The sequence below is a fragment of the Ptychodera flava genome, chromosome 21 (genome assembly GCF_041260155.1).
Source record: "Ptychodera flava strain L36383 chromosome 21, AS_Pfla_20210202, whole genome shotgun sequence".
In the NCBI taxonomy this organism is placed as follows: Eukaryota; Metazoa; Hemichordata; class Enteropneusta; family Ptychoderidae; genus Ptychodera; species Ptychodera flava.
This window is the reverse complement of record NC_091948.1, coordinates 17,025,725-17,141,666: the sequence shown is the minus strand read 5'-3', so window position 1 is coordinate 17,141,666 and position 115,942 is coordinate 17,025,725. Positions and strand designations below refer to the sequence as shown.

The 115,942-nt window shown below is 36.8% G+C and overlaps 2 protein-coding genes across 9 annotated transcripts; one reads left to right on the top strand and one right to left on the bottom strand.

Moving 5' to 3' along the window:
• Positions 1–1,696: 1,696 nt before the first annotated feature.
• On the top strand, positions 1,697–66,167 carry LOC139121579 (uncharacterized). 8 transcript variants are annotated; one of them, XM_070686608.1, is made up of 44 exons: positions 1,882–2,031; positions 2,894–3,035; positions 3,496–3,593; positions 4,171–4,260; positions 4,588–4,706; positions 5,483–5,593; positions 6,106–6,187; positions 6,604–6,671; positions 7,408–7,464; positions 7,753–8,022; positions 8,815–8,934; positions 9,520–9,696; positions 10,109–10,289; positions 11,741–11,904; positions 13,331–13,697; positions 14,401–14,645; positions 15,064–15,179; positions 16,589–16,709; positions 20,469–20,609; positions 21,006–21,071; positions 22,354–22,485; positions 23,618–23,758; positions 24,418–24,492; positions 29,364–29,504; positions 31,589–31,669; positions 31,970–32,110; positions 33,070–33,147; positions 34,013–34,153; positions 34,843–34,920; positions 35,180–35,320; positions 36,430–36,507; positions 36,725–36,865; positions 37,386–37,463; positions 40,823–40,963; positions 42,255–42,467; positions 47,391–47,603; positions 49,922–50,086; positions 51,577–51,789; positions 52,128–52,340; positions 53,573–53,751; positions 62,196–62,299; positions 63,962–64,163; positions 64,709–64,839; positions 65,775–66,167. In XM_070686608.1, exons 1-44 carry the CDS (start codon positions 1,995–1,997, stop codon positions 66,002–66,004), a joined length of 6,222 nt encoding a protein of 2,073 aa, XP_070542709.1. In that variant the 5' UTR covers positions 1,882–1,994; the 3' UTR covers positions 66,005–66,167. The 8 variants fall into 8 exon arrangements, with proteins under 8 accessions (XP_070542710.1, XP_070542709.1, XP_070542706.1 ...); XM_070686605.1 differs by having other exon boundaries at positions 11,660–11,904; positions 34,843–34,908; XM_070686604.1 differs by having other exon boundaries at positions 11,660–11,904; positions 36,430–36,495.
• A 25,186-nt stretch (positions 66,168–91,353) lies between these two features.
• On the bottom strand, positions 91,354–102,618 carry LOC139120987 (uncharacterized). Its single transcript, XM_070685569.1, has 2 exons — positions 102,496–102,618; positions 91,354–92,237 (listed from the first exon to the last, which is right to left on the bottom strand). Exons 1-2 carry the CDS (start codon positions 102,529–102,531, stop codon positions 91,551–91,553), a joined length of 723 nt encoding a protein of 240 aa, XP_070541670.1. The 5' UTR covers positions 102,532–102,618; the 3' UTR covers positions 91,354–91,550.
• Between the last annotated feature and the right edge of the window lie 13,324 nt (positions 102,619–115,942).

The window sequence follows — 115,942 nt, the reverse complement described above, 5'->3', positions numbered from 1 at the left end:
ACTAAGCCAGTAAAAAGTTTTCTTTCAGCAAGAGCTTTTAAATGAACCGCCACATGTGGTATATCAAAAGAGAATTGTAAAAGTTTGAGAGTCTGAATATCTGTCCCCGAGGTGCGTTCTACCTTAAAGTCCAACAGTTCGATGGATAACAATGCATGCGAGTCATCAGCAAGTGCTTGTTATACCTAAATAATTTTTGGCTAAAGTACATATAGTTTAAGTTTCCCCCACCAAACTTCTGTAATTTGCATAACTGTGTAGGTAATTATACAGAAGGAATAATAGCTGTACAGTAAATGACAGGCGGAGAGCTTGTCAGCCCTCTTGGTTTTGTTTGCTGACATGTGCATTCTGTGTTCCACGTCAAACTTGTTAGAAGATCTGAAACTAGGTTTCCCATGATGCCCATGATACTTGATTTGCTGCACAAACACCTGGGGATGTGTCAAGAATGCAAAAAAGTGCTCGCACAAAAATTTTGGAAACTGGCAGTGGTTAACCTGTTGTGATTCTCTTTTGCCATGTGGAGTTTCATCATTTCCTGACAAATGTTTGCCAATAAGAACTGCAACTTGAGTAAAAGATTTTTCACTCTTTTATCCTGTTTATAAGATGATGGATTTTCCCAGAAAAGTGTTCAGAAAGTAGAATCACCCTCTGGGTAGCGTTTTACTGTTGTATATTGTTGTTGCTTTTCCACTCATTGGGTACAGATCTACCCGTGACAAGTCAAACTGCAAATAACAAACTCTTCAATATCTTTGTTTTATTGGAGAATCAAAGTGTACGTTTTTGCCAAATACTTTGGTAAAAAAGTGCATTTTTACAAAGCTTAAAAGTTAAAAGTGCTTGTTGTGCTTGAGTCAAAAAATCTATATTCCTAAAAATTTCTTGATGAAGTCTCACAAACGAGATATTCTTCATATCTATTTTTAAAGATATGCCTGCAAAAACGCATGCCTGTTTTCCTATTTGCTTCTTTGTAAGCGATAAAATGATGCCAGGTACCACAATTTTGCAGCTCTTCAGACCCTCCACAAAAAAATGGAGGGTCTATGGGCTAGTATATATTACTATTTTAGCAAATTATTTTGGGAAGACAAATTTATTCCAACAAATCTGCAGAAAAAAGTTACCGAGGTGCATACCCTTCACTCTTCCTTTATTTTTCAAAAAGATAAATTTATTCCAACAAAGTGGCAAATAAAACAAATCTACCTAACTCAATGTGGCAATACAATGCAACTTCACTCTTAGTTCCTGTTTTTAAAAAGATAAATTTATTTAAACAAATTCGCAATAAAACAGATCTAGATAACTGAATGCGTTAAAATTACAATGCAACTTGTCTGAAAAAACCCAAAAAAATCAGTCATTTAACTACAAAGATCATCATATAAATGCATTCAGGATGCATTCTTCTCCTTCAAGTCTTACAGGCTTGAAAACTTTGTGATAGAATCCTCAGCTTTGTTCATCATCTTATAAGTGAAATATAATGCATTTATCCATTAGGAAAGATAACATTTTAATTGCATAACATAGGATTGAAGGGAAACTTTAATCCCATCAAGAGTAACCGAATTTCGAATATTCCTAACTCTGTGTTTCACAAATGAAGTAATACAGTAAATGGTTACTCTTTCCTCTTCCAACGAGTGCACGAAACAGAGCGCCCTCACAGAGTACCCTCTGTCATTTCCGGTTAGGCTGCTTCTGCATCGCTCTTCTGACGTGTGTGAACCACCCCTGCAGCTTGGTGCATCTGTGCATCCTCATGTTCCTAGAAGACTACTGAACTCGTTGAAAAATTCAAGAAGGAATTGATAATTATAATATGGGATGAAATTTCCAACATTTGCCATACATTGCGTTAAAGGCTTGATTTGTAGCATCCACTCGCTGCTTTACAGAGGCTGCTGACAATAGATCTAATAGCCACAGCGGAAAATTTGAATCTTTGACCTGCGTTTTGTTGACAATAGGTAAATCATATGTTCGTGTCAAGTTTTGTGTTACTTCGAAATCAAGGTAAGTTTCCATAATTTCAACCACATTCCTGATGATGACGAGAACCAATGCAAAATTCGAGTTCAACCTTTGCTTGATGCTTCGTTGTTTCATTTTGAAACGGGTGTCCCCAACTCAATACTGCACTTTACACTCTCCTTTCTGGTGCGGTCGACTTCAGAATTACAGAGGGAATATGCAGGTATACACTTTACTATCGTGGCATGTTTGGTCGAGGGACAGTGATAAAATTCATTAGAATGTCTAGAACCACCGCCAGACACTGGTATTTGCAATATTTCCGTAAATCTAAAGCTAGACATGCTAAAGTTCCCGCCACGGATCCGAATGCATGATGTCATAGATATCTAGAGTAGAGACATTCAGCTCAGACGACGGTTGTCACAATGAATCCCTAAAGTGAAACGTCCTTTGACTGTTACTTTGTGCACAGTGGAGGGACTGTGCTTTGTGGTAGTGGTAGGATGCTAAGTTATTTCAGTTGAGCTTGAAAAAGAGACGCTAACCACGGTCCCTAATTCTGAAGTATAGCCCATCGAAACCTCCAAAAGTTGCATTTCATGTGCTTCTTCCAAGGAAAGTCTGCGATAAAAGTGATTCCCAGGTATGAGGACGCCTAAAGGAACTCGTGCCAAATAAATAGGGAACATACAGACCTATGTAGACTATATCTTTGATCTTGATTCAGGGATTTCACTTCGCGTCCTGGTGACTTGATATTGTGACCACTGATTCATTCTGACATATACATAAATAAATGACAAATGACATTAAGATATAGGCAGCAACAGAAATATTGAGTATGGGACATTTTATTTTCATTCTTGATGAAGGTTTATCTATCTATTTTCCCACCCTGTAGGCTTTTATTATTTGTGTTTAAATTATGAACATCACATCCAACGAACTTCACATGACCTGGATTGCACGATGTCCAGCGTTTCACATCCAGAAAGTTCTATAAACGTCAAAGTTGCCATCCGAGTACGACCATGTATCTCCAGGTAAATGAGATTGACTTTTAACTGTGTTATGTCATGAATGTGCATTATGTGATATACATGTACCTGTACATGTGGGAATTTTCCTATATTAGTTCATTTTGGACTGTATACTTGTCCATCTGCATTCCAGCACGGTCCCCCCTTTGTGGAGGGACCGTGATTCCAGATACAAGAAAGTAAATAATAGACGAATTATATGGGGAAGAAACTGTTATACATCTTGACAGTGTTATAAACTTTAGAGAATAATGAATATGATTTCAAGTTAAAAAAATCAGCAACTCAGATTGTTTTTGAACTTGTTTTACTGTAAACTCAATTACTACCCTGTATTTTTATATCTTTGGTGAATGTTATTTTCTATCGTTATTAATACACATAGGACACTGTTTGTCCGATAAACCAGTATCGACTCCTTTGCACACACATGGATTAATATACACATGTATGTTTAACATAGGGAGGAAGGACAAGACAATTATTGGCAGGTGGATGATGCCAGACGAATCAGTGAAGTTGATTCTATCACAAAAAAAACACAGAAATCATATTATTTTGGTAAGTGGTAACACCAAACAACAATGCTTATTTTATTCTTACTTGGCAAAAAATTGTCTGAGTTGATGACGAATTGGTGATCAGATTATCACGACTGGTGAAATGTCAACTTGACTGTGGATTCTATTGCCTTTCGACTCATTTTTCATTTTTTATCTCATCTGAAATTCAATGACAATCATGACTGTCAGGGGACAGTTTTATTACACTTAATACCTGATACTCGTTCACAATGGAATACAGTGCAGGACACAAATGGTGTGTTTCCAAAACTGCTGCATTAAAATGTTTGCTGAAAATGACATATGTTGCATACAAAAATACAAAGAGACTCTGAGAAAGTTTCTTTACAAGTTACAATATAAACATGTTTTTATTGTGATCCATAAATGGAGAATGAATTACTAATAATAGCATGATAAAATGATAACAGAAGTGATAATGTCTACATTTGCTGTTGTCTCCCATTATTCATTCATATTAGTGTTGAAGAAAGCTTTTGTTTTCATCAGTTTTCATCAGTCTTCTCTGGACTATATATATCTAAGCATGAGATTGTCTTGTTCAATTACAACAGATCGTGTATTTTCCGACAATGAGTCAACATCTGTTGTGTATGACGAAATTGCTCTTCCGATCGTGGATGGTGCCATGGATGGTTACAATGGTGAGTCCCCTGCAGAGTACTTCTGCTTCTGTGAAAATCCAGTTTTGATGTAAAAAGGTGTACAAAGTAACATCCAGCGTCTGTAGATAAGTCCATGATAGTTGTGTTCACATGTGTACTTGCACAGGTGCCTGAAACTAAAGTTACCAAGAACCACAAAATTTCAGCAATATTATGCAGAGACATGTACTGTTCCTTTACTCACAATGTCCGTAGACTTTTAATTTTTGACAAGTATTAGTTACATGCCAGAAGCCTGCCAGTAAAAGTGGGTGTCACACTGTCTTGTGATGTGGGCTTCTTTAGAATACATGCATTTCTTTTCAGGTACTATATTTGCATATGGTCAAACTTCAAGTGGGAAGACCTACACCATGCAGGGATCAGACAGCAATCCAGGCATTATTCTCAGAGCTGTTTCAAGAATCTTTGAAAATATTGAAAAGGTGATGTGACCTGTTGCAGATGAGTATTTCTTTTACATTCAATGACAAGAGATGATTTTTAGCACATTGGTTACATTGATAAATGTGTTGGAACTCTGACCTGAAATATGCTCTGATAAATGAAACCAGACTTCAACATACTGGTATATGTCTGGATAAACTATCATGAAGATACATGCATACAATGTTTGTGTCGGTTTCCATTAGGCAGAAAAGCTGGGATGTGTTCAGGCAGCAACTTGTGCAGTATTTGGAAATATGTAAAAAATGGCATGCAGAATACATACATGTACTATTTTTCTATTCAAGTTGAGCCATCAACTGTATAGGTGGTTAAAGTCTCCTGTCAGTATATTGTATAGACTCTTCTAGTATTCGCTTTATTGTGACTGAAAGCAAGAAGCATAAAAACCAAATGTTGCATGCAGGCATGCATGCAAATAGGGGTACATTGTATTACAAGAAAAGTACCGGTATATCTTCAAATTCAAATTTCAAAGATTTCCTTCATTTCTGCACACTCCAAAGGACTCCTACTCAGCAGCTAGTGAAAAGAAAGTTTATATTTTGAACTCTGGTTTTTTGAGTGCTGGGGGTTCAATGAAATTAAGATTTAAGTTGCATACAAAGTAGTAGTAGCACACTGAAATTGAGACCTTGTTTTGAATTAAATCATGCAGTTTCGGCATTACTACAAGCTGACCACAGAGCAGACATGATGTTAAGAATTACCAGATATACTAAAACATCATTATATTGACTTTTTTAACATCCAGACACCAGGCAGAGAGTTTCTACTCCGGATATCCTATGCTGAATTATACAATGAAGAACTGAGAGATTTGCTTTCTAATGAAAGGAAAACATTGACGATAAGAGAAGATGGGGTCTGTATACTCTTAGAGAAATTTCTTCAGCCAATATTGTCACTCTCAACTGTTGTCATGAAAATTACCATGCATGTGTGTATCAGTTTGTGTAATTTCAGAAAGGAAATACAGAAAACGTAATTGCTCAAGTCTTGTAACCAAACTCATATAAAAAAATACTAACAAATGGATCATGTGTTTGATAAGGTCACATCACATTTTATTGTCCATCATTTATTGCACTTTGTGGTTTTTGTCAGGTGTTACTGGCTGTCTTGTAAGCTTGAAGTTCATTTTACAGTGTTGTAAGGTACATATTTATCTGCATAGAGACAAAATCTTGTTGCAGTATGTATGTCTTTTCTGTGTTCAAAGATACATTTGAAATTCATTGGCAGCTGTGGAAAATGTATCCACCATAATATTAGTTGTCACATAATTTAAAGTGCTTTCATGTAACAACGAGGGTTTGGATGACCAGTAAGTTCATATAACTCATATCATGGTCTTGTTTCTAATTCAATTTTCAGAAGCGAGTATTTGTGCAGAATCTTTCAGAAGAAATGGTTACAACAAATACAGCTGTTATTGACCTCTTAAAGAAAGGAGAAGGTATGTTTTCCAAAAGAATTTACAGTCAAACATTTCTTCAACGTTTGTAGATAGAAAAAAATTCAAATGCTATCGTCAACACCGGTGAGAAAAAAAATTCAAATGCTATCGTCAACACCAGTGCGGCCTCTATGCCAATATGACACACAACACCCAAAACAAATAGCCTGTGACTCTAGCAAATTTTTGGGTTCTCATGTAAAGACATAGGTCTAATACAAAGAAATTTCCATAATTCTCAAATTGATGCAAAGTTTTCCAGAAATACATGTTTGCAAGAGTGCACACTGGTCAATACTTCTGTGCCATATCATCTAGTCTCTTTGCTCTACTCTACTATTGACAGTGATACAAGTATATTTTAATATATTCCATGTATTTCAATCTTTTGAACATTGTTTTTGCATTGTATACAGCCAGAAGACACATCGCTGGAACCAACATGAACGAACACAGCAGCCGTTCACACACAATATTTTGTATTGTAAGTTACAATTTAATTGTAATGTACCTTGTCTGACTCCAGCCTTCTGATTGGCTCTTGCCTAGATTTTAATCTCAATTGGAAAACTAGGGTCCAGAATGCTGAATATGTCATCTGTAGCATCTGTCAACTCTTGCTAATTTTGAAATTAAAGACTTGGCCAAAGTTGACGACACTTACTGTGTATATTGATGAGACAATGTTATTGTAGTATTGAAAAACATTTTAAGTTATCGTGTCAGCTAATGTATTATTAGAGTATTTAATGAGCTCTGACAATTTGGTATATAAAACTTGAAGGACTTGCTACATAAAGTGATGATACAATGATATGACAGTAGTGAAACAAATTTAGCATTTTTCATTTCAACCAATTAATAATTTTTATAGTTAATAATTTTTTTTTAAATTGAAGGTATTCGCAATGAATATTCTTGTGATGTTGGTTATAACAAATTTTAATGAAATAAAAAACTCATTGCAGTAATGTCAGAGAAAAGTGTCAATTTACAGACAACCCTTACATATACTGACATGGGAGCATTTTCAGTACATTTCTGGTTATTATGCTCACAATTCACCTGAATTAAACATTTCCTGATGACACTTTTTATGGAAATTACTTTTCAGAGTAGTGCGGTGTTTTTAGACATCCAAATCAACATGTCAATGATAAGAAGAAGGGTTTTCTCAGATGTATTTTTAATGTTGGTTTGATGTCTTACAATTTTTACAGATCATTGAGAGTAGGGAAATTGAAAACAGTGACCTTGCAGTGAAGGTTGCCCATCTGGTAAGTAATAAACTTCTTGATCTCACAGCAAACACTCAGTGTTCTCCCCAGGATTTTCTGGCAGAGTGACGGCTAAATGAATAAAATTTGAATGTCGAAAAACTCTCAAAAACTTCTCAATGACAGTATATATCTATGCAACAGCTGGGTATAAGGATGTTACAATGAAAAGACTACAAGTCATTACGTTTTGTGGTTGAAAGTCTGCACAAAAACATATCTATACAAGTGTCAGGTTTTAGCCCAAATTTCACTGTTTACACTTTGCTGACATACATACGTTTTCAGAATCTGGTAGACCTTGCTGGATCTGAGAGAGCCAATGAGACTGGAGCAGAAGGTACAAGATTGCAAGAAGCCTGTAAAATAAACCAGTCACTGTTCTGTCTTGGCCAAGTCATCAATAAGCTGAGCTCTCAATCTTCAGCTCATCATATCCCGTACAGAGCCTCCAAGCTGACTAGAATGCTACAGACATCACTCGGTGGAAATGCCAAGACTGCAATTATATGTACTGTAACTCCAGCTGCCATTGGTCAAACTCACAGTACACTGCAGGCAAGTTGTCTCATGGTTTTGTATCACTCTTACTGACACTTTCTATCTGTGCTAATTTCAGAATATTCAAGATCGGATCAATCAAAATCTGGACAAATGCAATGAATGAATGAATGATTTCATAGTCTTTCCAACCATACCGCATTGTTATTATTTTCCAAAAATGTATGGAGTTGTTTTGGTCTTTTTGTGAAAGGAGGCATGATTGGCAGGTCATTAACCAATCATGGGGAATTTAACATTTTCAGTTGACATTCAGAGAAGCAGTTCTGAACAAGGGTGTGTCCCATAAATTACCAAGTTCATATGCCACCATGAGGTCAATTAAGTAATAAACAGCCAGTAGGGCAAACATGTCCCATATGTTGCATTTGAACAAAGATTTGAACATTTGAAGGCATCTGAATACAGATCCTATTTTACAATATAAGTTTTATACCATCCAAATACTGCTTTTTTTTTACAAACCTGATAGATGGGGAAGTGACACGTCTGGCAGGAAAAGGGGTGTTTCTGTTAATTTTGATTATAATGTGCAAGTCATAACTGTATATGAATATATAACAACAAAGATTCCCGTGCAGATCAGAGTAGTTTATCATTTTTTTGTGGGCAATCATTTGGACATCAAAGTCACTGTGCTGTCCTGTTATAGTTTCTGGTAATACCACACAGTGTGAATCACTATTAACAGTGTACCTGATAATACTAATGGTACTTGTCTTGATGACACCAGTGTTTATACTGTAAATATCCACTGATGGAAACTAAAATGTTTTTCTTTGTTTGTAGTTTGCCAGTAGTGCAAAGACCATACAGAACAAACCTGAAATGAATGAAGTCTTGTCAGATGAAGCCATGCTCAGGAAATGCAGGAAAGAGATTCAAGCATTGAAAAACAAGATTTCAAAGGTATGCTTGTTCATCTGTTTCCATAATGGTTACCAGGGGAGTAACTGTCTACATGATAATTGCTTTCATCCTTTGTATTTCTGAATTTACACTTAACAGACAAATCAGCAAAAGGCGAAAAGAAACAAAATCAGTGAATAATGGCAGAGTTCAAATACTTTTCTGAAATTTCCACAACAACTTGAAATATTTTCTTTTGCAAGGAATATCTCATAAAACCATCATTCCCTATCTGTTGACTCATAAAATCATACACTAGTACTGTACGTTAGTAACTTAAATTTCTGGTATAAAGTATCCAATAAAATCCTGATTTTCACAAAACTAAGTCAGTGAAACTTTATTTACTCCATAAACTTCAAAACAAGCCCCTAGAAGTGGTGTGCCAAAAGAATATTGTAAAAGTTTGAAAGTCCGAATATCTGTCCCCTGAGGCACATTCTACCTGAAAAAAATTTCAACTTTAAAAGATGAATGGTGTGCATTGTATTTGTTCACAATTCATGATAAGGAAGGAAATTTTTAAAAAATCGCTTTTAGATTCTCAGTAATGACTTTATTACATGTATTATTTTTTACTTGCAGCTTGAAAGCAATCCATTATCTGGGCATGAAGTTTTGCAAGAACAGCTTGAGAAAGAAAGAACAGAGAAAGAAAAACTGAAGGAATTGTTGCAGGTGGAACAAGAAGACAAAATCAACCAGCTGAAAAAGTTGATTATTGTGTCAAGTGTTACAAAAGTTAATGAACAGAAATCAAAGGTGAGTGACACATTGCCAGTGTTGATAAAGTATGACAATGGCAAGTACAATACTGTAAATAGTTCATCTGTATCGAACATGCGTTGCTGCTTTTTCAGTTGATAATTTCTGATGATGGACATTGTTGCAAGTTGACATGATAAGGGGTGCTGGTGAGATGTCTTTGATTCTTGACAATGCATATCAACATGTCGTAAAGTATTTGAAAGTTGAATGGTTGAAAGTTTGAGCAAAAGTTGCACTCTTTCACTTTTTAGGCTCATACTATCATAAGTATGCAAATCAAGAGATAATAAGTCATAATCAATGGTGAATATGGATGTGCCTTGATCTTACACCATTGATTCAGAAATTGTTGTGGTTTGGATTATTTGTCTGCTTTCAAATGATGAACATTTTTTCTCTTTATTAGTTTAACCGCCGGCAGACTTGGTGCCCAGGTTCCAGAAAACCATTCTTTCCTCCAATAGCTGCACCTAAAAGTATTGCTTTATCATCAGTTATTGAATCGTCAGTGTTGAACGACAGCCTGGATTCAGTGTCAAGTGACGTCAGTACAAATAATACCACTGAGACCATACCTGAGGAAACAGGTGAGGCTGAAATGATAAAAGTCATGGACATGTCAAAATACTATTCATGCAAGTGATCTTTACTAAATAATGGTATTGTCTGCAGTTCTTTTTGAATACAGAATATTATTTTCTGTCTCCTAGATGCTTTTCCATTATCTAATTCATGAAGGGTTTGTAGCTCCAATAATATTAAAGGGACAGTCGGCCATTTTTCATGAATTTGTTTGATGCGAGATACTACTTATATTGTTTGAAATGTTGAAAGATACTGAATGAATGGGTGACCATGCATATATTCGACCCCAGTTTTAGACAAATGAAACCATTGTGAAAGTGAATTAATGGTCATGACCATCATTTTTGTGATGTCTAAAACATTTCAAACAATATAAGTATAGTATCTCGTATCAAACAAAATTCATGAAAAATGGCCGACTTTGTCCCTTTAAACAACGATTAAAAACTTACTTATGTTGTCCTATAAGATGCATGGTGTCTGGATTATGGTACATCTTTCATAGGGACATACAACTTTATTACCACAAAAATGTAAAACCTGTACTGAAGATTGCCCTTTTTTTTGTTCTGTTTATAGAACGATTCACTGTACAAATTGTGTGATAAAAATATAAGTAAAGAGTGTACAGTGTATTGTACACTGTCTCCTTGTTGGCATTGCCATTCAAACCATTCAAAGTTGTGGGCTCCATATCTTTATTATTGCTGCTACAGTGTGCTTTGTTAAAATCATACAAATATCTGAATCATATTTCTCCATGATATTAGCATGCAAGTTTTTTTCTCTTTGATATCACCGTGTTCTGCAGCTTGTTATGTGTGTATGCATGTACATCTCGTGGTATGTGTGTCTTGTGGTACCTTGTCTCCATTTAGTACCGGTATGATGCTGCCTGTCTATTTGCATTAATCTCTGATGTAGTAACAAGCTACCTTGCCTGGGTAATGGTACTACCGTGGTTTTACTCATTGCTTTTATTGTCCCCTTGATAACAATCTCTACCTAGTAGTGTCTCTATCTATAACAACCTAGTCCAAGTAGCGTGTATCCCGTTGTCTCAGATAACACCCTGTACCTTGTAGCATCCCTGTTTACAGCACCCTAGTCCTAGTGGTGCACGTATGTATGTTTTTGCCTTACATATATACCTCCCTCTACCAAGTGGTGTGCCTGTTGATAACACCCAGGTTTAAGTAGTGAATCTTTTCACAGATAACACCCTGTACCCCAAGTAGTGTATCTCTATATAGATAACACCCTGTATTGCAAGTATTGTATCTCCTTGTAGATAACACCCTGTGTCCAGTAGATTTCATTCAGTGTAGCTTAGTGCATCTTTCTGTCCTCTTTCTTTCTGACTGCTGCGTAGATTTCTGTGATGCTTCTAACAACTCAGTGTTTATCAGTGATTGTGAAACTAAGCAAAATTGTTTGGAAATCACGGCAACAGACCATGAAGTGGATTTGATGCCCCCGCCAGCTCCGCTGACATCAGCATTTGCGGCGTCATCATTGAAAAAGCGGCGACGTGGCAATCAAGTACATTTTGCTGAGGTTGGAGTCAAGCTCGTTCAGCCCGAAGTTGAAGATGTTGCTTGTCAAACAGATTTCACAGTATGTTCATTTCTTTGTCAGAGAAATGTTGTTTAGTGAGAAGGGAACAACCATCTGCAATGATGAATTTCAAAGAATCTTAGTATTTCTATCATCCAGGTTTTAAAGTGGCATTGTGTTCATGTCACATTTTTTACACAACTTATTTTGATGCTAACAATCAACGTGTAATTATGGGTAGATTGCATAAAATTGGATGTGACCCTCAAAGTGAGACAATGCAAGACTTTCTCCAATTTATAGCAGATGCACTCTTTGTGTGTTATCATTCTGATTGATGTAACAGATTTGTAAGAGAGGGAAAGTTTGTGACATTAATACTGCTACACCATATGCTCACTATAGGTTTAGGACATGTCCGAAGTTCACCAGCTCAGGACTGCCCTTGAATTAAAATGAGTGCCAGTGACAATTGATCGTTGCAACTTCAAATTCGCAGGGCATCAAAACACAAACTGCCAGCAAGGTTTGCAACAACTTTGTAAGATCTGCGCATAACACAAAATCCAATGTTGACCGTCAGTATTGAAATGACCTGTCAGTATTGAAATTACCTGTTAAAGATACCAATTACAACATTTTTATGTAGCAAATCATATCCATGCAGTCATGATATTCTTCTTGATTGGGACAATGTAGTGAGACCAGGGAATGGTGTTGGAAGAAATTTCAGAGTATGCCTGCAAGTTGTGTCAATATTGCATTGTTTTGCTAATGTTGGTAAATGTATATTGCTGGGGAGCTGTGTTGTTCCAGCTGTGTATAATATGTGACAACTAATGTTTACCAGGTGAAATCACTGGAAAACTAGTAACAGATCTAACGTTGGACTTCAAATGAAACAAGTGGTGTCTGCATTGATTGAATTCCTGAGTGAAAAGCTGTCTTGGCACCCCTAGTTCTTTTTTGAAATTTTGGATTTATATCGGTAAACATGGTAGAATTTTCTCCAGGGTGCTGATACCACATGTATTTGCATTATCATGAATTTTGCCCTATATTAATTAACCCTTCGAGTGCCAAAGTCAATTTATGTCGCCTTTATAAAATATATCCCCGTTTTCTCAGATTTTTGCCAAACTTTTGATGAAAAACTGTAGCCAATGAAATGTGATGTCAGTTTGGTCCAAAGTTACCAAAAAATTACAGAAAAATTCATAAAAATTGGTAAAATGTTGCATTAAAATTTTGGCGGGAAAAATTACAGCATTCAAAGGGTTAATAATTCAATGATAAGGTAATTAGTCTTGTCCTAGACCAGCTATGAATATGCTAGCCTAAGTGGTGCTGATACCACATAGCACTGCTTGCCTGGTCACAGCTAATCCTAGACATGACTGACAAGATTGCAAGGTGATACATGTAATTGTTATGGCTGTAAACACCACTGAATTGACAGTGATTTTGATTTTGAATTCCTTGGTAGCATCTTGAAGAAGCTGAAACTGATCAAACCAGTAACAGCTTTGAGGAAGTGCAAGACGGAGAAGAAGTGAGCGATTTGAAGAAACGGATTGAAAATTTTATGGCAGAAAATCTTGAACTACGGCAGAATTTATGTGAATCAGAAGAGCGAATTGAAGATTTGACTGAACAGATCTCGGAGTTAGAAGCTGGCATAAAACAAGAGAATGGTGGAATAAACGCAGTGAGTGGAGAATTGACAGAGGAAATCTCATCGGCCGAGCAGGAACGCAATGTTTGTGCCTCATGTAAATGCAAAATCATAGACAATGATGTGAATGAAAATGATAACAATGACGGTGAAAACAACCTGAAGAAACAATTAGAAGGTTAGTGCTGGTAGTACACAATTCAGAGACATTTGATAGAGTATTCAGGGCCAGGTCACTACTGGCCAGGCAGAACCACTTTCACTTTCGGCTCACTTTAAGGTTTACAAACCCAAGTTTGCAATGTAAACATTTGCTTTGGAAGCAGACTGGTAGAGAGACCCCTTGCCCCTTGAAGCTCATTTCTTGAAGAAATAGAATATAAAACAAGTGGAAAGCAAGGAAAATCTACACATATTTCCAAAAAGTCCAGATATGTTGTTTAAGTAAGGTCAACGTCAGATACAATGTATATCATGTAAGTTGGGTTTTTGTATACTCATGATGGGGCCTGGAATTTTAATCCTCCTGCAGAATCTCTTAACTCCAGGAGACAGCATGGTATTCCTGGAAAGTTCTGGATCAGTGGACATTGCTTGGAATATTTCCTCTGATTCAGACCTTAAAATTTACGTTTCATTCATAGATACCGTACTCCTGGAAAATATCTTAAACCTCCTGAAGTGTCCTTGAACTTCAGTGATGTTAGATGTTGACAGGTACTGTTCAACATATCCAGTGAGATATACCAGGTATAATCTCCCATGCCCTCCAGAAAGACTGGACTCTGGAATGATATTTGCAATTAATAGAACAATGCATCTTTGAAATGGAATGCATTATCGGTGCTTAATAAAGGCTTTGTCTGACTTTGGTTTGGCAGATTTGCAGAGCCTCCTGGATACGAAGGATTTAGAATTGAATGTGATGAAAGACTTGATCGGCGCTAATGATAAAGAGAAGCTGGAACTACAAGAGAACCATGTTTCAACTGTAGCTGCATTAAATGAAAAAGTGCAGGAGTTAGAAGGAAAACTGTCTGAATCTCGGTCCAATGTTGCTGCCACAGAACATATGCCTATTAGTGATATTTCACAGAATGAAGATTTAAACATTTTGAAACAAAAGGTAATGCAGTTGGTGAAGTTGTTACTTTGGCATTCTATCAAGCTGTAAACCCTGCATAGCATGGAATGTCTTAAAATGGAAAGATCCTCAACGTCTGATGTGATAGCCTGGCTAATGTTTGTCTATCTGTGACACTAATCTTTGCCTGCCTGCTTTATCGTTACTAAATTCAACAGAGTTACGTTCAATTTCACAGCTCCCATGCAGTAACTGTTGGACTCTTCACATCTTGTTAGATACATATATATTCCTTTTGTAAATAAATAATAAGTTTTGCTTATTTGCCAGTTTATCACCTGAAGAGTTCCTGCCAGGCTGTGAAAAAAATGAATTGCAAGAGAACCGTGTATACGTGTCAGCTGTATCAGGAAATTTCCGACAGACAATTAAACGTATGACTTTGTCTTTCCATCTGTAGAATCAGGAACTACAACAGGAACTGGAAGAAACTGTGGATTTGTGTGAAAATCTAGTGATGGACAAGTCTGCCTTGCAAGAGAACCATGATAAATTACAGACAGATTATAAAAAACTGTAAGACATGTTTTCCATGATTCAGTAATAGTTCAGTGAAACCTTTTCTTTTTTGTCTGAATTTACGATCTGCCAACAATCATCGATAGTCTAGGAACTTACCATGACCAAAAATCCCAATAAATTCACCTTAATACTACTGTTTACCTAATTTTTTCCAACCTGACTCCCCAGAAACTGCATTTTTCATTGTGTAACTGCCATGTGAGGTTTGGTAAAGCACGTCACCTCAGCAGTGACCTTCAAACTTTTATCACATAACAAAGGTAGAATGAACAATTGCAGCTGCCAAAGTTCCATGAATATGCTGGAGAGTTAGATATTTCTGACATCATCAGCACTCAGTTTTTTTCTGCCTTGTACCTTTCATTAAAAGGATGATGGTTGATTTCAATCATTTGATTGGTAATGACAGAGCAGTATGCTGATATGTGAATGGCATACCGTGCGGCAGCGGTTACAAGGCCCATGTGGGTTCAGTCTGCCTATGTCATTTGATAAAAGCTCAAGAGGTAACTGCTCACTTCACTGTAGTGACGTGCCGCAACGAACCTCGATAAGCAGTTTATACTGAAGAAAAATGTGATTTCCAGGTTGTTAGGCCAGGAAAAGTTAGGAGAATTTTGTCTGGATTTTTGGTCATGGTGAGTCCCTAATAACCAGGCTGTTGATGAGTATTGGCAAATTGTAAGGATGGCAGAAAAAGTTATTGGCCGCCATCAAAATTCTCTTGTAACCATTCAGCGGTGAAAAGGAAAGGTCACACAACATTGTCAATGATTCAGATCACCCTCTTCATGGTGATATGAATTGGTCGAAAAATCATGTGCATTAGCAGCTTGCACATAGATTTGATTGCTCATCTATGGAATGTTCCATTACTGTGGTGGGGCATAAAAGACTCATTAGAAAACCATCACCACAGCTGTGGACCCACTGTTAGTTCCTGGAGGTCTTTGAAAATGCAATTGAATCCCGGATAGTCCTGCAAAATCAATAACCTACCCAAGATTTTCAAAAGAAAAAAAATGATAGGTCATGCTACGGTAAAAATGATATTATGCAATTTGATGTATGATATGTAATTTGATATCTTGTAATAATGTTAATTGGAAAATGGAATTTTCGACATCGCAAGGTCTTGTAAATTGCCGAAAAAGTCCTTGACATGTCTCAAACTTTAAAGGCCTGTGTTTGCGCCAGATTGTCCGATCAGAAAATTTACCCACTAGATTACAATTTCAATGGAAAACAAAAGGCTATCACACCTCTATAATCTTTTTACAGACTAAAAGAAAGGAAATCCCAGGGATCGCCAAAGGGCCTTTAAGTGACTTTAAGGTTATAGACCCTGTGAAAGTACTCTATCAATAAGAATATTTTTGAACAATGTTCTATATACTCTTCAGGAAGGATCATTGCAATCAGCTGATGGAAGATTTGACCAAATCTGAAGAGGAACAACGAGAACTGAAAGAATTTCACCAAGAAGAGCTGAACATGATAACACTGGAATATGAAGAAACAAAGGTCAGCTTTATCATGCAATTGTCACGTCATCTCTGAACCAGTCAGTTGACTCAGTGTCATCTTTGATTTTTGGTACAGTCAATTTCACTTGACCTACAGTGTAGCTTTTTTAGCTCCGCTGTCAGCGACGTGGAGCTTATCAAATAGGTTGATTTTCCGTCGTCGTCGTCCGTCAACAATTGCCTTCTCCTCTAAAACCGCAAGTCCAATTGCTTTGAAATTTTATATGCAGTTCACTTGGGGTAACCTTACTTAAGTTTGTTCAAATCGTGGTGAAATTTGCATATTTGTATTTTTGGGGCATTTTTTGGTGTTTTTGGTAAAAAAATCTTCTTCTCTGAAACCGCTTGTCCGATTGCTTTGAAATTTGATATGCAGTTTACTTAGGGTGACTTCAGTCAGATTTGTTCAAATCGTGGTGAAATTTGCATATTTGTATGTTTAAGGCAATTTTGTCATTTTTGGTAAAAAAAATCTTTAAAAACTTCTTCTTCAAAACTACCCGTAAGATAGCTTTGATATTTGGTACATATGTCCCTAGGGATGATCTTTTTCAGATTTGTTCAAATTGTGCAGAAATATGCAAATTTGCATTTTTAAGGCAATTTTGGCCATTTTTGGTCAAAAAATGTATTTCTCAAAAAGAACTGGTCTGATAGTTTTGAAATTTGGTATACAGGTTTCTATAGATGAACTAAGTAATATATATTGAATTTCTGATGAAATCTGTAATTTTGTATTTTTGGGGCAATTTTTGCCATTTTTGGTCAAAAAATGTGTATTTCCAAAACTACTCATCTGATAGCTTTGAAATTTGGTATACAGGTTCCTACAGATGAACTTAATTACATTTACTGAAATTATGATGAAATCTGCAATTTTGTATTTTTGGGGCAATTTTTTCCATTTTTAGTCAAAAAATGTGTATTTCCACAACTACTCATCTGATAGCTTTACAATTTGGTATACAGGTTCCTACAGATCACCTTAATGATATTTATTGAAATTATGATGAAATCTGCAATTTTTTAAATTTTGGGGCAATTTTTGCCATTTTTGGTCAAAAAATGTGTTTCTCAAAAAGTACTGGTCTGATAGCTTTGAAATTTGGTATGCAGGTTTCTACAGATGAGCTAAGTAATATGTATTGAATTTCTGATGAAATCTGTAATTTTGTATTTTTGGGGCAATTTTTGCCATTTTTGGTCAAAAAATGTGTATTTCCAAAACTACTCATCTGATAGCTTTGAAATTTGGTATACAGGTTTCTATAGATGAACTGAATGATATTTATTGAAATAATGATGAAATCTGCAATTTTGAATTTTTGGGGCAATTTTTTCCATTTTTGGTCAAAAAATGTGTTTCTCAAAAAGTACTGGTCTAACAGCTTTGAAATTTGGTATACAGGTTTCTATAGATGAACTAAATTTGATCTTTTGAAATTATGATGAAATCTGCAATTTTTATTTTTGGGGCAATGTTGCCATTTTTGGTCAGAAATTTTATTCTCAAAAAACTACTCATAAGATAGCTTTGGTTGACATATTCTTTAGGGATGATCCGATGTGATATATTCAAAGCAGGCTCGAAATTAACGGTGGTTTTGCGTCCAAAGACCACCACTTTTTCATTTTGGACCACCAAATTCAATTTGTAGGTGGTCCAAATGGACCACCACTTACGTCAGAAATTTTTGAAGACGACGTACTCGGCCCGCACTACATTGCCTGAACGTGGTTTAATGCAGGACAAAATAGAACATATGCACCTGCTTGCAAGTGACATTTATCATGATATTGCAACATTTTAGACTTTAGTAGACTGCAGCACTTTATGCAACATTGTATTTCATCATCACAAAACGTCTGGTCAATCAGTTCTGTACAGACAATAGCACTACAGATGCAAAAAATTCGAGAATCGATCGAGTCTACGTTGTTGGTAACACAATACAGTTAATGGTTATTACGTCGCATGTTATTTGGAAAGTGGTTTACGGGACGCGGGTGACCATTGAGACTCTGTCAGGTTGCATTCTTATGAGGTCCCGCTGGACTTTGAACAGTATCTGCTTTTTGTTGGCCCTTTGAAAACACTAATTATGTAGTCAGAAGGTATTTCTTTGAACATGATCTCATTGGGCTGCTCAACGATCATATACGGGACATGCATCACGGCATGGCAAACGTTCAGCTACACCTTGAAGCCCCCCAGGTTGTTGTTTTTTGTTATTAGAGCATGCGCATTAAGCAAACCCCCAAGTTCTACAGAAAAGACTGCCCAGCTCACTTCAAATACTGATTCCTACCGTGCACATTTTGAATACATTTTACGCAAATAAAAAGTCATTGCGTAAAATCGTACGCAAGTTTTGAAATTGTAACGGAAACGCTGCTCAGGCCCATTCATGTTCAGGCAGTGTTCAAATCGGGTTCTGTTACTGGTTGCTATTGGTTTTTATGAGTGGAAGTATTTTGACTCTCTATAGTAGATAATAAAGTTCAGAAAAAATAATATTGTGAATTTCAAGTTCAAAGAGAAAATAGTGGGATTTTTGTCATCATAATTGTTAACAGCCGATACCTGGCGGAATAATTTTGAACATAAGAGTATGTGAACTGACAACTCAAAATCATCTTAAGGTAGCGTGATAGGTTAGTATGAGTATTTTCCTTCAAAACTCCGAAAAACTATCCTTTCCATGCCATTTCTTCCTAAGGACATGGCCTTTGAAGGTGGTCAGTTTTCAGTATAGTATCATCAGATATGCCGAAAAAATTATTCGCTCTTGAAAATTATGCCAACAAAGGAATGCAAACAAACTTCTTGTGTTTTTCCATTTTCTTTTCTGGCCATTTTAGCACGATTCTCTTGGTCTAAATAGTGTAAGGTCGACAAGGGATGACAGGTAGTCTACCAAATTTTCACAGGTGAAAGTCGTACAGATGGTCTCCAAACTGTGTCTCAGATTTTTCCAAACACATTTAAGGATTTTAATTTTCGTAGTTTAAATAAACTAAGTAATGAACAAAACATGATTTAAAACCATGACTGGTGATTGTCAAAAAACCCAAGTCGTCTTCAAAAATTTTAAGACACAGTTATGCTGACAGTATATTAAACTTTTAGATTGCTTTGTTCAAATGACAGTCGGCTATGTGAGGTGATGGTTATAATTTTCATGGTGAAATATCCCAAATTCGGCCTTTTCAGATCAAAAAAACCCCAAAATGTAATGGTACAGCATTAAAATTCATAGAAAGAGCTTCTGGTGATATGCAAGTTTTACGTATATAACATAGTTTGGGCGAGAAGTTGTCGTTTGAATGTATGTCGTCACAAACCTATCACGCCATCTTAAACAATTGTTATATTACGGACCACTACATTTTAATTTGGACCACCAAATATTTGTTAGGTGGTCCACATGGACCACCACATTTAAAATTTAATTTCGAGCCCTGCAAAGTATGATGAAATCTTCAATTGTGTATTTTTGCAGCTATTTTAGCCACTTTTTTCTAGCCACTGCATTGAGCTACGGTATCAAAGATTTCCACCTTCTTCATCAACATGTGTCAAAAATAGTTATTCTCTACCTAACACAGCGGCGTTATATCAGCCTAGGTCGCTTGTTTAGTAATAATTACAGCTTAAAGTTAGAAGATGTTTGCTGAAGCTAAAATTGTTTCACACATGGAGGTGTGGCACCGAACTGAAACCCACTGTAATTGTAGTACTGTGTACGTCTCACAGGGATGTTTGAATGGTGATGTACAGGAAGAGATAGAATCACTGAAGAGCATCTTGGCTGAAACTGAAAGAATACACAAAGAGTCAGTGACTAAGTTACATCAAGTACAACAGGAAAATGAAGAAATTATTGCTGAAAAACAGGTTTGCCTTCATTATTCTTAGCATCGTATTGCGAGTGCTTTATGGATTCAATAGCTTGTTGAGGAGTCAAAAGTCAGATAAATTGCAACAACTTAGCTCAGTTATTGAACCACTCTTTATAAGGGTAGGTTACAGGTGCCATACGTCGCGAGTTTGAATCTGGTCGACAATTACTGAATTCTATTTACCAAATAATTAAAGTTGCATTGAACATACCTTGAATTAATAAAATTTATTGAAAGTGATTTTCAGATGTCAATGTTTGCTTTTACATGTAAATTGTTATAGACTGTCAGTCTATTTGTGAAAATAAACACAGAATTGTATGAAATGTACCGGTATAATGGAACATAATGATTTGAAAATGCCTTTAAAATTTGTTTTGAAAACCACCAGATTAAAGAACACGCACTTACTGAGCTACAGACAGAGCTGGCATACTACAAAAGTTTGAACAAGCAGGTGAGTGTGAGTATTCAGTGTCTTTGCTCAAGGTTCAGAAAGATTAGGTAAATGGTTTGGGAACCTCTTTGCCATTTCTCATGTCTTCTACTGCAGTTGCATTGATATACCATGGGGAACCTCAATAATGACTGAAAACCAAGGTAAACTTTACCCCAGGCTACACCCCTAACAAAAATCCTTTTATTGATACTATATTAAGATTCCAAGACAAGAAATTGACCTTTTTAAGCTAACAATTCTCTAGCGGTTAATAAGCTCAGAACCCCTGTAAATTATATATTTTCGGAAAGCCTAGATATAGAGGAATGTTTTGGTAACAACAGTGTCACCATTGTTTACATAACTATCACGTGACAGGTAATTTGCGTAACCTTTCAAAATTCGGTTTTCCCTATGGTTTGTTTCAATACTTTGAGATACAAGGCTGAAATTTGTGTGAGTGCAAGCTGTCCTAAGAATCTTCCAAAGTGTGCCTCAGATTTTTTTTTAAACCTTCTAAAACAATTTTTATGAAAGAAAAACTTCCAGAGCAGTGAATTTAATCCTAGTTGATTTCTTTAAAATTGTGCTTCAAAAAAACTAAGCAAGATATAAACAATCTGAGACACTCTTTGGAAGAGCGTTGTGACAGCTTGCATTCCAGAAAGTTTGAGTTAGATATTTTGGAGAATTAAGACAAAACATAGGGAAAACCAATTTTTGAAAGGTTATGCAAATTACCTGTCACATGATAGGTTTGTCAACAATGCTCCCTATATCTAAGCTTTCAGAAAATGTATAATTTACGGGGGTTCTGCACTTATTAATCACCAGAGAATTGTTAGATTAAAAAGGTCAATTTCTTGTCTTGGAGCCTTAAATTGTAATGTTCTGGTCATTATGTAAATTTCATCTCCTTAGTATGTCAGGACGGGCACCAGGGTTCAGTTAAGCATTCAATGAATATTTAAGTGAAACTGTGAGCAAACAATATGGTGAAAGACATGCTAATGATTAGATCTTGCTGTTTGTCATGAAGATCAGCGTCTCATTTCAGCATTCATCATATACCTTGAGCCACATACCTATGTAATGCTACATGAAATACCACCTTTACATTTGAGCAATAATTGCCTTATATCACCTCTAGTTATAGTGACCTAGGAGTCTTAGAGTTTATTATACACTTATCTGTCTAAATTCTTAATTACATTACAGAGTTTTTTGACTGCTTTGATCTTAGTTTACATCAAATCTTATCTTTGCATGGTATCATAAAACACTTAACAATTATTTACAGATTCCGGATGAAGAGCTTGCTAGTCTTGACTCACTGAAGAGAAGTTTGGCCGATTCTGAAGTAGTCATATTGGATGCAAATAAAAAACTTCATGAGGTGAAAGCCCAAAATGAATCTCTAAAAGCTGAAATTGTGAGTAGAGTCTTTGATGATTATTCAGTGATTTATCTGTTTTGTTGTTGCTGAGTTGTTCTTCTCTTAACCCTTTCACCACTATGGTATGGCCCAAACCCATGGTTTTCAGTGGTGTGTGTGGACCTGTTCATAGGGGTTTGGGGTGAATAGGTTATGTGAGGGGCTTGTGGATCCTACTGTAACCTGTGTTTTCTCGGAAATACTGGCACTGACCTCAATTACACAACACCACATCAAAGAACCAAGTGCATAAATAACAGTCTTTTTTCAATGGACTGATGACAAATGGAACTGTATGTGTGAGATTTTTCAGTCCTCCGTCAAATGTTCCATTGGTTTTTAATATGAGTTCAGTCGATAACATGACCCGCAAAATAATGACTTCTGTACGATGAGCCTCATACCTGTTGTGTTAAACTGTTGATCAAAGACTAGAGCTCAGAAATTATATTGAGAGATACTAAGGTACGTATGGAAATATACGTACGTGTATTTCCATACGCGTTAGTACACATGTGGGCTTGTTTGTACCGGCATCACGTGATTATTTGGGCGTACTGAGTGTGTAGAAAGCATCGCATCCTTTTTATTCCGGAGTAGAACCATTAGGATGACATCATGCATGTACCCAGAAACTCTAATGCACTTGCATAAACGTTATACTCAGTCAAGTTTTTCATTCAAAACTTGTTATATCTGTGTTTCTGACACAGTGTGCCCACAAAGCCAATATGCAAGGCCGCTAAGCTAACAATGCAAACAAATTGCTTGTGACGCAGGCACAATTTCTGTGTGACATGTAAAGATATACGACTGACAATGAAATTTCCACAATACCTCATATTGCCACAAAGTTTCCAGAAATGTTTGTTAAAGGGCGCAGTGGTCAGAAGTTCTGGATGAACATATTCAAATAAAGTTTGTTGTTTTCATATGAAATGCATTCGCTTTGTCTTTAGATTTCAACAAAAGTGACTACAGTTTTAGAGACACAGAAATGTAGGCTGCCCTCAGGTGTTGAAACTACTTTTGAAAGACTATTCTCTGCTTTTGAGATGTACAGTTATGAAGAATACAAATTTGTATTGTTTGAGATACTGATATCTAACAAGGCAATGTATTTCAACAGGCCAACATGCAGGTTGATAAACTGAAAAAGACTATTGAGTCTTTAACGAAAAGTTTATCAGATGCAGAGTTATTTGCCATGGACACCAGCAAGAAGTTATCACAGAAAATTACAGAAAATGAACGTCTAAAAGCTCAACTTGTAAGTACATACATAGTGCACAGAGGATAAAATATTGTGATGGTATTGTGCGGCTGTTAATGCAGATCCGATAATATGGCCACCATAGATTCATTTGCGAATCATTGTGGAACTCTATCAGACACAGAGTATGGTCTTTTATTATGACTGATGAGAATCAAAGGAAAGTGGTCTGCAAAAACCACCTGTTGAATGAAGGTGTGTGTACTCACCCCTCGTGGGAGGAATTGAAGAGAGGAGCGCCCTCAGGTGGTGGATCTGCCAATCGATGAGCAAAGCTGAAACATGCATAACAAACTGGTGACATAATGATGAGTTTTAGAAAAGGGTGCCACTAGTCATGAAAAGAAACCATATCTTAGCCACTTCTCCTGTGATCTACTACACTGTAGAAAACGTACAAATATTGCTTCTTTCCATCATAAATAGTTTCAAACTCTGTTGCAGAGAAGTCTGCCTTAATATCCCCTTTCTGACAACTTTATCTTTATCATTAACAAGTACTTTTTTTTGCCAGAGTTGACACTCCACCAAAGAGATAGAGTTTGTGTATTTAAATGATGCAAATACATCAATTTTTCATTTCTACTGATTAGAAAGTACACGTATATCATAAGATTTTCATTATTTGTGACTTATTTGTTTCTGTTCCAATATAGGAAAGTTCAGATGTTGTTGAGGACAGCAATCACGTACATGAAGAAATAGAACATTTCAAACAACTGGCTAATGAGGTGAGCACCATGCACAATGTGAAGCTCAGTATTATGGTACTGTTGTAAGCCCCACAAGCGCTATCTTTTTGGCATTTTACATACCCAAACAAGATCATCCAATCTTTGGAGCTATGTTTTGGTTCTGGTTATTAAGCCATATCATCTTTAAAAATATCCCTTTTTCATACATGGTGATGGATATTGTTGATTAAATCAGGCGCTTAGATGAATATTTGCAGCAGCCATATATGAATTGCAACTCAAAAATTATTTGGTTGTAAAATCTAAGTTGTGCATTTGTCGCCAAAGTTTGAAAAAAATGTTCAGTGGTCACATGTCTGTAGGCATTTTTACATACGTGGCAGACCCTATCTTTTGAGGCGAGCGATCGCTCCGCTCGCCTACCGCTCGCGCAATCCAAATTCCGCGAGAGCGATTAGCCGCTCGCGCCACGGCTGGGACCCACGTTTTTGAGACCAAAGGCACACGTTGTATCCAAAATGTAACATACTCTAATCTCCTCCGATCGACGCGCGACGAACAGTGTAGCGAATAAAAATAGGCTTTCAATATTCAGTTCACTTCACTTCAGTATGAATTACGTTCTCGGCAAGCAGATTCTAGCAATGGAATGGATCGATTTAGGTGCAACAATGTGATACAGTATTACAATTTGTACTCATTTAGTGATAGCGTATCGGCGGCGGGCCCAACACTTCAATATAGCACCACAACGGTTCGGAATTTACACGTACACAAATGTACAAAGTACAGCCCTTCATTCTCACATTCTCAAACCAACCCCGTTTTCTTGGCTGCCATATTCTTTCGAAGTGTTCAAACCACAAACGGTTATCCTGCCTTGCAAGATATTATAGGAAAAATATGCGTGACAAACGAGGATCATATTGCTTACGCTATCGAGATCGAACAAGAAGAAAATGTCTACGACACGTCGCAACTCGCGGAAACAAATGCATAATCTCTATTTCAACAGTTTAGCCTGAGCGACTGCTAGGTCTCTTCGTCCTTTGAAAGCTCAAAATAATTAAATTGACACTGAAAAGTTGGACAGATACCCGATACTTCTGAAAAAAAGATCGCGAAACGATCATGAGTTCATTCTACCGTAAAACTTTGAAAGACGTAAATTTTTTGCGACATTTTTGCGTACAGCATAGGAGTTCTGTGTGACTGTCGTAAAATGGTACCTCTTGAAACAATTGGCAGCCCTCGGCCCTCTTCGCCTTCGAGTGTACACACCGCGCATCATGTATCACGACGTGGCTGTTATGATAAATTCGTTTTGTTTTGTGAAATGTAAACTTGTGATCACTTCGATATATCGCGGTAACAATCGGCCAAGTTAACTTTGGTTGAAGACCAACGAGCATTCAGGATGTTTCAGCGGGCCGCAAACGTAAACAAATGAAACATAACTTGACTGTGGACTGCTGGTAGCACGATTCGGTGTAAGATCTAGTTCTGTACGCGTACTCGGCGTAGTTCAATCTATGGAGGTAAAAAAATACCTCCATGTTCAAAACCAAACATGTTTGATGACAGCACTGTTGTCTTGGTAGGTTTTTGTCTTAATGCCAATATATCTAATTTTTTATAACTTCATCTATTTGTCCATGAATACAACAGAGGCCACATTTCTGCATATTTATTGTTCAAAAAATGTTGAAAGTTAGCCAATATGCTATGAACATTTGGATGGGAGAACACTGCTTATCCCGTTCCATCTTATCAAAATACATAACCCATACACAGTACTACAGATTTCCAATAATACATCATGATTTGTACCAACGTGGATTCCCCTGTGAAGTCTACCATGTCTCCCACGTGTAGACAAATTCTTGGACTAGTTGTAAAAATTCTGAGTACTTTTAAAGACATAAAGGAATAAGAAAATTTTGCTTGATTGAGAGAGGAGATAGCATTTTTGTAAATTTTCCACTGATTGTGTCCTCAGCCAAACAGAATAAAGTGATGGAAAGTAGGGAGACTGGTTGCACCTGTTTTATGAAACAAAAGGATATTGATTTTTTTCCAAATAGAAAAGGCGAAAGAAATTTACATGCTAACTTTATGACTCGTTCAGTTGGTCATAACTTGCCTTCCAAAAACTGTGATGTTTGTAGTACCTGCAGAATGTGACTTTTATGGTTATTTAACAGTTTCTTTGAAATTTATACTACAATATTTCAATGTACTTTTAATAAATATAATTAATTATCTTGAGTCTGCATATTATTGCTTTTATGCAGAATTGAAAAAGTTATAAGAAAATTAACGTCATTGGTACAATCAAACGGGATCGTGGGTAATTTATTGTACTGTGCCGTATTTTCTCCCTTCTCTATTATATAACAATAAGAAAGACAGCTAGTGCATATTGTTTTCATAATAAATTTTATTCATGCACTCTCCATACTGTTTTCAGGGGACCTGTTCAGTCACTCTTCTAATTTAAGCAGTGCCATAATCAAATCACAAGAGATGACACAATTTTTTTTTTACTCGCCTGACTATTTTCAGGGGAGCTACTAAGTCACTCGCCTACCACTCGCCTGAATAGCTTCAGGAGAGTGAATTTTAGCTCTCCTGCCATTTTCAAAAAATAAGCCCTGCGTGGCATTTGATTTCAAACTGTCTTATAAAAAAAAATGCAAAAGATGCAGCTAATGTGGCGTTAACAACATTTTGTACATTCAGAATATTCGTCCTAACCTTTGACCTTCCTGTTATTGTTTTCATTCACAGCAGAAACCAGGGTTTTCACCGTGATTTTGATATAATAATAATTTAATAATTTTTATTGTCATATATACGCTATTGCACATACAATGAAATACATTTTGGTTTTCCGACATCAAAAGGACTGACAGTGAGATCAGAAAACAGGGAATAAAAGAACAATACACAAAATAAAACAAACAGAATAAAAGAACATGTTAAAATAACGGCGCCGACTTCAGATGTACAATGTGTAGGAACTATGAGAGACGAGATGTGTGAGCTCTCACAGTACTCGATTTACATTCATTTAACATGCGAACTGCTGTAGGGTAAAAACTGTTTACGGACCGATTAGAACTTGACTTGATGGAACGGTAACATTTGCCAGAATGCATAAGTTGAAACAAATTGTGTGCAGGGTGGTACTGATCATTGACAATGGAGACAGACTTTTTGAGAATACGATGGTTTCAATCGGGTTTGAACTCACAACGTACGGTACCTAATCACCTAGCGGAGAAAGCCACAGACAAAACCGCTCGGCCAAATCCCCTATCTCAAACAGATTGGTTCAATAACTGAGTTAAAGTTGTTACAATTCTGACTGCGCCCTCTCTACTCGCTGTAGAGTTTGTGAAGCATTCAGCTGGCACACACACACACTATCATACATCGCACACAAACTTTATCGAAGCAAAGCAATGAATACATCGCTTAACTGGGCCTTGTAAAGAGTGTCTAACGATGGAAGATTACAACCAATAATTTTGCTAGCGGTACTGACGATCCAGTTGAGTCGTTTCCGGTCATTCATTGTGATATTACCATACCAGACAGTGATTGCAAATGTCAAGACATTCTCAATCACTCCTGGACAGGAGTGATTGGAGGGCGCAGTCAGAATTGTAACAACTTTAGCTCGTTTATTGAACCAATCTGTTTGAGATTGGGATTTGGCCGACCGGTTTTGTCTGTGGCTGATGAAAGATTGAAATGAATTGAAGGTTATAATAACAACTTAGAACTGAATGTCAAGACACTCTCAATCACTCCTGGACAGAACCTAATCAACAAGTTCTGACAAACACGAAAACTCTTCAACCTCCTCAGAAAGAACAAGCGTTGCTGACTTTTCTTGACTATGAAATCAGTATTGGTTTCTCATTTCAAGTCATCAGATAAGTAGACACCAAGAAATTTGAAAAAAAGTTAACTATTTCCACTTCGGTACCATTTATAGCAAGATGCGTAATTTCTTTTGTTTTCTTGACATTCAGTTCTAAGTTGTTATTATAATCTTCAATTCATTTCAATCTTTCATCAACTACTGTGGTTCCATCTGAATCCAACAAGTTTACTTCAAATTTCTCTTTTAATGCATGCATTCTGTTATGACAAGTTCTGAGTTAATTGCTTGACACAATACCATGTGTATTCGGGGTCCACAAAATCAGAGTAAAGCAAGGCCCGAGGTCCTGCAGGTTCGCTCGGTAGCCCTGCATAGAATCCGTACATCACTAGTTGCAATGCTTGTGGTAGTACAGAATTATTGATTGGACAACCAGATAAGAAAACAGTGGCAAAGGAACTGGTTTGAAGCAAAAAAATCATGAAATCATCGATGACACAGCATTGTATGTGCTCTATTGCCACCTTATTTCATTTTCCAAATGGTTCTTTGAGTTCTCTTAATCAGCTCACATAGCACATGTACACATCAACATCAATTTCTATAATGATATGTAGAAATTGTGTTTCTGATGTTAGAGTTGTTGTGTCGTTACTCTTTCCCTGCGTGACCATCATCTGACTACCAAGTGCAATCATTATACAGTTCTCGGTCAATGTTTTCAGGTTCTTCTTGATTTCTGATGCATTTGAACATTTAATTCAACATTTAATCGGGTTTGATGGATATGGATATGTAATAGAGAGAAGAAGTAGTGCTACCAGTACTCCTACAGCTATTACTGTTACCACAACCACCACTACTATTATTATTATTACAATAAATGCAGAGTGTAACTGTAAGCTTGATTTTTATGAACTACTATTCTGATACAAAAGCAATGTGAAGTGAGTTTGCTGATTACTGTTGAAAATGATGTTACTCATACAGCTGTCGATCTTTCCTTTTTCAGGCAACACAAAAACACGAAAATGTATCCACCACAGTAGAATCCCTTGAGCAGAGCCTATCAGATGCCAAAGAAACCATCAGAGAGACAAGAGAAGAATGTCAAAATCTGAAATCTCAAAATGCAGGGTTGCAGACAGAAATAGTGAGTATTGGACATGACTGAGTATTGCAGCAATTTAGTATTAGGAATTTAGTATCGGGCACCACCAGTTCAATATGACTTATCAGATGTGAACAAACTTTTAGACTTACTAGGAGCTATAGATAAGGAACAGACAGTGATATTTTGGGAATGGGCAAACATTTTTCTGTCTTCTGATCAATAGCGTTTATTTTCTATCCAAAAGGTTCCAGATTATCAAGTGAGACATGCTTTGGGTTGTTTTAATTTTTCAGGCAGAATGCCCTTGACAAAGTGTCTTTGATTGTGCTTATGCTTCAGAATCATCAACAGCATTTCATAATCTTGGTGAAAACCCTGGTTTCCCCTGTAAATGAAAACATTTTAAAGGAGGGTGACGTTGAAACTGCACTCACAGGTTGTGTGGGACCCATATGACCATTGTAAGCACTGTATCCAAGGTACTCATATGCGATTAATGAATGCTAAAATAGCTTTGTCATATTGTACATCATAAACTTTAAATGCTACTACTATTTTGACATAATGCTGCACCCAGATATTGTGCTTAAAATTGTAAATAAAGTCACAGAGGTGCAGTTCCGATGACCCCCTCCCTTTAGTATGATCAAGTACGCTCAGCAATCATCTTTCATTGTGACCTACATGGATTTCTATTTTGTGAGCCATTAAATTTGTGAGAGTAAAACCTTGACTAAGAACTGCTTAAGTTTCTGATGATGAGTTTTCAACATATCAGTATCAGTTGTCACCCAAGTTAAGTTGTTTGTGAAACAGCTTTTACATTGATAAAATGTGTGCGCATTGTTTTGCAGTCAATGTTTAAACCCCCACTGGCGTAATTACATGCCTCATACATTGAATGTTGCGCGCTCCATAGCATTCAGTGGTAACTTGTCGATGACGTCGCTGGCCACACACTCATCACTTGACTGAAAGTGAACTGGCAACTTGACAACTTTTGAATGTAAAAGTCTTGAAATTTTATGAATCGCACAGGAAATCCAGCTTTTGGAAAATTTTGCATAAAAAAAATTGATAAATCGCATAACAGTAGTTTAAATATATCAATGAGCCTTTTGATTATGAAAATCGTTCCATTTTTGACGGTTTTTCGTCTAAAATGGAAATAAAGCATTTGATTATGATTTGCCAATAAATCTAAATATTTTGAGTGAAAACTGTGTAAGAAAGGCATGTAATAAAAACATTATAGCCCAAACAAGGGACTATGTACCCTCGGGGCAGGAAACTATTTGCCCTCCTTACATCGGGCAAATGGTCACCTACCCTTGGGCACATAGTCCTATGTTTGGGCTATAATATACAGTATCTTTTATCATTATTTTTATGATTTCACTTTCAAGCTAAAATAAGTTTGTGAGAATGTACTAATTTAGGTGTCTGTATACACTTATTATTAACTTTTCTTGGACTGTATATGCAATTTTGAGCAAGATAAAGATTACGCTGTAAATGTTTGCCCAAACATTAAATCACAGCCCAATGCAGAAAAGCAAAAACCTTGATACTGTGCATATTTGCACTGAAATCTTCACACAAACTGCACAGAGTAGTCCAATGTAATGCATAGGGGTGAATGTTTTCAACTGTGACATTGTATGTTTTGTTTCCTTTGTAATATTACCAATTTTTGAAATTGGCAGGAAATCAAAATTACTGTTAAAATTTGAATTTACTAGTCAAATGTTTCACAAAGGAAAGGTTTCCTAATGCAGTAAAAGCCCATATCCCTTCAGAGGGTAGAATTCAGAGAAAACCAGGAAAGAATAGGAAGATATTTGAGGTCAGCAATAGTTTCTTTTGTTCTAATTAGTTCAACTAGCCTCCAGAGGGCACCCTCTGAATGCTTGAATTCAAGCACTTTCATTCAACAGCTGCAAAAACTACCTTAGGCAGGCTGATTAACTTAGTACTGATCTCTGTATTTTCAAGTCTTTGCAGGACTTTTGTGAAATAACTGATATTGTGAGAAATGTTGTGGCTACACTTATGCCCTTTACTGCTGACAATTCTGATGCAGCAGATGATAATTAACTATCTGACTGTTATTCTTGAATCAGGAAACATTGTCCAGTGCCAAAGTTGAAGAAATAAATCAGCTAGACCAAGAAGTGGAAAATCACAAGCGTCTATACAATGAGGTATATGTGTTGAATATTCTTCAAATCAGACCAATACTAGCCAAATGTAATGAAACCACCGATAGGATGATGTGCAATGTAAATCAATTGTAAAGCTATGAACACTGATTGAGCATACACGAGATGCAATAACTTTTGTTATTTCTTGCATGTGTTAATGTTTTACCTGATATGGTGTTAATTTGAAAATCAAATTATCAAACTTTGTTACCATATCAACATTTTTGAATACACCTTCAAGTCAGTTGTCGTTCAGTAAACTTACGCATGTCTCACCTTTGACCCCATGACCGATACCAGATTTCTGAAAAATACTCAAGTCTTCTGAAGAATTTTGAATCGATCAAACTGGATCTCAGTGGTGCTGAAATGGTTGCCATGGAATCGAACAAGAAAGTTTCACAACTGGAGTCAGAAAATGAAAAATTGAGCGGAGACATTGTAAGTAAAATATAAACAAAAATTTGCCCTTTATGGTAGTACATGCTTCAAAACTAAGAGAAACAAACTTTTTCTGAAACTTTCCTCAAGGAACCATTTTGTCAAGTTTTGGCCAGGGATATGTCTATGGTGAACAAACGCCCTATAGTGCCTTATACTTATAAGCTCAATCCCTCTTACTGTATGAAAATGGTAACCCCCTCCCCCTCCAACCCCGCCCAATTTCCCACATGGTTTAGGCCAGGGATATGGTTATGGTAATGGACGGTGAGTCATAATGCTCAGGGGTTAATATCCCAGTACCATACTGTTGGTGACAATAAATATCCTGGAGATTCCCTGAAGATGATAATATCAATCACCAATTTCTTCACAAATTACATCCACCGCCAAGAACAATAGAATTGTGCATGTGCTAAAAAAGCCATGTGGAATACCCATGCTGCAACATTAACTGTTTCCTTGCACCTCAAACGCAATGCATATTTTTCAACGTGATCATTTCTAGACAGTTTCAAGGGATCCATTTGAAAATTGCCAGCAAATGTCGTGTGCTCGAGTTCCATTGACTTTTAGAAATGTGTCCAAAATGGCCTCCCATTCTTGTGCTACATTCAGCAGAAAAATCGTTGACATTGCAGGAAATTGTCTCTACTTGGACTCCAGTCAAGAGTGAAAGATGCATTATTATAAGGTTATCATGAAATTACTGCAAAGAATGCAATCGGACATCAGCGCTGCCAATTTGTGTTGAACGCTATGCCATGCTAATGTCCTCATGCATCTGTGCGGTATTTTTCAAAACAACCTCACATTATATCTAAAGCGCTATCAAAACCACCCAATATACAGAGAAATAATTTGTAATTAGATGAGTGACAAACTTAATTCACTCGATGCATTTGCTAGTAAATATATGATGCTATTGACTAACTTAAAGTTTGTATTTATACATGAAGTCAAGACTAAAATACCTTGAAGATGAAGCAACAAGACTCGCACAAGAATTGGATATTTACAAAGGACAGTCCAGTAAGGTATGTCGGTCACTGGGGAGAGGCTCAGTTAAAACTTACAAACACAGAAATTCTCTACTTAGCACATATAATTCTGTAGATAACTCAAAAGGATTCATAGTATCATCGTAGTAGGCCTGCTCTGGAAAACAAAAATGCTGCACTTTGACCACAGTATTCTGTAGAAAACGGACACTGAAGAAAACATGCTATTGTGGTACAACCAACACATTTGAATAGACCCATGCCAAGGAATACACATATATCTATATACATTGCTGCATGTGCATGGTTTTGTTTGAACCCTGTTCTATTCGAGTTCCGGGTTTCGCCCATTGTCGTCATGTACATCTACATGTCTGTATCATTGGCGTATTCATTACTATTTGAATGTAAAGTCAATCCAGTGTCTTGTTGTTGCCTAAAAGGCCAAAGACACAGATCATTTAATTTGCATTCAGATCACAATTTGGTTTACTGTGATATGATAGAATGTTTTGGGTAGGTGCTACACAGATCTCTGAATTGCGAGTACAAAGTAAGGATCTCAGTACTTGTAAAACTCAGTAAACCTGTCAGGCATATCACTTCCCCATCTGGTGAGTCAGTATTAAAAAAAATATTGAGCCAAAACATGTACATATTTTTACCTACGGTACTGTGCATGGTATGTGAAGGTATGTTTCCAAATGTTTAAGTCTTTGTTAAAGTGTAATATGTGGGACTCACTTGTTTTAACTAACATTACCTGAAAAGTCCAGATTTTTCATTTCAGAAACAACATTCACACAAGAATGAGTAAAACTAGTGAAAATAGAACTTATCCTTTGATCCATACCATTACTTTTTGTATTCATTCATTCATTATTAATTGTATCCATTGAAGCTTGCTGAAGAAAATGATGAGCTGATAAAAAGAATCCAGTCACTTGAAAATTTACATACAGATGTGAACTTGGTCACCAAGGAGACCGATGTGCAGTTGTCTCAATTGAATTCTGAGAATGAGGATCTTAAACTGAAAATTGTAAGTAATAACCAGTTGCCCTTACAGTTGTATGTGAACTTGAAATCATTGTTCAAGTCAAATAAGTGCATGAAGTCAGTAAGTAATGATAAGTGTCCATTTCACACATTTTGTTGACGGAATTTATTGTGAAGTCCAGACCATTAAAGCAATGTGTGTGACAGAGGCATGTGTGTACAAAAATCTTTGGATGCAAACTAAATGGGTTTCCCAGAGTGCCATCCTCCAGCCCTAATGACTCCCTAGGTTACTAGTAATTAATGCAAAACTCTGTCTGTCTCCACTGGTCTTCACTGTAGTTTGCTTACAGAGAACAAGGTACCACAAACTCTCAAAAATCGAATTTATAAGGGACTTTGATTTTGAGAGAATTTTTCATTGTTATTAAACTTCATTTGTCCCCTAATTTACTTTGAACAGTGGGGCAGTGGTTGTCTTTTACATTCCAATGTATGTTACTCTAAATTTGTGCCACTGTCATACGGTACACTACATTTTGAGGAAAAAGAAGAGTTTTCACCAACTGTCATACCAATTTGACTGATTATAACTAAGGTGTGAAGAGTTTTATATATTTGTTGGCACAAGAGTTCTTTTTTCCTCCAATATCTGATAAAATATTGTTCAATGTTTTGCTTTGGAGTACACAATGTACTTGAATGAGTTGAACTTTGATGTATTTTTCACAGGCCCATCTTGAAGGCAAGGCAGCTGAAGTAAGAAACCTTGAACAAGAGCTAGAATATCAAAGACAGGTATCATCTGAGGTATTTACATCATCTGATATTTATTATGTTTCCTTTCATTATGTCAACAATCAATTATTTGAAGAAATGTTAAAGTGAAATAACAGTTGCTTGTGATTTTTCACAGTCCACAAGATTCATCTTTCAAATGATAAATATAGCATATTAAGTGAAATTTTTTTTCTGGCAAACTATTGGCAATACCGTGGTGTACTCTGCTGTGATTGGTTGTCAAAGACACGTGAATTACTTGAAATGGAACTTTCTGTCCATTTGATAGGCTTCTGTTGAGAGTGAAAAGCTGAACAAGACTGTTGAAATGTTGAAAGAGAAGTTGAAAGATGCTGAAGTTACTGCAAGTGATGCAGAGATGCTCATAACTGATCTGAAGGCACAAAATGAATCTTTGAAGGAGAAAAGTGTGAGTATACCAGTACTGCGAAGATCCTAAACAAAACATACTTTTCTTTGTGGTCCACTTTGTAATTTATGTACATATTAAACATTTCTGTTTATACAAAATATATATTTACTTTTAATTATAATTAAACTGGCGTACTCTAAACATGAACCCCAAAAATAAAAAAAATACACTGATTTCGTATATATATTGCAAATTCACTAGTTAGCACATTTAGAACATTGCAACTGTGATGTGAGGGAGATGTTCATTCTTCAAAGTCATGGTGCTTTGTGCTGTAGTGCATACGCTCCAATGAACTTTCAACAGTTTGTCAGGATGTGAGTTTACCCAGCGTTTACATGAAAGTGATATAGGTCAAGGGTTTGTGAGAGTGACGAACTTTTTTATCTTCTTTATCATGCTAGGAGACCGAGAAACCTTTTATCATAATACATGTGCATCTGTATCCTATGGAGTTGTTATCATAAAGTACATTTTTTGATCAGTGGATGCCAAATCTAATGACAGTGAGGGATACTCCAATAACTTTTGGTGTCATTGGACGCTACTTGACCTTTGACCTATAGCTGTTTCATGTAAACACTGGGTAAACCTGATATGATCAGATGACTTTTTATTACAATATATGTTGTCATGTTAAGCCATACAGAAAGATCACTAAAACAAAAGTGAATTATAAAGAATAATTCTGTTGTACTGCACTTTCAACATGTGAGTTGAATTTCATTTCTGTAAAGCTCAACTGGTGTGCCAGACACATACCTGTGATCATGTGATCAAAAGTATATACAGGGACAGATGGAAACACCATAGTTTCAACTTTTCTTCTGAATTTTAATTTCTAAATACCTTTAATAACGTTATTTACAAAATACTGGGAATTATTTTCTCCATAGTACAGTAGCATTTGATATTAATAGTTCCAGTTTTTATAAATGGCCAATTTAGTTTGGTTGACTGTCAGTAAAGCATTTAGAATTTGTATTTACAGTCAGCCTAGTTCAATTGTCTTCCAATATCTAGTAGCTTGCCAATGTCACACTATCATATTATCCTAGACTAATGCCTTGGATGTTAAAGGATAGGGTTATAATGCTTTTTCACAGGCCCATCTTGAAGGCAAGGCAGCTGAAGTAAGAAACCTTGAACAAGAGCTAGAATATCAAAGACAGGTATCATCTGAGGTATTTACATCATCTGATATTTATTATGTTTCCTTTCATTATGTCAACAATCAATTATTTGAAGAAATGTTAGATTCATCTTTCAAATGATAAATATAGCATATTAAGTGAAATTTTTTTCTGGCAAACTATTGGCAATACCGTGGTGTACTCTGCTGTGATTGGTTGTCAAAGACACGTGAATTACTTGAAATGGAACTTTCTGTCCATTTGATAGGCTTCTGTTGAGAGTGAAAAGCTGAACAAGACTGTTGAAATGTTGAAAGAGAAGTTGAAAGATGCTGAAGTGACTGCCAGTGATGCAGAGATGCTCATAACTGATCTGAAGGCACAAAATGAATCATTGAAGGAGAAAAGTGTGAGTCTACTGTGAAGATCCTAAACAAAACATAGTTTTCTCTTTGGTCCAGTTTGTTATCATTCATGTATTGAATATTTCTGCTGATCCAAAAACGAAATGTTATTGAATTGGTATATTCTAACATGAAGCATGAGAAAGAGCACCTCAAAATGCCACATCAAGTCCCTAAACATGTACACATATTGCGAACTCTCCAGTTCACACTTTTAGAACTGTATAACTTTGACCTTAATAATTTTTTTATTTTTCAAAGGCACAATGCTTTGTGCTGTAGTGCATAGGTTGCAATGAACTTTCAGAAATTTGTTAGGACTTGAGTCTGCGAGGGTAGCGAACAGTTTTTGAACGAATTTTCACCACACCAAGTGCTGAGTCTGGATGCAACCTTTGGTAGGAGGGATGAGGACTCGACCAATATACTAGCACTGACATGCAAGTTTCCATTTCACATTCTCACTGGACAAGGTCACTTGTATCTCCTACTCACCTCATTTATGGTGACCAATTTTTAATGCAGGTGTTTTATGAAAACAAACTCTGTGAAGTGCAGCACCTTGAATGCCAAGTTGAACACTACAAATCATTGTGTATGCAAGTAAGTTATTCATTGTATGCATAGTCTTGATCAAGACAGCCAGCTGGCTGTTTCTATTAGGGCAACATTTTTTTATTTCTGTGTTTCTCATCTCCTGACCGACCGTAAATTTCAGCTCCGACATTAAAATAAAAAAAAGTTTTTTATTTGCGCTGCCTCTGAGGCAATCATCCTAGCAACAGCACCACCATCATCAAATTGTGAGATTGCAGCGACTCAGACTGAAAGGACAGAGAGCACAGAACACTGAACTGAAAGACAGGCAATTGCAGTGACTGACTGGAAAGAACATTAAACTGAAACAAGTACACGTTTTTCTGTACTTAAAAATTGTAGAGACTCCACGGACAGAACATTGAACTCAAACAAATACAGATTTTATTTTTGTTTACTTGTTTTTTTTTAATTTCGACCGCCCGCCCTGCCTGAGTATTCCTCTGGAGATGAGAAACAAAAAAAGTAAAAGGGTCACCCATTTATAATGAATATCTAGGATGTCACATCTGAATTCATCACATAGAGTCCTCAGTAACCCTAAACGAGCCCATCAACGTGATGGCACAGGCTCCCATACAACCTCTGACTTCATTAGACAGTGTTTGATCTAGAGTGCGCCATTGCGCATTTTGCGCAAAAAATCAGCTATGGCGCTATTTTCACAGGCCATTGCGCCATTTCGGGCGCAATATTCAAGACCGGCGCCTGGTAGTTTGTTTCTGCCAGGCCACTATGTTTTACGCCCATGCTCTACGACAACACGAGGATTTACCGTAACGTGGTATATATTCAATCACGACTTTTTGCGACAATGACGTAAGTTGGGATGACGTCTTTGACGGGACGTGTGCAGAAGGCCATGCATAGCTATGCCAGCGGTACGATGCCAGCGGTACGGTGGTTACTATGCCGTGGCTATATCTGTAAAGCTGTCGCCCGACGATGAAGGAGGTACAACGATGGAAGTGTCAGAAAATGACACGCAGACCGATGCTGCCGGTTCGCAACACAACCGCACCCCGCAGGTGAATACAATTTTGGGAATTTTACCCCGGGATTTTACCGTTGACTTCGATATGTAAGGCTACCATATGTAGTACGTTTGCTTTTGCGGTATAACTATTTTAAATGATGGAGTGGCCGGGACTGGTATTCAGTGCATGGTTTCGTGGACGCTAATTTCTGACATTTCTTGGGGTGATCAAAATATCCGAGTGACAGGGAATTGTTATGTTTGTAAACTGGCTGCACGTTTCCGAGGACAAGTCACTTGTTTATTTATTCGTTTGGTAGTGATTCGCATACCACTTACCAGCGTGGTAGCCACGTGGGGTTTCCAGTCGTACAAAAACGGTTTAGATATTTCATATTTCTGTCATCAAACAAATAGAGAAGAGAAGAGTGTTTTTGTCTGAGTTTAATTTTTCTCTAGTATACGTAAATCTAGTATTTTACAGGTTTGATAATTTATTTTTTTCAACTTATTTAAGTGAACCCCCAAATTTTATTTTAGTCCTTTACTCTAAACTTGAATTTTGAAGAAATATAAGATAAAGGACACACTCTCAAATCTAAGTTTATTATTTCTCTGGATACCAAAATCTAGTATTTAACATTTTTAATAGTTTTTTTTTAAATTTATTTACCCCCTCTTTTTAAATTATTTTTCTTTACTATTTACGTGAAATTGATTCAGAAATGGTACATGTTAGGGTGAAATTTTTATTAAAATCAGATTTAGCATTTCAGTGTTTACAGCTCAATAAAAAAATCATATTTTCTTCTCAGGTGAAGTGGCTGTCACAATGGCACTGGCTGTACTATGGACATGATGAATGGTAGCTGATGGTACATGTCTGCAATGAAACATACGCATAATCATCAGTATTGAGTTGAGAAAATGGTCAAAATTTGAAAAAAAAATGAATAAAAGGGTGTTATTAAATGTTGACTCACCTGTACGTCTGTCTTTTTGAAGAGATCCTTCTTGCGGTGAACTGCCAGTCACTGCAGTAACTTCATATTATTTGATTAAAGGGACAGTAGCTGTCACTTTTAATAGGCTGCTTTCAGTGTTTTATTCGGAGTATCAAAATGTTTTTCTTAAAAAATCAAGTTTGTCGACAAAGTCTGTATATCCACTCTATTTCTAGCTGTGGTATTGTTGACAATTGAATCACATTAAATTGTGAACAATAAGGGTTTACTTTACAACTAAAACGTGAATAACTAAACGTAGTTGAAAACTGAATGCTAGTGAAATAACTTCAAGCTCAATAGAAAACTTGGATGACACACAGAAAGAAAAATATCAACAGTTGCAGCTACTGCACCTTTTTGTCAATTCCTTTAGCACAGTGGAATCTGTCTTTGCAAATGTTGCCTGGCAACCCAATCTGTCCATTATAAGCCTTTTAAAAACAATTAATTGCAATTTGAATTTGATTAATAATTCTGGGGGACCACTTTTTATCCGCTGGTTGGGATCAACAAGGGCCCTCTTTAAAAATTGCAAGGGGCCCAGCATGGCCCCCTTTTTTGCCAATGGCCCCCTTTTTTCAAGGAAGTGGGCCCACGATGGCCCCTATTTTTGAAGTCCTAGATCAAACACTGAGTAGACTTCAGTTAATTACTCAAGATTTCATGATGCAACTTATATTTCTTTTAACCTTTCAACCAAGATGATTTTGCCCAAAACCCACTGTCATCAATGGCGATTGTGTTTGTTAGTTGCGTAGCCACCTAACAAAGATAGGTGGCTAGGTGAAATTATTAGGCGTAATGTGTACAGTTTTAAGTGTAGGCTTGAAAAGTCATCAAATGTATTACTTGGTGCGATCTGTTCATCAGATAGAGTGACAGATAGTATATTCTTTAAGCATTGGAGAAAGCAATAGTATCTTCTGTAATTTTTTTCCGGTGTGTATTTTTCTCAAATTGTAAACTTTTGTGTAAAAAGCGTATATCTCAGAGACTGAGTGGATTTTTGAGGTTTTTCCTTTTATATTTCCCTTTTATGGCCATTTCAGTCTTAAATAAAAAAAAAAAAAAAATAATATATATATATAAAAAAAAAAAAAAAAAAAAAAAAAATATATATATATATATATATATATATATATATATATATATATATATATATATATATATATATATATATATATATATGTATATATATATATTTCATTCCCAAGTGGCTTCCCTAAGAATATTGGAACTTAGATACACATACCAATATTGTGCTAGCAATAAACATAGTGTTTCTTTTTCTTTTTCTTGCATGAAAACCTACCCATAGTGGAAAGCAAACAAAGAAATTTATTCAAGGCACATAATCATGTTGTCTTTCTTAATACCAACAGATTTCAACTAGACATGATACTCTATTGGATGAAGTGAAAGAGCTTAAAAAGCGAGTTGATGAGTCGGAAATGATGTGTAAGGAAGAATCAGAAAAAGTTATTGAACTGAAAAGACAGCATGAGGCTCACTCTAATCAACTGGTCAGTATGCATTCTCATTGTTGATGGTTATAGTCTATTTGTAAACAATTATATTTGGTTTAGAGTTTCCGTTCCATTTTTATATATATATATATATATATATATATATTATATATATATATATATTTATATATATATATATATATATATATATATATATATATATATATATATATATATATATATATATATTTATATATACACACACACACACACACACACACACAGAGTAAACCCTTGCTCTAATGACCATGCCTGGTGGTCATTAGGGTGATATATATATATATATATATATATATATATATATATATATATATATATATATATATATATATATATATATATATATATATATATATATATATATATATATATATCCCTCACCCTAATGACCACCAGTAGAGCGACTTATCGGTTATAACGTACATACAATGTGTCACCAGAGAAGGCTAGTCTCGATTCGAATTCCCTCATTGAACAAACACCTCAGTTTAACGATCGTCTTCTCTGTCCCCAAGCATGGTCATTAGAGCAAGGGTTTACTCTGTGTGTGTGTGTGTGTGTGTGTGTGTATATATATATATATATATATATATATATATATATATAATCTCACCCACTATGGAATTTACATGACCTTTATTGCATTGCTAGACACTTGTTGCAAAACTTGAATAGTGAAAGTCTCTGTTTCCTTTAAAACAATTTGTTTCAAGTTATTCTTGCCATTATCTGTCTCGGACAAGCTTCATCCAACTTAGGTCAGAAATCGCCTGCAGGAAATACACAATATGATATATTTGGAGTTTGCATATTAAAGTTGATAATATTTAAAATGTTGCACAGTTAGTGAAAAACCACCTTTCCTGTCCTTTCTGAGGAATTAAAGGGTAGTGATAAGTACCTTTAATTTCACGAAAAACGAAAGGAAGTTCGTTTACATAATTATTTGCATTGTCAGCAAATTAGTTGCTATGTTGTCAGAATTTCATGTGGCAAACACTGACTTGAAGGGGATGGCGTTTTTGTTAAGGTTTGGGAATGTTCAGTTAATGATTTGGAACCCCTGAAATATTACCGCTGTCTTTTAATCTGATTGTATCATTTGATAAACCAAGGGAAACCCCCTGTATCTGGATAAACCTGGTAACATAATACAATCTTTAAAGACACAGGTGTAACAGAGATAACAGTTGTCACTTTCAAACTTGGCACACTTGAGATCTGTCAAATACAGTTGGTCATAAGTTTTGAAGGGCAAGAATTATTACTTCCATTCTGTACATTGTAGGAATCTTATATTGCATCGCTGGAAGGGGACCTGGCCAAGTTGCAAGAGGAAAGCGGTGGACTGCAAATGGAACTGACAAAACAACAAGAAATAAGTGAACACTATGAACTAGAAAGCCAAAGATCGACAGCTGAGATGTCAAAAATGACTGATGAATTGCAAAGTTTTTCTACAAAAAATCAAGAGCTACAAAAAAAATTGTTGGAAATACAGGTGAATTATTAAAACTTTCTTTATTAACCGTTCACTTCAGTGACATGTAAGGCAGAATGCACCTCAGTAACAGATATTCGGGCTCTCAAATTTTTACAATTATTTCTGTTCTACACTCTTTAGGGCTCATTTCAAAGCCTTTTGAGTAAGAGAGATTTTCACAGTGTTAGATTCGGAAAATCGCAAATTTTATCTTTCCCCATAGAGTTAACACAAGGGTGGCTGCCATTTTGAATTTCAAATATCCGTAAATATTAGGTAGTTTGGGAAGAGAATGGTGGAAAGTTTCCCTGAGGGAAGTGTGAGCAAAAGTTAATCCTTCGTCTTTCATGGTGCATACTACCTTAAGGTAGCGGTAAAGGCTATTTTTGCACCAATTCTTTTCTCAGAGTTAATGTCAAGTTTCAAGTGTTAGAATCAAGATATTTAGTTCAAATTTTCAGGATAACTCCCTCAGTTAATATTTTCTCCAAAGTATATAAAAATGGTATATTTGCAGCCATGATTCTGAAATATGACACCAGTAAATATTAAAATTTAATTTTTCATATTTTTTTTATATATTTGAATTTAATAATAATTGGATAGTATTAATATTACCAATTTAGTTATAAATATGTTGACACTATTTATTGTAAGATTTGTACGGCAGGATTTGTAAATAAAATTTGTTTTTATGATTTTTCAAAAGTACTTCAAATACAGGAAAATTGTGCCATACAAATCTTATCTGTAACCTTGTTAATAGGCTGTAAAAATTCCATGTCCATATCTCATTTCAAAGTTGGATTAAATTGGTATACAATTTATGTAGGAAAACTGTTATTCTGTCAAAAATGTTGAAAAGAAACCATATTTGCACCCCTCTTTTGAAGTCATAGAGCAGTTTTTTTTTGGTTAATCTCACTTTTGACACCTCTTTGACACTCAAAAAATCTAGAAATGCATTTACAATAGCAGTCACTCACTCTGAATGCCAGCACTGCCTTGTCAAACTTTCCTGAAAAACAGCAAATAATGACTTTCCCTTTTCAAACATTTTATTAAAAGCTAGGGGACCTCTACCATAGTTAATACACTAAGGACTCCCCAACTTCTTCTTATTTGGTCAGTTTTTCAGAAGTTTTAACAGGCTATAACTCTGCAATGCCTTTGTGCCCAAATGTCTAGTTTTTTTTATTCCACAGAGAATGTTGACTACTTTTATATTTTAATAGTTTTGTTGAAATTTATAACTGACGCTCTAGCCTTTCCAACCACCTTAAGGTGGCGGTAAAGGCTAGAGCGTCAGTTATAAACTTCAATAAAACTATTAAAATATAAAAGTAGTCAACATTCTCTGTGGAATAAAAAACTAGACATTTGGGGTCATAGGCATTGCAGAGTTATAGCCCGTTGAAACTTCTGAAAAACTGACCAAATAAGAGGAAGTTGGGGAGTCCTTAGTGTATTAACTATGGTAGAGGGGGTCCCCTAGCTTTTAAAAAAATGTTTGAAAAGGGAATCTCATTTTTTACTGTTTTTCAGGAAAGTTTGACAAGGCAGTGCTTGCATTCAGAATGCGTGACTGCTATTATAAATGCATTTTTAGATTCTTTGAGTGTCAAAGAGGTGTCAAAAGTGAGATTAACCAAAAAGACTGCTCTATGACTTCAAAAGAGGGGTGCAAATATGGCTTGTTTTCAACATTTTTATATATAATCCCATGGTATTTTTCTCTGTTTGACGTCATCGTATACGAGTGTTTTTCGCGGAGCCGTACAACTTCGAGCCGAAGGCGAGAAGTTGTGCGGCTCCGCGAAAAACACGAGTATACGATGACGTCAAACAGAGAAAAATACCATGGGATTATATATTTATCACATGAACAGTCTTCTTATTTTTCTTTTGACGTAGATGGATCAAAATTATCATAACAAATTGCATGAATTTCGTCGCGATTTGTGTTTTACTTACGCGGATTACTTTCATTTAAAGAGTAAAGCAGCCCGTCGCCCAGGAGATACTTTCATTCATAAATCCCATCAAGCTGAAATTTGCTACATGAAATGGTATCTCCACCAACCAGACATACGGATTCGGTCACGTGAACCTGTCAATCATTGTCTCGCGCTGTACCGATGCCAAGGCAAGTCAGCCATCGGTACGGTGGACATAACTTTCATCGTGCTAGCGACGGATAGCCATAGTATTCAGAGTTATTCAGAATATTTACAAATAGATTTATGAAGTAAATGCAACGACACGATCAAAATAGTAATTCTCATTCTCAGAGATTCCGTGGCTTTTCAAAATATCACACAAGTTTACGACTGTGGCGAGCGCGAAAGATTCCGTTCGATGACACACAGAGTGTACCTCATTGCATGTTTACGCCCACAACGCTGCCGTCACCGGTCTCTGCCATGTCAACTCGTTCGTTAATCCCGATCTCGGTCGTCAATGTTTTCTTTGATTTTTGCAGTGACAAATATCTCACCCGTAGATACATCCTAATTTTACTTGACGGAAACTCTGTTTTGAGTGTTGTCTGAGTCAACTTTCGAAGTACATCGGATTCCACAGCGCTGCAACGCATATACAGCTCAACAGTCAGTTGATGTCTTCGCTAGTTACGCCGCGCTGCAGGTTTGATTCCGAGCAAGAATTTACGGAATTTTTTGTATGATGAAGGAAATTTATCGTTTTTAGTCGAATGACTTTATGCTTGTGCCTGTATGTCGCTTTCCCGAAGATTATACTGTACTCATTTATTCAGTTGAACTTCCGTTGAGGTGACGATTTCAGGTTTATCGCCAACCGGGATCGCCAGGTACGACGTCCACATTAAGCCTTACTCAACTGGATCGGCGGTATCCCCATTTGATTCTCGGGAACAGCTATAGTTTTAGCGACTCGAAATTTCGCTGGACATGCCTTCTATGTTTCCATGTGTGGATTTATCGGGTCACCTTTTTTGAAAAAGTGTCATGAGAGCACGGCATCGATCACGACAAATCGGTCTATGTTCACGTCGCGACCCGCATGTATGAACCGAACGGTACCATGCAAGAAAAAAGTTCCGGTTGATGACGTACAACAGGGGTAATTCGGATTTCTTATCCGTCCTGTTCTACGTCACACAGGTGGAATTCGGTCCAGTTCATGTGATAATTGACAGAATAACAGTTTTCCTTCATAATTTTATGCCGATTTAATCCAACCTTTGAAATGAGATATGGACATGGAATTTTTACAGCCTATTAACAAGGTTACAGATAAGATTTGTACGGCACAATTTTCCTGTATTTGAAGTACTTTTTGAAAAATCACATTTTGAAATTTGAAAGAATTTTTAATAATTTTTTGATATGTAAACCCATGTTAAATCATAAAAACAAATTTTATTTACAAATCCTGCCGTACAAATCTTAAAGTTAATAGTGTCAACATATTTATAACTAATTTGGTAATATTAATACTATCCAATTATTATTAAATTCAAATATGTAAAAAAAATATGAAAAATTAAATTTTAATATTGACTGGTGTGATATTTCAAAATCATGGCTACAAATATAAAATTTTTATATTTTTTGGAGAAAGTATTAACTAAGGGAGTTATCCTGAAAATTTGAACTAAATATCTTGATTCTAACACTTGAAACATGACATTAACTCTGAGAGAAGAATTGGTGCAAAAATAGCCTTTACTGCTACCTTAACTACAATGTCACCTACTTGACAAAAGAATTATTGAATAAGTCATCCTTACAGAAATGCGATGGCCACTAGAAAAAGTGACGATTATTGAAGTAATGTCTGAGTTAAATGTCAAGCATTTTAATGGCAGTTTTGATAACTTGTTCTGCATTTTCATATGGGTTTTCATAATTTAGGTTATTGACTACACTGTCACCTTCTTGACAAAAGAGTCATTGAATAAGTCACCAGGAAAAGTGTTAATTAATAAAGTGATATCTGAGTTATATGTCAAAACGTTTTAATGGCAGTTTTATAACTTGTTCTGCATATTCATGTGGGTGTTCAAGGTTATTGAAAGCGGACTTTTAGACTTTCTAGATCGCGACATTTTTTAATTAATACAGGTGTGATATGTGTTCCTTGAAACTTTGAAAAAGGAAATGTACATTAAACATGCACTGAACCACCAGATGTATGTTTGAGATTAGTGTGGCATTGCACTTAACAGACACACTTATTTTCACAGCAATATTTGTCATCCATGATGGCCCAAAAAACACTGCATGCTATATATTTTCAAAAAGCAGAGAAACTGTTTTGTATGGTAGCTATAGTTTGCTCAAAGGAGGAAGGAGGGTACATATTTGGGGGTAGAAAACCCTCAATTTTGGTAATGATTCAAAGTAAGTTGAAAACATGATACTGTTTTATGAAATTTAACATCTCATTTGAAACTAGAGTCCTGTAGAATAAAAAACACTTTTCTTCTGCATTATCTATTTTCATTCAAAAAATGATTAAAATCATGATAAGCAAAATTAAAATGACTCTGAGAACTTTATTGCCAAACAAAATTGTCATTTTGTTATATTGTATTTTAGAGAATGAAATGTGAAAATTTCAGAAAATTTGACCTGGCCAGAGTCATATTCTTTTGAAATGTTGAAAATTGGGAGAAAACAGGAGCCAGGAAGTTGGATGTTTTTCATCCAAATCATGTTTCCTTGTTAAGCTAAAAGGTGAACCAAAACAATATTTTAATCTTGGGTGAACAAAATTACTGAAAATTTATTTAATCTTTGCAAAACAACTGGTTTTGAGGAAAATACACTACGTTATAGGGCAGTGCCCCTTAAGCTTTGTTTATTTAAGGCATGGTTAGTAATGTGTGTCTACAAAATGAAAAGCTACGTAAATTGGCAAAGTACTTTAATTATATCTGATATTTTTACTTTTTAGGAAAGCCAAATGATATCATGTGCTGAAGAAACCGGGAAATTAGAGGCGAAAATAAGTGAAGTGCAAATGAAGCTGAACAAAGAACATGAAATGAGTGAATATTTTGAATCTGAAAACAAAAGGCTTGCGATTGTAATGTCAGAAAAGGATGACGAATTGGAAGATTTTTCACAAAAGAACCGAGAACTGGAAGACAAAGTATCAGAAACACAGGTATGAATTCCTCCATTGGCAAAGTAAAAATGATCGTAAACCTTTTTCCTTTACTGTGCAATTATTTACCAATACATTTTGAGCAAGTCTCACAATAATTCTGGATGCTTGAAATGGATATTTCATAATCCTCAATTACAGGGCAAGTAGCTGTAACTTTTGATGTTATTTCACCACGTTTGTTTTTTAATGTCAACAACAGTTTCTTGTTCTACTCCCCAAAACATGTTAAGATTGAGTCGAGAACAGTGTCAGCTTGTCAAATTAGCCTGTAAGTATGTAGACTGCATCGTTATCCATCAGAGGGTGAATTCTGGTTCGGACAAAATTTCAAATAGAAATAATCACTGTGTATTTTACACACAAAGATGCTGTGTTGACAAGCTTTTACATAGTGGGTATTTCAACATGCTTTGGGGAGTAGAACAAGAACTTGCAGTTGACATACAAAACAAAAATAGTGAAAAAATCATGAAAGGTTGCAGCTTGTGGCCCTATGTTAGAACATAGTTTAGACATGTCATACAATAAGTACAAACACTTATAATGGATAACTAATTCAAATGATGGTTATAAAACCGACATTCCATCCAATGAATATAGACAACTGGACATATCATTCTTGAAAACTCATACTGGAAATCAACATAAATGCTATGCAAATTATGGATGGAAATCTCATGAAATGAGTGTTGACATTTAAACAAACCTCAATCAACCAATGTGAATTATTCAAAAATCCATTCACCAAATGTGGGCATTTACAATAGATATCTCATCAAATGAATATTGAAACTGAATATAGATATTTTAATTAACTTATTCACAATTAGAATAGACTACATTGTGTCTGCCTAGTGTTAAACCTACTTTGCAGTGTTGTATCTTTTTAGTCCCCACGGACACCGTCCGGGGGACTTATAGGTTTGGTCATGTCCGTGCGTGTGTGCGTGCGTGCGTGCGTGCGTCCGTCCGTCCGTTCACGCAGATATCTCAGAGATGCCTGAAGCAATTTCATTCAAACTTGGTACAAGGATTACTTCATATGTCATACAGATGCACGTCGATTTGTTTTGTGATACGATCCAATATGGCTGCCAGGCGGCCATTTTATTACGATTTTTTCATGTACAGAGCCATAATTCAGGCATGTTTCAACTGATTTTATTCAAAGTTGGTACAAGGACATTGACCAATGTCATAGATATGCACGTCAATTCTTTTTGTGATACGATCCAATATGGCCGCCATGCGGCCATTTTGTTACGATTTTTTCATGTACAGAGCCATAACTCAAACATATCTGAACCGATTTTATTCAAAATTGGTGCAAGGACATTGACATATGTTGTACATATGCATGTCAATTTGTTTTGTGATACGATCCAATATGGCCGCCAGGCGGCCATTTTATTACGATTTTTTCATGTACAGAGCCATTACTCAGGCATGTTTCTACAGATTTTATTCAAAGTTGGTACAAGGACATTGACCAATGTCATAGCTATGCACATCAATCTGTTTTGTGATATGATCCAATATGGCCGCCGTGCGGCTATTTTGTTACGATTTTTTCATGTACAGAGCCATAACTCAGGCATATCTCAACCAATTTTATTCAAACTTGGTACAAGGACATCGACCAATGTCATACATATGCACATTGACTTGTTTTGTGATACAATCCAATATGGCCGCCGTGTGGCCATTTTATTACGTTTTTTCATGTCCAGAACCATAACTCAGACATGTATCAAGCAAATTTATTCAAAGTTGGTACAAGGAGATTGACCAATGTCATACATATGCATGTAAATTTGTTTTGTGATACGATCCAATATGGCTGCTGTGCAGCCATTTTGTTATGATTTTTTCATTTACAAAGCCATAACTCAGGCATATTTCAACCGATTTTAATCAAAGTTGGTACAAGGACATTGACCTGTGTCATACATATGCACATTGATTTGTTTTGTGATTCGATCCAATATGGCCACCATGTGGCCATTTTATTACAATTTTTTCATGTCCTGAACTACAACTCAGACATGTATCAAGCGAATTTATTCAAAAGTATTTTTATCACAGACCTAATGAAGAGGACTCTATCCTCTCTGAGGACCTGTAATCAAAGCACCCATTAACAAGTGGGGACTGTGTCATTAACGATGACTTTTTCAACAAAAAAGAAAAATCTAATACATTAAATTGCTTATTAAATTGGCATCATGAAATTTAAGTTAGTTACTTTTTATACCAGTAGTTCTAATATAGATCTTTTTTGTATATAATATTCTTCAATTTTTTGATAAACACAGAATGAATACACCACCAAGTGCATGCAAAATGAAGAACTAGGTCAAACACTGTCTATTACGAAGCAAAGATTGAATGAAATGGAAAACATGGAAAAGCAGTTGCTGTCAGAAAAGGCCGATCTAGTGCGACATATTGAAGAATTGAAAGAGAAAGAAAATGTCCAGGTCAGTTTTTATACCAATAGTGATACTCTGTGCCCCCAGTGACTGATACATTGTGTCACAGCATGGATGTCCTAGAAGGCCCTGTCCTAGAAGGCCCTGATGAACACCTTGTGTGTCACCATTGTCTGTGGGGCTGGTTGAAGTATTTATGGTTATTTGCACCTCATGTGCTATTTGACATTTGACACACACTGCCTTCACAGTGTGAAATACTTGAAATAATCCTAACTCCACAAAATATCAATGGTTCTACTCGTGAATAAAAAGGAAGCGATGTGTTCTTACAGACTCGGTATCCCAAAGAGATCACGCGATTGCAGTACAAACAAACCAGTGTGTACAAGCGCATATGGAAATGCACAAATTTCTATGCATGTTCCTACACATGGGTTTGTTTCTGCCTATGGTCCATTTCAATTCTTGGTTTAAGGTAGTATGCACCTTGAAAGTGAAAGATTTAAACTTTTGCTCAAACTTTCCTTAAGGAAATCTTTCAACCATTCTCTTTCAAAATCAAGAATAAAAATCAGGGGTCACCGTGAAAATGTTGGTACTAGAGAAACAAATAACGCAAGATTTACAGATATTTAAAATTCAAAATGGCCGCCATCCGTGTGTTAACTCTATGGAGAAAAACAAAATTTTCAAATTTTGAAAAACTAGGCCAGTGAAAAGTTTTCTTACACCACGAGCTTTAGAATGAACTGCACAAGTGGTATATCAGAAAAGAATTGTAAAAATTTGGGAGTCTGAATATCTGTCCTTGAGGCGTGTTCCACCTTAACCTACAGTACGTTTCACCTAGGTACCGCAACTCAGCGTACAAGATTAACAAATTTCATGTACAAAACACATGATTAGCTTGGGTATCATGACACATTTTCGAAGCCACCGACTCATCAATTAATTAGAGTAAACCAGCATGGGGCAGCCGCTGTCTGGACTGAGAGATAAACAGTTGGCTGGACTTGATCTACAGTGTAACAGTTTTTTTTTACAATTTCAGCTAAGAGTTCAAGAGGTGAAGGTATTCTCAACAGAAACTAACTAAAAAGCCACACATTGTAGATAAAGTGTATCTTTCAGTCTAGACAAAGCGGTTGCCCCATTATGAGTTGGTGACTTTCAAATGTGTCGTGATACCCAAGCTAATCGCTTGTGTTGTATGTGGATTGTGTCCGTCTCCTACGCTGAGTTGTGGTACCTAGGTGAAACGCACTGTATTCAATAACTTTTATCTGCTTCCGTAAAGTATGAGGGGGACCTCAATGCAAAATTGCTTTCCTGATCCTGTAAGGGGGAATTGCTAGAAATTAAAGTTTAAAAATTAAAGTTAGAAATTAATGTTAAAATTAGTTTCACTCACAATATCGTGAGTAACAATTTTGCCATTCTGGTTACATGATTGGACAAAAATATTTATTTTTTCAAATGAATGATTGAATAGTGTCATTAAGACTCTTCCCTATTCTATTGTATTTCTTATCCAGGCTAACTGTATGCAGGGAAAGCATGATGAGAAAGAAAAACTTGAAGCAAAGATAACTGAATTACAGCAGAGGCTGGTAAAGGAACAAGAAATGAGTGAATATTTTGAGTCTGAAAACAAACGATTTGCAATTGTGATGTCTGAAATGGATGACGAATTAGAAGATCTTTCTGAGAAGAATCGAAAATTGGAAGATCAGCTATCAGAAATACAGGTAGACTTATAATTATTAACTTGCTAACTTTTCCCACATTGCGAGTCTGAATATCTGTCCCTGAGGTGTGTTCCACCTTAACCTATTTAATAACTTTTATCTGCTTCCGTAAAGCACGAGGGAGACCTCAGTGAAAAATTGCTTTCCTGATACTGTAAGGGGGAAGTTGCTAAAAATAAAAGTTTAAAAATCAAAGTTAAAATTAGTTTCACTCACAATATTGTGGGTAACAATTTTGCCATTCCGGTTACATGATTGGACAAAAATATTTATTTTTGCAAATGAATGATTGAATAATGTCATTAAGACTCTTCCCTATTCTGGTATTTCTTATCCAGGCTAGCTGTATGCAGGGAAAGCTTGATGAGAAAGAAAAACTTGAAGCAAAGATAACTGAAGTACAGCAGAGGCTGGTAAAGGAACATGAAATGAGTGAATATTTTGAGTCTGAAAACAAACGATTTGCAATTGTGATGTCTGAAATGGATGACGAATTAGAAGATCTTTCTGAGAAGAATCGAAAATTGGAAGATCAGCTATCAGAAACACAGGTAGACTTATAATTACTAACTTGCTAACTTTTCATCATTGCAAGTTTATGCTTCAATGTAAAGGAAGAAAGCTGTATGTGTCTACAGCATTGATTACAATAGTTTAGAATGGCAAATTTTACAATCTTGCCATGTGAGGGTGGCAAATTTTACAATCTTGCCATGTGAGGGTGCCTCTCTAGAGGAAGACGTTGACAATGAATGTTACTGCAAGAACTTAGAAATGGTCTCACTAATATTGTGTTTAAGACAAGATATTTTTTGTAACATCCACAAAGATGACTTACAATGTCAGTGTTTTTGCTAAGGTTTGGGAGCACTGGTAAATGGTTTGGAAACCCCGCTAACATTGCTGCTGTCTCCTATATGACTGCATTGATATAACAAGGGGAACCCAGGTAAAATGACTTTGGAACCCCGGTAACATTTATCTACTTACAGCCCTTAGCAAAACACACTGATTCTTATTCGTTTAGATCAATTATTGTGCAATGATTGGCAAATTGCCAGGTGAAATGGAATGTAGGTACAGCAAGTGTTTTTAACAAGAGATATGGTATATTGAAAAACGAATTCAGGATTTGCCAGAATAAGGCAAACTATAAATTTACATATAATGTACCTATAAAATGTAACTATCATGTGCAAAGCTTTGTCAATAGGTTATCATTAATACCTTATTTATTCAGGTAAACACGCCACTCTGGCTAAACACCCCTGCCCTATGTTGTGTGGTCCTTTAACTGTGAGGTAATTTGGCTGATTACTGACGTTTGATGAATCAGATCTGGTTGAAACCCCAACTCTAGTATGAAAGAGTGAGATTTTCTAAGACTTCTCATTACAGCGGAAGATTTAACTGTACTGGCATAAAGTGGAAGGGTCTCTAAATAACGCATCAGTTCCTTGATTTCAATGAAACTCTTTCTCGTAAAAGTTTCTGCACATATTATTTCCAGCATGTGGTCTTTTTGTTTTTGCTGAGCTAGCTTTGAGAACTGTTTATGTCTGTCATAATGTGTATAGGCCGAAGTCACATGTGCATGATCTGTTATCAAAACTAATGATAGTACTTGTGCAGCTATTTGGACTTCACTGTGCAGACTCAAAGTCCTTGTTGTACTTGTCTTGTTTCCTTTCCACAAAACAAAAGTTACAGCTTTTCCCTCCAGAGCTAAATTTTGAATTTACAATGCAGGGAAATGAATTTTTGACATTTTATCGTCCATTAGGGGAAATTGAAAACCAGCAACAATCACATCGTTGAAATGGAGGAAGAACTCTCAAGAAAGACCTGTCATGAGAACCACGAAGATTTAAAAACGTTACAAATGCATTTATCTGAAAAAAATGCAGAAATCTACAAACTTAGAAGAGATGTTTTGCTGAGTACAGAACCTCTTGAAAAGGAGTAAGTATTTGAATGAAAAATTTCGTCCAGAAATTAGAGTCCTACTGATATCTCAGGGCAGTATGAGCCTTATGTCATATCTGTGTCTCTGGCAACCAAGGATCAAGTAGTTATCCAATATTGTTCAAGACAAAATGTTTTTGGACAAAATGCCAAACTTGGAAATTACTGTACCATGCAACTGATCAGATTTTCAGTGACTTTGTCATACTCAGATACCTAACCTTGTTACGAGGCAAATTACCCGTACTTGTACACTACAGAAAAAGCAGCATACACAGCACGAATTCAAGTGAAACATTCAAACAGAGGTTGAAATCAGTTCAGGAGGAAGTAAACCTCAAGCCAAACTCTTACAGCGCCACGCCAATGTATACATGGGCAGAGCCGTTCTTTACAATAGCGGTCAATAAGTGATAAAAGGCGGAGTATCTCAATGTTAAACCAAAAAACACTAAATTTACAACTGACGTAGTGAATGAAATCTCATTAAATACGTATTTATTAAGCTTGAATAAGTTTCCCACCGTACATTGACATTGTCTACTTTGCGATGCTAATATGGCGACCGGTATGAATATGGATGAGGTTGACCTCCAGGCATATGCAAATATTCTTGGCCGAGTGAACCTGGAAGACAGAGATTTTTTCCACTAGAAATTTTCTCGATAGTGATAGTGACAACGAGAGTGACTTGTACAGGTTTGAACTTTAATTGGGAGACGTAAATTTCAAAAATCCTGATTGAGACATGGACTGCCCAGATGACGTCGCCAATGACTGGCCAAGCAATCCTGCTGACGGTGGTGAACAACTCACAATGCCATACAATTACGCCACAGAGGGCATCGACAAAGACATCCAAGCTGATTCAACGCCTCTCTCCTTTGTATGTTTCTCTTTCGCGGATGAAGTTTTGGATGTTACAGTGACCGAAACCAACAAATATGCTGATCAAGTCATCCGAGAGAAGCTAAGAAACAGCGGCCTACAGCAACACTCTCGTTTGCGACATGGCACCCTGTCAACAAAAACAAGATGTGTGTTTAACTTGGTGTTTAAATCGCCATGGGGGGAAATTGGGAATCTTGAGGAAACCCAACCATGATCAGTATTTGAATACCAGTTAAGTCTTTCTTGAAACAGGTGATTTAATTTTTCGTTTGAATTTACTTGTAATTTTTTTGGTACAACTTTTAAAGGTATACTGTCACCTGTTCCAATTTTGCCACAGATACCATGGAAAGAGAAAATCTAACCAATCACAGATTTTAAGCGGGTGCTGCTTTTTAAAAACAGTGCCCTCACAGAGCTATGTGAGAGGTCTGAAATCGGCAGTCTGCGCCCCCAAACTGCGCTAGCGCATTTCAATCTGCGCTATCAATCTGCGCTCCCATTTTGCGCTATCAAACTGCACTCTCATTCTGCGCTATCGATCTGCGCCCCTGTTTTGCGCTCTCTATTTCTCCAAACCATATGTGCTGTGAAAATGACCCAACTAGCACAAGAACGTTCTACATCGATTATGATTTTACTATTTCCATCATTTGATTTTTTGATATGACATCGGATCGAGACATGGGGTGCTACAGGCACATTTAGGACCCTGGTAGCGAGTCCTGTATCATCGATGGCAGCCAGACTTACGTGGAGATAGGGCTGACCTTTCGAAATTCTGCCTTCTACACCGACGTACTTCATTGACTTTCCACAGGGCTCTTTCCAAACATGTAAACTACATGTATGAGTGTGATAGAAACGACACGAGTTGTGATGTGCCATGAATATGCTGCATTGTCGATTTTGCCAACATGCCACTGTACATTATGATGACCGTGGCCTCAATTCCAGCTACTGTGGAAAACTTTTCCACAGCCTTTTCCAACTTTTTCAGTTGAAACAGATCTTTCACACTTAGATCAGGCATGATCGCAAGCAAAGTGGAAATGGTAAAACTGCACTGGCTTCTTCTGTATTTATACAAGTTTAGCACGGCTTTTCACTTTCAACAAATTAAACAATGGCATAGTGTGGATTTGTACAAGACAAAACTGTAAATTGAATATCGTTTACCACTTGGGAAAAGGAGGAGAATATAAGCAATATAAATAAAAGAAGTATTTTTGTCTCTTTCAAGCTGCGATTTTGTTAGTTACATGTATGCTCTCTAATTCAATTTTTTGGCAGTTTGAGCCTCGAAAACGTGAAATATGGAGATCGCCGAAATATTGAGATCGCGAACAAGATTTCATTGGTGGTTTATTATAAAACTGCAGTGGATTTTAGCAAGCGATCCCAGCAATTCAATTGTCAATTGAACACGTGGGCCTAAGGCTAAATTCTGGAGAACACACTTTTTGTCACACGAGGAAACTTTATTTCAACTCGAAAGCCGTACATTTGAGACCACTTGATAACGCAAAATGGTGACATAAGTGTACAATTTGCATTTGATCGCAAATTATCATGATCGTGTCGCTAAGTTGCTTTTTATTCTTGCTTACCGACACGATCATCGTGTCGATAGCCACAACGGTCGTCCTGACAATCCTGACATACGTTGAAGTTTTTAAAAATACATTACGAAAATACTGAAAAGTTTTCTAATATTATGAATAAATAATGTTGCAAAGTGTTGGTAATGGCATGATGGTGGGAGGCCTTTGGCCGGTAACACATAACCATGCAACCGACAGCTATAAAGTTACAAGTAAATACAAATATATTTCGACACTGATATCTCCTACGATCTGGCTGGTAGCTTTATCAATCCGTGGCAAAGTGCCACGGATTTATATCCCGTTAGTCTCGTAAATGTCGCAGCTACATAACTAAACTTACAACATTCCATAGATAGCGCAGAATGGGAGCGCAGATTGATAGCGCAGAATGGGAGCGCAGATTGATAGCGCAAAATGGGAGCACAGATTGATAGCGCAGATTGAAATGCGCTAGCGCAGTTTGGGGGCGCAGACTACCGGTTTCTGACCTCTCACATACCTGCCTCACATGGGCATTTTGAATATCAAGGAACGCCCCTTTGAGCATATATGAGCATATTTAGATTACAGGTGACTGTATTCCTTTAAGGCATTAGGCCATTTTAGGGGGAGCAGGATCAAAAGCAACAGAAACCGATATTGCAGCATCTGCATTTCAACGACAACCTGTTCATCATAACTAATCGAGAGGTACAAAATTTCGACCCACTTTATACAAAGAACAACTGTGTATGATATCACCACAGAAAGATTGCGAGAGATTTACGCACCAAGAAAATGTCTAAGCTCAGATGCGGCGATGATCGTATGGTGAGGTAACCTATCCATGAGAGTGTATGTCCCAAGCAAGCCAGATTGATTTGGAATCAAAGCTTTTTCTGTCAATGAAGCAAGTTCCGGTAACACCATTGGCTTTGAAGTGTACACAGGCCAATGCTTTCAGCCGTACGCTGATGCTGATGTAACTGAAAGGGATGAAGGGTATGCAGTCCTACAAAATAGTCATGGGTTTACTGTCAAAATGCAACCTATTGGATAAGTTTCATAGCATTTACATGGATAGCTATTACCTGAGTTCATGCAGTACTTGTAGACGCCCTGGTTACCGGTAGGGATACCATCACGGTTGGCACAACACTATTTAACAGCAAGGAAATACAAAAAGCTCTGAAGAAAACTTTACACTGAAATCCTTATAAGAATGGACTGTGAAATTGATCTAAATGTTATCTCACTTGAGTAATTGGTTTGTAAAGTTGTTCCAAAACTTGCCTCAATAGTTGCACTGACTTGTTTTAACTGCGGTGAAAATCAAAGAGCTTTTATTGACCCATAATAAATACACACTAGAGAGTACACTTTGCAGTGCAATTCACATACACAGAATCATATTACATTCCTTACTGCAGCTCTGAGTTACATTGTATCACAGCTGAGTCAGAGTCGAGTTGTCATTAAACTCTTGTTGCCTTTGTATTGTATGAAGTTCTTTGGCAAAAAAATCATGATCTGCTGGAAAAGAGGTGTACTTACGCCAGAAGTTGTATGTGAGAAAATTGTTGAAATGTACGTGGATGGAAAGTCATTTCGACAGATATTAGCCATGACCAGTGACCGGCATTGTTGTCGACACTGATGTATTGAAATACAGGAAGTACGGAAGGCAGCCATCAGTAATGACTGACAACATGCTGCTATACATTGTGTGTTACAAGATGACCAAGCCAAGCATTTATTCGAAAGAAATACACAACGAAAACTGGTTGAAGACGGCATTTTCACCATGCCTAAGTTCAATCAGCAGTAGCCTCTACCGTTTGAGTATGTCTAGGAAACGAATAACCAGTGTCGCTGCAGAATCTGAAATGGAAAGAAATGTAGAATGGCACCTGGACTTCGTTGAAACAGTTTCTTATTATAGGATTGATCAGCTACATTGGTTTAATGAATCATCTGTCATTAAAACAACAGGAAATCAACGATACGGCCACGCCGAAGTTGGTCAAGCAGCCATTGAAATACAGCAACATGCAAGTACGATCAATCTGCTGATGAGCGCTTTCGGGAATTGATCACGCTGACATCATAAGTGGTCCATCGCATGGTCTAGAAATGTTGAATTTTTTTATGATGACTACAATGAATAACACATTTGGAAACCCATGCCTAGCTGAAGGGGATTGTGTCATTCTGGACAACTGTGGTTTTCACCCTGCATACTATGTTGCTGGTACTCTGAGACTTAAATGGAAAAATTTCAACAGGAAATCTTGCAGCGTGTTTGCTGAAAGGGGAAGGTTCAACAAAATTCCTGTCACGTGACTCCCAAGCAAATAATGACTGTGTACTGTGCATGGTCAGATTTCCCCATATCAGAGCTTTCAGAAAATATATACTTTATTGGGGTTTGGAACTTCTTCAAGCGAGAAAAAAATCAAAATCTGAAAGTGTATTTGGTATGTAGCTACCTTTAATAAAGGAATGGATAAAATGATAGCACTATAATGTATTCAGCACAAACATGAATTCAACTCAGCTATACTGGTAGATACATATTTGGGAAATTATGTAAAAAAAAAAAGATAACTTTCTCAGTCGTTTCCATAAATGTATCTGAACCTTGAGAAACATCACAGTGCTCAAATGATATTTTCAAGAGCAGTTGAATAATTTCATCATTGTCAATACCTCTCAGTCAGCTTGATGAATTTCTCATACTAAAACTTGTCAGAGATGTTCAAAGAATTGCACAGCTGGTGTCAGACAGTAACTCATCAGTGATGGCCAGTGATTCTAAGTGCTTATGCCTGGCTGGAGCAGAAACTAAAAATACATAAAAAATAAACAAAAAAACAAGGTGGGCGACCTGCCCATCTAAAACCTGTTCCTAAGGAAACTTGGTACGTAAGTCTGACTCAACATTTCCCAAGTGCTCGTTGATAGCAGGAGAAATTCTTAGCAAGGTAACGATGCTCAATGATGGAAGTGTAAATTTGGATACCCACTGTGTCCCCTCCTGTGGTATATGACGACAGAGTTTCTTACTTATCTCATAGCTTCTCGATACAACATCTGTTCTTTGTAAATGTGATGGCCATGTGATTGCTTTTGTCCCAGGTACTGTACTGAATTGATTCAATAAAGCTCATGGAGTTAACACCACCAATGTGTTCTGCTTAGTTGCATTAACTTCCTGGTTTCATCGGGAACATTTGTGAAGATTAGACTACATGCTGAGGGCTTGAAAATAACACTGGTCTGAGGTCCAGGACCAATGATTTTTTATCAGGGACTTATATAAAATTACACCTCAAAAGTCCATGGACCAGTACAAATGGGTCAATGAAATTACAGTTATGCTCAACGGAAAGTAGACGATGAGATTAAATGATACCTTACTCAATTACTAATTTACATCAGACACTTTATTTCTAAAACTACACTAGTACCTCACAATATTGCTTGCGAGCGGCAAGTTCTCAAAGACAAGAATAACAAATACCAGACCTAACAGTCGCTTGCCTGCTTCTCTGCCGACATGAGTGCCTTATCTCTTTCCACTGGTTTATTGCCGTAATCTTATACCACGATACTAATTACACAGCGACAAAAAGACAACTGTAGTTCTTGCTGAAATGAACGTCATCGCCGGGGTAGACCGGCCGACATTGTTGAGACACTGCTCAGTAAGTGTCAAGTAGATTGGATTTTTCAATCTTTAAAATCATGACTTCTGCTTTTGCCAATTTTCATTTTCTTTGACACTAAAATGCCTTAAAACAGATTACCCCTAATTCTTTGTATGAAAATGCCTCGACCTAACCCCCCTAATTCTTTGTAAAACAGGTCCACACTTACGATTGATAACAATGGGTATTTTGCCAAACCATGGTGGTGAAAAGTTACAATCAACTGCCACTCTGTAATTTGTGCTAGAGTGAAGATAAGTGTGGACAAAAACATTTGGATAAAATGACTTAATTTGGCAATGTTATCACACATGGGGGTCTCTAGCTATGTACCATATCGCCAACTTTACAATTACCTAAGCTACTGATGATTAATGTGAAATACTGTCTATGTGTCCACTGTTCTGTGTATCTCTTCTAGCAGTCAAACAGTGGTGCAACTATTCTCATGCATACTCTTCCAAGTACATTTGATTGGGATGTTTAAACGTTTTGTGTTTATTATATCCAATCAAATGAGACTTTGTCTATCTGTTATTCAATGGCTCAAAATTGATGAGGGTCAATTACAGATTTGTATAATCCTCTACAAGATTTACTCGCCAAACCAGAGAAACCATATAATTATTGTCTGTCTCAAGATATCTTTGCAAGAGCTTTTCAGACAAAATGTTTGATTCATGAATGATGAAGATGTTTCATTATTTGCCTTTTATATATCTCTTTGAGAGGCATATATGTTACTTCATGCTTCAGCCAACTTACAGTTGTCTTTTTGTCGCTGTGTAATTAGTATTGTGGTATAAGATTACGGCAATAAACCAGTGGAAAGAGATAAGGCACTCATGTCGGCAGAGAAGCAGGCAAGCGACTGTTATGTTAAGGAATCATTTAGGTCTGGTATTTGTTATTCTTGTCTTTGAGAACTTGCCGCTCGCAAGCATATTGTGAGGTACTAGTGTAGTTTTAGAAATAAAAGTGTCTGATGTAAATTAGTAATTGAGTAAGGTATCATTTAATCTCATCGTCTACTTTCCGTTGAGCATAACTGTAACTGAACAAGAACTGTTGACCAGTGGATTTTACATTGGGACCAGTTGAAAAATACAGGCCACTGGTCCTGAGACCAGTGGAAAAAATGGGAAATTTAAGGCCCTGATGCTGAACTTTTTTGATACCATAAGGCGCATCGATCTGCTTGATGGTGTTTGAAAACTACAGATATGGATTAAAAGCTAACATATGGCCTAGAGATTGGCATACAGTGAACTTGACAGAATTAGATCTGTGCAAGCAAAACATAATGTAGTAAAGTATTCATGCTCATTCCCTGGGATTGAAAACATCTTTTTCAAGTATAGCTACTTCTATAAATCACAATGAAGAATGTCATCTTATGTTCAAGTGTATATTTTCTGACAGGCTACGGAAAGTCACTGTGCCACCTCTTCCAAAAATGTTCATTTATGATATTGATGGACTGAACGAAAACGTACTACCACATCAATATCACCATAAGTCCACTCATAGATTTAAAGGAAGGTCATTGAAGTTTGAGTGGCAGGAAGAGAAACAAACAAGATAAGAGGAAATCTTGCAAAAGAGACGATCAGACATTAGGAGAAAACATGACAGACCACGATGCCCACAATCTTTAGTTATACACATGAGAGCCCCAATAGCTGTGAAATTGTAATAAACCGATCTCAAAATATCCTGCTTTCTAAGAGTTTTCTTTAAATAAGACCCATAAAAGACTGAAAAAAGTGTATAACTCTGTCATTTGTGTCGAAAGTGGCATGTTAATTCAAATCAGTCCTAACGTCATTTTAGATTTCCTGTCATTTTCAAAAACTAATCATATGACAGAAAATTAAGATAACAACAACAAAATGTTGGCCATCCTTTGTTGTGTATTCAAATGAATGGAATCATGCTTGTTTCTGGTATGATCATGATGTGTATATGCAGGAAATACTGTGTTTTTGTATTTTCCCATGGGGGCATCATTTTATGAGTACGGAACCTGTTTATTATTCAGCCTGTTTAAACTTGTGGGCATGGTCCAAACCAGCGAGCAGTGATACTTCTATACACCTTCTTCAGTGAGCACATTTACACGAACCAACTTTGGTTTGAAATAAAATCATGAAAATAATGCATAAAACTCGTAGCTATAAGGGCTTTAAATACCGGGTTACTCCATAGCAAATTACTTCTTTAACATTGCTGATTTTTCCCATGTTGCCAACAGAATTCAGTATCTAAACCAGCAGTTAATCTACCACAAACAACTCAGTCAGCAGTACCACTCAGAACTGAAAGAGGAAAAAGAAAAATGCAAGAAGAAACCAGACAGTGAGTATATGATACCTGTTACCCAAGTGTTGGATGAATTGCAAAGTTTAAGTAATAGATCACTACAGTTGGCAAAATAACTTATTAGACTGAAGAAACCACCAAAATGATGCAACATTGAAGTCAAATTGATGGTACTGTAAAGAGGCCACATTTTTCCAGTTCTGTAACCCTATGTGGCCCCTTCTACCTACTAGAATAGTCATAGGACAAAGGTCACATCTGCCATTGTTTATTTAAGCAATAAAGCACACCAAGCGACGGTTTCCCACGAGATTTTGACCAGTTCATGACATATATGCACAAGCGATAGCGAGTGCATATATGAAGTGAACTGGTCAAAATCGAGTGGTATACCGTCGCTGGTTGTGATTTATTGCTATTACATCATAATAGTATATTGAAATCCTGGTGTGGAATGTCATAAAACGGATTTTTGCTCAAGCTGAGAGCTCGCGCGTATGCCAGCCGTGGTATATCGGCAATATTCTACGGTTCTTTTCGCGTCTCGACCAATCAGATTGCTGTATTTGCGCCATCAATATACTGGTATGATATAATTATTTATATTCATGTCCACAACATTGGTATTCACCCCCTGAACATGCAATATCATTTGTTTACAACAATGTTTCACACCTTTGAAGGGTTTTAACCAATTACTAACAGGAATTTCACTGCTATGTTGTTGTGTTTACAAGATGCTCACCATTTTATCTCGAAAAGTAAAGTTGCTTTACATGCAGCCAAAGTATGTTCACACTAGGTTGTTAATCAATGCAGATCAGCTGCATACATATTTGCTCGTAGTTTAACTTTTATTTCAAGATATAATTCAAGCAGAAATTTTGCCAAATTGTCACTTAAGTATCCAGGCGTGTTTGATCAGTTTGATTTGAAATAGTATTATCAGTGGGGTTGGTTTTTTTTTGTCTGTTGTTGTACATGTATAAGTATTAATGTGATTGTACATGTGCCATGCCAGTTCATGAGATTGTGACAATACTCCATCTAATCATGTCACTCTAGTTTTGTCTTTTACAAGTTCTTTGTGATGCAAATAGAGTTTTGAAAGTGATTGCAAGTTGAGTGGTGTTCAAAACTCAAGCATAAATGGCATATATTTAAGCTCGTGTGGAAGAAATATGTTGTTGCTCAAGTATAAGCCCCTCCCCTGGTATAACCACAGTTTTGTCTCGCTGAACCAGGGGTTTTACATGGAAGATTGTTGTATGAAGTACAAGTGCTTTTATATAGTAAGGATAGTATGCACCTTGAAAGTGTCAGACTCAAACTTTCCTCAGTGAAACCTTCAACAGTTCTTCTGCTATTCAAGAATAAAATTCACAGGTCGCCACGCAAATTTGGTGGCAGAGAAACATATAACCTAACATTTACAGATATTTTGGAGTAAAAAATGGCCGTCATCACTATGTTAAGTCTGTCAGGAAAAATTCATTTTTGACTTTTAAAAAAGTAAGAGGGTAAAATTGTTTTTACTGCAAAAATGAGCCCCCTTCCCAAAAGGTTTGCAAGCAATTGAGAGTCAGAATGTCTGTCCCCGAGGCGTTTTGTACCTGAAAAGTGACAGTGGTGTTAGGATAATAAAGTCCATTGTGCATCAATGTACTCGTTTTAAAATGCTCTCTTTCATCATTTCAGCCGAAGCAAATCCATCCTCTGAAATGAATGCTGAAAAGCAAGATTACTTCAGCAGCAGTACCGGTGTCGTTGACAAGTTGGTCTCTTCTGTACTGAAAGCTCAGAAAGGGCAACTTGAGAGAGAACTTACAAAGATGAAATCAAAAAATGAACTTCTAGAGAGGCAAGTTAATGAACAGGGCACATTTTTCCAGGAAGAAAGGTAAGAGCACTGTTGTAATTTCATTTATCACCATATAGTTCTTTTACTGGTTCAATGATGCAGTGCGCGCTAGGGTATACAAAGTGTGCGTTACTCTTAGAACTTTTTAGCCAGGGTACACTCAAGGTATGTTACTTACAGAACTCTACGGCAGATTACAACCTGACCTATATGGATTGAATATACATGGGGCATTATTTGGCATTGCAAATTTGTGTCAGTCTTGCATAACAATCCGTTGTACAGCATAAAATAAGTATGTTTTCTTTGTTTTGAGTCTACATACGGTGTTGAAAGAGCCACAGCAATGCACTATGGGATAACCAGGAAAGGGTTTCTTGCCATAAGAGGCATTCAGACACCAGGTGCAGACACGGTATTAAACTAATCAGCTGAGCAGAATGAGATTCGATGGTCCAAATTGTAGGAACAGTCTTGAGCTTCCATTTCATATGTGCATATGTATCACAATGGAAGCTGTTGCATCATAGATATTGCATGAACCATGTTGAGTTTTTTTATCCCTTTTTCTTGTGCGCTGTTAGGATGAAGAGGAAATATTTTGAAAGTGAAGCAGAAAAATGGAAGTCAAAAGCCAAAGAGCTGTATCAAAAAGTAAAAGAAAGAGGTCTACATATTCAAGGTGCAATTGACAAAATTGAAACTCCTTTACAAGGTGAGAATGAGGTAGATCAACAATTATTCCAGCCAATGGTTGTCATCATTGTGTTTGACGACATCAAGTGTAAACATATGATGTATTCTATTCATTTACTGAATATTTGACATCGCTTTATCTTATCACAAATCTAAGGTATAGAGTTTGTTTCCAAATGTTGAAGTTGCTGGAAATACTTCCTGCGAGAAGCAAAATCTCATAGACAAAAATAGCAAATATGACATGATAATACTCTTAAAGCTAAGAAACCTCAGACTCATCAGTAACTCATCCTGTTCTGGACATTGAAACTCCACACTATCTAAGCTGATGAATTCATTTGTTGATGATGTATGTCAGTCAGTCTGATTTAAAGCCCCAGTGCCCCTAACTTTTGATGATAATTTCACCATTTTTATTTTAAATGTGAACCATAATTCCTTGTTCTTCTCCCAAAAGAATGTTTATATACACAGTATCCAGCTTGTCAACTTATCGTCTATATGTGTAAAATGCATTGTTATTGTTTACATTTGAATTCTAGTCCGGACCAGAAGTCATTTTTCAACAATAACAATGCAGTTTACAACCATAGGGGCTGAGTTGACAAGCTGGATACTGTGTATATCAACATTCTTTGGGGAGAAGAACAAGGAATTATGGTTCACATTTAAAATAAAAATGGTGAAATTATCATCAAAAGTTAGCAGCACTGGGGCTTTAAGTTTACATATTTCAGCACTGTCATCTGAAGTCCAGACATCTGCAATGATATTTTATCTACAGTGTTTTCATGTTCAAAGTCACTTCTTACATATGCCATTGGTATCATATCGCGGCAGACACTTAGCTTTAAGTGGATACTCAAGTACAGCAATGAGTAAACTGTTTGATTTCAAAATTAGTTTGAATTGAGTCCGTATAAGTAACTTCATTTCGTATTAACTTTCCAGATGTAAAAGCAGACGGATCAAGAATCAATAGCCCAATGAAAGAACCAAGGAACATCGAAAAAATACCTATCAAAAAGAAAGTTGGTGATTCAGTTCAGGATGACGAGAATGGGCAGACAGGCAGCGAATCAAAATCTAATTGGTTACAAGGCACCAAATTTACTCAGGCAGCGGCTAGTGTAGGAATGGAAGAAATTCCAGTCGACAAACCTGAATGTAAAACACAATAAGATTATTTAGCTTTAATTTGCTTTCTTTTGTTATTTCTTTAATATCCTGTCGTTTCTTAATGAAGTTGACAAGTGATTTTCTCAACAATGTTGTTTCTGTTCTCTTTTAATGGGTCCTTTATTAAACGTTTGTAAATAAATGTAATGTATGTTGCTCTTGAAAGCTGCTTTATTTGTCCACGACACCAAAAAATCACACAAGCACTCATCAAAAACTACTTGAATTTTGGTCACAAACTTTGGTCTATTGTATGCAAGACACAAGTTACAGTCTTTCTATATACATATCTCTTTCTCTTCTCAATTCTTCAACTTGCTGCACAGTCTGTTCTAAAAATAGGGTTACATACCGACTGCAATTTTAGTGAAAATTTTAACTGCATTGGCTGACAGACTCAATACAAGAACACATGATCAGAAAATTTAACATTGAATTTGGTAGCTTTTGCCGCTGCAAAATTCAGAGAAAGTTAGATAAGGATAATTTATGTATTCATTTTCAGACTTTGCTACAACATCATAAACATGAAATAAACAACTTGCACATCTTTGAATTGGTTCTGTTGCTAATAAGATTGGGTTGTATCGTGTTTCATGTTCAAGTAAAATAAATTGGCAGTCTCTATTTGTTATGTTACTGCAATAAAATTTCCAATATCAACCCTAGTGCAGTATGTGAAGGAAACAGATTATGTAAACAATACTGCTAACTCTGACAAGTTTACAATCCAGTTACATACAGTTGCATACAGAATGATGCCAAATGGCACCCACCCCTTTCCATTCCCTGCAGGCTCTTCCACCTTGCTCTGTTGGAGTACAATTGCGTATATTTCATATTCAATTTGGGGAAAGTACTGTTCAGCGAAAAACACTGAGGGAAGCACAGTGCAAGTTAAGAACAACATTTATTCAATCTTTTTGCATGTTATGGTGTGTAGTCATGTTAACATAAGGGGAGAGATCAGATGTTCAATGTCTGATAAAAAACTTAATTCTTGAAGTTTTGCTTCCCATCCCCTTGAAACTTAGTGTTGAATTTTGATCAAAGGTTGCAATTATTTCCTTAGTGTGATACGGCTAATTACACTTGAACATACCTAGGGTGGGGAAATTGCAAATAAGAACAATATTCACAGGAAAAACGTATTTATTTCTGTTATCAGTAACAGTACAGTAAATATAAATATAAATACCAACTACAAATTGTTTCCTTCAAACAAGAACTTTTCTAGTTGTAATAAAAGCAATGTGTTTGATATAGCCGCTGTTTCACGAACGTCATTCAATATTGATAAAGAAGGGATAGTAGTCGTTGACACATCTGACCCATTATAAGGCAACAGGTTCGATGTTATGTAAAGAAACTCTCCATGGACAATTTCGGCGTGACCTCAAGATTTGCTCCACATTGCGGCCATTTTGTTACAGTTTAATCAGGTCGGGGGCCATAGCTCAGACATGTCTCAACTGATTTCATTTAAAGTTGGTACAAGAACAGAGACCTATTATCATACATGTGCATATTATTTTGTTTCCTTGCATGATCCATTATGGCCACTAATAAGTTGCAACTTTATTACATTTACATAACGGAAAAGTACTACCGGTATTCACTTTGTAAAATATGGCATTAACTCACAAACAGACATCACTTGTCCAATTCAACAGTTGAACCGTAACTGAACTATACAAACTCATTCTAAGCCATTAAGCCCAATCTGTATCGCAGTATTTTTAATCACAGACCCAAGTAATAAACAGGACTCTATCTTCTCCGATGACTTGTAATCAAAGTACCCATAAACAAGTGGGGACTTTTTGTTGTGTATCCCAGTCTCACTAATTTTGATGCCAATTAGCTGTGTCTTCTTTGTAAATCAGCTTAGGAATCACAAGCTCTACAATATCTGAGAAGTTGAGACAAGTGCACACCATAAACAGGTGCAGAGGGAATATTACTTGACAAGTGGGGATAATTTATAACAAAGTCATCCCTTTTGTCGTACAGCTTAGTGTGTAGCTGATTAGTATACCCATTTGTAGGAATTACAGATGAAAATATGAAGCTGAGTTCTTACCCCCGGTTGTTTCTTTAATTTCCAATTCCTCAGGATAAATGTGATGTATCAGTAATTTGCTTTATCTGGATTGTCTAGACTAATCAGATCATCGATGTATCTGTGCATGTTGTTAAAACGCCTTGTAAACAAGTTGCTTGCACACTTTTGCCCACAACCTCACCCCTGGCCTTGTTTACCAGTTCCGGTCTAGATCAACTTTTAGTGGAAAGGGAGCGAAAACGCGTAATATCGCACAATTTTAAAGAAATCTTTATTATTTAAACCAGAGTATCATTTTGTTGGATTGAACACCTATTTGGGTTAAATCTGCCCCACCCCAAACTTAATGAATAAATATTTTTATCCAACGTCGATTTTTTGACATGGTCCCTAAGGCCTAAATACCTGACCCGAACATTAAGCACAGTGCAGCCAGCAGCAAAAATGGGCAAGGAACATGGCTGTTTACCATGAGTGTGGGTCAAGACGAGTGTTCCAATAAGACTGAAAACCTTATGAACAGTACAGTGTTGGATTATTTTCATTTTAGGCAAAACGAGTAAACATTGCTAGGAGCTTGCTGTAACAGAAATTCTACGCTGTTGTTTATACAAATATGCTATCATCTAAAGCAGTGACTTACAAAAAAGATGTGTAGGACAACCCTACTGATATTGCAAAATAGTGTGTAATTTACACAAGTACAGGTTGTTTTGTATATCAATGTCTTATTTTCAGATAAGGAAAGGAGGCTCATCGTCTCTTATTTTAGTTGAGAGATTGCAAATGTTTTGCCAATCAGATTTGTCAATTGGAGTGCGTGAGACGATCCAAGATGGCTATCATTTCATTGAAATTTTGTCATCCTCTGTGACAGTCATCCAGAGCCAATACAAGGGGAATTGTTAACATGGGGATTTGCCTATCATAGCAGGGCCTCATGACCAAGTAGTAAGCTTCATGTATGTTCACCGTGTTTATTTTCTTGGTAGTTTTGCATGTGCGCAAGCAATCATGGTGTACTTTGAGGTGAAGTATTTGGTTCAAATCCCTTGCAATGCTATAACTGCACAGTCTGCTGATGAGGGATCAGGGGCAAAGTGGTAAATCAAGATTACTTCAGGTAAAAACTATCAAATAAATGGTAAACCTCTTGATGGTAGAATCTGCTTCAGGTTATGATCTGCCAATTTGTTCAGGCCAAATTGTTGAAAATCAAAGACAAGATGGTTTCACATATTATATGTGCCTCTTCTAACCCACCCGTCCTTCAAAGTTCACAAAAGGACAGCAACATTATTTGTGTTTAGTTTACATGTTTCATGTGTCATAGTGCAAAGTCTACATCAATGACGCTGCTCCAATTTGATCAGGGCTGATATGTTTGCCTTACCAAATTTCAAACTATTGGATGACACATGAGTTCAGAAAAAAAACAAATCGTTTTTCGACTGAAAATGGGACAATTTACCTCCAAAGTTTAGATATGGAAATTTCATTACTATTTTGAATCAATTAGCATTATTAATGAAAGTCATCCCAAGGGATCCACATCATTAAGAGGCATGTGACAAGTGATTCTTGAGAAGAAAGTTGTCAGCAAAAATGGACAGTAACCCTCAAATTTTTATATATATGCAAATATCAATATCAAATGGATAAATCTGAATAAGGTCATCTCTACCTGCAAGCCAAATTTTAACATTATGGTTTTAGATGAAGATATGACAAATAAGAAGTACGACAAACGTCTGTACAAACGTAAATTTTCATGATAATTTGATTATATCTAGGCGGCATTATTTGTAGGAACATGAAAAAACAATTTTTAAAGTTCATTGACAAGTTTGTCAATTCTGGACTAAATTTATCAGAGAAAATTTCTTGAAATGTATAAGAGATGTGAGAAAAATCCAAAAATTACTAACACACGCTGATGCTAATTGAGCGAATCTTCAAAGCATTCTTCAGAATATATATACCAAATATCCAACAGTTAGGATAAGCAACTAACTATAATATTAAAAAACAACTCCATATGCAATTATAAAAAAGTAGTAGAAAAGTGTGTTTGTGACGGGTCACTCCGAATGAAAGAGAAAATGCCAGATGGAGTAAGTAGACTCTGCATCTTTTGTTGGTGTAATTACAGACAGCAATTTGTCATGGAAACATCGCATTGTACAAGTCAGAATGAAGACAGTAGGTTATCAGGCGTGTCTTTAGAATTACGTCATGTAGTACCGCTGTTCACACTTGTATTATTATACATCATATCCGTAGCGTGAGGGGGGCCGGAGTGGGGCAGCTGCCCCCGCCCCTTGAATTTTGTGTAAATGCAAATTTTTCGAATATATAGAGATGCTGATAAAATCGCTAATATTTCCCGGACGATTCCCAGCACGCGTGCTTTACATTGATGGTTTGCTACCTTCGCTATTGTGTATATTTTTGCTATGAAGTGTTACTTTTTGCTGTGCGCAGGATAAAATGTACCTCTTTTGCGGTTTAAACGAACAATTAAACATCTTTGTGCGGGAAAATGCCGGCAAAAAAGAAGCTCGCGCACACATGGACTGTGCATTTAGTCAAGTATTAAACAAAGAGCAGTAACTTTCATTTGAACGCTGTCAGCTATCGCAATTTGCCAAAAATGTCAGATAGTGAAAGTCCGCAGAAACTACGTCGCATCTAACGTCTATTTTGAAATTTGTCAGGAAGCAGGCAGGGTAAGAATACCACTTTGTAGCAGGTCGCATTAAAGGTATTCGGTCACCTGTTTTTTAATAGCCAATCACGGATTTTACGCGGTTGGCCGCTTTTTGAAAAAGGCGCCCCCTCACGACCAGCCATGGCATACTTAGCAGCGTCGTCTGCATGTCCTTTGACGTATCAAATATGGAGGACCGACAGCTACAGGTGTTAGGGGGTAGAACGGTAAGCCCCGCTCCTTTACCATGTATTGAATATGCAAATTTACGGTGACCGTGTACCTTTAATGCATCGCAGTGACCATACGCGCGCGTTCGATCTAATCTTTATGGTATTAGCATCGAAAGATTTAAACTCTTGTTCAAACTTTCCTAAATGACACTTTCAACCATTCTCTTAACAAAATAAAAATAAAGTCAGGGATCACCGTGCAAAGTTTGGAAATAGCGAAACAAATCACCCAACGTTTTGCGATATTTGAAATTCAAAATGGCCTCCAGCCCCGTGATAACTCTGAGGGAAATTAAATTTGTCATTTTTGAAAAACCAGCCCAGTGAAATTTTTCTTTCTTCAAGAGCTTCAAAATGAGGCCCCCAAGTGGTAGTAAAGATCAGAAAAGAAATGTAGAAATTTGAGAGTCCGAATATCTGTCTTCGAGGCGCGTTCTAGGCAGGCAACTCTTTTTTGGGAATATTTGGTGGCGCTGAAAAGGGCCGGTTGGTTTGTGAGCGATCGATATGATCGCCGTGAATCAGAGCCTGGAGCCCCTTCTGAGTGATCTTGTTTGGTTCGGGCAAACTGAAACTTTGCTGCATTTTCTAATGCAGCAACAGTACCCGAAACATCTTCAAATATGTCCCTTAACTCTGTGCACAACTGGAGGCGAAATAGCTGATCATGAAGCTCACTCAGAATTCTGGTGTTCCCATAGGGAACCAAGAAATCCTGTTGTTGTTGTTGTTCTTGTCGTTTGTATTGTTGTTTATGTTGATATAAGTCATGTTGTTGTTGACCAATAAAATTCAACGAACATAACTATTGTGTTGTTGTTTTAAACGTATGTAGATGTCCTAAAAAACACTACTGGGATGCTATCATGATGTGATCCGATGCAACTCTTTCCCAACGTACACTCTCTACCTACCAGACACTCTCTACCTAGACAGAGCAGTAATTAATCAATGAGTCGGTGACTTTCAAATGAGTCGTGATACCTAAGCTTATCGTTTGTTTTTTACGTGGATTGTGTCCGTCTCATACGCTGAAATGCGGTACCTAGGTGAAACGTACTATATGTTGGGAGAGAAATTTTAAATTCACTTGTCACTAAATCCTATTCAGAATTGAAAAGAAAGAAACAAAAATTATAATGAACATGTTTATAATCATGATAGCTATAGAGGAGAGATGCCAGATGGAAGTCGTTGAAGTCTGATTTTTATAAACTTTGGCCGAAAATATTGAACTCAATGTTTTGTTTTGTTTTTTGCATTTGGTATTAGGCGTTTACTTTATTTCACACACATAAACTATATCATTGTTATAGCTTAGTTTTCGCAATGACCAGGACGTATATCGAGCGGATGTTTAGACATGATAATTGCTACATTCAGTGTTGTTTGCTAACCAAATGCAAAATATGTAAATTTATGTAAATTACGCAAATCCTAGCTAAGCTAGGTTCTGTCCCCTTGGCAATTTGGTCAGGCTACGGCCATGTACATACTATTCTTTTGTTCTACCCAACATAATATATGGCTTAGAAGTATGGGGAAATACATATTCTACATATTTAAATTATATTTTTCTGATAAAAAAGATGGTAAGTATGATTGCCTTTAGTGATAATGGAGCAAACTCATCACAACTTTTTATGAAACTTGGTATTTTAAATTTTTTAAGCAACATAAATTAGGCCTAAAAAAAAAAATTGTGTGTTTCCGGTAACCCGACCTACCCTAGTTCAAACCCCCCGACCCTAAACTTTTTTTTGGACCTTGAAAACAAATCCCGCGAGATTGGCTGGGAAAAGTTTTAAATCACGCGTGATTTCATGACGTCATTAAACAACAATAGCGACTGCTTGTGCAAGCGTGTTTTCCGTAACATATGAGAAATGCGATCACGTTCAAGAAAAAATGTAAAAAGTGTGAGAGGCTCCCCACCTAACTATCCAAAATGTTTTTGTGTCGAGTTTGTGTTTAATTCGTTTCAAAAGTGTTCCTATATTCTTATCCGATTTTTTTGTGTAAATGAAAATGTTTGTTTCACCTCGGATATTTGTGGGGAAGTTTGGATTAGTGTGTACGGTAATGTTTTGTTTGTGTGGGGAAAGCTTATGGCGATTGTAAAAAGTGTGAAAGAGGCTCCCCACCTAACTATCCAAAATGTTTTTGTGTCGAGTTTTGTTTGATTCGTTTCAAAAATGTGTTCCTACATTCTTATCCGATTGTTTGTGTTAATGAAAATGTTTGTTTCGCCTCGGATATTTGTAGGGAAGTTTGGATTAGTGTGTATTTTGTTTGTGTGGGGAAAGCTTATGGCGAGACGCAGCCGGACCTATGGTGTTACAAAGTTGATGAGTGGCCCTTTGACGCTTGCGTTTCGAAACCCGAGTGTGGTTTCTCATCAGTCGCAATGTAGATTCTTTCGTTAGTTTGTGTTTGTGAAAATTTATTTTAATGTATTTTAGTGGTCTTGCTTTCGAATAGCGAGGCAAGAATATCAATGTTTGGGTCTCGTTGTGAGTCCGTTTGGTGGTCTGGTTTGTTTGGTTTTTGTTTCTTTACTTCTGTAAATTTTGTTTTGACTAGTGTGTCTTTTAGGTTTTTGTTTCTCTTGTAAGCAATGATTGGTGATTCTGGGAATAGATTCCTTAGTGTTGAGTCCTTCTCCAGTTCAGCCAAATGTTTCAAAAGACTTCCCTTAAGATCTTTTGTTTTTATGTAAGGGCTGTATGTTGTACTGAAGATGAGTTTGTTTGTTGCTTCTGTACGTGTACTTGTACAGTTTGTTAGTGTATTACGAATACTGTGGTTTATTTTTTCTGTTATATTCGTGATTTCATTGTTTTTGTATTCTCTGTCGAGTAGTTTGTTTCTAAAGAAAGCGACTTTTTTAGTAAAGTCGTCATTGTTGTTTCAAGTGCGAGCGTATCTAAGGATTTCACCTTTGATAAAGCCATTAAATGTTGCTGTCGGGTGACAAGATTCTCTATGTAGAAATTGGAATGTGTCTGTTGGTTTAGTATGTGTTTTGATGTCGAGGATATTTTCTTTGTGGTATCTTGCACCTTTGAAACTACTACATCTAGGAATGTAATTTCTTGTGTTGAGTTTTCGTATGAAAACTTAAACGTTGGGTGCATTGTGTGGATTTTTTGAATGAAGTTAGTGAGTTCGGTTTGTGTTCCCAGAAAGATTGCAAAGACATCATCTCTGAATCTTTTCCAGAAGTGAATGTTGTTGTGGTTGTTTACGATTATTTTCTTTTCAGTTCATGAAAAGCAATGTCTGCTATCTCTGGCGAGGCATTCGATCCCATGCTGCAGCCGCGGGTTTGGCGGAAATATTGCTTGTTAAATTCAAAACTGTTGTGTTTAGAATTAGTGAAATCATTTCTATTAAGTCTTCCGTGGTGGTTTTTTGATGCTGTAATTTGTTTGAAGCGAGGTTTGTGAGTTTAATGTTTCACTGACTAGCCGAATCGCTTCGTCGTGAATTGTGTTTGTGTCCATCGACACCACGTCGAGTGTTACAAGAAATGCATGTTGGGGGAAATTTGTTTTTTCTATTTCTTGTATGAAGTTTGTTGTGTCTTTTATATTTGACGGTTGCTGGACCAGTGGTTTTATGAAGTAATCCAGCAATTCTGAAATTCTGTTAGTGGGACTGGAGCAGCCACTAAATATTGGTCTCCCTGCAAACGTTGAGTTTTCAAGCGGCGGTTTGTGAATTTTAGGCAATAAGTACCACTGCGGGGTACGGATTTTTATGTTTTTTGGATCGAGATACTTATAAGTATCATGGTCGATGTGTTTGTTCTCGTACATTTTGTTTAATAGTTCGTGTACTTTGTTTACTGTTTGTTCTGTGTCGCACTGTCTAGTTGTGTATAATACTGAGTGTTGCGTAATTGTCTTTGCATTCGTGTATGTAATCTTTTGTGTTGACAATGACGATGCCTTGACCCTTGTCGAAAGGTATTGAAATTTCATTTTCTTTTTTGCAGAAAAAAAAAAATTACCAAAAAAAAAATTTTTTCCGACCTACCTACCCTATTTCTGAAGAGCATGTTACAGGAAACACACAATTTTTTTTTTTTGGCCTTACAGCGTGCAGTATTTGTACATGATGCCTTAAATCCCAGACTACCTGAAGCTCTTAAAGCCTTTTTCCCTTCCGATACGACGTATGTATGTATTTCTCTTTAAATAAAGTCTAATAATAATAATAAAAAAACAAAACAAAAACGGGTGAGTTAAATATGTTCGCTGACGACCAGACTTTGTGTGTTTCAGGTAATAGCGTCGATGAAATTATTTCTCGTAATCTCATCGTGGGTTTCTAATAATGCTATGGTTGTCAACGAGGAGAAAACTAAAAGTATGGTTATTGCTTCTTGCCCTAAAATTAGACATGTTACTAACACTGAGGCCTCTATTTGTGTCACAATACAAGAAACAATTATCTCTAATGTCTCTTCTTTTAGGCGTTTCAATTGATTCAACTTTAAGTTGGGATGTTCACGTTGATAACCTGTGTAAGAAACTTTCTATCAGAATTGGTATCCTTCGCAAATTACGTCCATTTGCCACTACGAGTACTCTTTTGGTTGTGTACAATGCACTGTTCCTTTCTTTGATTGATTATTGTTGCACTGTTTGGGGCAATTCTTCGAAGTCAAATCTTCACCGTATTTACAAACTCCAGAAGAGGGCTGGAAGAGTAATTTTAGGGGTTGACATGAGTGTTCCCTCACGAACTATCTTTTTAACTTTGCACTGGTTGCCGATTGACCTACGTATTATCTATTTCACCGCATTATTGACATTCAAATCATTGAATGGCCTTGCACCCTCTTATTTGAGTGACGTTTTTCATCGAATTTCATCAAACACCCGTAATGCCAGTCGTGGAAATTTGTGTGTTCCAAAATTTAAGACTACCACAGGTCAAAAGTCTTTCTCTTTTCGTGCTGCGAGTACTTGGAATACAATTCCCCCCTGCGATTAGAAATACCTCAACTTTACCCACTTTCAAAGTGAAGTTGCGAGATTATCTTATGACGAAGTTTACAAATGAGGGTTCAGATTCAGATTAATTTATTTTCTTTTTGTTGCAATGAAGATGTTACTAATCTTCTATTTGAACACTTGCTGTATTTGCATGTACATTGTATTTGCTATCTATACGCATGTACTTTTTTCGAGTTCACAGAGGGCTCTGATGTAAATTACAATTTGTTTTGTAACTCAGATTACCCTCTTTAAATAAAGTCTAATAATAATAATATAATAATAATAATAATAATAATAATGTATAGTACAAGGCGGAGCGTTCATAACGATTTCGCCATCAGGCAGGTGGTTTTACAGTAAAATATAGTGCAACAAAAGTCCGGAACGATATACCCAGCAATACATGTATAAGAGAAATTACCTTGTAGATATCACTTCAAACTGGAATATAGAAATAGTCCACACAACAGTCTGACCAGCCATTGACGAACATTTAATCTTAGGTTTTCATTTTTTATAAATACTTCCACTTAGTAAATTTGAAATGGTTTCCGTTTAATTTTGCAACAGTGCATATGTCATGTACCTTCGCTTTGTCTTCCCGGGAGCTGTATGCCTCCGTAGTTACTGATTCAATCTTAATTTGCATATTCTATGTAGTCCCAATGATAACAGTCAGCCCATACTATGAATTTACCAAACAACCATGTACTTGAGAGCGGACTCCAATATTTGCTAGACAACTATTATCACTCTCGTTTTCCCAAAGATGTCTCACTTTCTTTCCTGTGACGTTTGTAAGTGAGTTTTTCACACTTTTCACATTTTTTTAATGCCAACAGTCGATATTTGACGTGGTGACTCCGCGCGGATCGCGAGATATCGACAAAAACAGGTCATTTCCCGAGCGTATTTTTCACATCCCGAAGTTTTACGATCGTTTCTGGTTATGACCCGAAATCCCCCGAATGTGTGTTGTTGTGCTGATAGACGATATTCTAAGGAGTCCAAAAACGTTCGAATGACGCAATTAATTTACCTCCTACTGCGATGACTTTATATACATCATTATCAATGCCTTTACCTCTGGTAATTCATTTTTTAATACTTCTCCTTAGTTTTTGTCGTTTTCATTATTCTCAATCAGTTGTATTAAATTTTTAAACAATACCACATATATATCGTATTTTACGTGTAAAATATTAGTTGCCTCTGATGACTACATTTTGTCGTCTACCACACAGTTACGCGTGGTTCGATACATAGCACTATGCATACTATATATCAACCGCACCTATCTGTGCTAGTCACCTATGCGAATTCTGGTGGAATCAGCAAACTTTGTTTTTCGTTTTTTTACCGAGTCAGTAGGACTCGGCTTTCTCCCATGGGACATGACCGCTCACCGACGCGAGTGGTACTGCTGTGGCGTACAGAAGCGTCAGCGTAGACTCGTACTCCATAGTTTAGTTGATAATGGACCCAGTGCCACAGTGCGGACGCAGATATGCGATTTTTCCGTTGTTGCTAAGCATGCTTATGCCAAATTCCATCGTTGCCAAGGGGTCCTGGCGTGCGCTTCAGAGCAACATCAGACTGACTGGGTGACGGTTCAGGTAGGTGGAGCTCTCCAAATTTTCGTTTAATTTCGCCAAGTAAGTTTGAGATCGAATATTTTAAGTAATCTTATTTTAAGAATACTGGTCTCCGATCAAAATTTACCGTTCATGCAGTAATCCTCCTCTAAATAATGTAAATATGCCCAAAGAAAATTGACATTGCTGACGATAGTGGATTGCATCGTTAGGAGAAAGTTGTCGGTATTATGTCCTTCTTTCTGATGTTAACATTTTCGTCTCACGGCCTTATCTTGAACAATTTTGGTAATTTCCGTAACAGTTTATGTATAGGAATAGATTTTGTGAATATCGCTTCTGGAGGAGGTCATTTGACAGTACGATAGCGTATGAAATGCAGACACCTGAAAACCGGAAGTACATTAACTTTCCAGGCGATATAATTGATGATAACTTCGTTCACAATATTCATATTTAGTATCACGGTCGTTTAATCCAGTTATTTGTTAGGGAAGCATTAAGTTGACAATCTATTGTCGCTTACTTAATGTATTATCACGCAGAATAGCTATAACCGTCGCGGTATTTCAAAAACAATACCATGCAAGTTACCCTCGAGCCACAGTCACTTGCTGTTCGATATACGGTGATGGCCGCTTTGGTATGCATTAGAAACATAGGAAGTCGGGAAATGGAATAGCCGCTATACGCACGTACAGCCGAGTTCGGAGACGGATTTTCCTGACAAAAAGCTATAATTAACTTAATAAACCAGCATCGATGGCTTCCAATACGTCTCTGAATCCATACCTGTTATAGTTTATCGTCAATAACGATCTTCTTGCATTTTTGGGTACTATTTCCGATTCTTCTCTTGATTTTTCTCTGAGTGTCTACAAAGCCCCCTTCCTATGACCCGCGTCTTTAGCCATAGCAGTGACTATTTTTTAGCTTCACCTGTACACATTAGAGAAAATGATAGTCTAGAGGGCGATGCTGTATACTAAGTAGGCTGAAGTTCATATCAAGCATAGGGAGTCTATTGGGAGTTCACATCGGATGTGCATTAAGCTTGTGAGATGAGATCCTATCAGAAACAAATGAAAGCATTTAAGTCGGACGATTCCACAGAACAACTGATATGGAAGGATGTTTTTTGAAAATCCTGTTTTATATAACAATATCTGCTACTGATATCTGTTAATATATCATGCATGTTTATCCATTGAAGTGATAATTTTCAAAGAGTGTCATTCTTTATACAATTTACGCACTAAAGTGTCTTAACAATTAACTGAGGACGTGATGAAGAATCATTGACAAATACTTTTAAAACATATGTATAATAAATGATAATTTGCTGGTTTTTAATATGCATGTATATTAATAAGTGGTGTGAACTTATTCTTTCAGATCAACACTACATGGACTGACGGCCAGTGAACGTTATGCGTGACAAGACTGAAACATTTAAATTTCTTTTTGACATGTCATTACAACAATGATTTATTGCCATTGAAGACATTAATCATTATTACAATCTTGATTTGCTGCAATTTTATGAATTTTGGTTGAAAATGAACTCAAAGTTCCATTATAAGATGGTGACAGTGATATTTAAAATGTAGAAAGCGATAAGCTGCTTGGTATGGAAGATTCAGAGTCATTTATCATAAACATTACATGTTGATAGTATTGTGAAAAAATAAAGAGTAATCTGTATCTTCTTGCCAGAATTTAAGCATTTTTACCAGTTTCAGCAAGGCGTCAATTTTATAACAGTTTCATTTTACCATATTGTGATTATGGTCTCAGTATTTGGGGTTGTTGTAGTCAAAAGGATATGGATCACTTGAACTGTCTTTTAAAGCGGGCAATGTGACTATAAATTTTGAATTGTGACATTGGTACCTCATCCATTGAAATGTTTACACTTTTACAATGGTATCTGCTATCCCATCGGTATAAGTACAACATAATAGTGTCTGTTTACAAGGGTATGTTGTGGCCAGTCTCCTCAATACATCCGGGATATAACAACGAAGTACAAAGATCCACAAAGATTTTAAGATTTATTGGTAATAAAGCAGTACAAGTTACATTTGCTAGAACCGAATTATTTAAGCAGTCTTTTTGAGTAATTACCTGTACAACAATTTGCCTTCAGCAATAAGAAGTTGTACAAGTGTTAGAGGTTTTAAGCAGGCTTGTTACAAATTTTATCGACAAAGCGTTTTCGACAATTTTACATGAAACCTGTCTGTGTTGTAATGTTGTTGTTATCCTGTACTCTGTCTTCTGTGTATAAGTTTTCTTTGTGTTTGACCCTTGTGAAAAGAGGCGTATACCTATCATGGCTATAGAGTTAAAATAAAATTTATAGGGCCTATTGTTGTTGTATTGTTATAAGATACTTATTGCATCAAATTGTAAAAGATTTATAAAAAAATAAGGTATTTTAGTTTAGGTAAATCGCATAACCTCATCATTAATTAAACCTGTACTTTTAGAACAATACTTGTTAAAATAACTGAACTCAGATATAGCCTTGAAGCTGTGATTCTTGTATTTTTTTTTTTTTTGCCTTTCTGGCTCAATATGTAAGTGTGCATTTCAGAAAAATCAGTGACAATCAGTAATAGTTCATTTATGTTTTTTTAGTAAATTTATATTGGCCACTTTAGAGATACAAGGCTTCAGTAAATCGCCTCATTTTTTATACTTAATTTTCTGCACTTTTATAGGGGAGATACTTTCTCCGGCGCAAAAGTTCAGGATGAGAAACGGTAAACGGTAGCCGACTGGTTTTGAGTGAGGCCTAGCAGCTAGGCGATGTTGCTGTGAGTGTGTGGGGGTTCGAATCCCGTTTGGGCTATTGTAAAAATTATATTTAAGAAACGCTACAATGAGTATCGTCGCTAGAGGGCAACCTTCACGCATGCGCTTTAGCTGTTGTTTGCGGGATTTGCAAGGACTACCTGTACCTGTCAGTGCTATTTTAAGTTAACATTTCCGTCTCACGGCCTTATCGCCAAAACTGAGGGCATAGCGTTTAAGTTGGATGGCTGTGTAAAAGGACAGTGACAAAATCGAACTTGCCTACTTGGAGAAGAAACATGTAATGAGCATGACCGGAAAATTCAGGAGTGAATGAGTTGTATTTTCTGTAAAAACGCACGAGACAACATTTAACTTCGCGATTTTTCAGCGATATAAACTAATAAGACACTAAATAATGTACGATTTGGTAAATCTAACTATTTATCTTTCAATTCGCCCAGTTATAATTAACATAAGTTGAATTCTCGATGAACTACAGGCGATATTTCTTTACAATGTGTAGCGCTAGATTTAGTGATTTTTTTTTGAAATTTTCGCGTTCCATACCACCCACGAAGGAAAATCGATTTTGCGCGTCTCGGGTATCTGCGTCCGCACTGCCAAATGTTCTATTTTCGGAAGGTGAATTCAGGTGGGCCACCGGAATTCAAACTTTAACTTTTTTGAGGACTTGTTTTTATCGATATCTCGCGACCCGCGCGCAGTCGCCATGTCAAATATCGACCGTTGGCATTAAAAGAATGTGTTTTAAAAATGTTACCAAGTGGGAGTGCCTCTTTAAGAAAACCTTTTTAAAGTTTTCTTGGACCGGAAATGTAGTACAAGTACTGTGTTTGTTGTACATCCTACAATATCTTTTGGTGATTAATGCGTGATCGATAGAATTAAGAGATCTGAAAATGTTTACATTAAGAGCGTGTATACCTGCACGTACGCTTACTTTTTCTAGTGAAGGCATCGGAAAACATGTTTTTTCTTAGTGTTTTATAAATTATCGTTGTCTATTGGCCTGGAGCCTGATACAAATGTATAAAGAAAATAGATCGATATGGGTTTCATTGCTTTCGACAAAATCCATCATCGAACGTACGTATACGAATTTCATCACTTTTTGAACATACCTGGATAATGTGATTTCAACAAATCTGAAACAGAAACTTTCAACTTATATGAAAAGCTGCTCAAGAGAAGGACACACACTTCTGAAGTTTTTTAATGAAAAATATGAATACAATTTACATATGCTAATGTTATGTGTACGTGTGTGTATGTGTGAGTGTACATACATACAGACATACATACATACATACATACATACATACATACATACATACATACATACATACATACATACATACATACATACATACATACATACATACATACAAATATGTTTGTGTCTGTCCGTCTGTCTGTCTGTCTGAACTATTTTAATGTATAGATATTGTAATTCATTTTAATTTCCTTACCTGGCCTGTGTTCCACTTTTCTTGATTTTTATTTTATCTCTCTAATCTTCAATCTTGCTTGTTTTAATTCCCCTATAACACAGTCATTTTATATACAAATTTATTCGGAATTGTGGATGAGGTTTTCATGATAGAAGAGTAATTCTTGCTGTTTGAGTACTTCCTGGACTTACGCAAGGAGAGCAGACTACACCATTCAAATACGGCTAGTTTTCCATCGGGTCAGTTCACTTACTGATGATACAATATTATTGCGGTACATTACAATGTTTGTTTCAAATTTTACATTAGGCAATGGTACTTAATAGATTATCTCAGACAGATTTCATGATCTCATCATACACAAAACACACAAATACACTAAATGCAAACAACCAAGGTATGATCAACGCGTGGGGTTTTTATAGCATTTATGGTTACCATTTATTATAGTTCTGGTTATTTATTTTATTTTATTACATGTATGGCTTATTTTGTTACATTTATTGGCATGTCACATGAGTTGTCACAATCTTCCAATTTGGCGCAAAGAAAATTAGTATTTTGCGCTCTCGATACATTAGCGTCCATTGACGAGATAAATCCCCGCAATTCCTCTCGATTTGGACTCTAACAATACTGGCACCACGTGATACTACTACCAGCACGGAATCAACAGCATGCATGGTCTAACTTGTTTACACATTTAAAAATTCAACCAGTAACTTATCCTTCTCATGGAGGTATATGGCGTACTACCCGCATTGAATATTGAGCAGTGTAAATATCGTTCTAGTTTATTCAATGCGTTAGTTCGAAACAAAAGATCTGTAGCATGCAACGCACTGGCAAGTGATAATTTGTACTTTTGTGTCTTTTCTAATGTCGATTGAAATCAAAGTATTGTATTTCATCTTATTGTGTTCTTTACGGCGTCGGCATACGAGATTGCCTGAATACTGTATAAAAAGACACTCAGGAAGGCTAGCATTGCTAGATTATCATCGGTTATCTCACGACGGTATAAAAAAGATAAAATCAACAAAATGAAATCCAAAGTGACAATAAAATACAGATATAAAACCAGATATGAACTGAAAATGCTCACGTGTTTCATTATATATTGCAGTTATTTGTAAATTTTAACCTTTGCCACATGTTTGCAACTTCATTGAAAATATTATGATCAACGTAATGAACAATAATCACCGCCGATTAGGTCATGAAGTATACAAATATGTAATTAGCTGAAATAAAAATATCAAAGTTCTTTTACTGCTGTCATTGTATCACCACTTCATATAGCAAGTGTAATTACCGTTGGCCAAGTCCTTCAAGCCATATATGCCGAGCTGTGAAAGCTCATTAGACATGCAAATTATAAATTAGCTGACATGAAAATGTGAAATGACTTTTGATATTGTTTTAACCTGGTATAATCATCAATGTACATAGCATGTTTTGCCAACTTTGATCAAGTAAATCCAGTATATATCCCTAATAAGCAAAGGTCATTAAATATGTATATTAGGAATTGGCTTAAGTAAAAATGCTTAATGATTTTCAACAATGTTGTATCATGGTATCTGCAATATATGTAGCAAGTTTTGTCAACTTTGGTCAAGTTGATTAAGATATATATCTCTAATAAGGAAAGTTCGTTTAATATGCAAATTAGGAATTGGCTGAAGAGAAATGCTTAATGACTTTCAATAATATTGTAATATAGTGTCTTTAATGTACATAGCAAGTTTCATCAATTTTGATCGAGTCAATTCAGATAAATATCCCTAATTATGAAAATTCATTTAATATGCAAATTAGGAATTGGCTGAAGTAAAAATGTTTTTTGATTTTCAATAATATTAATTCACAGTATCTTTGATGTATATAGCAAGTTTCGATAACTACAATCAAGTTAATTCAGATATATATCCCTAATTTGCTAAGTTTATTAAATATGCAAATTGGGAATTGGCTGAAGTAAAAATGTTTAATGACTTTCAAAAATGTTGTATCATAGTAGCTTCAATACATGTAGCAAGTTTCATCAACTTTGGTCCAGTCAATTTAAATATATATCTCTCATTAGCAAAGTTCATTAAATATGTAAATTAGGAATTGGCTGCAGTTAAAACGCTTAATGACTTTCAATAATGTTAAATCATAGTATCTTTAATATACATACCAAGTTTGGTCGATTTTGATAGAGTCAAATCAGACATATATCCCTAATTAGGAAAGTTCATTAAATATGCAAATTAGCAACTCTCTTTCATGTCACCCCTTAATGGTTCCCACTACTGATATATCTTGGTGTGATCAACATTTGTAGCAAATCTCATCAAATTGTGTGTAGTCGTTTTTAATGAATATCCGTTTTTTTCTAAAATCATTAATTATGCAAATGAGCAAAAAGTATGCAAGCCAGACCCACCAAAAACTAATCAGTTCTTGCCATTGGCTAACTAAATCTATGTACCAGATTTGATTCTGATCTGATAAGCCGTTTTTGAGATATCGGACCAACAGACAGACAGACAGACAGACAGACAGACACACGGACACACAGACACACAGACAGACAGACAGACAGACAGACATCGCTACGACATATGCTCACGTGTGTAAACACGTGAGCAAATCACACGCTATAACCAGTATCCAACCATATTGTATCGTTTAATTTGGTTGGGTATCATTACAGGGTTTTCACTAGGATATCTGACGGGGCAGAATTTTAGAAAGCACAGGGGGAGAACACGCAAGAGGCTGAGGGGGAAAGTGTCAGAAGGGGCTGTCCCCTATCTTGCGTGGAAAATTTTGAGAAATTGATGTGAGCAATGGTGCAGTCTAGTGCAATCTGAGAGATATTTTTATTTTTTTTCACTAAGTAAAGCTGTTGGAACACCCAATGGGGGAGAGCATGAGAGGGGGTCCCCCTCTCGCATCGGAAATTTTGAGAAGTTGGTGGATGTAATGGTGCAATCTGAGAGGTGTTTCAATTTACTTTGCACTCGGTAAAATAGTTTGAAAATGACATTGAACACTTATATTTTTTACATTTTTTGCAAGATCAGTGTTTGTCACAATATTCAACAACCAAACAATGACAATACATTTTGTAAACAACAGTTCTCAGTTTGCCAAAGATTGAAGACCAAAGAATATGCTGAATGGAAAATATGTGACCTCCTTAATCTTGTGTCATTTCTCCAGGTGCCAGCTTCTAATGACAAGCCTGGTATGATGAATTGTCAAAATGGTTATTGACCTGAAGTCAATTAACATATATGTTTCTGTGACAGCAACAGTTCAGTCTTGGCCTAGATCCTGTGAACAGTTTTAGAAATTGAAGTGTGCAATAGTGCAGTCTGGTGCAATCTGAGAAGTGTTTTTATCTGATTCTTACGAGTAAAACTGTTAGAACACTCCAAGGGGGTAGAACGAGAAGGGGGTGTCCCCCCTCTCACATCGACATTTTTGAGAAATTGATGTGTGCACTGGTGCAATCTGAAAGATGTTTCAATTTGTTTCACACCAAAAATTTTGAGCACCCCCCTCTTGAAGTTTTCAATTTTTTGAGTGACCCAACCCCTCACATTCCTACAAGTCCCAAAGCCGTAAATAATGACGGCTCCCCAAAAGATGGTTTATATCCTGCAAAATGCTGGTATAAATGAAGCATTGTCAAGTCTATTATATATATATATATAGTAAACTGTTTCCCCCAATCTTAATATAAGCTGCTCTATTCAACACATTTCTCAATGACACGTTTGTGTCAGAGACTGCAGCATGCAGGTGGGTTACAAAGCTGCCTTGATAAACTCTCTTATTGCAAAAACACGGAATCTTTTCGCATACACTAACAAAACAAAGGTAATAGATTTTAACATGAACAACGGCCTATTACCTTGAAACCTCAAATCAATAATCAAATCATAAGGTAACATCATTTGGAAAGTTTTTGTTCTATGAGGTTTTTTAACCCAAATCGGAAATTCAAAATATACCGTGCTATACGACAATTAAAACACCGAAAGTGTTATTCGAGTTAAGTTTCACTATTCCGAATTACAGGAAGATATCAGTACCATTTTGTCTTAAACAGGTTAGTAAACTGTTTCCCAAGATCTTAAAGGGTGGCAGTCGTCGGGACTTTGCTCAAAGGTTGCTAGGGACTCCTACGACCTGTGTAAACACTGTATCTAGTGTACGTTGACGATTGGTGAAAGTTTAAATATGTTTGTTTGAAAATCGTGAAATTTAGATATTGCAGCTATGTTGACTTGGTGCATAACGATATCATGCATGAAATACATTGTTTGTGAACAAGAAAGTCGCACAGGCGCAGTTCCGACGACTGCCTCCCTTTTATGTATTGGGCCGAACTTTTCGCAAATAAGACAATAGTGCAATAGCACAAATTTGCAATGTAATGTTTCGGTCTAATTTGAGTTCAGCAAAGTTATAACGAATTTTAGGTCGAAAAAAGAATAGGATCCATCGGGTTTAAATCAGAAATTGTTCAAAGTAACTGCTTGATACAGATTTGGCAAACTGACTTAAAATCACGTACATTGACCATTGAAATAACAAATCTATAACAACACAAAGTATTTTGGAGTAATTCTTTGTCAGAGCAATTTCAAGAATGCAAGTAATAATATATAAACAATGTCAATAAATCAGCCGAATTTTGAAAATGAAATTAATAAGTATAGGTTGTTTTGGCAAGGGAGATTCGTCTGAAGAGTTAAACAGAGAAACTGTGAGAGACTTATACTGGACTAAAAAGATATCTTATTAATTGGAATAAGATTGTTTCAATTCAAAAATTCCCATGATGACCGCCACTAAAACAGCGCCCGTTGGTTGAAAATGACAAGGGATCAGCTCCTTATTTGGCTATGGCAAAATGTTCATTCAACACATTCACTCATTTATTCATTCATTTATTCATTCATTCATTCAGAACATATTATACTGTAGGCTCACCAAATTGGAATTGGTTGGTATGGAAAATGTTGTACCTAGAGTTATTCAGTGTCATGATTATCTTGAAAAGTTCAAGGTTTAACAAGAATATTTTAAGGTTTTATATGTGAAATCTTCGATCTGAAATGGATTTGTATAGCGACAGCGACATAATCATCCAATTACAGTAGTTTTCTCCTTCAAAGATTCCAGTAATTGTCGAACGTCGGGTAAAACGTTTCGCAGAGTATCTTTAGCATGCTTTCATGTCGCCTGATCAAAACCATCGTACAATGTTTCAGTTGTGCCTTACATCTACGACTTATGCGAAATTATTAGGACGGGGACTGTCAACATTGTGAATTCGTGTATAGTTTAACAAGCGTCGTGGTTGTTACCCGAGTGTCAACAACGCATGCATTGTCCTGTGATCGGTTGCGCTGGCGGTAAACTACACATCGGAGGTGATATTTTGTTTTCAGAGAACAAACGGCGTCCGCATATCTAAAAGGTGATCTGTCGCAAGAAGAACAAAGAGTGTCAGAGACGAGTACGCTGATTTTTCTAATACGATGATGGAAAACCAAACAGGGGGTTCTCAAATGTTTGCCCACAATAAGAAGATCATTACGGTTAATACTACCGTACACTGTACAAGATCGCAGTATCTATACCACTCGATTCTTATTTTTTCTAGGTATTTTGTCCTGCAGGTTGCTCTAAATTTTGCCATATTCCATAGCTTCATGAAAATGAAATGAAAATATATCCAACCCCTAGATTTTATATGTCTCGTTTTATTTCAAGTATAGTCTTCTTTCCCCTGTATAAAAATATTTATGTAATGCACCTACCAATGTTTTCGAGCAGAGGGAGTGCGGGCCTGACAGGGGAATTTAAAATTTATTTTCCAAGCCATGTCAAATGCTCCACCCATATGCAACAAAACTATGTAAAATACCCAAGGATGGGCGAAAATAGAGGCCCCATATAGATAATTTACTACCTATAAATGATACCATTCAAAATTAAAACTATAAATTACTCCCTGCCGGGTTTATCGTGGCCATCAAATTACCCTGTCACATAATACGATTGCGATTAATTTTAAATATTGTCTCGCACACCCCGCCCCACGTGGGCAAAACATTGATAGGTGCATAAGACTGATTCTTTTTGTGGTTCGTGTCGTTTCGTATCATCTCGCATTGTCTCGGAAATGCTTAGTGAATATGTGCCGAGAGGGAACTTGAATCTTATATATCTTATTGGAGTAAATAGCCCCAGTATATGAACTGTTATCTAAGACACGGGGAATGTCTTAAAGGAATATGTTTTTTCTCCGTAATACTATCACTGTATCAGACTTCAAGGAACCACTAAAATTTGTCAACTGTTTTGTAAAATTCGGAGAAATTCTTAAAGGAATGAGTTACATCAATCCATAAAACTCCTCTCCTTCAACGAATGCGTCTCCCATAGTAGTTTATAATCATGATTTTTCGTATTGCGATAAACGTCAAATCATAGTTTTGTAGTCGAATTTTCTTTCCAAACTTTCGTTTACGGGACTGAAAAGAAGAAAGTAAAAGAAAAGAGTTTCATTTGCCAAGGGCGTGGTTTACTTATAAAGTGAATAAACATGCAATTCTCTGGCTGACCTAGATGTAAGGAAGCGACTTTGCCGGCACTTCGCTACCAAAGGGAGTCGTCATTATTTATGACCTGGGGGAGCGGTCGGAGGAATTTAATCGGAAACTACGAAATTTCGAGTAACTCCCCTGCCAACCATGATGAAGTCGAGTAACCCCCTCTCTAACTCAGAAATGTAGACTGACCCCCCCCCCACTTAGAAAAGTTAATTACCAATATTCGTAAAAGTTAAAAAATACATGTACGGCAGAAGTAAAAACCTTTCAAATCCTGGTGTACCCTGCTAGTTTATCGGTTTATCGGTTATCCCATGAAAAATGAAATTCAAAGTGACAACAAAATACAATCATGAAAGCTCACGCTACAACCAGTATCCAACCATATAGTATTGTTGAATTTAGATGGGTATCATTTCAGGGTTTTCACTAGGATATCTGACTCGGCAGAATTTGAAAGTACAGGGGAGAACTTGCAAGAGACTGATGGATAAAGTGTAAGAGGGGACTGTCCCCTATCTCGCATGGAAAATTTTGAGAAATTGATATATGTAATAGTGCAGTCTGCTGCAATCTAAAAGGTGCTTTTAATTTGTTTTTACTAAAACTGTTAGAACACCCCAAGGGGAAAGCACGAGAGGGGGTCCCCCTTCTCGTATGGAAAATTTTTGGAAATTGATGTGTGTAATGGTGCAATCTGAGAGGTGTTTCAATTTATTTTGCACTTGGTTAAACTGTTTGAAAATGACATTGAATATTAATATTTTTATTACATTTTTTGCATGATCAGTGTTTGAGTCACAATAGCCAGAGATTCAGGACCAAAGAATATGCAGGAATGGAAAATATGTGACCTTCTTGTGTCATTTGTCCAGCTGCCAGCTTAAAATGGCAAGTCTGAATATGGTATGGTAAAATGTCAAAATGGTTATTGAACTGAAGTCAATTAAAATAGATGTCACTTGGATAATAAAGATGATAAAAGATAAATTCACAACAGTCCAGTTATTCCTACATCCTGTAAAAAAGTTGAGAAATGGTGCAAAGGTCCAGTCTGATGCAATTTGAGAGGTGTTTTTAACTTGTCTTTAATAGTAAAACTGCAAGTAAGCCCAAAGGGGGAGAGCACGAGAGGGGTGTCACCCTCCGGCATCGAAAATTTTGAGAAATTGATGTGTGCAATGGTGCAATCTGAGAGGTGTTTCAATTTATTTCGCATAAAAAATTGAGTAACCCCCCTTTTCCTCTCCACATTTTGAGCATCCCCTTGAAGTTTTCATTTGTTAGTGAACCCCCTCAAATTCCTCCGGACCCCCAGGCCATGAATAATGACGACTCCCAAAGATCAGTCATCCAGTATATCTTATTTATTAACGAGTTTCTTTTCTTCCCGCACTCTACAAACCTGTACGCTTTTTCTGCGTGCTGTATGATATTAGAATATTTTTTCAACCAGCAATGCCACTCGGAACCCGTCCGTCGATTACCTTGTCAGTTGTCTGTTTTGTTAATCACATTGTAATAGTCAGAGGCAATACTTCACATCCTTTCCAGAATACATCATGGGGCCGACTAATAGTCTGGCGCCCAAATTTCGTCAAAGGGGCACGCTGACTTGAACGTTCGAGCCATCCTCCTCGTCGCTGCACTATATATCCCTACCAGGTTGTGCTGTAGTTGAGAGCACGGTTACTCTACCCCACGTATTCGTGTCGAGAATAAGTTCCCCGTTAGCATAAATAGCTTCCTTGACCGCTTTTTCCAAGCCATCTGCTTTCGTTGTCAGAGAGTATTTCAACCTTGTCATCAAAAATTGTTTCGAATTTTGTAAGTGGTTGTAAACAGTCACAACTTGGACTTTCTTTTCGTTAAACTTATCACTCTCTTCTTCTACCTGTTCTGTTGTTACTTTTGTTTGATAACTGTTCCTTTTTCTCTGCGATAGTTTGTTTTATAATATTCTCCAACATGTTAAAGGGACCAAGTCGCCCTTTTTTATCTTTTTTGTGATATCTATAAAATATGGATTACTTGCATAAAGTCATCCACAGGTACAAAATGGCGAAGGGCATAACTGCAAAAGCGTCAAAAATTACCCCTTTGCTGAATGCAAGCATAATTTCCTTTAAGTCCTCTGGACAAAATTGATTTTTCCCATTTTAACTTGCTTTCCTATGACAAATAAACATGGTCTTAATGTAAGGAAATTTGCTTTCCCTATCTATATGAAAGGCATCGCCAATTAATATTCCATTACAAAAGGATGCATAAGGTCCCAACTATTTGTCAGGGTGTACCTTAAAATGTTTCTCTGAATGTTTACATGTAATATTGAATGGCTGCTAGCAGAGTTGAGATTGAGGTTGGTTTGTGAGGTAAAACTACACAAACTATTACATATCAAACAGAAGTCATGACAAGAAGCTCAGAAAAGTGCGACTTTGTCCCATTAATAGTCTTCTTGCCCCTGTTTTAAATGCGCAATGTTTTACTGATGCCAATGTGAATAAAGGTGTGAAAGTTTCTAATAATCATGTAAACGGGAAATTTATAAAGGATTGAAGGATAGACTAGCATCTTAAAAGATCATTTACTCGAGCGTAGGGATTGGTGGTGTGTTTCCCGTAATGGCGCTATAATTCATGGAATGGAGACACTGAGATACGATTTGCTGCCATGCCTCTCTTACAGCAGGATTACGCTCGAAAGAAATGGTGGAGAAATGAGAAATGTACACATGCAGTGACCATTTAGACGTCGGTTAGAATGACAGGCCTAACAGGCCGATAGCAAACTCGGACGAGATCAAGACTTATTTTGGAAAAAAAGGGTAGTTTTATTTGCACACAATAATGTGGGGGGAAAATCAAACCAAAAAAACTGATTAGTGCGAAACGTGTTCTTAAATGAGCAAAAGTGCAAGTGAAACCTAATGGCAAAGCGTTGTTTATTTCATACTTCTCCACGTCATGTCATATCAAAACGACAGTAGCTATGACAGTCGTTCTGGGCATAACGTTTACAACATTGATTTTTTCAATGGCCTCTTCCACATTCGCAGGCCACTGTTACAAATTCTTCCGTTTCTCTCCACTCTTCGCCAACCAGTTGCAGCGCTTTTAACGTATAATAGACCGGTTGACAGACGAAATGACCATGATAACAAACGTCCTGTTCACATTTAACGGTTTCGACGAAACGAGGTATCATTTGCCGTCCAAGTCTACGCCAAGCCTTTTGACCAGCGCATTTCCATGGTAGGGGCTCTCCTTCTCCGGGCACATTAACGACGGTTCGGGACCGTTTCTGAATTTCATCCGAATGTTGATCACCTCCGAGGCCGTTGTCACCATGTTGATAGGACAAACGCGATGTGAGCGATGGCGATGAAGAGTTGGTACCATATTCTTGGCTGGGGATATCTAGAGGCCATTCCAGGTCAGACAACCTTGCCAGGTCCTCGTCATCAAATGCAACACGCACTGGATACAAGGCTGACAGACTCTCTTTCAGTGAATGTCTCTGACTTGATCGTGTTTCACTCTTAATGCTCTCAGATGGAACCGCGGCGAGAAGCTTAATCAACGCCTTGAGTCCGGCGTTTGTGGTTGATGAGAGTTCCGTGTTGACGTCGGGAGCACTCAATCTCTTTTCGTGGTGTCTGTCCCCTTCCAATGCCATCGTTTGGGAAATGACACCCAATGTTATTATAAATATGGCTATCTGAAAGAAAAAAGACAGGTAAAAAGATAGGTAAAGCGCGTAAAAACGTCAGAAAAGATAATGATTGCCCATAGTCACACAAAAGATCATTGTTTGATGCAGCTTCGTCTTAAAACGGTGCTCACTATGCGGTCGAATAGGTGACCTTTTCGAATGACTGGCCATTAACTTCTTTAGTCGCCCGTGTTCTGTCAACACACTACCATGCCAAATTGATCGGGAGATATAGCATTTTATTACTATTTTACCGGTGATTTACTCACCGTTATTATAGTCTATCGAGTGAGAGAAGCAATTTATTCTTATAAATTTGCATTGAACCCACTAGATGTCATCGGCATCACAACTTAAAAAAAAAAAACCTGATAATTTTTATATGGATGTCTTAGCCGCTATGGCAAGCTCTCAAATATTCTGAGATCTAAAAGTGATTGTAAAGTAGCCGTATATAACCCCTCTTCATTACTGTAAAAAGCAACAACTACTAAGAAGATAAAGCTTTGTAGTCAAACGAATAGAAAAAGGAAGGGAGACGGAACCATGTGAAGACGGCAAAGAGGTTATTAGTGAATGCCCAGCAGTATGCGTTTATTACATGCAGACAGACAGACAGACAGACAGACAGACAGACAGATAGATAGATAGATAGATAGATAGATAGATAGATAGATAGATAGATAGATAGATAGATAGATAGATAGATAGATAGATAGATAGATGGTTGGATGGTTGGAGGGATGGATAGACAAGCATACGGACAGATAGATGGATAGACGGACTAATTAGATAGCAGCCAGACAGAAAGAGATAGATGGACAGACAGACAGACATATACAGACTCAGATAGATACATGCACAGATAAATACAGAAATGTAGAATCTGAGATATAGACATACAGATACATAGATAAGTCAATAGACAGATGGGCAGATAGGGAAAGATTGGTAGATAGATGAGTAGAGACGTAGTTACAGAGAGATGTGATACAAAAGGGAAATCATTAGAAGTATAAAATTACACCTGACCAATAAAGAGGCTTGAGTCAAGGTTATCGTTATGATATGATGATATATGGTTCACATTGAAACCCCAAAGGGCAATATAGCAGGGGAAGTAGTGATCCGCATTCTGGTATAGTTTTTGTTAAATAATGTATCAGTATCAACTTCACAACTTTAACAAACGAAGTATATATCCTACATTGTTGAGTATTATGCAAGGTGCTTATCTTATTCGGCAAAAGTTGCCAAGTAAATGTGATACATGTGTGATTCATAAGATACTTCTGAAAGAGAAAGAGAGTGAAGTGTGAAAACAGTTGGATTTGTTACTTTGTAGAGGGAATGAAGTCAATCTAAAATTGCATTAGTTCATCCTTCGGCAGCACGATCGCAATATAGGTGCAAGACAAACTCCCATCTACGTTATTATGATTGATGTAGATCATTGAAAGATGTAAGTATAAATTCACACAGGAGCAACACGATCCTGGAACTGTTAATGACAAAAGGAATCGATTCTGAAGAGACGTTATGAATTGGTTCTAACGCCTCCACGGCCTGGAGAGGCAACTGTTTTCAACGATTGCTGTTCGTCCGACGGATGTAGGTTGATGAGTCATTATTGAATGAATGCTTCCAGTGTTATTGCAGCCTGGTTTACTACACGTCTGAGATTACGTACTGCCGAAATCAATACCGAAGTTAGGATATTCGGACAAATTTATTACAAAATGTTTTTAAGTGCCAAACTGATGCATTGTTTACCGTACTGATTTATGCGTGATTCAAATTAAAAGTCGCTCAGTTAAGTATATCAACCTTGATTATGTAACTAACCCCATTGCTTCAAACATGGTATGGTTGGTTTAAGATATAGCATTACTTTGAAGAGCAGCTTGTAAACATCACGAATTACAGAACCTTAGCTAATTTATGAAATTGTCGACGTGTTTTTCGTAAAGTTGGCGATGTTATATGGGAAAATTCATGTTAAAATTCGAATGTCAAAATTTTACTATGCTTTGAGACTTTACAGAATCCGCGCCGTTTGAGATTCCTGCATATTCTTTGGTCTTGAATCTCTGGCTATTGTGACTCAAACACTGATCATGCAAAAAATGTAATAAAAATATTAATGTTCAATGTCATTTTCAAACAGTTTAACCAAGTGCAAAATAAATTGAAACACCTCTCAGATTGCACCATTACAGACATCAATTTCTCAAAAATATTTTTCGGATCAACAAACTCGAAACTGATCGCATTACCATGGGTTCCATCGGCATTGCAACGCTGGCTGGAGAGACTTTACAGAATCCGCGCCGTTTGAGATTCAGTCGATGTTAATTCTCGAAGATTAGCGTAACTTTGTCTGAGATAAATTTCTAATCCTACATTATCTTTAAAATCGTGTATAAATTCGCCGAAGACACTGCAGACCGAGCGATCGGCATTGGCCCTGTACACGAACGTGAGCGCCTCGCTCACGCAACCGACGACTAGAAATGATTGATGGCGTATTGATGATATTATTCCAAAAGCTCGGAAAAGAGTCATGACGTAGTAGTGTCAAACGACTACTTCGTGATAACGGTGACTACGAAAGTTAGATCACATATTCATAATTGAAAAATTATATTAAAGCAAAAATTATGAGAAAATATCTAAGTTGTATTTTAACATCTCAGCTTGATTGTCACGAGTAATTTCGTTTCATAACAAAGCAAACAAAACTCTTCGTTTTCCTCTAAGAAATCTCAATGGTTGTTCTCACACGAGGGAAGAAAAGCTAACGCGATTGGAAATAATTTTGGATAATTGGATTTTCATATTTTTCAAATTTATCAAAAATGTCAGGTGCCCTTTAGCTGAATGTTGTGATATTACAAATTACTCATAAAAACAAGTGTATAACTTAAAAAGAAAAGTAGATGAGCTTTCATTTGCAGATCAAATAGACATTACTTCATCATCCAATTATCCCAAATTAGTTCCAATCGTGTTAGCATGTAAAGCTCTGGTTAGACCTATATTGGAATAGGCTACTACTGTTTTGGATAAGTATAGATGAGCTGATATTAATTATTCTGAGATAGTACAAACATTTGGTGCTCGATTCGTACTCAATAGATATCATACTCAATCAAAAATCACAATCACGTGGAAATCTTTGGAAGAACGGAGAAAAGACTCAACAATTGCAATGCTTCTAAATATTAGTACAGGATTTGTAGCCGTTGACAAGGACACATTTCCGAAACCTTCAAACAAACTGCATTGACTTGACTAAATTTGATGAAAATTAATGTGTTTATTGAAGATACTATGATATTATGGTAATAATAGTAAGTTTGCATCTTAGATCAGCTAATTACTAACTCACTGAAACACATGAGCATTTTCAGTTCATGTCTGATATTGATTAACTTGTTCCCTTTCTTGTGAGGAACAATGTCTTCAATCATATTTTGGACATAAGCTTACATTCATATCTTGATGGACTCATCAAAGTTGACAAAACTTGCTGTGTACACTGAAGATACTACAATATAACAAGTGAAAGTCGTCTAGCATTTTACACCCAGTTAGCAAATAACTAAGTTGAAGATGTCACGAACTTTCCTAATTAGGAGTATATATCTGGATAGACTTGACTAAAGTTGATGAAACATGCTATGTGCATGAAGGTACTTTGATACAACATTAATGAAAGTCATGTAACATTTTACATCAGTTAAATACTAATTTGAATATTCAATGACATTTGCCAGTTTGGCACACAAAAAACCTGGAAGGACGTGACCTAAGTTGATGAAATTTGCTATGCTGATGATGTGATGGTGTAACAATAGCGAAAGACTTTTAACATTTTGACGTCAGCTAATTGCTAATTTGCATTTTTAATGACCTTAACCGATAAGTGAAATTAACTTAAAGGACTTGGCCAAAGGTGAGGAAACTTACTACGTATTTTGATGAGACAATATTATTGTGGTAGTGAAAGACAGCTAATTTGTAATTGGCATATTGAATTTTTCATTCACAGTTTTGCATACAAAACTGGAAGGACTTGACCAAAGGCAATTAAATTTTCTAGAAGAAAACTTATAATACTTAAGTATTTTATTTTATGCGTCCAGTACTGTCTTATAATTATCGATAATTATCGAGTCATCAACAGTCATTGTCAGTGCTCGATTACTAAGTTTGTAAATCTGTAAAAACTTACAATCTGTAACACATATAGTCATTTGCATATAACCAGTCATTCATTCATTCATTCATTCATTCATTCAGAGGTCAATAATAGGTCAAGTTGATCTGTTGTGAAAATACTAAAAAATTCCTTGTGAATTTACCGGGCATCCAAAAGTGGCACAGAGTTTGTGGAAGCATTTCTTTGATAGTTTACAAATTGGAAATTCCAATTTGAATTTCCAGTACAGCTTATGGGGTATACATTTCCAAGCTTATTCGATATGCCAGAGCATGCAGTTCATATGGTGATTTTGCAGAGGGACATAGCCATCTCTCTTACAAACTGTTAAATTAAGGTTACACCAGAGATAGACTTGTCTCTACATTCAAACACTTTTTGGCAGGTATCACAAGCTTGTGAATAAATACGATATATCTCTTCGACAAATGATCGCCGATGGCATCAGTGACATTGGGCCTTAGTTGGTGACCGCAACCTTTCTGTCTTACAGATTGATATATGGCGGTGCCTCATGTGGGGCAGGATGTGCTTACCATTTTCGAAACACCTGATATCACTTTTTAGCCTTTTCGCCAGAGGTCCATATATCCTTTTTCATGATTTTGACTTTGATTTGTGTACCGGTGCCTTACTTCTGTTCTGTGCTGTTTTGTGGCTATGTTTATAGCTATTGCATTATGAATTTTGACCTGGTGTTTTCGGATTATGGATTGGTATGATTGCGATTATTTTTGGATCTAGGCGGCTTCTCAAAAATTTGCGGAAATTCGAAAACTAAATGTTGTTGTTGGAAAGTTATTGCTCGTTTGGAATATACATTTAATCATACTTTAAATCAAGCAAAATTATTCAATACATGTAAATCATTCACTGTCGCCGTAGACATAATCCAATTTATTTTATCCGAGCTAGCCCTTAGCATTAATTTTTTAGTACAAATATTGTCATGGAGAAGAACATTGTCTCATCGTAGCTGATTATCCTGACTGCATTTTGAGTTTGATCATTAAAAACTTTTCACGATTAACCAGCTTAAAATATATCACATTTTACGGCATATTAAAAAAAAACAAAAAATGTGCTTTTATCGGTATCACGAACATCTTAACACAATAAGGTTCTTGACAAATAAATCTTTGGAAGTTGTTAATGGTTTATACAGGACTTGAACACAAGCAAAACTACCGGTATTAACGAAACTTTTAACTTTCATGTCACAAACCATACAGTCGCGTGTTTTAGAAAGCAAAGAGGCAGAAGGTACAGAAGATCCGATTTGATCTGGCGGACAAAGGATATGTGATAAACCTATACTAACAACAGACGGCGTCAGGTTATGTCAAAGATTTTACATTTTGAAGAGTTTGCTAAATGACGCGAAATTGCTCCCATCAAATGCATTTACCCCGACTGAAGTGACGCAGCAACAGACTACATCTGACATTTATTTACAGTTCGAAGGTAAATTTCACACATTGCTCAGAAAAAAGGTTAGAGAAATAGTCGATACTTCATAGGTGTTATGCTAGACATCGCTCAGTAAAAACAATACATGCGAGAACACAAAAAAATTCAGTATCGTGTTTATTTTCTATAGAAATACAATGTATTTTTAAAATATACAAAAAATGTAATAGTGACATTTCTGCAGAAAAGATATTACTATCCAGATATTGGAATGTTATTAATCTACGGCTGGAAAACAGAAAAAAAGCTTCAGTGAAGCTTGTTTTATCTGTTTCCCATTCAACTGTGAATAAAGTAACCGATCGCAAATACAGGGGGCTTTTACAGTACCTTAAGGTAGAACGCACCTCGGGGACAGACATTTAGACTCTCAAACTTTTACAATTCTCTTTTGATATACCACATGTGGGGGTTCATTTTAAAGGTCTTGGTATACGAAAACTTTTCACCGTCTTAGTTTTTTGAAATTCGATTTTTTTTTTCTCCATAGAGTTAAAGCGGAAGTTCACCAAGGATGATTTTTACATATGTGGTAGCTCTGTGGTCATTTCCCAGGAAAAACTATTTTCACCGTTTATAACCCGCAAGATTTTTTTTACAACAAACGATAAATATAGTACAGGAAGTTGCCCATGTAATTTGAATCATAGGAAAAAAGCTTCAAGCTTGGAGCTTGCATAATGTGATATGGAAGGGACCATCTCCGGACGGGTATGGTCCCCACATTGTCCACTCACAGTAACACAGTAGTAAACAGCAACACAAAATCTGACAGTGGACAGTTTATTATGAGTGAATCATCGGTTATGCAAGCATGGGTGAGTGGGCAATGGCATACCCATGGAAAATGGTCCCTTCCATATCACATTATGCAAGCTCCAAGCTTGGCGCTTTTTCCCATGATTCAAATTACATGGGCAACTTCCTGTACTATTTCTATCGGTTTTTGTAAAAATTTTGCGAGTTATAAATGGCGAAAATAGCTTTTCTGGGGTAAGTGACCACAAAGCTAGCACATAATGTAAAAATCATCCTTGGTGAACTTCAACTACCGGTGAATCTTGGGTAATTTGTTTCTCTAGTACCAAAATTTGCACGGTAACCCCATATTTTTTTTCTTGAATTTGAAAGAGAATGGTTGAAAGCTTCCTTAAGAAAAGTTTGAGCAAAAGTTTAAGTCTTTCACTTTCAAGGCGCATACTACCTTAACAAAGTAAACTCTTAAATGAAACTGAACTCTTGCAAGATTAAGTACACAGTGTTGTCTATAACAGATTGATGAAGTGGATTGATGAGAAACATGAATTATCAGAAAAACAAAAACACATCATAAAATAAATAGAATAAAATGTGGCGAGGTAAATTTGGTTGATCACTGATTGAAAATCAAGTAGTCTTTTATTTCGCTTTGAAGCCATTTCTATTACATATGTTACGGATATGATGTGGTATCTCGTTCCGTATATTACCATCTTGATAAACTAAGGAAAATATGCCCAAAATGTATTTATTTCCTTCTCGGGATTAGAATATTCCCATGTATAATTAATCTTGTTTGGTAATGGTGTTGTGGAAAAGAAAAATACTCATCAAAACGTCTTGGTAATCTGTTGTGAAAGAGGTCATGAATGAATGTACAAAGTTGGTATTTAAACTGGCTGTATATGTCAAGTATACCGAGAGATTGAAAAAGTGCTCTACTATGAGTAAAAGAATCTTTAAAACAAATTATACGAACAAGTTTCTTTTGTACCTTATAAATTGAATCAAGAGATGAGCGGAAAGTACTGCCCCATATTTCTAAAGAGTATGAAATAAGTGGGAGAATAAGAGCGTTGTAATGGACTGTAACAGAGTGACTCATTTGGGGAGACTGTCTTGATTTGGAAATTGTACAAATCTTTGGAACAATTTTGTCGAGAACCTTCTTGATCTGCGGTTTCCGTGTAATATTTTTGTCAAAGTCGACTCCTAGATAACTGGTATTGTCGACTTCTTCCATTAAAACATTATTAATAAATAACTGACCAGTATTATTGAGTGGATTGTAACGAGATGAAAGAAACATGTAGTTGTCTTTGGAGTAGCTAATTGTCAGTCTGTTGGCATTGCATCAATTTTCAATAAGGTTAGCGCACTACCTGGTTAGCATCGATTAGAATCATCAGCAAAGAGTTTAAAGCTGAAGAAGGAAGAACAGTTTGGAAAGTAGATGAGAAACAATATGGGACCAAGGATAGATCCCTGTGGGACCCCACAGTTGACAAGAAGAATAGAAGAGTTGCATCCTGCTGTAGAGACGTATTGTTGTCTGTTGAATAGTTAACTATGTAACCAAAGGAGGACCTTGAATACCAATGTGTGACAGCTTTGAAAGTAGTATCTTGTGATTTATTGTATCAAACGCTTAGGTAAGATCTAGAAAAATACCAAGAACGAAGTTACTTTTTTCAATTTCTGCAAGAGGATTGCTGACTAAATCGACAAGTGAAAGTATAGTACGGAAAGATTTTCTAAATGCATATTGGTGCTTATGTAGGATATTGAAACACTCAAGAAATGACAGCAGTTGCTTATTGACGTCGGTTTCCTTTTGCTGAATAAAGAATGAACAGAAATTTGCCGGAAGTTGTTTGGACTGTGGGGAGAACCTTTTTTGTAAATGGGTGTAACTTTGGCAATTTTGAGCTGATCTGCGAAAACGCCCATTGCGAAAGATAGATTGATAATGTATGTAAGTGGGTGGCCAATGAAGGGGGCTGCGTCACGTAGAAGGCGTGCAGTAAAAAAATCATGACCACACGATTTATGTTGGTCTAAATTTTGTAACTCAGCCTCAATATCTTCTCTAGAAACTGAAGAAAGAATGTTGGTTTGGAGGGCCGAGGAAAAAATGTGATTGACAGAACTGTTTATTTTACTGGCAAGATCGCAACCTATTTGTGAGAAAAACTGTTGGGGCAGTGGGAAATATGCTGTGGACCAGAGATAGTATCTGTAACATTGTTACTATTTCTGATATCCATATGTTTTGGGAGCCTTGTTCGGGAGGTGTTAACTTTCCTTGTCAACAAGTTAATAGTATTCCATAGCTTGGATGAATTGTCGTGGTTTTGCCAAATTTTATTTCAGTAGTAAATCTTCTTCAACGTCTTAATGAGCTTTGTCAGGAGGTTTGCGTAACTTCTTGATAAGTCGGGATTAGAGATGATATAGTTCAGGAGGCCGTGCGTAATCCAAGGCTTGCTCGGGACATTTGATCTATTTTTCGTAAAAAAGTGGAGCCAGTTGAGTGTAAGCCTTGTCGAAAATACAACTAAATAAGTTATATGCAGAATTGGCATCAGTTAGATGATATACATCTGACCAGTCTGTGTTTCCTAAAATTTCATGAAACTTATGGATATCATAATGTGAATAATCTCTCGATAAAGGAGACTTATTATCAATATTTTCAGTAATGTAAAAATAGGCAAATGCTCTGTAATATCAGTTCTAATGGTGCCAGAGTGGATGACGTGGTTGGTAAAGTTGCAGTATGCATGGTCTATAATACTAGTGGTTGCAGTAATACGTGTGGGAGTATCAATAATTTGACGAAAATTGAGTGAGGCAATCTATCAAATTATTGATGGCGAATCTTGGCTGTCAAAGTCAATATTAAAATCGTCGTCAACATGGAGATATTTGAGTTTGTTGAATTTCTGTTCAAAAGCTAATTATACAAAGCACAATGGAAAGCATCAATGCATGAACCCGGTTTCCTGTAAATAATCCTAAAGTGAATTTTCCAGATCTACGGTAAAATTCTAACCAAACACATTCACTGAAAGGTAAATCAACCCCGTTTAAACTTTGAAATTCAAGGAACAGTGCACATATGCTGAGACACACCCCCTCTCATACCACTTTGTCGACAGTTTTTAACAAAGTGATAGTTTGGAAAACTGTCGTCATTAATTGTCCATATATCTGATACAGCAGTAACATTGAAATTTGTTGACAGGGTATTTTCGCTGAAAAAGGGGAGTTGCTCGAAGTTTTGCTCAGGGAAGGAATATTCAAATGAATTAATGATAAGGAAGAACAAGCTGAGTTAGGAAATGCATCGTTGAAGTTGTCTACAGAGAACGATGCACAGCTGAATTTGCTATACTTCTCCATGCCATTCAATGAATTACAGTCCCTCTATTGGATACAGGGACTGTGATTGAAGCCAACATAAAGCAAGGCTAGCATTTCAAAAAAAAGGTGAGAAGCTTGGCACGACAACGAAAACAAACTACAGAGTATGTAGACTTACGTAAGCAGTTATGCAATTGTGGAAATGTCATTATTGCAGTTAATGTTCACGATTTGTGTATTTGTTTCTTTTAAGGCCAGAATTTTGCCGTTGTGGGTCCTCAGAAATTTCCACAGTTTTTGTTTCCTCTTCCCGTTCGCCTTGCCAAATACATTTAAGCCGGGACGCAACTTTACATTAGATAATTAACATAAGTGTAGGGCTTACGGTGAAAAAACTCTTCTCACTGTTCGTCGTCGGTAAGGCCGACAAAAAGTTTAACTCACCATTTGCGATTGCTTCGAAGATGGAAAGGCTGTCATATTTCTGACGTTCCAAGAGCCGGTCGGGTTTGCTGTTTATGGTCGGAGGGAATAGTTGTATTGATGTACTATCGAAACGAAGTAAACAGCCGGTGATTACAGAAATGTGCGGGTTCAATTCTAGGAGATTATATATCCGATTAGAGAGAGAGTTCAAAAGCCACTGCATAAATTTTAACTGACAATCAACAATCCAAATTCCGATTTAAGAAATACGTGGTTGAACGAAATACCGTTCTATTTGGAGACTATGATTGAAATGGGAGGAGATATCCTTAAAAGGACAAGCAGGTGTCCCCCACTAATGTCATTTTGCTTAGTTAACAGGTTTCAAACTGTCATAACACTGCCCACGGATATTTGATTTGTTTGACATATGAAAAGCTCGGTGAATATGTTGATTTCCTCAGAAAGGCGAGAGAGAAAATAGATTCCCATAAATTGGTTTAAGGTATATCCCAATAATGAAAGCAACACGTAAATCTTAGTACAATAGCTTTAAAGTCGTAGATTATAGTAGCCTATCGTGTCTTACCGTAGCTGTCACCGTTTCTAGGAAATCACAGCGCAAGAGACATATACAGTAGCGCTTTTCGGGTTTGTTACTAAATATAGCTGTACTTGCGAGACATCGGACACTGCTGCTTAAAATGCGGACAAAGTTTATCAATGTTGCATGGATGGCTGTTTTTGCAGCTTGTTCTGAGTCGTGAATATGCCTTTTCCTATTCATTGTTACACTAGCAGTCGCCTACTCAGATGTGTTTTCGTCATTCTTGCATGCGTAATTTTCAAAAGCGTAATCTAAAAATGCGGACAAATATTTAATTTTGCATATTAATGAGAGAACTATGACGTAAACTGTGAACAGCCCTATGCAAGATTTTCGATTTCCTCTGATAAGGTGCTACAAGAGTAGCGGGTAGGGTGGGAATGATATCCTTGTAGAAAGTTGGTCAACAAAGAAGTGACTCTATTCTTCGCGGCGATTTAGATCGGTCGACGTTGGAAGGACTGGGTAGAGAAAAGGAGGCTTGGCTTTTCTTTGGCCATGGTTGATACTTAGGGCGCATTCGTTTTTCACAGGGGGGGGGGTCGGTGGAAATCAGGGGGTTGACTTTTACTAAACCGTTTTTAGGGGGATCAAATTTTACAATCAATGATAGGAGGGGTCAAATTTTATGAAGGTTTGTAAGGAGTTATGGGAAAAAATGACTTTGGAATTTCACCAAAATTTTGCTTGATTCACCATACACTGCACTCTATGAGGAAACTATGAATACTTTTTTTTAAATACAAAACTAGCTTAATCAGTGTATTATTAGACTCTTAATTATTGATATTAATGTACGTGATCAGACTAGGGTGGTTACAGGTGCATGTGTGAGCAAGAAAATTGATTTTGGAATTTCACCGAAATGTTGATTCACTATACATTGTAGTCTATGAGGAAACTATGAATATTTTTTAGAATACAAAACTAGGTAAATCTGTGTATTTATAGACGTTTGATTATTGATATTAGTGTACTTGATAAGACTAGGGTGATTACAAGTTCATGTGTGTGCAAGGCATTTTGTTTTTGAATTTGACCAAAAATGTTGATTCTTTACACATTGTGGTCCTAGCGGAAACTTTGATTAGTTTTACAATACAAAACTAGCTAAATCTGTGCTTCTACAAAAAGTTCGACCATTGATATAAATGTTCGTGATCAGATATTATGTTTCAAAGAGAAAATCTGAAAAACTAATATGATATTTGAATTTCACCCGAGTGATTATTTGTAAAGTCCAAAAAGGATTCTTTGAAAGTTCAAAGGTCAAATGAGAAATTATAAGTCAATTAATATATTAAGATACTAGTATTGGCCGACTGGTTCTGTCTGTTGCTTCTCCGCTAGGTGACTGGATGACATACGTTGTGGGTTCGAACTCCGATTGAAGATAGTCCGTATTGATACGGACTTTGACATCTAGGGGAGGGTCGCTGTTTTTTGTGCATGGAAATTGGGGAAGGTCACTCTTTTTCTTGCAAACACTTTTGTAGGGCCCAATTTTTCACCCAGGGCCATAGGGTGTAAAGGGTTGATGAATCAGATCTGATGATTTTTTTTCCGGGGGGGGGGGGATCCGGTTTGCAATTGATAAATTTTGTGGGGTCAAATTTTAGAAATTTAATTTTGAGGGGGGGTCGCTTTTTCCATTCCACCATCTGTCGCTTAAGTTCCACCGACCCCACCCCAGTAAAAAACGAATGCTCCCTTATATTAAACAGTTCCTTGAAATGATCTCAAACTGTGCATCGTCAGGTGAGAAACTTGTACTTGCAGGTTGTGGAGTCCAAGTTCTGTGTCTATATTATTAGATATAACCTATCAATGTCTGTAGCAAAATCATTTAGTTGCATGTAATGTTGGCAATGTGTAGAGCAGTCTAAGAATTTCAATAAAAATTTACAAAGTTATAAATGAAAAATAGGCGTACTGTTGTCATAACTGAACCATTTTACTCACGTATCGGTTCGGAGATAACATCATTGTTCCTTTATTTTACCTATCATTATATTTTTAGCTCTTTGCTTATATGAAACAAAAAGGCCGACAAGGTTACAAAATATCCATTTTAACATTCACCCATGTTCTCGTACATCTTTTGCGGTATTTTCAAAGGGCAATAACAAATATTACACATACAATCGTTACGGGGGCGTCAAATGGGCCGAGCATTGACCGTTTTCGTGCATCGTCAATTTTCTTTCGATTTATGGCGCAAGTACGGAACGATATCTTGTACGCGTTTCTGGATAGCATGTGCAGTAAGCCTATAGAGCGCCATTCTCGCGAGCCAGAGCAATAATTTCCGCTCCGCTGACCTACGCAAAAATCAAGCTCTGGCAGATAACGCTGTGAAACCGGTAACGCTCAGCCGTTGCCGTAAAGAGGCACGTGATTTACGACGATGATAGAGCGCAAGACATAAGCTAGTTGCATGTAATTAGGGACCGTCTCAGATTGTCGCAGAAGTTCAAAAAGCGAAATTCATTCGTTTGGGGGGGGGGGGGGGGAGGGGGTTTGACCTCCATTCAATTAGTGAACTTCACTTTCGCACTTTTATTTTGTGATCACAAGTTTTCGTGTGTTTATTTTAAGAAAAACTGCACACTCGTGCCAACAAATTTGTAACTGTTTCCATCTCGTTTGTGCCACAAACACAATTTACCGATAGTAACATTGTATCCGGCCCTAAACCTTTCATTCATCAAATTATACAAAGACAAAAGTATCATTTTTTTAAATGTGCTATTTATAAGCGTCTGCTCTAACCCCTAGATTTCTTTATTCTCACTTGTAATGCACCTGATCATAGTCGTTTTAATATCATTGAACATGCCTGGGCCACCTTGTCAAAGTTTCTCGCTTATTTACCGCCCCTACCAAGTACAAATTGCGTGTTCACAAAGACAAAGAACAGCACAAGAGATTCAAAAGGGGAAATAAAATAAAATGAAACTTTTATGCGGTAAAATGCCCTGTTAGTACTCAAATCTGATCGATTACTTTAATTGTAATGTGGCAAGGGGCATACGTCTTTAGTAGCTATAGCAAAATGCAACATTGTAGTCCCAGGCAGACATGAACATTTCGCACTTTTGAAGTTTCGTTTAGGGGGAGGGGGTTTTGATCTAAACGAAGAAATTTCGTTTCTTGAACTTCTGCGACAATCCGAGACGGTCCCTTACATTTCAACAGTGCGGGTGACGTCTTTTTACGTCCATTCACTGACCTCTGCATTGTTATATGTCTGTGGGACTAACTGGCTAGTGATGTACTTCTGAAATTAGAAAAGAGATACCAAATTCACAGACCTAGACACGGGTAATTCCTGTGAATACGGAGCCAAGAATTACTGCCTATGAAGTGAGCCTATCTCGTGTACGTTTTACTACTATGCTAAGCCAAATCTATGGAAGACCGGTCATGACATGCGACATGCGAGTTTTTTTTTTAACTGCGACCTGGGAGTTCTTAAACTGCGACATGCGAGTTCTTAAACTGCGACATGCAAGTTGCAAAACTAATATGGCGTTTGCATACATGTCATTTCGTTCTCCTCCTAACGATGGATTACAGAGGTAGAGACGAGCTTATTTCTGCATACTTCTACAATGGATACACCCTGGGAGAAATAGCGGCCACGTTTAATATAGGACTCCGACATGTATGGAAGACCGGTCACGACCTGCGACATACGAACTGCGTCTTTAAACTGTGATCTGCGACCTAACCCTAACTCTAACCCCAACCCTAACCTAACCCTAACCCCTAACGCTAACTAACCCTAAGTTATGCCGTTACAATTTTTCCCTCCCTTGACCTTATCTCCAGGCTTGAGAGCGAAGTAAGGCTTTTTACCAGAGAAACCTAACCCCTAACCCTAATCCTAACCCCTTCCCTAACCCTAACCCCTAACCCTGACCCTAACCGCAGATCGCAGTTTTAAAAACTCGCATGTCGCATGTCGCGACCGGTCTTCACAAATCAGACTCTGTGGTAGTGACATACACGAACTTAGCCGTAGGTCTTGACCACGAGTCCTGACTGCCATCTTGTTACATGCATTGTGGGTCGTCAACATTTTGAAGTAAGAAGTCCATATGGCACGACGTTTTGAAGTGAGAAATGCGTGCGAGCGTCTAAATTTGAAGTGAGAATGTGTAGTAGTCTCAATTTGAATTGAATTAAATTGAGAAATGTGTAGTAGTTTCTTAATTTAGAAACAAAATGTAGAAATGAGAAGTCGAGTTGAAATTTAGAAGTTGGAAGGCCGTCTGCGACATAAAATTGCACTTAGAAAATACCGTAAACAACCAAGATATGAACGATGTGTGAAGTTGCTTTCCCTTTGTTGACTTTGTCCCTTTGTTCCCTTTGTTCGGTGACGCAATGTTTATCAACAAATATGAAAGTGGAGGGGGTCATCGCATGTCCGTTCGTAACACAGTTTTTACGGAAGCTTGATCCTATCGTTTGCAAAGAAGGAAGATGTATAATGATATATTTTATGTTAGTAATTTTATTTTATCTAAGTATCTACCTGTTCATGGCTGGTTGTCTGCAATACATCAGAAACAATGTCGTTATTCTCTATTTAAATTAGGGATAATTTGAACACATTACTAAGGTAATAAATCAACTGAGTGTATATACCAAGGATTCACTTAAATTTATGACAATAAACCAGTCAGAATCTAGTAGTTACCTGCCTAGATGATCAATTAGTAAGAATATTGATTGGTACGTATCTAAAATTAAGTCTTCCTAATTTGAAATGGGAGTCAAGAAGCGATCAATTTTTAATATTCACTTACCGAGTAAACACACAAAATTTATAATACCATTACACAGTAAATATAATATGTTAATTCTTTAAAACTGGGATCAGGTTTTAAAATTATTACAAAGTGCGAATTATTACAAAATACTGACACCTTGTTACATTATTCAGGGGTTTCATTAAGAGGCAGCCGGCGAAATTGACAGGTTACTCTCACAATTTCGCCGGCTACTTTTTCGGAAAATTTGAACTCTTTCATCGCTGAAATATTTTTTACCTTCTGAAATGATACGGACAAGTTTCACAAACTGTGTAGTCAAACTTTGCAACGGCTTTTATGTGAAACAAAATTTAGAAGACGAGCGACTACTACGATCGCCTTGTACTACGATGCAGCACGGTCTTGCGTATACTGCCTTAATAAAAATCAGAATTGCAACGGACGATTCTATTGGCTACCTGAATTGCTTATCCCGATGTGGTGACCTTTATATACGCCAATGAAAACGTGCGTACTACACCTGTCGACTGTCATTAGCTCAATTCAAAATGGTCGATGAACAAATTAAGACGGAAGCGATCGCAAGGTCAGGCTTCTCTGTACGATCTTCGGTTTTGAAGTGGACCAAGAAACAAGAGAAGGATAATTACGTGGATTTAAACTGTTTTCGAAGACAATGACCTGATTTTTTTCTCACGAAAAACTTCCCGATTACAGTTCGAATTTTACTAAGCTGACGTGCGTTGTACCGTGGTAGGCGTAAATGTCAAGGTATATAACCAGCTGGACGTATTATATGTACTGCTTTTCGGTCTATCGCCAATGAAAACGTCACCCAGAGAGTGGTTAAAATACGATAAGACCTCTAAAATTCACTTCAAAAGCGATCGTCAGGTTAAATCCAAATGTGAGCTTCTGAACGTACAAATTTTCATATCCTATATCAAGGTTCTTACTTTGCATACCCATATAGTAAAATAACCTTGAGGGTCTTTGTTTCTATTTGCGAATATGGCAATGATTGTCATTTTCATCGTTATTGTTAAATAAATTATCCTTTTTACCTCCCCAGTGGTATAAAAGTTCTTCATCTACAGATTGCCATACCAAACATCAGGGTTCTTACATTAATTTTTAAAGCATAACATTATACATTAATGAAAATGTTCTCATTTACTGTGCTTAAAATATCAGTGTTTCATCCAGATGGCATCAACAAGGGGGATTTCCCCCTTTAATAGAAAATTTCGGGGGATTTCGCCAGTTCATTTGTTCTACTTGTACCTCTACGGTGTGACTGGCACCATTTCATTTGGGGAGTGGTCCGCCTTGACAAATTAATTGGGGTGCCAACATTTCAACAGAGGGGCAATCCCCTAACCCCCTGTCTAGATGTAACACTTATAACATCGTCTACAATATCAAATTTTTATGTATAATCCATTCGGCTCGAAGTTGTACGGCTCCACGAAAAACACGAGTATACGATGACGTCAAACAGAGAAAAATACCGTGGGATTATATATTTATCACATGAACTGGCCCGAATCTCCACCTGTGTGACGTAAACAGGACGGATAAGAATTCCGAATTACCCCTGTTGTACGTCATCAACCGGAACTTTTTTCGTATACATGCAGGCGTCGCGACACGAACAGATTTTGTTGTGATTGATGCCGTGCTAGCTCGCACGTTATTTTTACAAAAAGGTGACCCGCTAAATCCAGACATGGAAACATAGAAGGCATATTTGTCCAACGAAATTTGAAGTCGCTAAAACTATAGCTTTTATCGAATGGAGATACCGACGATCGTTATTTTTAATGGCTCAGTATCGTCGCGGCTCCAGTCGAATCGTGTAGGCTCAATGTGGAAGTCGTACCTGGCGATCCCAGTTGGCGATAAAACCGAAACCTACACCTCAAACTGAATAAATGAGTATAGCATAATCTTCGGGAAAGCGACATAGGAGGCACAAGCCTAAAGTCATTCGACTAACAACGATCAATTTCCTTAATCACACAAAGACTCCGTAAATTCTCGCTCGGAATCAAACTTCCAGCGCGGCACAAGGCTGCAGGCTGTAGCGAAGACATAAGCTGTCGAGCTGTGTGCAGCGCTGTAGAATCCCATATCATGTACTTCGAAAGTTGACTCAGACAACAATCAAAACAGAGTTTCCGTCAACAACATTGGGATGTATCCATGGACGAGATATGTGTCAATGTAAACATCAAAGTTCGTAAGACGAAAACATTGATGACCGAGATCGGGATTGACGAGTTGACACCGGCAGAGACTGGTGACGGCAGCGTTCAATGTTGGCACAAACATGCAATGAGTGTGTCATCGAACGGAATCTTTCGCGCTCGCAAAGGTCGTAAACTTGTGTTATATTTTGAAAGCCACGGCATCTCTGAGAATGAGAATTACTGTTTCGATCGTGTCGTTGTAGTTACTTCATAAATATAATTGTAAATATTCTAAAAGTAACTCTGAATACTATGGTTACCCGCCGTCGCTAGTACGGTGAAAGCTATGTCCGCCGATGGCCAACTTGCCTTGGCATCGGTACAGCGCGAGACAATGATTGACACGTTCACGTGACCGAATCCGTATGTCTGGTTGGTGGAGATACCATTTGATGTAGCAAATTTCAGCTTGATGGGATTTATGAATGAAAAATAATCGCAATCATACCAATCCATAATCCAATAACACTAGGTCAAAATTTGTAAGACAATAGTTGTAAACATAGACACAAAACAGCACAGAACAGACAGTAAATAGACGGTACAAACAAAGTCAAATTCATGAAAGAAAGATATATGGACCTCTGGCCAAAAGACCAAGAAGTGATGTCAGGTGTTTCGAAAATAGTAAGCGCATCCTGCCCCACATGTGGCACCCGCCATATATCAATCTGTAAGTCAGATAGGTAGTGGTCACTAACTAAGGCCCAATGTCACCGATGCCATCAGTGATCATTTGTCGAAGAGAGATATTGTATTTATCTACCAGCTTGCGATACCTGCCAAAAAAACGTTTGAATGTAGAGACAAGTCTTGCTCTGGTGTAACCTTGATTTAACAGTTTGAAAGAGAGATGGCCATGTCTCTCTACAAAATCACCATATGAACTGCATGCTCTTGCATATCGTATAAGCTGGGAAATGTATACCCCATAAGCAGGTGAGAGTGGAATATTACTGATGAGGTGTGGAAAATTAATTATACTAAAGTTGAAATCATCTCTCTTGTCATATAGCCTAGTAGAAAGGTGACCATTGGAGTCAAATTCAAGTAAAATGTCCAGATATGAAGCAGAAGAGGCCGTTTCTGTAGTTTCTTTAATCTCCAATTCTGGAGGATAAATCATAGCGAGATATTTACTGAATTCAGAGTTATTCAATGAAATAACATCGTCTATGTATCTAAATGTTAGGTTGAAAGTACGAGCTACAGAGACCTTTTTAAGTATCTCCTGGGTGACGGGCCGCTTTACTCTTTAAATGAAAGTAATCCGCGTAAGTAAAACACAAAACGCGACGAAATTCATGCAATTTGTTACGATAATTTTGATCCATCTACGTCAAAAGAAAAATAAGAAGACTGTTCATGTGATAAAATAGTGAATTATTATAGTTTACCTCCTAAAAGCATAAAGGTTCTTAGGTTCTAAGACTTCAGTTTTCTTTGTTCATAATATCGTCAACATTACCACATTTTATTATTTGTAATTATGAATTATCATATTTAGGCCTAATCTCCCAGGAAAATGGCTTTTATGATATGAACACAAATTGCCCTGGAACACTGCTGACAATTCTCCTGAAAATACTAGAAATTCATGTGACTGTGAGCTGTAAAATGTGAATTTGAACTCATTTTTCAGGGTTTCCGGCCTTCGGCCAGGAGGGGGTACACCCCCTCCCGGACCCTCCCCCACGACGACTGCTTTGTGGTCATGGCAGCTGCAAGCCGCCTACTTTTTCATTCTGGCCCCCTACTTCAAAACTTAATGAAACCCCTGATTATGCGAAGACGATTTTTAATCAGAAAATGCTGATACCCTTGTTACAAAACGCGTAGAATGTTTTTTTTTCTTTTTTAATTGGTTACATTTTATTCGATTCTTTTCATAGACAAAGATGATTTACAGTTCTAAATAGCCATGGTAACAGAAAAAGACCTTGAATATATTAAATTACAAAATAGAATGTTTTATTACAAAATAATGCAAACGTTATTTAAAAATGCGTCACTTATTACAAAATACTGATACCCCGTATTACATTTCGCGTAAGTTTTTACAAAACACGTCAAAAATGCCACATTACATGGGGACATTAGTTGTAACTTTTGGCAATTTTTTGAGTACTTCAGAAGTTATGGAGGGTGGGGATTTGTAGTATCTACGCACGCTTCTTTCTGAAATTCACCGAATAATAATTATCGGGCTGCCATTGAGACTGTTGATGTCGGTGCGAGAAGTCCCCTTCTGCGTCGACTACCTTTCGAGGCTCCAATATCAACAACGATGTAGTCGACTGCAAACCTTTCTTTTGCGACAAAAAGTCCAAGCGGTCCAAGAGAAGGTCCCGAAGATTACAAAGGCGAGGGAAGACGACCGAAAATTGGGCGTGAAAGAGACCGGTCAGGAAGCTTGTCGCCATGACAACTCTGCAGACAGACCTTGTAAGATCTGTGTCGTGTTCCTTTAATCTTCGCTTCACTGTATATGCCCAAACGCGACGATTTATGGAGAGACTCCCTGGTTATCTCCGAGTCGATTTTGGTTTCTGAATTTTCACAAACGAATTTTGAAATTCGAGACAATTACCGCAGTACCAAATTTGAAAATCGCGGTAACTTCCGAATAATGAGTACAAAAAAGCAATATCTCAATTGAAAGTAACACCAAAGTCGAAATTATGACCAAAAAAAAAACAAAACGAATTTGTCGATTGCAAGAAATTTTTTTAATACTTGGCAGTCATTAGTCACGGACCGTAACCGCGCTCATCTATGGAATCCTTTTATTTTCAAGGAAGTTTTCCGCATGATTACATTACACGACGATGTAATATTGACAAGTACGAGCCCATATAAGTTATACCACAGTCCCTCCTCTGTTGAGGGACTGTGGTTATAGGTACCTTTGCTGGCGCGTTCGTAGTTGAATTAGTCAAAGTTAATGGTGATAGCTTCCACAGATCAGTAACTTACCCTCGCTTGCTTTGGCGCATTGAGCAATCAAACGCATCATCAGATAATAGACGCAACACAGTGATAATAATTCGCGTAATATTGTCAGGGGGAAAATATACGACACGATGAAGGAGAAAAAGAAATCTTTACAGAATCAGTGCTCAAATAAGACCGACATACCAAAGATTGGCGGCGTAAATCTTTATTTGCAATAAATATCATACTCCAATGTATTAAAATAAAATAAACAACAGCAACAAGAAACCTGTGCTGAGACCACAGGGAACTCTTCCTCCAGTGTTTTTGTTTGTTTATTTGTTATTTTTAATAAAATAACAGCGAAGGCTGTTTTGTTTATATTTGTCAATGAAGAGCAGTTTATTTATTTATTTATTTGTTTGTTTATATGTATTTCCGATGGTTAGGGTTAGAGTTAAGGCTTAAGTTAGGGTTACGGTCAGAGTTAGGCTTGTAAGTCACTCCCTCTATAAACAAATATAAACAAAACAGCTTTTCGCTGTTATTTTATTAAATAACAAATAAACAAACACATGTACAAACACTGGAGGAAGAGTTCCCTGTGCTGAGACCAAGACTCATCCGCTCCAATTACGCTATCCCCTACTGCCCTGGAACTGTTGAAGATATATATCATTTTTACAAATATGTCCCCGATATGACAATATGCGGAAGCAATATTTACTGTAACTTGAGAACCAAGCTTCTTTTAATTTTTGAAATATATGAGAGAAATACACTCTACAGAAATTTTTAAGCAGTGTAATTACGTCTACAAGGCTTTTAAACTAAGAGAACCAGTTTTGAAGTCATCAGAAATTTTATAACTTTCAGAAGTATTCTCGCTGATGACCTACCTGTATATTGTAGCATTTTGTTTGGGTGTCGATACTTCAATGTTATCTGTATTTAATCTTTGTACGAGTGTCTGTATTTTTTTAACAGAACTAATTTGTATACGAGTCGAAGGCCTTGAAATTCAAATACGTACACAGCATAATGACCTGGAAAGTGTGTTTCAGATTTCTTTTATCTGACAAAGTTTTCTTTATTGAGGATACTTAATACTTGAAGGTATTAGCATGATCTTGTGGAGGGACCATGGTATTCCAATCACCAGCCGGAGGAAAAAATGTTGCGAACAGGAAACGCGTGGCCCTAGATTTTAGTCATGTGTTATTCCACACCATGATCAAATCACAAACCGGAAAGATTCACGCGTCAAGGGGGAAGGGAAAAAACGAGCTTTGAAGTTTGTTTAAATTTGATGTCGTGTGATCCTTACATAAACAATGATTACAAAATATAAGTTACAGCTTTCACCGATATCAAGGCTTTAAGAAAATGTACAATAAATGGGGTAACAAACTCAGTTTTTTTAAAGAGAATTCGCTTAGAAGGGCCAAATATTTGTCCCGGAACCTCAATAGGAAGTAATGTCTTGTCATGACACGGTCCCTCAGATTGTCCATCAAGCAATAGATATGTACGTCCCTGAAAACCAAATTTCAAAGAATCAATCAAGGGATTCGTGTAAAAGACATTATATTGACCTGCAATGACAAACAAATCTATGAAACAACAATATTGTAATGAAAAATAAGGCGGGAGGGTACATGAATGCTCCGGAACCCCCCCCCCCCCCCCCCGCCATTGTAAATAATAACAGCTGCCTTATGGTACACCCCATGCAGGCTTTGGCTTTAGGTCAGTTTGGCTCCAACTTTTGAAGACAACCGTTAAAAAATTCATATTTTTACCTTTAATATAGACATCAAGTATATTACCGGCCGGGCGATTTCAACCCACATGTACAAACACGTGAGCTTCTAGTCGTGGCGATGTATGTGGATCTGTGTCATTGATATCTCAAAAGCGGCTTACGTTTTTGACCTGAAATGCATTACACAATTGCAATTCTGTGGCGGGAGCTGATCAGGTCAGCACCCCGCAAGAAAATAATGTTTTTTACCGACATCAGAAATTTGAGAGACTGATGAGGGCGCTATACACAATTCATACATGAGCTACTGTCGTCCCGATGTCAGTTTTTATGTAGGCACAATACCGCAAGAACAGCTCATAAGATCACAGATTCTCAAGTTTTTAGGCTGCAAAGATATTAGTTTGAGATAAACACGGTAATGCTACTTTACCAAATAATTTTTAAGAAATCATCTTCACACAATAGCAGCATCTTATCTATTAAATAGGAACTTGTGCTCGGTAAAAGATATCGGGAATTTGATTTTCCCCATAGAGTTAACGCTGAACTGGCACCCAATTCCAAAAATCAGTACGTTGAGGTATTTGTTTCTGTAGTACAAAAATTTCGAGGTGCGTACAACATGATTGGACCTAATTTGGGATAATCGGATCTTCATATCGTTCAAATTTCTCAAAAGTGTTAGGTGCCGTATAGCTGAATGTTGCACTGTTACAAATTACTCATAAAACAAGTGTATAACTTAAAAAGAAAAGCAGATGAGCTTACATTTGCAGATTAAAACGACATTACTTCACTATCCAATTATCCCAAATTAGTTCCAATCGTGTTGTACTATCTAAAATATGTTGACCAACGAAACATAGGATGGAATAGATTCTAAGTTCATTTAGCAGTTTCATGAAAATGCCGATTTCTCAACTGCATATTTAACAAACTATTACAATAAGAGATATAAATCTGGATCAACTTGACCAAATACTATGAAACTTGCTATATAAATTGAAGATACAAAGAAACCAGGGAAATGAAAGTTCTGGTTAGTAATTTGCATATTTAACAGACTATATGAAGGGATATAAAACTGGAAGGACTTGGCTAGAGGCGACGAAACTAGCCA

Excerpts from the sequence above, each read along its gene's own strand:
- LOC139121579 (XM_070686603.1), top strand. The coding sequence starts at position 1,995 with ATGTTCGTGTCAAGTTTTGTGTTACTTCGAAATCAAG. Across the intron at positions 47,604-49,921 it reads ACAAAGTATCAGAAACACAG|AATGAATACACCACCAAGTG; the intron begins GTATGAATTCCT and ends TGATAAACACAG. Across the intron at positions 52,341-53,572 it reads ATCAGCTATCAGAAACACAG|GGGAAATTGAAAACCAGCAA; the intron begins GTAGACTTATAA and ends ATCGTCCATTAG.
- LOC139120987 (XM_070685569.1), bottom strand. The coding sequence starts at position 102,531 with ATGACAGCCTTTCCATCTTCGAAGCAATCGCAAATG. Across the intron at positions 92,238-102,495 it reads CTTCGAAGCAATCGCAAATG|ATAGCCATATTTATAATAAC; the intron begins GTGAGTTAAACT and ends TTTTTCTTTCAG.